The 144,179-nt window shown below is 42.4% G+C and overlaps 2 protein-coding genes and 2 long non-coding RNA genes across 6 annotated transcripts in view; 3 read left to right on the top strand and 1 right to left on the bottom strand.

Annotated features, from left to right (window-relative positions):
- Positions 1 to 23,465: 23,465 nt before the first annotated feature.
- LOC109548295 (uncharacterized) lies at positions 23,466 to 35,779 on the top strand. Its single transcript, XR_012327218.1, has 4 exons — positions 23,466 to 24,165; positions 24,964 to 25,092; positions 25,888 to 26,052; positions 30,363 to 35,779. It is a non-coding gene; the product is annotated as an uncharacterized lncRNA (long non-coding RNA).
- Positions 26,044 to 104,112, bottom strand: JPH1 (junctophilin 1). Of its 2 annotated transcripts, none has more exons than XM_073794528.1 (6): positions 103,455 to 104,112; positions 98,104 to 98,863; positions 44,076 to 44,194; positions 33,602 to 34,242; positions 26,762 to 26,858; positions 26,044 to 26,322 (listed from the first exon to the last, which is right to left on the bottom strand). In XM_073794528.1, the coding sequence occupies exons 1-5, from the start codon at positions 103,831 to 103,833 to the stop codon at positions 26,778 to 26,780; spliced, it is 1,980 nt and encodes a 659-aa protein (XP_073650629.1). In that variant the 5' UTR covers positions 103,834 to 104,112; the 3' UTR covers positions 26,044 to 26,322; positions 26,762 to 26,777. The 2 variants fall into 2 exon arrangements, with proteins under 2 accessions (XP_073650629.1, XP_073650628.1); XM_073794527.1 differs by having other exon boundaries at positions 26,044 to 26,319; positions 103,455 to 104,102.
- Positions 104,113 to 104,299: 187 nt separating this feature from the next.
- Positions 104,300 to 106,988, top strand: LOC141276848 (uncharacterized). Its single transcript, XR_012327099.1, has 3 exons — positions 104,300 to 104,780; positions 104,908 to 105,053; positions 106,363 to 106,988. It is a non-coding gene; the product is annotated as an uncharacterized lncRNA (long non-coding RNA).
- A 26,172-nt stretch (positions 106,989 to 133,160) lies between these two features.
- Positions 133,161 to 144,179, top strand: part of GDAP1 (ganglioside induced differentiation associated protein 1) — an 18,604-nt gene continuing 7,585 nt past the window's right edge. Inside the window, exons 1-3 of one of the 2 annotated variants that reach the window (XM_004331047.4) lie at positions 133,161 to 133,367; positions 134,046 to 134,238; positions 142,982 to 143,155. In XM_004331047.4, coding sequence (XP_004331095.1) covers positions 133,251 to 133,367; positions 134,046 to 134,238; positions 142,982 to 143,155 — 484 coding nt within the window. In that variant the 5' untranslated portion in view covers positions 133,161 to 133,250. The remainder of the gene's footprint in view (positions 133,368 to 134,045; positions 134,239 to 142,981; positions 143,156 to 144,179) is intronic. The other variant, XM_073794532.1, reaches the window with a different exon arrangement.

Below are 144,179 nucleotides of genomic sequence, written 5' to 3' on the forward strand. Positions count from 1 at the left end.
TAAGGAGCTTTCTCAGAGGCCTAGCCTAATAACGTCCACTTATGTCTCATTGGCCATCCCTAACTGCAAAGGAGCTGGGAAATAAGGCCTCTTGGCAGGTACCCTGCAGCCCGGAATAAAATCAGGGTTCATTTAGTAAGAATAAAGGAAAGAATGAGTACTGGGTAGACAGCTAGCAGCTTCATTTTACACAAATCCAACACCTTGCTTGTAAAAATTTAATGCATCTTGGGTATTGCTCCGAAGTAATGCACGTAAACTCACTTCATTAATTTGAATACCTGCATTGCATTCTGTTGTGTCGAAATACTCAAATTGACTTAACATGTCCTCTGTGGGTAGATATTTAAATTATTTCCAATATTTTGGCTATTATAAACTGTGCTGCAGTTAACATCCTTCTACATATGTATTTACTCTTTATTTGAGTATATGTCTCCAGGATAGATTTACAAATGAGGAATGGCTGGGTTAAAAGGGTAACCGTATTTTACATTTTACCATATATTGTCAAATAGCTTTCCAAGGTGTTGGCATTAATTTATATTCTACCCAACAGCATATGAGTGCCTATTGCCTTTCAGATAAGCACTGTGAAAATAATACAGATAACACTGTGTATTATTAACCTTTATGACTTCCTCCAACTTGATAGGTAAAAATGGTATCCCATCAATTTGAGTTTTACTCATTGTGACATTAACTTTTTAATTGATCTTGGATGTTGTCAATTTTACCTGTTTCCTTGTCCTAAAGCAGTTTAGGTCGATGGGTATTCATGTTACTCTTAAGATTCAGAAGGAAAGATTAAAATGTTCAATTTGCAGTCCATTCTAGTGGATTAAAAATTTGTTATACATGTTAAAAAATAACAGTTTTATTGATATATAATTCACATAGCATAAAATTCACCCTTTTAAAGTGTACAATTCAATGGTTTTTAGTATAGTCACAGAGTCGTGACTCTGTTATCTAATATCAGAATATTTTCTTCATCCCCAGAAGAAACCCTGGACCCATTAACAGTCAGCCCCATTCCTTACCTCTCACAGTCACTCATCTACTTTCTGTTTCTGTAGATTTGCCCATTTATCTATTCTGGATGTTTCATATTAGTGGAATCATACGGCAAGTGGGCTTTTGTGACTGGATACTATCACCCGGCATAATGTTTTCAAAGTTCATCCATGATGGAGTACGGATCAGTGCTTCATGCTTTATTTTATTTTGGTAAAATATACATAACATAATATTTATCATTTTAATCACTTGTAAGTGTACAATTAAGTGGCATTAAATAATGCATAGTGTTGGTTACCCATCACCACTCTCTATACCCCCAAACTTTTTCATCATCCTCAGGGTCAATTCTGTAACCATTAAACAGTAACTCCCCTTTCTACCTCCCCCAGTCACTGGTAACGTGTCTCTGTCTCTGTGAATGGCTTATTTTGGGTACCCCATATAAATGGAATCACGCAGTAGTTGTCCTTCTGTGTCTAGTTTATTTCACTAGACCATGATTTTGCAAGGTTCATCCATTTTGAGGCATGTATCAAAATTCTGTTCCTTTCTGTGGCTGACTAGTATCCCTTGTGTGTGTATAACACATTTTGTTTATCCATGAATCTGTTGCTAGACAGATTGTTTCTACCTTTTGGCTATTGTGAATAATGCTGTTAAGGACGTTGGTTTATAGACGTCTCTTTGAGTTCCTGCTTTCAACCCTTTGGGATATAGACCTAGGAGTGGAGTTGCTAGGTCATAAGGTAGCTCTATGCTTTACTTTCTTAGAAACTACAAACTTTTCCACAGCGGCCACACCATTTTATATTCTCCTCAGCAATGCATGAAGTTTCTAACTTCTCACGTTCTCACCAACACTTGTTATTTTCCATTAAAAAAAAAATTATAGCCATCCTAGTAGGCGCAGGTGTGAAGTGAGGTGTGCATTTTCCTAATGAGTTAATGATGTTGAGTATTTTTTCATGTTCTTATTGATCACTTATATATCTTCTTTGGAGAAGTGTGTATTCGGATCTGTTGCACATTTTTAAATTGGGTTATTTGTCTTTTAATTGTTGAGTTGTAAGAGTTCTTTATCTTTCTGGATAGAAGTCACTTGCAAAATGTATAAAAAAATGTATGATTTGCAAATATTTTCTCCCATCCTGTGGTTTTTTTCCACTTTCTTGATGGTGTCCTTGACGCACAAAAATTTTAAATTTTGATGAAGTCCAAGTTATTTAGTTTTTCTTTTGTTGCTTGTGGTTTTGGTATCATATTTAAGAAACCATTGCTTAATCCAAGATCATTAACATTTATTCTCATGTTTTATTCTAAAAGATTAGAGTTTTAGCTCTTATATTAAGTCTCTAATTCATTTTGAGTTAATTTTTATATATGATGTGAGGTTGGGGTGAAACATTTTAAAAATCATCTTTATAAAACAAGAAGTTCTTCATTACATTTAAATGGTGTACATCCTCCCTTAGCTTTAGCTCATTTTCCTTCAGTAGAGAGTTCTTCATTCATTCACGTAGTCAACTAATATTTATTGAGCAACTGCTTTGTGCCAGGCTCCAGTATAGAAGAATGCAAAGGGGAATAAGAACTAGTCTCTATTTTCAATGAGCTAACAGTGGAGAAGGGACACAGACAAGGCAACCAACAATTATTGGTTGCTATGGCAATAGGAGGGGCACTTAATTCATCTTGAGAAGGTCGGGGGAATGTTTCTCTGGAGAAATTATGATTGACTTGAGCATTGAAGAATGAGGTCAAGCTTGTCAGGGGGAGAAGTGCAGGGGGAGAGAGATGACGTTCCAGGTAGAGTGAAAGCACATGTAAAGAAAGCCATGGAGCCCATGAGGAACTGTGGTACGTGTGTAGACAGGAACGTGAGGTTGTTATTATGTGAAGTACCATATTAGGGGTCTGTATTACAATTCTGGCAGCAAAACACAAAGGTGAGTAGACGTTGTTCCTGGAGGCCTTTGTTATTATACAGATAAGAAGTTATGAGAGGCTCAACTCTCATAATAAGAGGCAGTGGAAATGAAGCAAGAGGTAGATTCAAGGAATATTTCAGAATATGGAACTGATGAGAGTTGATGATGGACGAGATTTGTCAGTGAAAAGGAAGAGAGGCTGAGCATTATAGCTCTGGGAAACTGGGGAGACAGGGGTGCAGTTAATTCACTGAAATGATGACTTTAGTTAGGGACCTAAGTATGAATTGTAAACATCGACCACATTTTAAGTAAACTTGGGCCAGGTCCAAAGCTTTCAGAAGGCTTCAAAGATGCTTCAGTGTTCTACTCTTCCTTCTAAGCCCAATTCACTTTCTTCAATTTGAGCTCTCGAATAAGGAGTTTCTTATACCATTGCTAACACGTTACTGGATCAGGCTCATGTTCCTTTCCCTCCCTCCCTCCCTCCCTCCCTCTTCCCCTAATTCCCTTCCCTTTCCAGTACTCTTTTGCAAGTTTGTATCGAGCTAGCCTATTGCAGGCAGGGGAAAGAAAGAACCCAGGACTTTCCAGCACTGCTTTTTTGCTCCCTCTGCATGTTGGGGAGCGCATCAGATCCCAGTGGGTACAAAGGAATTTGCTTTCCTGATGGTTCCCTTGGTAAGAGCACTGCATGGAACAAGCAGATGCCTCATAAGGAGGAAAAGCTGTTGTTGGAATAGGAAATGTGGATAATTGGCGTGCTTCCTTCATCTGCCAATGCTGCCCTGAAAACGAGCCTCCACGGAGCACAGCTTTTCCGCAGTGCAGCTGTGGCTCCCAGCACGCAGAGTCTGTTCTTTGGGAATTAGAAACACATTGATCGGAGCTGTAAAAGCTGATGGCTAAAAACAGTCCGATTGCATATGTCATCTGAGAGTTCAGTCGATGGGGCCATCAGGGTGGTGAGCGAGCCAGCTTTTTGCCGCTGCTTTTGCTTTGCTGTGAACCCACTTTTCAATGGCAAGATTATGGGCACCTGCGCTTCATCCTCAGGCCCGATAAACCCAGGGGAGCGGGAAGTCAGTGCAGGTTGGTCTCCTTTGCTAGGGTGCAAGCTGTTGGAAGTCAGGGGAGTGGAATTTAATTTTGTATTTCCCGTAGCACCTAGCAGTATTCTTCCAGGAGAAAAGGTAGGTCACGTCATTCCCCCAAGTGCCTTCTGGGAATGCTGCAGCTTGGCTACATCCTTTGACCCTCTCTTTCCCAGCTCACCCTCAGGTGAGCTTGCGGGACTTGGAGCAGGCCTTTGGGCCACCACTTTTCCGGGATCTCTAGAGACAGCGGACAAAAGACTGCCTTCTCCCTGGTATCTGGGGAGGGCTGAGGGACTAGTTGAAGAGGGGAGAACCTGCTTCGCCTTGGGGTCTGGGACAGACACTGACATTTTATAGCTGCCCAGGAGTGTCAAGTTGGAGAACTCCTGCCTACAGGAGTTCTCTCACCTGGAGGTCCTGATGACCCCGTTGGGAACACCCCCTCCACGAGCCTCAGGTGAGTGGTACTGATTGGCCGGCTTGTTTACCGAAGGCCCACCTTCAGCCCTTACTTGGTTTGCTCGTGTACCAGAGCCCACAACGGCCTGACTCGTCTGCTTGCAGGGCTGGGGTCGGGGTATGGGACACAAAATCAGGAACAGGCCGAGAAAGAACCGCAGCCACTGGATACAAAAGCCAAGGTGGCTCTGTCCAAAGCGAAGCTCTTTCCACAGACAAGGTAAGAAAGAACTTTAACCAAAAAGAATCATGAAAGTTCTTAAGGAGATAAAATTAGACCTTTAAAAAGGCTTTCTGGAACTAAAGGACTCTGGTTTTTGAAGACATTTAATTCAATAGGTGTATTTCGAGCTCTTATTACTGTCTTACAAACCTTATGCCGAGTGCTACGAGGAATACCGTGATGACCGAGATTATCCCTTTGCTCAGGGAGTTTACAGTCTACTGAAGAAAAAGTTATATGTAACTAGACATGGTGCAAAGGAGGGTGACATGAGAGCTTATATGAAGTAGGAATGAAGTGTTTTTGCACATAGGAGGAGCCGTTAGTTCTAAATGGTAGGTGAGAGAAGCTTCGCGGAGGAAGCACTTTTCCAGCTGGGCGGTGGGAGATGGAAGGGTCGCAGCCTGGGGGAAGGGCGGGCAGGCAGCTCAGTGAATGCAGGGCTCTGGGAGCACCGAGGCCAAGGGGTGTCATGGAGATGAGGTTGGAAGATGGTGAGGAGTCCCATCAGAGGGTCTTGGACGCCATATTAAGAAATTTGAGGGCCATGGTGGTGGACGAACCAAGCAAGACTTGGGCCACCCCTGAGGGGTTTCGCAGGGGTAGAAACAGCGTGAAGGACCCGGACTTGGGCTCAGGCCGCACTCAGGATTCAAGGCCTGTTGTCTCCCTCTCAGCTGGTGGCCCTTCTGTTCTGCCATTGCTGATGTAAAAAGAGACATGTCCTGAGAACTAAGAATCGTATATATAAAGTGTGTTTGGTACATCGTGGCCTCTCGGTGTAGGTCTGCTGCCTTAATAAACAACCCAGGGAGAGGCTTGGGTAGGATAGAGCCAGGTCATAGTCGGCGTATTTGAGGCTGAAAGTAGCTTGTCTGAGTTGCCTGAGCCAGTCAGAAGTCCAGTCCAGATCTGAGCCCAGAGCTCACATTCTGCCCCTTGAATAGCACTGCTCCGTGCAGACAGATGGCCGGCGCAGAGGGGTTTATAACCCGTGTGTGTTGCTGTCTTCGAGGAGTTTACCATCTGGCCTCTTTTAACACGGGAAGTTGGCCCTCGAAGCAGAAGCTGCCTCAGGGCTGTGGTGATGGGGGGGGCTTTCCTGGAGGCAGCCGACCTCCCCGCGGACTTGGCCGAAGAGAGGGAGTTCCAGGGTGGTGGGTGCGCTGAGGTGCTGCCCGGAACCCGCTTTAGGAAGGAGGGACTTACTCCTTCAGCTGTTGCACGTGCTACAGGAAGATGGCCCTCAGCTGTCACCCTCTGGGGATTGCTTCAGCTGAAGAAACTGCCTCACTCACTCAGGGTCCCATCTCCTTCCAGAGGAAGTTCCTGCCCAGTGACTGACCAAGGCCGGGTGATAGACCTGTCCTCTTCCCCAACCTGGGGCAACTTGGAAGGTTAGCTCAGCCCCCGAGCTCTCTGTAGGGTCAGCCCACTGACGTCCTCCTTGGGGCTGCATCACAGCTCAGCCTCTCCCGCTCCTGCTTCTCCTTTCCTGGTCCTTCCACAGGTGCTGACCCTAGAGCATCCCTAGCAGACATCTGCCTGCTAATCCTTGTCTCCGCTGGCTTCTTGGAGAACCCCATCTGTGACATCTGGGTTCAGATGATAACTTGTAGCTTTGGGCTGTAGCTGAGTCTACATGATTCAGACGTTCCCTGGGTGCTGTGTGGTGAGAGGGCAGAGATCAACGTAGAAGGTTGATGGGTCCCAAGAGCCCACCGGTGTGTGCTCTTCTAGGACCTGGGGCCTGTCCCTGACCCCCACCTTCTATCTACCCCCTTAAAGTTCTTGTCTGGGATGGACATATTCCTTAATGCCTGGTGGGACAGAGCTGAGTGTGTGTGGGTGGTAGACAGTGGCTGGTGGGGATGCTCAGGGGCATGGGAGGAGCGTCCAGTGGGGGAGGTACCATCTTCTAAATGCCTTTGCAGCTGCTCTGTCGCATGGAGAGAGGAGCAGAGCGTGGAGAGGATAGTTAGCAGGGACTGGCTGAGAATGGGGTTCCGTGTTGAGTGGGAGGGGAAATTCAAGCCTGGGGAGGACACCTAAGTGGTCTCAGTCTTTCTAACCTGTGCCCACTTTTTGATGGATGTAAAAAAATACCTGCTCGAAAAGATCACTAATATGCAGAATAGAGAACCCAGCACCTGCAAATCTCCAACCAGGAGAGTTCCATTGGGATTGATTTTCTGTCGTTCGAATGATGAAAGAAGCTTTATGCATACAAAATTCTAAGTTGTAAAACTGAGACTCCGCCTCGGAAGCGCTGTCTTAGTAGAGCACAGCAGCCTGAGGTTGTGTCGATATGAAGCCGGAACGTCTGATGGGCTGGGGCCGGGGGTGCCCCATTGACGCTGAGCAGCTCCTGGAACTCAGGGACCCCAGGAACCCTCTTGCACACTAGTGACAGGAGGGCACATGCCTGACAAAATCTCTCCAGGCTGCCTGTCTTGCCTGTGGCTGTACACACACACACACACACACACACACACACACACACACTTTCCAGTGAGTTTTCTGAGTGGCTCTCTGCTCCTTCTCTGGCCAAGTTCTCACGGCCAAGTGTTGGCCAGTTGGAAAGTCAAGACCCAGCAGGGGACTGGCTCCCATATACCATCCACTGACAATTCTTCTTCAGATGCCGAGAACCTTGTATCGAAAGGGTCTGGCCTGGTTCCATGAATGCACAGGGGCTTGTTTCCCCGTCTCCTCTCATTTTCAGGGCAGTGAAGGAGCTGGTGTACATTCTCTAATAAGGAGGTCACAGGCTCAGAGCTAAGTTGGAGAAAGCTTTGGCTTTTGTACCTCTGGCGAGTCCTAGCAGCAGCGATAGAAAGGGCAGACTGGGGGCAGAGAGGCCGGTTCGGATGCTCTTGTCATCCATCCGACCAGCCAGTGGTCATGAAGAGACGAGCTGGAAGGGTGGCAATGAGACTGGGAGAGAGGATCATTGAGACGAGCCGGAGGCAGAGTGGGGGGAGCTCACAGCAGCTCCAACAGAGAGAAGTCCGGTTTCAGCCCCGAGGGAATGGTGGCTGATAAAGCTGTGAAAAGAAACTAGGAAGTTAGTTCTCACAAACCGATGAGACAGTCTTCAAAAATAGACCTGGTTTCAAATTCTAGCTCTGTTCCTACTAGCTGTGTGCAAACCATTGCATAGACAAGTCTGATTTGTTGTTGGTTTTTAATTTGTAAAATCTAGGACGACAATGACCACTTCATAGAGTTTTTTGTTGCAAAGAATAAATGGAGTGAGAAAATACCACGAAGCCTTTACAGTAGGCCAGCACACATCACACTCCGATGGTAGCGACTGGATAGAGTCTGATTAGCACAACTTACGAGGCTGTAGCAGGGAGGTCATCCTGTAGAGGAGAGAGGACAGTTCTAGCTGAGCTGGTTGGGGAAGGGAAGACCCATGGAGGACTCGAGAATTTACACTGGTGTTTCTTGAGGCCTTTGATATTAAAGGGGTTCGACTTTCCCAAGCACAGAAATGAATTGATTTAGAAAACAGTCTCTTATTTTTCAGAGTAGATACAAATGACAAGCATGAATACTGTTGATAATCTCTTTCATACTTTCGTAAGATTGAAATTATTTTCTTTTACTTTCATTATAAGAAAAGCTGAGATTTTTTTTTTTTTTTTTTTTGCGGTACGCGGGCCTCACTGCTGTGGCCTCTCCCGTTGTGGAGCACAGGCTCCGGACGCGCAGACTCACCGGCCATGGCTCACGGGCCCAGCCGCTCCACAGCATGTGGGATCTTCCCGGACTGGGGCACGAACCCTTGTCCCCTGCATCGGCAGGCTGACTCTCAACCACTGCGCCACCAGGGAAGCCCCTGAGATTTTTTTAAACATATTTATTGGAGTATAATTGCTTTACAGTGGTGTGTTAGTTTCTGCTTTATAACAAAGTGAATCCGTTATACATATACATATGTCCCCATATTTCTTCCCTCTTGCATCTCCCTCCCTCCCACCCTCCCTATCCCACCCCTCTAGGTGGTCACAAAGCACCGAGCTGATCTCCCTGTGCCATGCGGCTGCTTCCCACTAGCTATCTATTTTACATTTGCTAGTGTATATATGTTCATGCCACTCACTCGCTTTGTCCCAGCTTACCCTTCCCCCATCCCCGTGTCCTCTAGTTTTTCTAGTAGGTCTCTGTCTTTATTCCCGTCTTGCCCCTAGGTTCCTCATGACCATTTTCTTTTTTTTTTAGATTCCATATATATGTGTTAGCATACGGTATTTGTTTTTCTCTTTCTGACTTCCTTCATTCTGTAGGACAGTCTCTAGGTCCATCCACCTCACTACAAATACCTCAGTTTCGTTCCTTTTTATGGCTGAGTAATATTCCATTGTATATATGTGCCACATCTTCTTCATCCATTCATCTGTTGATGGACACTTAGGTTGCTTCCATGTCCTGGCTATTGTAAATAGAGCTGCAGTGAACATTTTGGTACATGACTCTTTTTGAATTACGGTTTTCTCAGGGTATATGCCCAGTAGTGGGATTGCTGGGTCGTATAGTTCTATTTTTAGTTTTTTAAGGAACCTCCATACTGTTCTCCATAGTGGCTGTATCAATTTACATTCCTACCAACAGTGCAAGAGGGTTCCCTTTTCTCCACACCCTCTCCAGCATTTATTGTTTGTAGATTTTTTGATGATGGCCATTCTGACTGCTTTGAGATGATATCTCATTGTAGTTTTGCTTTGCATTTCTGTAATGATTAATGATGTTGAGCATTCTTTCATGTGTCTGTTGGCAATCTGTATATCTTCTTTGGAGAAATGTCTATTTAGGTCTTCTGCCCATTTTTGGATTGGGTTGTTTGTGTTTTTAATATTGAGCTGCATGAGCTGCTTGTAAATTTTGGGGATTAATCCTTTGTCAGTTGCTTCATTTGCAAATATTTTCTCCCATTCTGAGAGTTGTCTTTTCGTCTTGTTTATGGTTTCCTTTGCTGTGCAAAAGCTTTTAAGTTTCATTAGGTCCCATTTGTTTAATTTTGTTTTTATTTCCATTTCTCTAGGAGGTGGGTCTAAAAGGATCTTGCTGTGATTTATGTCATAGAGTGTTCTGCCTATGTTTTCCTCTAAGAGTTTAATGGTGTCTGGCCTTACATTTAGGTCTTTGATCCATTTTGAGTATATTTTTGTGTATGGTGTTAGGGAGGGTTCTAATTTCATTCTTTTACATGTAGCTGTCCAGTTTTCCCAGCACCACTTATTGAAGAGGTTGTCTTTTCTCCATTGTATATTCCTGCCTCCTTTATCAGAGATAAAGTGACCATATGTGTGTGGGTTTGTCTCTGGATTTTCTATCCTGTTCCATTGATCTATATTTCTTTTTGTATGCCAGTACCATACTGTCTTGATTACTGTAGCTTTGTAGTATAGTCTGAAGTCAGGGAGCCTGATTCCTCCGGCTCTGTTTTTCTTTCTCAAGATTGCTTTGGCTGTTCGGGGTCTTTTGTGTTTCCATACAAATTGTGAAATTTTTGTTCTAGTTCTGTGAAAAATGCCAGTGGTAGTTTGATAGGGATTGCATTGAATCTGTAGATTGCTTTGGGTAGTAGAGTCATTTTCACAATGTTGATTCTTCCAATCCAAGAACATGGTATATCTCTCCATCTCTTTGTATCATCTTTAATTTCTTTCATCAGTGTCTTATAATTTTCTGCATATAGGTCTTTTGTCTCCTTAGGTAGGTTTATTGCTAGATATTTTATTATTTTTGTTGCAGTGGTACATGGGAGTGTTTTCTTAATTTCACTTTCAGATTTTTCATCATTAGTATATAGGAATGCAAGAGATTTCTGTGCATTAATTTTGTATCCTGCTACTTTACCAAATTCATTGATTAGCTCTAGTAGTTTTCTGGTAGCACGTTTAGGATTCTCTATTTATAGTATCATGTCATCTGCAAACAGTGACAGCTTTACTTCTTCTTTTCCAATTTGTATTCCTTTTATTTCTTTTTCTTCTCTGATTGCTGTGGCTAAAACTTCCAAAACTATGTTGAATAATGGTGGTGAGAGTGGGCAACCTTGTCTTGTTCCTGATCTTAGTGGAAATGTTTTCAGTTTTTCACCATTGAGGACGATGTTGGCTGTGGGTTTGTCATATATGGCCTTTATTATGTTGAGGAAAGTTCCCTCTGTGCTTACTTTCTGGAGGGTTTTTATCATAAATGGGTGTTGAATTTTGTCGAAAGCTTTCTCTGCATCTATTGAGATGATCATATGGTTTTTCTCCTTCAGTTTGTTGATGTGGTGTATCATGCTGATTGATTTGCATATATTGAAGAATCCTTGCATTCCTGGAATAAACCCCACTTGATCATAGTGTATGATCCTTTAATGTGTTGGATTCTGTTTGCCAGTATTTTGTTGAGGATTTTTGCATCTATGTTCATCAGTGATATTGGCCTGTAGTTTTCTTTCTTTGTGACATCTTTGTCTGGTTTTGGTATCAGAGTGATGGTGGCCTCGTAGAATGAGTTTGGGAGTGTTCCTCCCTCTGTTATATTTTGGAAGAGTTTGAGAAGGATAGGTGTTAGTTTTTCTCTAAATGTTTGATAGAATTCTCCTGTGAAGCCATCTGGTCCTGGGCTTTTGTTTGCTGGAAGATTTTAAATCACAGTTTCAATTTCAGTGCTTCTGATTGGTCTGTTCATATTTTCCATTTCTTCCTGGTTCAGTCTCAGGAGTTTTACATTTCTAAGAATTTGCCCATTTCTTCCAGGTTGTCCATTTTATTGGCATATAGTTGCTTGTAGTAATCTCTCATGATCGTTTGTATTTCTGCAGTGTCAGTTGTTACTTCTCCTTTATCATTTCAATTCTGTTGATCTGAGTTTCTCCCTTTTTTTCTTGATAAGTCTGGCTATGGCTTATCAATTTTGTTTATCTTCTCAAAGAACCAGCTTTTAGTTTTATTGATCTTTCCTATCGTTTCCTTCATTTCTTTTTCATTTATTTCTGATCTGATCTTTATTATTTCTTTCCTTCTGCTAACTTTGGGGTTTTTTTGCAGCTGAGATTTTTATTTAGCTATTTATTGATTTATAATTGACGTATAACTTTAGTTTCAGGTGTACAATATCATGATTTGATGTTTATATGTATTGTGAAATGATCACCACAATATGTCTAGTTAACATTCATCACCATTAATAGGTACAATTTTTTTTTTCTTCTGAGAACTTTTAAGATTTGTTCTTTGCAACTTTCAAATGTACTATAAGATAGTATTCTTAACTATAGTCACCATGCTAGACATAATATTACCCATGACTTCTTTACTTTGTAACTGGAAATTTGTGCTTTTTGACCCTGTTCATTCATTTTGTCCACCTCCACCCCCACCTCTGGTAACCACGAATCTGGTCTGTTTCTATGAGGCTTTTGTTTTTGTCTTTAAGATTCCACATACAAGTGACAGCATAAGGTATTTGTCTTTGTCTGGCTTATTTCACTGAGCATAATGCCCTCAAGGTCCATCCGTGATGGTTGCAAATAGTGAGATTTCATTCTTTTTTTTACGGCTGAATAATATTCCACTGTATGTATACGTGTATGTTTATAGATACCACATCTCTTTATCCATTCATCTGTTGGCAGTTTATTTCCATGTCTTGGCTATTGTAAACAATGCTGCACTTAACATAGGGATGCATATATCTTTGAATTAGTGTTTTTGTTTTCTTTGAATAAATACCCAGATGTGGAATTGGTAGTTTTATTTTTAATTTTTTGAGAAACCTCCATATTTTTTTCCATAGTGGCTGCACCAATTTACATTCCCCACAATACTTCCCAAGGATTCCCTTTTCTCTACATCCTTGTCGACACTTGTTATTTCTTATCTTTTTGGTAATAGCCATTCTTACAAGTGTGAGGTGATATATCACTGTGGTTTTGATTTGCTTTTCCCTGGTGATTAGTGATATAGAGCATATTTTCATATACCTGTTGACCATCTGTATGTCATCTTTGGAAAAATGGTGAGATCCTATGCCCATGTTTTAATCAGATTTTTTTTTTGCTATTGTGTTGAACTGATATATCTATATATTTTGCATATTAGCCCCTGATCAGATATATGATTTGCAGATATTTTTTCTTATCCAGTAGGTTGCCTTTCACTTTGTTGATGGTCTCTTTTGCTGTGCAGAAGCTTTTTAATTGTATGTAGTCCCACTTGTTTATTTTTGCTTTAGGTTTAATTTTTGCCTTTGCTTTTGGTGCCAAAATCAAAAGACCATTGCCAAGACTGATGTCAAGGAGATTACCACGTATGTTTTCTCCCAAGAGTTTTATGATTTCAGGTCTTACATTCAAGTCTTTAATCCATTTTGAGTTAATTTTTGTGGATGGTGTAAGATAGCGGTCCAGTTTCATGCATTTGCATGTGGCTGTCCAGTTTTCCAAACATCATTTATTGAAGAAACTGCTCTTTCCTCATTGTATATTCTTGGTTTGTTTGTCTCAAAATAATTGACCGTATATGCATGGGTTTATTTCTGGGCTCTCTATTCTGTTGCATTTATCTATGTTGCTGATTTTATGCCATAAAATGCTATTTTGATTACTATAGCTTTATAATATACTTTGAAATCAAGGGGTGTGATGCCTCCAGCTTTGTTTTTCTTTCTCAACATTGCTTTGGCTATTTGGGGTCTTTTGTGGTTCCATACAAATTTGGGGATTGTTTATTTCTGTGAAAAATGCCATAAGAATTTTGATAGAGATTGCATTGAACCTTTAGATCGCTTTGGGTACTGTGGACATTTTAACATTAATTCTTCCAATCCATAAACACAGAATATCTTTCCATTTATTTGCATCTTCTTCAGTTTCTTTCATCAATGTCTTAGAGTTTTCAGTGTACAGCTCTTTCACCTCCTTGCTTAAATTTATTCCTAGGAATTTTGTTCTTTTTCATGTAATTGTAAATGAGATTGTTTTCTTCATTTCTCTTTCTGAGAGTGTATAGAAGTGCAACCAATTTTTGTATATTGATTTTTGTACCTTGCAACTTTACTGAATTAATTTATTCTAACATTTTTTTGGTGGAATCTTTAGGGTTTTCCATATATAATATGTCATCTGCAAACAGTGATAATTTTACTTATTCCTTTCCAGTTTGGGTGCCTTTTATTCCTTTTCCTTGCCTAATTGCTATGGCTGGGACTTCCAATACTATGTTGATTAAAAGTGGCAAGAAGTGGGCATTCTTGCCTTGTTCCTGATCTTAGAGGAAAGGCTTTCAGCTTTTCACCATTGAGTATGATGTTAGCTGTGGGCCTCTCATATATAGCCTTGTATTATATTATGGTGAGGTACATTCTTGCTATATCCACTTTGTTAAGAGTTTTACCAAAATGGATGTTGAATTTTGTCATAAGCTTTTTCTGTATCTATTGTGATGATCATATGATTTTTATCCTTTATTTTGTTAATGTGGTGTATCACAGTGATTGATTTGTGGATGTTGAATCATCCTTGCATCCCTGGAATAAATCCCACTTGCTCATGGCATATGATCCTTTAAATGTATCATTGAATTCTGTTTACTAATATTTTGTTGAGGATTTTTGTGCCTATGTTCATCAGAGATATTGGCCTATAAATTTCTTTTCTTCTGGTGTCCTTGTCTGGTTTTGGTATCAGAGTAATCCTGGCCTCTTAAAATGAATTTGGAAGTGTTCCCTCATCTCCTATTTTTTGGAAGAGTTTGAGAAGGATTGGTATTAATGCTTCCTTGAATGTTTGATAGAATTCCCCTGTGAAGCTATCTGACCCTGGGCTTCTGTTTGTTGAAGTTTTTCATTACTGATTCAATCTTGTTACTAATAATCAGTCTATTCAAGTTTTCTAATTTGACATGATTCAGCCTTGGTAGGTTGTATATTTCTAGGAATTTATCCATTTCTTCTAGGATGTCAAATTTGTTGGCGTGTAATTTTCATGGTTGGCATATAAATTTCATCTTTTATGATCCTTTGTATTTCTGTGGTATCAGTGGTTTCCTCCTTCACTTCTGATTTTGAGTCCTCTTTCTTGGTGAGTGTAGCTAAACCTTTGTCAACTTTATCTTTTCCTATATGTAAGGTTGAAATTATTTTTTGCTACCATTTTAATAGTAGCTGAGATTTTTTAGTGGGGATTAAATGATAATAAAAATTTACTGTTTACTTAACAAGAAAAGTTCAAGTGTTATTAAGGATCCAAGCTCTTTCCAACTTTCTGCTCCCCTGTTCTTGTTGAGTTTTTGTTCTTATGCTTGTTCCCTCATGATCGCAATATGGTGGCCATAGCAAATAACATCACATCTACACCCAAGACAGAACAAAAGTGCATGTTGCAGCACCATTGAGTTCTCTGCTATGTATCTTTTTTTATCAGGAAAGCAAAAAGTTTTCCAGAAGATTCAGCAGAGTTTCACTGGCCAGAATTAGATCACATGGCCACCTCCAAGGATTAAAAAAGCCCAAGAAAGCAAAAATTTGGCAAGGAGGGACAAGATTGCCTGATAATCATTCCCTACCCTAGTGGGAGATTTTTTAATTTTTTATTTATTTATTTTTTTTGTGTTACACGGGCCTCTCACTGTTGTGGCCTCTCCCGTTGCGGAGCACAGGCTCCGGACGCGCAGGCCCAGTGGCCATGGCTCATGGGCCCAGCCGCTCCGTGGCATGTGGGATCTTCCCAGACTGGGGCACGAACCCGTGTTCCCTGCATCGGCAGGCGGACTCTCAACCACTGCGCCACCAGGGAAGCCCGGTAGATTTTTTAAGCAGCTGAGTTTTTGGAATAAGGTTTTTGGCAACTTAGAATTCTGGTTTATCCAGTGATTTATTATTTAACTGTAGATCAGTAGATATGTTCATGGGTAAGTAGGTAGTCTCTCTGTTTTCTAGGGGATAAGAGAAATGAAAGACCATTTTAGAAGAAGAGATGTTTTTGCCTTTTTGGTATCCTAGGTCCTGCAGAAGCCTAATTCCCTTTCTTTTCATTCCTTTTTTTCTCTTTTTAAATTTCAGTAAATAAATAGTAGCGCTCTCTATATAATGATTAAAAATGACTGGTGGATTTAAATTTAAATTGCTTTTTGTTGTTGCTTTTTAAATTTATCTGTGAGTGCAGCAGTGGGCTCAATTGCTCAGGAAGCTGAAACAACAGGAAGGTGGACAAAGCAGCCAATTCCACCTCGTGCAGGAAGGGGCTTGTGCAGTAGTGATTAGCAGCTGCCCCTTTACTGCCCTTGGACTCGGTGGCAAAGCCTAGGCTCCTCCTTATAAAGAAAAACTGTCTTGACCCTTCATGGAAGATAGCTTAAGCATTCACACATATTTATAGTAGTTTAGTCACCAAATTCCTTGTTATAGAATCGATTTAAAAATTGTGCATTTGATGTGATATTCAGGGACCTCAGACTCAGTGATAAAACAAGTTATTATGGTAACTTGAAACACCTTTGTATTAAACCTCAAATTAGTGAAATTAATGACAAAGTAGTTATTGTTTTGAAGGGAGGCAAATTTTAAATATCTCAATTAAAAAATCTTCTGAAGATGGATCGTGGCAATGGACGTACAATGATGTGAATATACATAATGGCACTAAATTGTATACTTAAAATGGTAAACTTAGGTATATTTTGCCACAATAAAAAAAAATTCTGAACGTAGTCTTGTTGAGGAACCTACTGTAATGAATAGGTAGAATAATTTGTAAAGAGAAGAGCAAATAATTGCATATCAGTGGATGTTTTCCCTTTACGCTCAGTACGTATCTTGATCGCAAAGCGTTCTCTTGCACTTTGGACCTGTACACCCAATGGCGTTCTCTCCATTTGGCCTGTCTCACCAAACGCCTCCGATCTCAAACTGAATTCAGTGTCTTCAGTTTACCTGTGCACACTTGTTCCTCCTCCCACCTTCCCTGTCTTAGTTAAGGGGCCTAAGAAGCACCCAACTGCGCCAGCTTGAAACCTGGGTGTCGTTCTTGAATCCACATTTTCCCTCAACCTCCACACCCAATCAGACACCACTTCGAGTTAATTCTATCTCCTCGGTGTTGCTGTAATCTGTCCATTTCTTTTCACCTCCACAGTTGCCACTCTAAGGTAAATAAGGAATCAGGAACTCTTCTCTCCAAATGAGCTCCCAGCATCCATTCTGCCATCCGCTTATCTTAATGTCTGAAAAACGTTCAAGGTGTTAAGAAACACTCAAAAAAATCATTTTATTGTGGTAAGACCACTTAACATAAGATCTGCTCTCTTAATAGATTTTAAGTGTAAAACAGAGTATCGTTATCTACAGATAGAATGTTGTACAGCAGATCTCTAGAATGTCTTGCTTTACTGAAACTTCATACCTGTTGATTAGAAATCATTTTCTTAACCAATAGATGATCTGTTGGTTTTCTTGGAAACATCATCAAATTGCTTAGCAAACTTTACAAAGGCACTCAGCCATAGTTTTTGCCAAATGGAAATGAGTGACATCTCAACTTCTAAAACTATGTAAAACTTCTTACTCTTCCACAAAATATTCACCCTCCCCCCCATTTAGCATAGTAATATTAACACTGTAAGACAAAAAAAAAGGGGGGGAGTGATATCTTCAGGGCAAGTTGCGGAAGATGGCTCTCTTACACTAGTCTGTGAGTTGCCCAAGTGGGCAAGGTGATTTCAGTTTTACTAATTCACTTATCAGTCTTATTGGACATATATGTGTACCAGGCACTGTTGGGGCAGAGACATGGGACAAATTCCCCACCCATGAGGAGCGCACAGCCTAGTAGTAGAGACAGATTTGAAAACCAGATGATTTATGCAATGAAGTGCTAAGAGTCAAGCAAGGTGGTCTGGAGTTATTGAGGAGAGACATTCCATGGAACCCGGGAAAGCTTCCTAGAGCTGGAAAGTAAAGAAGATCTGGACTTGAGATCCAGTGCTGCCTCCAAATCCAGCCCTTTTTCCATTTCAGCTAAGAATGTAATCGATGTGGCAGGCACGGGATTTAAAAAATCTCGTTATTTTCATTTGCATTTCCCTGGCTGTCCGTCAGGTTGAGCATCTTTTTATGTTTATTGACAGCGTATATTCTCCCTTCTGCGTATTGTCTATTTTTGCCATTTGTGGAAAATCCTAATGTTGAAAATAAACTCAGAGGCAGATAGGGGGCTTGTCTGACGCTGATTGTAGGACTGATTTCTTAAGTTCTACACACATCTCCTGACAAAAAATAAGGATCAGGATGTTTTCCTAACCCCACCCCCACCCCCCGCTTCCTGCCAATATCTGTCTTCTCTCTGATAACTCAGCTTCCTCTTCTAGCCTGGTGGTCTCTGAGGAAGGTCGGATGGACATGACGGAATCTGTAAGTGCAGACACTGTCATCATCTTTAACTGCGTAGTTTTATTCTTCTGTTAAGACGAGGGGAGAAAGTCTACACAGATGGACAGAGGGAGTTATGTGTAGGTTTGCAAATGTGAGCACTGTCTGATAAAACGGAAGTTTCTGAGTGTGCAAATCTTAGAGAATGAGGTCCAATTTCATATCTGGCTTGAGAGATATATCTATAGACAAACTACTACATGGATCTGAGAATGACTCTCATTCATGTAACAGAAAATGCCTGAGACGTCAGTGTTTCATCCCAACTAATCCTGATGACTCAACCTCCAATGTTGTCTTGCCTGATGGCAGCCAGAAGGGCTCTCCACCTGCGCCCTGTGTTCTAATCTCTCGGTGGCCAGAGGAGAGAGCCGCTGAGATGTAGGGGAAGGGATATCCAGGACTTGGAGCCGGAGGCACCTGGCTGGGAGTCTTGGCTCTGCTCTCTATCAGCTGTGTTTTGTTAAACAATTCTCTCCACCCCTCTGGGCCTTGGTTTTCTCGTATGCAAAATGGGGAGAGCGCTTCGTAGTTCCCAGAGTTGTTTTACGGATCAAATTACATGATTGCTATACACACATGAGGTACGCATGTATTCTTTTTCACTCTTCTGTCTTCTCTTTGCCACAAGCCAAGGGCCTTGGCTGTAGTCGGTGCTTGACACATGTGTAGTGCTTGATTCCATACAGCAGTGGTTCTCAAAGTATGGTCCCCTGGCCAGCAGCATCTGCATCACTTGGGAACACGTTAGAAATGCAGAAACCCTGACCTACTCAATCAGAAACTGCTGTGGGACTCAGCAGCGTTTGACATCCAGGTGATTCTAATGCTCGTTCAAGTTTAAGAACCACTGCAAGTCTCCTTCCTGCTGTGGTAAATATAGAATGAGATTTGGTGAGAGGGGAAAAAAAGTGTTTAATGATATAAAAGCTATTTAAAGTCCCAGAAGGTGACTTTCATCTAATGTGAGGTTTTCCTTAAAATAGTGAATACAGTGTTTCAAGGAGAACTGTTTCCTGCTACCCTTTGGAGAAAAGCAACCACCTTTAGCTTAATGCAGGGTTTGAGATAAGCTATCTGGACGTGGCTATCCACCGGCTTAGAGCAGATACCTTCTTACCCTCTTTTCCGTTCTTTTTCTATAAATATTAATGACAGAACTTATAAACTAATGGATGCTACACTAACTACTGAGCTCTGGGAGATCTGACATGATGCTGTTTTTGCCATGCTATTATTTCTGATTAAATATATTTTAATTTAAAGGCACAGCCACTTGCCTATGTTCATAACCACAGAGATTAAACATAATAGCGGGGCCCATTAACACACTTCTGGGTATCAGTGAAAATCTTGACGCTCTACATGGATCAGGAAGCTGGCTCCTACAGCTAAGAGTGTCATCACTCCGGCAAGCCTTTGTCAAGCTTGTTTCTAGTACGCCTTAACTGTATCTTTTATTATAAAGTTTCTGTGATTAATAGACACTAATGAATAGTTGTACCTAGTGTATATAACGAGTGTTCCGTATTATTAAATATTCCTAAGCTTCTTAGGAGAAACGCATCAATACTCACCAGTAAACCTTCTGATGATCATTATAAGCTTTGATTTTTAACTGTCTGCCCTTTGCTTTTCATAAGGAACTCATTTAAATGATTTAAAGTACAACTGATTCTCTATGCAGATACATTCCTTTGGGCAGGACCTGATACTTAATAGCCAAAGAATTTCATTTCAGTGAATGTAAACAAACATGAATTGAGTAATCATGAACAATAAAGAAAATAATTTAGGTGATACACACAAACTTTATTTTACACTTGATGAAGCATAGTTTTCTTTTGGAGAATTGCAAAATGGGGCAGAAGGTAGGAAGCTTTTATTGGATAAAGAATAAAGAACAAGGAAAAGAGAAATTGAACATATCTAATTGGCTGGAGCCGCAGAGTCAACTTTGGGGTGAGAAGGTCTAGGTTGGCTTGGTGTTTGGGGGTTGATTGGCTGACTGTATATATTGAGTTTCTGGTTAGGCGGAGCAGGGACTAGAAAGTTATCTACGTTTTGGTTTGCTGAACTGGTACCCTTGGCAAGAAAAGAGTCCATCTTGGGCCTAGGAGTTTATTAATGAAGGAAGAAGTAAACATTGCTAAGAAAGGTGAAAGTGTTAAGTGTAATCGTACCTGCTATATGTTGAGAGTCTACCAGGTGCCTCTCCTAACCTCTTCTAACCTCTCCTGACTGAAGTTACCTATTTTGATTCTTACAAAAACACTATGAGGCAGATATTATTGTTCCCATTTTACAGACACCAAAACTATCCTTAGAGGGTCCCAAAATGGACATGAGATGTTTGGTGTTGGCATATCCTATGAATATGGGGATGACTCAAAACGAAGTGTCGCTGGTTTCATAAAACTGCATCTGAGAAAGTGATGTGCCTGCTTTTGAGGCCTTCTTGTGCTTCTCTATTTGAATTAACATCCTCAGTTAAGTTGACCTGTTTGTCAAACTGCATTGGTGCGTTGTGTGTGTCTAAGCTTGCCCCTGGTGTGGGGAGCCTGATAGGGAGCCAGGCTACGATTAGGTGAGATGGAGAGCTGGGGACTCCCGGGGCACAGGGCATTGGGCAATGTACTGAACACACAGGTAGCGTGAAAACTCCTGAGGGCCTGAAGCAGGGCAGCAAATAGGTTTCGAGTACTTCCTTTATAATTTACTCAGGTAGTCTTTGGAAGTCAACACAAATACAGGTAAATTTATAGAGTAAACCAATAAAAACTTAAACATATAGTCTTCTAGGATCTATTCTGGTTAGTAATACTCTTTTGTGAAGGAAGAAATGGACATGATTATTAGAAAAAAATGGAAAGGTAACTCAATGCACAAAAATTCTAATAAAAGAAAGCCAAATTGCAAAGTAAGGAAATATTCTTAATGCACAAGAGAAATTAAAAAAAAGTTAAGAATTCCTCACATTACTTGTTGTATCCTGACAAAACCAGCTGGATGTAGTTAACACCAAACTTTTATTTGAAGCACAAATATGTTTCATTCTTTAGTGCTTTCTCGTGTTGAGATTATTTCCCAAATTCTTGCTTGGTTTCAGTGGATTGATGAGTAACGACAGACTTAAGTGATACTTGTTTATCCTTTTGAATATTGTATGGATTTGTAGGTTTCTAACCTCTCCTAACTTTTATTTGGCTCAATTATCCAATTTAAAACTGCTTTTCAAATGCCACGTCTAGTTCTTAGGTGATGGGGTCCACCACCCCTTAGCTCCACAATGATGCTACATTTGAGCATCTTCTTGGCCTTTATCACCTTCAGAAACAGCTACCTGATTTCTAGGTATTTGCTCTAGCGGTCAGAGCGATTGTTAAAACATGCCTAGAACATGAGAAGATTAGATGACTTTGTGGCTTCTCACTTTTGCCTCCACTTTTACTGAATTAGGGACGTGATACTTAATCAGATTCTTTTCTTTCAAATATGTGCAGTAAGTGGCAGGAATGTGATACATATAGTCTTAAACTAAAGCCCTCTTCCACTGCTTTCCCTGAAGCAAATATCGTCATGAATTCCACTGAATGTTCAGTATTGTTCTTGATAATTTCCTGAATGAGTTTGCTTGGGACAAGGATGCAGACAAGGAAAGACTTGTACCTCAACGTTGTAGTCATCTTCCACTGATTTTATCTCTGCCTCCCCACCCTCTCTCCAAAATTCTTTTCAAAGATGGATAATACTCTTCACCACAGTAAGCAAACAGCCTTATCAATCACTAGCTGACCAAATCTCTGGCCCTCACTTTCTGTGTTAATTCTACTAATAGTTTACCTAAATGAGACTTGGGATTCCGAGAGAATACCAAGGCAATTCTATGGGACACTAAGATAAAGTATTCAAAAGAACATCATGATATACATCTAAATCTTTTAGGCCTTCTCTGTGCGGTTTCTGGGTTAATCCTAGAGATCAGGTTCAAACACAACCCATCCCAAGTTCATTTGTAAAATGCCTCTTACTCCAAAATACCAAGCAAGATAGCACTTAAGAACTAAACGTTTATTAATAATGTTTAGTATTTTTTAAGGTTCAAAAATCAACATCTTATTTAAATACCTAACTAAAAGTTATGAAACTTAAATATACTTAACATTTAGGATTTTAAGTACCTTATTCAGAACTTTCGATAGTCTCTGTTATAGTTACATCAACTGAGTAGCATTCAGGAACTTACGGAAATGGGCTCATTCAACCCATACTGTTACCTTGAATTTCATCGTATTTTCTGCCTTTTCATGGCTGATCAGTGTGACAGTCTGGAATAATGCTAGTCAATATATGAAATGAAAAAGCACAGCATTTAGAGTCATAGCTGGGACTCTGATACAAATATTCGTAACTTTTTGGCTACATGACCTTGGGCAAGTCATTTACCTGCAGGAAATCGTTCACAGGGACCTTGTAAGACTCTAATGAGACGAGAAAGTTCTTTGTGTAAAGCAAATGTCTCGCATCCTACTATATTAAAAATCACATTTTAGTGTAGAGACGGAGCTCTGTAAGTGTGGCCTTCGATTTTCCCAGTGAGAGACTCAATGACTACCACTAAAGAACATCATATGACCTATGGCATAATTAACCTTTACAAAGAGGCCTTTAGTGGGATCTTACTATATATTTTTTAATGTGTTCGAGACACAGGAATTAAAATTTCCCCTAGTTCTTCCAATTAGTAAAGGCTAACATGTACGAAGCAGTTCCTATGTGCCAGGTACTGTACTAAGCACTTAAGGTAAATAAGCTCATCTCCTCCTCTGATGAGGTCAGTGCTGTGGTTCTACCCATTTTACAGATGAGGAAACCAGGGACACAGATTAGAGAAGAATTCCTCCATCAATCATGACCACAGCCAAAACTTCACCCATATTCACTGCATTCTATATACGCTGATATTTTCTCCTACTCCCATATGTCAGACCCCTGTAGAGGCTATGACAGAATCCTAAGTCCTTTCTGGTACTTTGGGGGTAAGAAGGACATGCTGGACATAGATAATTGATACACCTGGGATCATCGAACACAGCCTGATGGATCCTTACACTGTCCTGGCAGAATATGCCACGTCCACGGCTGCCTATGAAGTTGGAGAGAAGAGTCTACACCGCTTTGCAGAGCCTGGGGGAGGGCTGCGAGTGCACAGGTTGAGCCTAGGGAGCTGCTCACCACGACTCTTGGAATAGCTGTTGTACGAAAAGGGCACGCAGAGTATTTTCCAGATCTCCCAACCACACGGTCTTCACCCTAGCTTTGGCTCCAGCCACCGAAACACGTGGTTTGGACACGAATCTGGAGTCGATAATCTTTCTAGCACCCTGTGCTTCTCCCGCCTGCTCCAAAGTAGTCTGTCCTGTGTTCTGTTCCCTTAGGATTTGCTAGGAGATGAATCACGTGAGTTGATAAATCCGTTAACACCTAGAGGCGGTAACTGGGCATTGCTTACGTGGGGGTCTTCGATACCTCAGCCCTCAACAAGAGTGGCTCACTTGGGAATTTAAAAGCGCTGTGGCAGCTCCGTGGGAGGCTGTTCTGGAGAAGGTCCGTTTATTGTACTTCACAGGCTGCCTGCTGATGCGTGGAGCCAGCCGAGGCCAGCACCGAGGATGGCTTCAAAGGCTGCAGGTTCTAGTGGCAGCAAGTTTATTCAGCTGCACTTTGGACCTAAGCAGCAGAGGCCAGAGCAACATAGTAATTTCTTTGGGCCACAATGGTCAGAAAACTGTAACTGAAAAGTGCCCACGCAGGAGAGACTTACTTCATCTTTAAGTTTTCCTTAAAAACAGGAGCAGATTCAAAACCCGCGATAAGGCACTAACACAATTAACGAAGGCAGTAAAGCAGAGCGATGAATCTTACTTTGCAAAATGATTCCAAAGGCCTAAGATGAAAGAGACGAAGAAAAAACTTAATGGTGCAGCGTAAGACCTTCTGCCAGGTGGGTTCTTTGAGCACTGCGCCCCCCCCATTTCTATTATTAATTTCTCAGCAGATCTTTCTTTCACCACCATCACCAGCCAAAAATTCCACATAACTCAAGACAGTAATTTACTCATAAAGGAAACACACCTGCAACTTTATTAATAACCAACGTTTTTTTTTTATTAGAGCAGATACAGTTGTGAAAACTGTACATTATACATTTTGGTTTCAAGGATTATAAATAACGGAACTCGCAGGTAGGGAGTTCTTTTTCACAGCAAGAAACTTTAAATAAACAAAGTCATGTTTTATTAAGTACATTGGCAGACTTCATGTGCTGTCCAAAATGTAGAGTACAGTATAACAACCCATTAGAAAGAGCCTTTCATGTAAAATACAGCTGTGCACATTTTAGAAAAATACCAACAATTTGAGCTTTGTTTTTAAAAAAGCTTATAAATCATACATACATTTATAAATGGAACCAACATGCTCACTTTATAAACATATCCTTTATTATCTGTTACCCATTATTTTCCAAAGCATTACACATTCGAAATAAACACTTAAGATTAAATATTTTATTTAATTTTTTTAAAAAATCAGCTTTCCCAGCATCAAGAGCGATGGGGTGAGGAAGGAGCAGTGAGAATATTGAGACTGACACAGGAACTGAAACGTTTCTTGGGGGAAAACGTATACTTCCTAAATTTAAAAGTCAAAGCAAAATGTAAAAAATAAATAAATATACAAGTTGTAATTTTCATTTGCTCTCTTTCTGCTTTCTTCTTTATTCCATATTGGTCACACCCAGGATTCTCAACATATTGTACTTCTGCAAAAAACACCACTGCGTTACTGCCCTGCAGGTGACAAAGCATTCAGTCCACACCTGTGCTAATACGGGAATTGTCTCTCCTGCGTCGGAACAGTAGCAGATAAGGTAAAAAGAATCTGATTAAACCATGCAGATCGTGAAAATGTTTAGGAAGAGCTCCCTCTCCTCAGTAACGTCTTACCAAGATTGGACAGATAACTTACCTCCCCTGATTTTCTTTTTAAATAAGTATTTTTATAAAGACCACGTAGTTTCTCTAAATAAGCATGCTTCTGAGTAATAAAGAATAAATTATAAAACAGCAAAAAAATCAGATTATGTCAGAATAACAAAGGACTGCAAAAGACAGATACTTAAAAATTGTCTAAGCCTTTAAAATGTGAAATACAGTTACAAAAGGACTTTGAAAAACATGAAAGGCGTAAAATTGAGAAGCACTGATTTTAACAAAGCTTTATGCTCTACCTGAACGTATTCAACAAAAATTTAAGTTTGGGGGAGAAAAAAAAAGAGCAGTTATTAATAGCATCTTGCTTAACTTTCATGGGAATTAACATAGCTACTGACAAGATTTTATTTGGTTGGCAAAGTACGTCAGCAATGAAACTGAATCCTTTAAACACCGATTACTGCAATCCATGCAACATTTTGACTCTACTTCTTAGAATTCTCTCGTGTTTCAGCTTTTAAAATTTAGCACCTCCTAAGTGCGTAAATAATTCATCTCAGTAGTGTTAAAAATGTTTAAAGTTAAATTATTTTTAGGTAGGTGTAATGCCTTTCAAATTGCTAACTTTTAGCCTTTTACAGGTTTAGGAAGACTAAACGACACGAAGAATGATGTATTGCTATCAAAATAAACACATTTTCTCTAGCAGTCTGTTGTTTCTTTTCCTTGAGATGCGACACATGTGCTTCAGCCAGCCGGGACCGCATGTTGAAGATGACTATACATCGGATTTAAATAAACAGCAGAAATGAACATCATCGTGCACAAGCCAACGAAACCTTCTCTCCCGGGACGTTCCAGGAGATGAGAAAGCAGCAGGTCATGGCATAAGACTGGTGAGTGATGCGGCTACCTACTTCTTCTAATGAGACAGGAGTGAATGCTGGAACCACGGCCACAGCAACACAATCCTCCGACCGCATTCCTCGGGCAGTCGTTTGTTTCCCCAGCTCCCTACTAGAATCGTCAGATGGTAAAATAGTAAGGCAGCTGTTGACTTCCATCAAAAAAAAAAAAAAAATGCAGCTCCATACATTTCCAGTTTAGTCACACTCTGCTAGGACAGATGGAGTAGCCAATGCCAGGAACTTCGCCGGATGGGGCTGCTTCAGCAGATTTTAAAAAAGAATGATTATTAAGTTTTGCTCTCCAACATGGCTGCTTGCTTCAGCTCCCAGAGGACCCCAAAGCATTCCCAGGGGGACCGAACGGGTCCTCCGGCTGAATTTCCCCAGTTTCATCTCTCTCTCTGGTGATCCCATCCTAATTCCAAGCCTCCTTCCCTGTGTCTGAGTCTGACTGCGGTGTGCCATTTAAAGGGCTGATGACACCACCGCAGAGAACTGTGGGCTAACACCACTAGTTGTCATGACTTCACTGAAGGGTCAAAACAGTTACATCATTGAGTAACTATGTTGAATCGCATTCAGACACAGCCACAATTAAAGTGAAGGACAATACGTAGTTGTTAAAAAAAAAAAAATTGAATACGGGGAAAAAATGTTATATATTGTGATTTTATAGAGAAATGAAGGCTGTTCTTACCTTTTCCTAATTCCAATCAAGTTAGAAAGTGAACAAAAAGAATGGCCAACCCGATATTCAACAGCATGACGAGGACAATCATGATTGAATTAGGGCCCTGGAAACGAAATAGAACAAAACAAGTGTCACTTTTCCATGTTAACGGCAGTAGATAAATTAGCTCACAAAACCAATTACCAAAAATATTTAAAAAGACCCAACACAGCTGCAGTAAATAAGGTATGAAGAATGACGGCAGTTCCAAAAGGTATAAACTAAAAATAGCTAGGCTGTATTTAAATGGAGCCGTCTCTCAACTTTCACTTAAAGATGAATCCAGTCTTGATTAAAGCTAAAAAACGACTTAAAAAGTAATCGACTTCACCTCGAAACACTGGGCAACACTCTGGGTGAGACACAGCTCACCGTAAAGGGTTTAAAAACTGATGGGAATTAGATACGCATTTTTGTTAAGGTGTATGTAAGTCGTCGGATAAAGAAGAATCATTTCCTCATAAAGGCAGTTAGAAGGGGAGAGTGAAATCCGCAGACAATGAGGCTGCTCTGGAAAAGTTTAGGAAAAACTCAAAATGAGGTTCTTTGACTCTTGCTTTTCTTGCTTTTCCTGGGTTTCTTTTTAGGTAAAAGCTGCAAGTGGGAAATTGAGCCCTCTCAGAAGTTACTGTGCAGCTCTAATTTTTAATTCCTCTGCTTAAAGCCACAACGTTTCAGAAATCAGGTTACATTTTAACAAATCAGAGTCCTATTTTGCCAAATACTGCTATAAATAAATACCACATAGCCCAAGGTACCCAAAATTCATTTTTTTTTTTTAAAAAAAAACAAAGAAACCTTTTATGACCCATCTTTTTAGATCTGCCTGTGCTTGGCCATCTTTATTACAAAGATGCGATCTTGGTATTTACTATTAAAATAGTGTCTAATTCTTAAGTAGCATTAAAAGTGTTCTAAAAAGTGTTCTAAAACTTGCCATATAAGAGAGGTTGGGTAGGTAGTTTTATTCTCATTCTACAGATGAGGAAACAGTTGTACTATATTTGACTATCCAATGAGACTACAGTGAAACTGGGTCAGAGTCCTCATATGTCGTATTGATGTGATTTTTTTTGCGGGGAGGGGGTGGGTAAGTGAGCAAGGGAGACCGGAACTGCCACTGGTCCAGTGCTTATCTCGCAGGACCTAGGGCTTGAGTCTCATATCCTTCAAGGACATCTCCTTTCTGGATGAGGTCACAACCTCCTTGGTAGAGGTCAGAGTACCCTGTTCTTTACCCTAATGCTTCACACTTTACTGTCGTTTCTTGTTAACTGTCATCTTTCCCCCTAGACTGAGTTCCACAGGGGCACTGCCTTGTTTACCACTCTATACCCACACATAAGGGCTGCCCAGTTCATCCAGGCAACCAATATTTAATGAAAACCAATCCTTTGGTACTTTTCCAAGTACTATGGAGGTGGTGGTTGAACTGATATATTCACTGTATTAAATGAGGCACAGGGTGATTAATAAAATCAGGGTGAGAGAGAGGAGGAATAAAAATGGGTGCCCTTGATGTAGGGACTGTTAGGAAGAAGAAAAAGCCTAGTTCCTAAACCCCAAGTAAATGGGAGGAAAACAAACAATTCTTCACGGTGACTATTAGTTCCATTTTACAAAGCTCCGAGAGGGTAAATGTCTTGCCCAAGGTTACTCGAGCCAGTTTGAACAAATTAGAACTGGGATTAAACTTTAGTCTGTTCACTTCAGAGCTACATGTTCTTTTTATCTCTATTAAACCCACAGGCCTTAGTTTAAAAATAATTTCCCATCAACTTCTTTAAAATGGCATTTTCATCTACATCCTATGATACTGTAGTATCAGAAAAACATCAAATCTTGATAATGACCAATGGTTCTTTTAGTAGAGTTGTGTTCTCAACCTATGTAACTCCTCAGTCAGTCAATCATGGTTAACTTAGAACATATCAATAATGTAGGAAACTCTTATAACTCAGAAAATAATTGAGATGATCGTTCAACGTCATTACTCAGCATGGAGATTAAGGAAATGCTGTTACTACACAAACTGATTAGATCTTGCCATGAATGTGTTAAGAATTTTGGGATCGTCTCAACTCTTTTGGGTTAGTGGATTTCTTTTCATAATTCCTAAAGACAGTGATATGAAAGAAGTTGAGGAAAAGTAACAGGGTCAGAGCAATACAATGTGGAGTTCAGTGACTTACACGGACGCTAGGAAAGCGGAATAATAGAGTACCTTCGGTAAAGCTACTTTCAAAGACTTAAGGTGTGCCTGGACCTTTAACTCCCATTTCATAAATCCTTATAAGGTTCTATGAATTTCTAACCTTTTTGAATTGGTTAGTATTTTGGGCTTGTGTGTGTATATATATTTATATACCTAACACTATTGAACATGTATTTCTCGTATATATTCTAATATACAAATATATGTATATTTCTCCTACTAGTATAGCTCCATTATATAAAGCTATTTTTAAAGATGACTCAGTGAAGATGAGGGTAAACCAGCAATAAAAGACTCAAACAGCAACCAGGTAAAAAATAAGTTCTGGGATGCTATGTTTAATAGGCAGATACCAAGACGTCAGTGACCTCTGTGCTCTTCAGATACCTGGGCTGGGTACAGGGTGGAAAGCTTTAAGGTGAAGTCTCATAAATATGACTGTGGTGGCCAGTTGTAGCTTAAAATAGCAAAATGAAAAAAAAAAATCAGTCTTGATTTTCAAGACGGACTGGGACAGGTGTAATAAAAGAAGCTGTGGCAGGGCAAAGTGCGAGTCTTGTTTGGAAGAAACTTTCAGGCAGTTAGAAAATAAAGTGCAGGAAGTCAAAATATGGAAAGACGTTCTAACTCAAAATTTTTTTCTTCAAGATACTATCGCTCATTTAAAATTGTGAAGAATTTTCTGAAGAGTTAGTTAGTATAGTTTATGTTAAACCTCAAACTTCTCCAAAAACATGGAAAAAGCCAAGTTTAATTATATGTATTTATGGAATGTGTGTGTGTGTTTCAAACCTGATCTAACAGGGATAGGGATGCCTTAGGTTTTACGACAATTCAGAAGAAAGGTCGGGTAAATCTCAGACTCTGAGGCTGATCGGTGTAATTGCTAAGAGAAAAGTGCAGGTAGTTTTCAGGAGTTGAGATTCCTAAAAAGAAGACTCCTCACTAGTCTATTTGACGATAAGGTTCTAAAGATACCTCTACTGCCTCCTAGCCAAGCTGCCACACTGCAAAAATCCTACAAAAAATTCTGGCATCCCATAGCATTGAGTCCATAGGAGTCACAGACTGAAGGGATGGTGCACAGTGAGCCTTGCCAGGGCTTCCCTTCCCCTAAGTGTCAGCCTGTGTCCCAGAAGAGTCTCTGGATTTCTAGGAGATCAATATCTAGGGTGATCCTGAGGGTGGGTCAAAACCTACTGGAATATTTATGAACTATTTATGCTCCAACTAGTGTTAAGGCGAACTCAGTAACAGTCAACGCTCTTTGAATACTTACTTTGTGCTAGGCACTGTGCTGAGAACTTTATAAAGTATCAACTCATTTAATCTTTACCACAACCCTTGATACAGGTACAGATGAAAAAATCAAGTCACGGAGCAGTCAAGAAACTTGCCTAAGGTCATCGAGCTGGTAAGTAACACAGCTAGGATGTGAACCTGTGAAGTCTGGCGCCAGAGGCCCTACCGCTAGCCACTAGCCTACCCTGTCTCAGTAAGCTGGCTAAAATTGTGCAGATGGTTTGGTCAGCCACCCTACACGTGGCGATGCTGACTCAAGGTGGATCTCTCACAAAGATGGATTCAGTCTGCTTCCCCTCAGATGTCTGCTTTAGTGTGAACTCTGCCATGAATTTCCACGTTGTTATTTGTAAACTTCTAACTTACACAGTGTCTTTTTACCTCGAAATTGTATGCAGTGCTCTTTTGTTTTAAAGGCCATTCACTGCCTACCTTTAGGATGATTTTGTCACTTCCTAACTCTCTGTGAAGAAAACAGTTATAAGGGGTGCGAGAGGCAGCTTTATGTTATTAAGGAAGAGAAGGTTAATTGTGAAAGTCTCCGCACGAAGGTGCCAACTCAGTCCTGCCTTCCGGCAGAGGTGCAGAGCTGCTGGCCTCCCTTCTCTCTTGGGGTGTTTAGGGGAACCCTAGAGACCGGCCTGCAGAGCTGCACGATGCTTGGCCAACTCCCAGAATCTGACTGTTTCGCACATTCGTTAAGACAGATGCTGTTTCTGAACAAGAAGGCTGTGAATTTACCAAATATACCTATTAGTAACGTTTTACAGAAAGACAACTAGGTAGCTCATCTAATATGAGGAACACTGGGGCACACGCTTCCCCTTGGGGAGTTCTGGAAATCAACTGAACCCCACTACTGGGTACCCGAAGGTATAAACGATAATAGCCTTGCATTGCCTGAATCTCCCCTTTGTAAATCAGGCAAACCAATACTAATACGTAGGTGAGGCTTTACTAACCTATGGCTATAAATGCTGAAAGCCAAATAAGAAGTGAGTTATCACATTTAACAAATTCAGTAGTGATGATATTAGCACAGACAGTTATAATATCAGGATACTGACATACCAGTGTTAAAATATTTTAAAAGATGAATGCTCACTGAACAGTCTCAAAGTTATTGTTTTGAAAACCATTTATCTACATGGAGGTTGACTCTCAGAAAGTTAACCTGATTTATTCATATTTAGATAATTAAAATGGTGAGAATTTTAAAAAGGTGGGAACCTGTGTTGATAGATATTAGCAAAATAAACCTAAGAAATTTCAAATATAAGTTAATTAAAAAATGAATTTCAATGTCTAACCCTATGAGTAGATAGAACAGTAAGAATTTTTTCTTAAAGGTAAGAAACTGATGGATGTATTGTTGGCCAAAATATTAATCCACACCTTTATGCAAATGTTTCTGAAATTACTAGTAAATACTGGGTCAGCTATGGCTTCCTCCCTAAATGACAATCTTTTCCAAAGGCATATGACTAGGTCAACAGATCAGTCAGCTTTTTATCAAAAATTACTTAGCTTCAGATTTTATAAATGCTACAGAATTTGATAAAATACTAATTCCTTTTATCATTAACAAATCTCATGGAATGAGGATGTAATAACAAAAACCTTAAATGCTCCAGACTCATAATAAAACTAGCATCTACCAGAAAACTGAAATTTTAGGAGAACTGACACTCGGAGGAGTTAGAAGACCAAAGTGATTTTCTTAAACAGTTGAAAAATTTCACTTCTCATATGGGAAAGAAAAAGTTCTAGCTGCAAAGCCTGGCCATTAAATAAAATCCACACTATTTATGAGAATAATTCATAATAGCTAGAAAAGATGTTCTTTTGTCTAAAGATGCTGACCATTGTGGGTGCAGAGTCAAAAGGCAGGTTAAGGACTTAGCAAATGGCAGTGGAGCCCTCCTCCTGGTTAGAGCACAGGCGCAGGGGGCAGGTGGGCCGTGATTCCTTCCCAGCCCTCAGAATTAGCTATTGTTATGGACTGCATATTTGGATCTATCCCCTGCCCCCAAATTCATCCACTGAAGCCCTAACCCCCAATGTGATGGTATTTGGAGGTGGAACCTTTGGGAGAGAATCAGCTCATGAGGGTGGAGCCCTCAGGATGGGATTAGTGCCCTTCCAAGAAGAGACGCCAGAGAGCTTGTTTCCTCTCAGTCCCGTGAGGACACAGGGAGAAGACGGCCTGTGTTCTATGGACCAGGAAGTAAGTGGCTTCTCACCAGACACTGAATCTGCTGGTGCCTTGATCTTGGGACTCCTGAGCCTTCAGAACTGTGAGAAATAAATGTTTGCTGTTTAGACCACCCAGTCTAGGGTAGTTTTGTTATAGCAGCCAGAGCTAATAAGACAGCTACCATGTAGTCCTTTTTTTTTTTTACGGTGGTGCCTCACAGCTTGTGGGATCTTAGTTCCCTGACCAGGGATCGAACCCCGGCCCTCGGCAGTGAAAGTGAAACAGGACAGAAGGGGGCAGGGCACAACCTTTAAAAGAATGATATAGCCATAGTACATGACAAAGACTGGTTAGAACCAACTAGGTCCAAGATGGCAGAAGATCTGACTTCCAGAAGACCTTAAGCCTCATTGCATGCTCATTGTAATGTATCACCATATGCTAAATGACACATCCACCAGCGCCACGACAGTTCCGAGGCCAACCATAAAAGGTCACAAAGTGGGCGGTGACCCAATTCCTGGAAATCCCCGGCCCTTCCCCCAAAGTTGGAATAATCCACTCATTAGCCTATGAAATTACCAGCCCATAAAAATGAACCACCCCATATTTCGAAGCCTCTTGCCTTCCAAGATGGCCCACACTCTGTCTGTGGAGTGTGTTTTCCTCTAAATAAATCTATCACTTTGTCTCCGAATTCTTTCACAACGAAGAAAGAACCTTAAATCCACCGGGAACAAAAGTGCAGAGTCCTAACCACTGGACCGCCAGGGAATTCAACAGCTACCATGAAGCTCACCAAGAAGTGCTGGTAAAGGCTTGTAAAAGTGGAGCTGCAACAAGCTAGTCACGTCAGCCTACCTGCATGAAGCCTGAGGGTTGGCCGAGTGAGCACAGAGGAATTTCTGCCCGAGAGCCCACTGTGGCTCAAGCTACCAGTGCTAGGCTCTACTCTGCACAGCCCGGTGCTCCCAGGGACTTTTGCTAAGCGTAGGTGCAAATCGTCATCATCAAGGCGCAGATGCCCCACGCTGCCACCCGAAAGAACCAAAAGGAGCAGAAGTGAGAGAAAAACACGTCTCGCACGACTTACCGAATTGGCTTCTTTTTCCAAAGCAGGGCACGAATCGTTGCTTGCTGGGTTCTTTGGTATAGCAAGTTCAGACTTCTTAGCTTTTGGCTCAGCTTTGCTTTCTTTGGCAACTGGTTTTGTCACAGATTTAGGGGGACTCCACCTGTTGGGCGATGGCTTGTGCACCAGCGCCGAGGAAGACTGGCTTGGCCCTTCCTCTTCTTCCACGTCCTCCGGGGGGTACTGGGGGGCGTTCAGTTTCACGTAGTAGCCGTGATACTGAGAGTGCAGCTCCCCGTTACTGGGGTTAGGGACATGGTGACGGCCAGAGTACCTGGAGTGGGGCACAGCCGCTCCCACCTCCTTCGTGGGAGCCTTGGAGGTCAAGGGCTTATTGACGGTGGCCGTCACCTGCTCCTCGGCTGCACTCCTTTTGTCTTGGTTGAGTCTGGCCCCTGAGCTGGGATTCTGCTTCTTCACGGGCTTTGGGGAGGGAGAGCCGCCTTGTTTGGGACTTGCCTCGGGAGACGCTGGGGGTGTCGTGCCTTTGCGATAAAAATGAGGAGATTCCTTTGGTGTAGGTGGCTTTTCCGGGACCTTTTCTTCTGGATTTTCTTTAGCATCTACACCTTCCTGAAATCTCTGTTTGACATAATCTGGACCTGGGGAGAAAGGGGACAACACGAGGGAAGGCGATAAAAAATAATAAGGCATAAAGGCTTGTTCCTCATGGCTCTACTCATATATTATTTTGCTAAATCAGCTTAGCCTTTTCTCTTTTTGTTTTAAACATATTTATGAGGCTTCGACTAAGCATAAGGACGTTTCATTCCCTGGGAGAAAAGATTATTTCCTGATTAAAAGTTTTTAAGTTAATATATACCATTATGTACACTACTGGGATAGCCACAAAAGTGAAACAGTCCTGCTTTTCGCTGCTGGTAGAATACAGAGGCAGAATTCATATGCACAGAGCACTGGAGACAGCACCATAATTAATCTGAACGTTCCAATTTACATGGTATAACTAAAATACAGAGTATACACTCATATACAGAAATAAACTGACTCGTATGTTTAATATGTAATATATTAGAACCCTTAAGTATATTAATGTTTAATAAAGTCTCTACACTGTCAGTGGAGAACATGCAGATAACATAGTTTTAATGACCCTTCATCAAAGGAGCATTTAAACTGCCTAGTTAGGAACAACTTCTGAGCTTTAGGTTACACTTTATAAGATGACTTACTCGGAGTCCCTTCACAGCCTGGGTTTGCATCAGCAGCGTTTCTGCAGGCATCAAAGTCAAGACAAGGCAGTTGTCTTTGGCTCTGTAGTCTCAGGATTTTTTTTTTCTTTTTCTGAGTACTTTAGAATTGTGTAACAATCATATGTTATTTTCATAAATAGAAGAAAATTTCACTTAAAAAAAGGGACCCTGGTGCCATTGTTATTTTATGGGTAGATTTTGGAGGGAGTGGGGGTGTAAGGAGAATGTGCATCACAAGATGGTACTGGCAGTGAGCGCTTATTTAAGGAGGCCAGTGGTCCAGAGAAGGGCCTTTCTGGGGCCCTCAGAGACATGCTCCAAGGCAGTGCCCTTCTTTCTAGGCACTTTGCCCCTCAGCCCCTCCCCAGTAACCGGGTCCTGTGCATCCTTTGGCCACCACTTCACCCATCAGCCATTTTTCATCACAGCAAGTCAAGGTCACACAGTCCAGCTGGCCCTCTTCTCCGCAAAGGGGCAGGAGCTGACAATGTCATCTCTGGAGTACCCAAGGAAGAAATCACCCACCAACTTGCTTACAGGAGCTGACCAGCTCTTGTCAACTCCAGAGCACTGCATCTGTTCGCTTCCCTTCCTGTCTCTACTCCCACCTCTCAGCCCAGAGGGGCTGAAGAACAATTATCCTTAAAATTGTTAAAAGTACATACTGCCTCCACCAACAGATGAATGGATAAAGAAGAGGTTTTATACACACACACGTGGAATACTACTCAGACATAAAAGAACGCAAGTTTCCCATGTGCAGCAACATGGATGGACTTGGAGGGCATTATGCTAAGTGAAATAAGTCAGAGAAAAACAAATACTGTATGGTGTCACTTATGGAATCTAAAAGATACAACCAACTAGGAAATATAACAGAAAAGCAGCAGACTCACAGATATACAGAGAACAAACTACTGGGTACCAGTGGGGGGGGGGGGGGAGGGAGGGAGGGAGGGGCACTATAAGGTGGGGGAGTAGAAGAACTACTGGGTGTAGGATAGGCTCAAGGATGTATTGTACAACAAGGGGGGTATAGCCAATATCTTGTAATAACTGTAAATAGAAAATAACCTTTAAAAATTGTGTAAAAATAGGGCTTCCCTGGTGGCGCAGTGGTTGAGAGTCTGCCTGCCGATGCAGGGGACGCGGGTTCGTGCCCCGGTCCGGAAAGATCCCACATGCCGCGGAGCAGCTGGGCCCGTGAGCCATGGCCGCTGAGCCTGCGCGTCTGGAGCCTGTGCTCCGCAACGGGAGAGGCCACAGCAGTGAGAGGCTCGCGTACCGCAAAAAAAAAAAAAAAAAAAAGAAAGAAAATTGTGTAAAAATAAAAAATTTCAAAAAGGTAAACAAAAAAATTACATTACTACCGACTTGTAATTGCTCTTCCCATGTTGTGAGACTACCATTTATTATACAAGGCACTTTCCAAAATGTAAAAGCCTCAGCAAGATCTTAGGAAGCAGGCAATATTCCGATTTCACTGATACGGAAACAGCTGTAGCAGCTGAAAAACCCAAAGTCACACAGCTCCTGTGTATCCTTAAGATAAAATATAATGCAACATGGAATACACTAAGCCCAGAAATGAGAATCCCCAAGGACCCACATTTATAGCTTGTACTCAGGGCCAAAAGCATAAGAGCATTATCTCATATTCCATCCTCCAGAAGACAAAGCCAAACAGGGTTCAAATTTCCCAAACAGGTCAACACCGCCAACAACTGCGATTTCCTTTCCTAAACTTGGTTAAGTACCCCCTTTAAAAAAGTTGGCAATTTTCTTTTACATCCTCCATTAAAAACGGCAGTATGATTTCTTGGCACAGAGATGTATCTCACTTGAGTGAAGAAAAGAGGCAACTGCAATTATTCAGAAGGTGCTTTGTTTCTGGATTCTTCCTTGGTGTTGTGACTGGGACATACCACCAAGAGGAAGAAGCATCGGCAGCACCAGAAAGCGACATTCTTCATCAACAGGCTTGCCCCTACTTTCAAAAACCCATGAAGAACATTTATACTGGCCTTTCATGGAGAAGCCCCTCCTCTGCAGTGTACCATTTACATATTTTCCTCCCACCCCTCTACCCCAGATTTCATCAGAACTTGGTTTCATTTGTGCTTCTCTGTTATCCAATTTTAGAGCATTACTGAAATACCCATCTAGGCATGGTAGTAAGTGTTCCGTGCAAAGGTAATTAATAGTCAAGGCTCTTGGAGCCAATCATTTTTCATTTAAGCCGCCTAACTCTGAAACACAAATTACGAAGTACTTTTAATGTTTTCAGTCTAAGGGGTCAGTGCAAAAGTTAATTTCGCAAATCCTTCTCTCTCGAGATTAAGTCATATTAAAAGCTAATGTTTAAATACACACAACAGAAAAGAACGGGAAAAAATAATCTCTGGCAAACATGACTAGTTATGTACTCGATGTTGGAAGGAGAAGACAGTCACTGAACCACGAGAAATAAAGCTGTCACAAAGCCTATGTGCTCCATTTTGAAAAGGTGAGACCCTAACAGTGACGCTTACAAGTTCAGGATTTATCTGGGTAACCACTGGTCTCACCTGCGTTTACTGCAGAAAGCAGACGAGAAGCTGAAATGGGAGCTGCTCTGACAGATCCCAGCAAGCGCCAGCTGCCAGCGAGGGATGAGACTCTGCTGAAACGCTAACAGCGACAAGAGATCGTTTATTTGGGAGGAAACTCAGGCAATTCAGTAAGAGCGGGTCCAAGAAAAATAATTTTTTAAAAAGTGATATGCTTTAGTTATCTGGAAAAAGAACAAAGACTTACAAATACCTGAAGACAAAGCACAGTTTCAAATGCTCTTTGTAAAGAGTAAGTAGAACTCTGCCTACCTCTTAATTTATGCTATCATTAATAGGCCAAGCAGAGAATGATTTGGCCACTGGAGGATTTTGTAGTAACCGACTTACGAAGCTTTATGTTGGATTCCATTGAATGTATTTATTATGTTTATGAACTCCCAAATACTGGTCTAACCACTCCTTTAGATCTTTAGAAATCTCATGCATTGCTCCTTTGCACAGTTTTCCTGTCTTAAATGTCTTAGGAAAGGCATTTCTTGTGCCCTATCTCCTAAGACGTGGTTTTCAGGCGTATTCAACTCAGTTTTATTTACAGGGCTTCTGATGATATTCAAAACCTGTTGAGCTCAAAGAATTTACCAGCACCACCTTTCAGATGAAAAAATCCCCCCCAGCTTTACTATGCGTTAAAAATTGGCTGGATAAGGGAATAAAGGCACTCCAAAGCAGTCAATCCACATTTGCTGCCCATCAGAGGTACCTGGGGTGCGATTCCCAGAGAATTTAATAAGTATGAATCGAAGCCTAGAAATCTTGATGTTTAACAAATGCTCCAGGTAACTCTCATGTACCCAGTATTGGCATTTAAAAGCATGGCAAATTTGGGATTGACATGTAAACACTGCTATATTTAAAACAGAAAACCAGGGACTTCCCTGGTGGTGCAGTGGTCAAGAATCCACCTGCCAATGCAGGGGACATGGGTTCAATCCCTGGTCCAGGAAGATCCCACATGATGCAGAGCAACTAAGCCCATGCGCTCTACTACTGAGCCTTCGCTCTAGAGCCCACACGCCACAACTACTGAAGCCCGTGTGCTCCAGGACCCGAGTGCTGCAACTACTGAGCTCGCGTGCTGCAACTACTGAAGCCTGCATGCCTAGAGCCTGTGCTCCGCAACAAGAGAAGCCACTGCAATGAGATGCCTGTGCACCGCAACAAAGAGTAGCCCCCGCTCACCACAACGAGAGAAAGCCTGCGCACAGCAACGAAGACCCAACGCAGCCAAAGATAGATAATAAAAAAAAAAATAAAAATTAAAATAAATAAAATAAAATAACCAACAAGAACCTACTGTATAGCACAAGGAACTCCCCTCAGTATTCTGTAATAACCTAAATGGGTAAAGAATCTGAAAAAGAATAGATCCGTGTATATGTATAACTGAATCACTCTGCTGTACACCTGAAACTAACATTGTTAATCAACTATACTCCAATATAAAATAAAAATTTAAATAAATGAAAAAAAAGCACCTGGGCGAGACCTTGAAATAAAGACTTCTGACTCAAAAAAAAAAAAATTAATTAAAAAAAAAATTAAAGTGTGGCAAAATGTATGTTGACTAGAGGTAGACCCAACTCCAGCCTCCCTTACCTGCATCCAGCTGGAAGTGGTTCCAGCATGGCGTAGTCAACTGGGGACTGGCCAGCTACCTGAGGATACACACTTAGATTTTACAGAGTAAGATTAAGTGCTTTTAAAACAAGATATTTAGTATAACGCAGAGGGCAAAAGTTTTTCCTGGACAAGTTTCTTGGAAGGCACACGGTGTGACTACTACTTGTCTGTGTAGTAATGTGCGTCAGTGTTGCAATGCCAAGCAGCATAAAGTTGATGAGATGCAGCAGTTCATTAAAAAGACTAGTCAGAATATCACCGAGGAGGGAAATTATGAGAAGTGTTGATAGCTGTCGCAGTCAGCATTTTTGTCGGTTTTTACAGACAGTATTTCTAAATCCTAAGGGATTTTTTTTCTCCCCTGGGGATTTAGTATTGGGACGATGTCAGAGACGGGTCACCTGCTCACTGACATGCCGCACAACACGAAACAACAACACTGAGCACGTGTCATGCCCACACACAGAAAGGTTACACGTCACAGCTGGCATGAACGGCGGATGGAAACAGCAGGGCGTTCAGCTAGTTCTTCATAGGTGAGCCTCAGGGAAACGGCTGTGGGCAGAGGAAGCACCACGGAGACTCCTCCAAACAAATGTCTACCAGGGCAGTGCTGATGCCAAATGCTTTGTAGCAACATCAGAAGTCATTAAATAGATAGCAGGATTTTTCTGCGGAGACTGCCAATCAGTAAAAGAAGACCAGACTGAAAGATTTTTTAAAAAATTATATAACCGATAGCAGGATCCCTTTTATATTCCATGTGGAAAGAATGCTACATTCCCACAGGACTTTAGAGTCCCATCGGTAACAATACCGCAACTTCTGAGAACACAGCCACAGCCCTGTTGTCCGCAATCCGTGGGACACCCAGCCCAGGGCCCCTTGCACATGGTGGGCTTTCAATACACACGTGTGTGGAACGGGATACACTGGAATGCCTAAGTGGTAAGAATAACCAGCAAACCCATGAATTATTAATTTCACGTCAACTAGTGGATTATTCAGTTTTCCTTTTTCTATGAAAAAAATTTATTCAGAATTTTGGGTCTGGAAAGTGAGTTTAGAAGGCATCTATTCCAGGATGCTTCTTTCTTCTTAACCAAAAGTATTACATATTAATGATAGGCACGGACAATTCTTAAGACTTCCAATCCATACCAGAGCTTAGTTATCACTGTCTCAAAATAATCTAGACTAAAAGACTTCACTTTAAGTAATCAACACGCTGTGTGTGTGTGTGTGTGTGTGTGTGTGTGTGTGTGTGTTACACCCTGTTTGTCTCCCTGCCCCTCACAAATTCATATGTTGAAGCCCTAACCCCCAATGTGATGTTATTGGAGGTGTGGCCTTTGGGAGATAGCTTAGATTAGTTCACGAGGGTGAGACTCTCACGATGGGCTTAATGCTCTTATGAAAAGAGGAAGAGACACCAGAGTTCTCTCTCTCCAGGTGCATGCACTGGGGAAAGGCCATCTGTGAGCCAGGAAGGTGGGCATCACCAGGACCCAGCCATGCTGGCACCCTGATCTTGGACTTCCAGCCTCCAGAACCACGAAAAATAAATGTCTATTGTGTAAGCCACCCCGTCCATGGTACTTTGTTTTAGCAGCCCAAGCTGACTAATACACTTAAACACAGAAAGACAAAGCTCGTTGAGGGTGCTGCCTAGGCCACCTGGCAAGAGGGCCCTACGTAATACATTTGCCACATTCTCTTTTTTAACCCATGACCAGTGACCCCCACAACGGACAAACATCACTGGAAATTAAAACCAAAATAAGCACCTTGATGGAAAGGAAATTGAAACAGTGGGGAAATGAGCCATACATAGAGTTTCCCAATCATTCTCCACCATGTCCAACTCCCCACTACCTGCTCAGTGATCCTCCAAAGTCTCACCTCAGCTTTCCGGGCTTAAAAACCTGATTTCATCAGCACTTTGAAGTAGAGCCATCCCCTGGGGCAGACTCACATCACCAAAGCTCACAAGACTGATGGTTGACACCAGAAGACCAATTCGTCAGTTCACAATGAGCAAGGTAAATGTCACGGAGGCCTGAGACCTGCACTGATTACCACCAGTGCGTGCTCTCCCTGTTGGCAGACCTCCACGAGAAGCTCAACGAAAATCAGAAGGTTAGTGGTGGATGTGGAATCAAGACGGAGGCATGAGATGAATCAAGTAGCTAATGGCATCATGCTGAGCTAACCTGATGCACCCATTTCTTCACTCGGATGATCTCGCCAGGAAGGCCACACACAGCTGGCAACGGCTCCCTACATCCCTCCCTATCGCAGAAACGCCCTTGCCAATGCAACTGCGGTACTCCAAGGTTTTGGGCCATGGGTTTGCTCTCCTCTAGACAGCATTTGGATGGGCACTGCCTAGTTTTGCCTCTGTGACTCTTTCTTCTATACTACTTTGGGGGGTGACCGAGTCTTTAGAGGTTTCAATACACTCAATCAGGTTACAAGGAAATCTTGCTATGCTACAGCCGTGCTGTCACTTACGATCACTTTATACACTTCTGTGCAGTCTCATGGGCTCACTTTAACGCCCGGAGGGCAACCTCATTTCTAAGTTCCTGGGGGACAACTCACTGTGTCACTCATACTCATGGCAATTTAGGTTCCTGGGTACTATGCGATCATGGACATACACATTCATACACATCCATTGGTACGCTTTGTCTTACGTTACGACTTGGCCCTTTGAGTGATAAAGCCATTCTACATGGCTACGTTTTTTCTGTAGTTTTAAACTAAACTATAGAATAATACAGTTTTGAACTAAGAGTAGAAGACTGAACTAAGATGGGAAATATCTGAAAATACCGCCAGCTCCTGAAAAGAGGTAACTTACTATGAAAGTGTTCGAAATATAAGCTATGACAGACATCCTTCTTTCCCCAGAGTTAACAACTTCTATATAAGACACATCCATTCCAAACAAAGGGAACATTTGTATCTGTGATATGTAAATTAAACAAGCAGCCTGACTCAGAGAAAGTACTTGAAAGCCCTTTCAGAAATGTCTATCTGATCTGATCACCCTGTAAATGCAGAGTGGAAAGCATGAGTTATGCTCCCGTGAGAAGATCAATAATACTCAGTACAGAAAAGGCTTTCTATACAGTTGTCGAAGGAAGTGTTGGCTGCGGGTCAAAGGGGATTGCAGCCGCTGCCCTTAGCTCCTGTCTCAAACAGACCCCTTGTCATCTCGTGCCGCTGTGATATATTCATTACTGACAGCTTGCTTATATGAAGCTGTTTTAGCTAAGAAAGGGTGGAATTACATTTTCCCACAATATGTTTTCCCCCCTCAAATGCTTTCACATCATAAAAAGCTTTTAAAACCATTTAGCCTGGAAAACTGAGATGACCTCCCGTATCATTTACCTCTTGTTAACACCTAATAGCAAGCTACAGCGACCCTATTCCCCAACAGAATTAACAACAGAATCAAGAAATGACCATCTGCAGACAACAGCAAGTTTGTTTGCTTCCAAAGCAGCTCGAGCCCAGGGCTGCTATGTGAACCTGCACCGTCTCCTGACTGCTGAGCTGCTCCCAAAAGCTTCACTGCTGGGAAGGAAAAAGATGATCCCTCCTGGGTGGCTGAATCCCCTCCCCAGCTCTCACACCCTAGGACAGGTAGCTGCTAACGTGTGTGAGTTTCCAGAAGAGTGTTTATTCCTACTGCAAAAAATGGAAAATTTCCCTTTCCTAATAAAATACACGTACATATTATTCAATGATTTAAATCCCACCCAGAGGTTTAGAAAGGATGCACACAAAAGAGACCCATTATCACTGGCCACCTCCCCTGGAGCTGAACTAGTACAGAAGTCGCTCTGTGGTAACTCAATCAACTCAGCAACCGGACTGGGCCCTTCCCTAAGCTCTCCTCCTAAAAACTGAGTCTTGTTAACATGGCCTTTTACTGTCTTCATTCTTTGCAGAAAAAAAAAAAAAAAAAGAAAAATCCTGTCATTTCTTTCTCATTCTCCCATCCTTTATTATAGCCCCGTTCCTAGCTTTTAGAATACAGGGACACTTGGTCTTCTATTCACTGTGACTTACCTTGTTCATGTAGTCACACTAATGCCCTGTGGGTTCCAATATTATGTCACCTTCACTGGAACCAAACAGGTATTGGACACGTGTGTTGTGCAGGGTGCTACTTATCCAGCTTGATTAACAGAAACCAATATGAAAAAACTCTTTACCAAGACAATATAAATTTCGAAACTTAGAACATTTCTTTTAGTCTCTCTTGCCCAGAAATCTGTTAATCCTGCAAATCAACAGGAAGATGCTGTTTCTAAAACAATGGAGAAACATATATAAAAAGGTGGCGACTGCCATTTTGTTAACACCAGTATATTAAAGGGATGGAAGCAGTCTACTAGGAGACCACTAAGAAGTGAGGTTAACTATTGAAACCCACTGTAAATATTTGTTTACTGCTATTCTATAATATCAGAGCCAGATGATCTGGAATGATTTTCTCCTCTTAATCTGTGCAGATTCATCTGTCTTTAAGTGGTATATTTCTTTACGTCCTAACCAAATTCCTTTGAGGTGTATTAAAAAAAAAAAAAGCCGCAGTACTTACTGGCTCTTCTCTTATTGCTAACGTGACGGTTCCAGGTGCTTCTGATTTTGAGGTATCTGTTTTAGCACCTGAGATGGTCCCCAACACACTAACACAATTTCTTAACTACTTCTCTTTTAGATTCCTGTCTTGTTTACTGCTATCAGCTCAAAGTCTGTTGCTGGGGGGTGGGCAGAGGCACCGGGGAAGAAGCCAGATCTCCAGCGCTAACACCCAGGCTCCAGGCACGTGTTACTCTAAGCTCCCACTTGTTTTGTAGTATTGCTGAAATTCATGGGGCACAGACCTTTGGATTAAAAGGAAAAGAAGGAAAAAAGGAAACCAGAGGCAATGCTCCTACCCCTCCCATCACAGGTCACCTGTCCTACCTGGCTGGTAGAAGTCAGGTGACAGCTCTCTGGCCACAGCTCTCGCGATGTCACACTCCTGGCGGGCGGCCAGAGCAGCCTGGTCGGCGGCGTCAGCTTTGGCTCTTGCGTGCGCGGTCCTACAGGAGCACAAAGGGCGCGTCAGCAGGGGCGGCACCTAGTTAATTACACAGGACGGGCAAACGGTCTACGGGGCAGGCAGGGCCTGGAAAGAAATGCTAACCGTGATCCTCGCCCCACATCTGCAACAGAAAGTTGTGAGACATCATACTGTTGTGAGACATCAATGAAAATCAAGCAGATGAAATCACCTGTGAATTGCCTCCATCTTTCTTTCAAGGTTAATGGAAGTATAACCAGTTGTATGAAAGTATAACAAGTTCTGCGCAGCTTAAGGCAAAGCCTGGTGTTCAAGACTTAGAGGATGAAAGCCCCCGTTGACTTTGGTTGGCGTTCCCCCTCCCCGCCCCCCGACCATGGAGAGTAGAATTAGAGCATGTGAATTAATACAGGGCTCATGGATTTAATGTCTATGGTAGAATCAATACAAGGATTTGATAAAGAAAGATCTGCCCAGTGGTGTGCTGGTAAAGTAGCTCTCTGGGGGAAAAAACAGTAAAACTGATTTGTAGCACTGACTGATTTCCGTGGTGGCCACGCTCCCAACGTGGCCAAGTCACACTAGCAGCGCGACTCTGCTGAATGTGTAGTTGGGAACAGACGCACACCACGGGCTCCCCGCAGCCTGCAGGAGCAGGCCCAGTGGTCTGCGGGAAGAATGTGCTCAGGAGGCTTCCAAGGAGTCCATCTAGTTGTTCTTTAAGCATGTTTCTTGTGTGAAACCGAAAGCAGGCGGAGAGGTGGAGCGGGAAAGGGGAAAGGGATCTCCTTCTGTCTTCCACCTTCTCCCCAGCCCGTACTCACCCACTGAAACCGCTTATCTTTCTAGAGGACAAGGGCTAGGGAGAGGGCAGCAGGGATAAGAATGGGGCTCCTTACGGCACGGCAGAGGGACTGATGTCTGCCTGCCCAGAAAGAGGACATTTGGAGGCTGAGACTTTGGGTCATCCTCTTCCAAAGGAGGAGATCTTATCCAAGCTAGTATTTAGACAATTTTCATGGGCACCTGCTTCTTATAATTTTGTGAACTATTTTCTTTTATTAGCGCTAGGCAGGGCTATAGATAACTAGTGGTAAAAGCTTAAGGGGAGTCTAAAAGAGGTGTGCCTGCAGGCCTTTCAGAGACAGCAGGAGAGGAAGTTGGGAAATGGCATCATGCCCTAGCTGGTCTTAGGAGAGAAAACCCAGGTGGCACCTGGAGGAGGCCAGCAGACGGGATTCCTGGAACTAGACCGCAGGCAGAAAAGACGGGGAAAAAGGGGTCTGACCTGAGACTGTGGGGCTAACTGGGGGAGATCCTATTTCACTCCTACTTAGGACCCAGCTGAGCCTGGAGGACTGATGTACTAGAATATAAGTGTAAGGGAGATTTTTTATTTTGGGCATTTTTTAATTTTTGGTTCTCTACTATACTCCCAAGGCACAGAACAATGCCTGGCACATAGTATTTACTGAGGGCCCACTTTATAAATAAAGGAATGTCCTTCGGAACCTTAAAAATAAATGGATTGACAAAACCACAGAGACAGTAAAAAGACCAGTGATTGCCAAGGGTTCAAGGTGAAAGTGGGTGAGGGATGAACAGGTAGATCTAAAGGGATATTTAGGGGTGTGAAACTATGCTGGATAATCCTCTACTGGGGGATACATGACATCATGCTTTTGTCAAAACCCACTGAACTGTACAACACAAAGAGTGAACCCTACTGTCAAGTATGGACTTTATAGTTAATACTAACATTTCACATTGGTTCATCAGTTGTACCAAATGTACCCACTAATGCAAGATGTTAATAACAAGGATTAACTGGGTGTGGGCAAAGGATGTATATGGACACTGTACTTTCTCCTCAATTTTTCTGTAAACTTAAAACCGCTCTAAAAAAATAAAGTCTATTAAAAATGAATGAATCAAATTCTGATCATCAAAATGGTCACTTACGAATCTTGGAGGATGTTGAGGATGTTTTAGATGATCTCTGTCTACAGGGCAGGGAGTACAGAGGCAAAATCAAGGGGATACGGGCTTCCCTGGTGGTGCAGTGGTTGAGAGTCCGCCTGCCGATGCAGGGGACACGGGTTCGTGCCCCGGTCCGGGAAGATACCACATGCCGCGGAGCGGCTGGGCCCGTGAGCCATGGCCCCTGAGCCTGCGCGTCTGGAGCCTGTGCTCCGCAGCGGGAGACGCCACAGCAGTGAGAGGCCCGCGTACAGCAAAAAAAAAAAAAAAAAAAAAAAAAAAAAAATCAAGGGGATAAGAACATATTCCTAAAAAACCCGGCTGTGGTAACCCCTGCAAGGGAGCCATCACTGATGACACTTTAGTCCCACGTGTTGTGCTGAGACTCAGAGGCTGCCCTCTCTTATGTCCTTTCAGTTTCTCAGAATCTCAGCTCTTTTTTTTCCCAGAATTATTTTCCATTTTATCTGCTATTCTTAGCTAGAGCCTAATTATGTCTAGGTACCATAATTAATGAAGCCACAAGAGTACAGTTATCCTACCCTATAATAAAACCTGATAGCCCTTCGATGATAAACTTACAAAACTCAAGCACCATTTATTCCGAAACAATCACAACCCACCACCACGGAGTGGAATAAAATGGCAGTAGTATTTCCACCACTTTGACAACGCGCTAAACTGGAGAACAGACAAATGGACATGAACCTTTCTGCAAATATATTTTGGAAGCACAGCATCAGTGAAGCCTTAACCCTTTACTTTTTTCCTTGTTCTTTCCTGTAAGACCAGACGAGGAGGGGGGACTTTTCCATCTAGCACCCCTCCCCATGTCAGTGCTCCCGCATGGCTGGCACGATGGTCAAAACCACATTCAAGCCTGAAACTAGGTATCTGCTCAGGAGATTTTGGTAGCCCTGGACCTGATAACAAGAAGTAGAAGAGAACAGGAAGCCATCTGAGTTTGCTGTCATCAAAAGTGTTGTGCGGGGCTTCCCTGGTGGCGCAGTGGTTGGGAGTGCGCCTGCCGATGCAGGGGACGCGGGTTCGTGCCCCGGTCCGGGAAGATCCCACATGCCGCGGAGCAGCTGGGCCCGTGAGCCATGGCCGCTGAGCCTGCGCGTCCGGAGCCTGTGCTCCGCAACGGGAGAGGCCACGACAGTGAGAGGCCCGCGTACAGCAAAAAAAAAAAAAAAAAAAAAACTGTTGTGCGGCCAGCCCATTAAAACATCTTGATTTTGCCCAGGGAAAAATCTGGGCTTGACCCTGGTCCACGTTATTCATGTGCTCCAATCCCAGGCTCAGTTCTGGAGCAACACACGACCCCGTTACTCACCCAACGGGTAAGACGTGCCATTGTTCATGGCTTAGGGGGAGGGAGGTTTGGGCTAGTCATTCTGGGGAGACCGGTGGAAAAAACTCCAAGTGGATGCCTGGCTGCTACATGTAGCTGGTCACATGGAAAACATACACGCCAACAAGGAGCATGCCTGCGTGCCCAAGAAGCCTTTCATTTGTTCCAAAGACTGCTGACATCCATAAATCTTCAGACCCTCAGGAATCTCCAAATACCATTATCATCTTCTATACTTTCTCACATAAAAGGCAGCAAAAAGTAAGTGAAAAGCAACATCTTTCAGTTAGGCATCAGTGGTAGACTTTCTTTTAGGGTCCTATTACAAATAAACCAAAATTTTGTAGAGAGTTACTATTTTGGGGTAAAGAGATACAGAGAGGCCTGGGCAACTGGCTAAGCTGGTACAGCAGGTAGGTGACCCCCTCCTGGACATCAGCCCTGCAAAGGTCACTCGGCAACAGCTGAAACAGTAAATGTGGAATTTCTTTTTTTTTTTTAATTTATTTTATTTATTTATTTTTGGCTGCGTTGGGTCTTCGTTGCTGTGCGTGGGCTTTCTCTAGTTGCAGCAAGTGGGGCCTACTCTTCGTTGAGGTGCGTGGGCAGTGACTTCTCTTATTGCAGAGCACGGGCTCTAGGTGCGTGGGCTTCAGTAGTTGTGGCACGCGGGTTCAGTAGTTATGGCTCGTGGGCTCTAGAGCACAGGCTCTGTACTTGTGGCACACGGGCTTAGTTGCTCCGCGGCATGTGGGATCTTCCCGGACCAGGGCTCGAACCCGTGTCCCCTGCATTGGCAGGCAGATTCTTAACCACTGCACCACCAGGGAAGCCCAATGTGGAATTTCTGAATGGCAGGCATCACCTGTACTTAAGAACTTAACTACAACTTGTTTCTTTCCGATCAGTAATTTGATGAGAATCTGAGTTTCTTTTTTCTTTAGTGACTAAAATGGTGTTTCACGAACTCTCAAGTCACCTTACTCAGAACAAAATGGTCTGGCTTTCCCAGTTTTTCTTAAACATAACAGTGCTTTTAAAAAAAAGAAGCATATAAACAATACACTGCACACGCCCAGCACATAGGCCTACTACTAGTAAGGTAGATGCAAGTCCCTTAGACGTCTGTCCCAACTTCTTTCAATCTTTTATATACCTGTTCACTGACATAGCTGATAAAGATTTTCATCTAGAATGGACAAGGATTTTGCTAAAGGTAAAACTGTATACAATACTTATACTTTTCTATTTCTACTTCTTACATATTTTCTTCCCAACAAAAAACTGCTTCAAAAAATACGCTGATTTTTGATGTCTTCTAAAATGTGTTACTTACTAAGTCAAAGTTAAGTTTCCTGACCTGACTCTGAAAATTTGATGGCAGAGGCTGTCATCTAGTTGGTTCAGGAGCTGTACATGTGATTTGCTTTGATACCCATATATGTAAAGAAAATTCTTAGCAACATTTAAAAACGAGCAATTGGACTTCCCGGGTGGTGCAGTGGTTAGGAATCCGCCTGCCAATGCAGGGGACATGGGTTTGAGCCCTGGTCCAGGAAGATCCCACATACCGCGGAGCAACTAAGCCCATGTGCCACAACTATTGAGCCTGCGCTCTAGAACCCACGAGCCAAAACTACTGAGCCCGAGAACCACAACTACTGAGCCCGCGAGCCACAATTACAGAGCCTGCGTGCCACAACTACTGAAGCCCACGCACCTAGAGCCTGTGCTCCGCAACAAGAGAAGCCACAGAAATGAGAAGCCCGCGCACCATAACGAAGAGTAGGCCCCGCTCGCCGCAACTAGAGGAAGCCTGCACGCAGCAATGAAGACTCAATGCAGGCAAAAAAAAAAAAAAGAGCAATTGTACGTAAGACTCCAAACATCAGTGAACGGCAACCCCATTCGTCCAGTTGCTCAAGCCCAGATCCTGTGAGTCATCCTGGTTGCCTCCCTTGCTCTCACACACCACATCCACGGTCAGCAAGGCAGCCGGCAGGACCTTCAAAATACACACCCGACCCCGCGTGTCTCCTTCTCATCACCGCTCCTGCCCAGGTCACATCTCACCGGGTTCCTGCAAAGGCTGAACTGATCTCCCTGCTTCTGTCCTTGCAGCCTGCCATTCTATTTCCGTTCTGGTTTTCTTGAAATTGCCTGACACTAACCAAAATCCTTTCCTGGGTTACGGCATCATGTGCAAGAAAATGCCCAAAAATGACCTTAGTTAGCCTTCCTTTTGGACTGTGACATTATTCACTTATGAGAGACCTAGACTGGCAAAAACCAATCATCTTGTGTATACAGTGGGAGCCCTTTTAAAGAAGAAATCAGTCTGTTAAGCAAGGAATACTCTCGATATGAACAAGAACTAGGTGTCTCCACAGCTCTCAGCTAAAAAGCAAAGGCATAATGTCTGAGTTCCTGTACCGGAAAGAAACTGGTCTCTCACTATCGATCTGCTTGCTTCTCTGGTCAGACCAACCCCACGAGACTCAGCATACACTCCTCCTGCTAAGGCACAAACGGCCCCCTTAGCTGCTTCTCCGGACTTCTAACTGTCCATCTCTCACACACATACCTATTCATTGGCACAGCTGAAGATGATTTTAATCTGCAGTGGACAGTGATTCAGCTAAAGCTCAGTAAATGTGGTTTAGGAAGACTACTTCTTGTGGGTCCAATCTTTACGTTTATTAGTTCTTGAATGTTAATTTTCTTCCTACGTTGCTTTTTTGTTTTGTAAAAGACAGGACCTGGAATAATAACTTCAAGACTGTGTTCTTAGGTCCTGGTTAAAAACAAGTTACAGCTTCAGCAAATAGTTGTCTTTTTTTGCCAGGGTGGTCCATTGCTTCCTTTTCTAAAAGCATTATCAAGTTATTTAGATATAAAATGTAAATTTAGGGGCATGGTATCCCTACTGAAATCTGGTATTTGACCTTTCAAGGGCCCAAACTCTTGCAGAGGTATGACGACACAGGCTTTGAAAGTGTGGGTAGCCAGAGACCAGGCTGAGGCCAGTCTAGTCACAGATGATTCTTGTCTATGAGATCAGAAGTTAAACCACATTACTTTAGCAATCTTAGAGATGCCTTCTTAGAATCATAATTCATACCATGCCCTTGGCCTTTTTTCAAGGGGAGATAGGAGGACGAACCATGATATCCAAGATAGGATATGAACCAAGATTCATGTGAAGAATGTGAAATGCTGTCCATTATGTGTATCACTGTCATGTTCATAAAGATGTGGGCAATACATTCCTCAAAGTTTAGTGTCAGGAAAAATCTGGTCTATGATGATATACTGGCGTGCTTCCTTGCACAATAAGAACTACGTTATCTATTGTTTCTCTTTTTGTTACAGCTACCGGGATACCTGGAGTATAATTATCCTCAATCGTATGTGCATGGTTATCTTCTCTAAAGACATGGCTTTAACATTCCCTGGTCAGAGATGCTACTATGTATGTGACTTATAATGCCCTGAAAACCCTTTTTGGAGACTGGCAGGATATTGAAAAAAATTACTTGTTATACTAAGTTTTCTGAACTTCAGCCCCTCATAGTGTGTGAATGCTTAGGGACATACGTGATAACTTGGGGACATCAGAGCCTACTATGCAGCTTCCTTTACAGAATTTTTTTCTATATTCAGAACATTTTCAAGCTTGGAAAATAAGTCCTCATTCTTAAGTACTTTACAGGCTTTATTCCCTAACATTTTATCAAACTTAATAAGCTTAAAGGCTATATTCTCTGGATAGGCCGGGTCAAAGGCACATTTCTAATCCTCGGCTGGAATAGGCCAAATAATTGGCTATCTTCTACTTTATCCTGAGTTTTATAAAACTTATCTAAAATTTACCTTGCCATATAATTTACGTATTTAGAAAAACCTGATGTAAAAACAAATTTAAGGGATGTTTTATTCTTGAAATAATTTTTAGAGAAAAGTCCTTTTAATGAGGGTTATTCTACAGGTCAAAAACATTACCACTAAATAAGACTAAAATTTCATTTTATGGGAGAAAATATTTGCTGATCATATATCTGATAATGGGTTAGTATTCAGATTATATAAAGAACTCTTACAACTTAATAAGAAGAACAACAACAATTAAAAAATAGGCAAAGGGGGCTTCCCGGGTGGCGCAGTGGTTGAGAGTCCGCCTGCTGATGCTGGGGACACGGGTTCGTGCCTGGGTCCAGGAAGATCCCACATGCCGCGGAGTGGCTGGGCCCGTAAGCCATGGCCGCTGGGCCTGCGCGTCCAGAGCCTGTGCTCCACAACGGGAGAGGCCACAACAGTGAGAGGTCCGCATAACCGCAAAAAAAAAAAAAAAAAAAAAAAAGGCAAAGAACCTGAATAGACATTTCTACAAAGGAGATATAAATGGCCAATAAGCACATGAAAAGGTGTTCAACATCACTAACCATAAGGGAAATACAAATCAAAACCATAATGAGATGCTACCTCACACCCACTAGGATGGCTACCATGAAAAAAAGCACCCAGAGAAGCAGCCGCATAGCACAGGGAGATCAGCTCAGCGCTTTGTGACCACCTAGAAGGGTGGGATAGGGAGGGTGGGAGGGAGACGCAAGAGGGAGGAGATATGGGGATATATGTATAGCTGATTCACTTTGTTGTACAGCAGAAGCTAACGCACCATTGTAAAGAAATTATGCTCAAATAAAGATGTTAGAAAAAAAAGACACCACCCAGAAAGTAATAAGTGTTGGCAAGGATGTGGACAACTTGTAAACCTTGTGCACTGCTGGTGGGGATGCAAAATGGTACAGCTGCTGTAGAAAACAGTATGGTGATCCCCGCAAAATTAAAAACAGAATTACCATATGATCCACCAATTCAACCCCTAGGTATATACCCCCTAAAATTGAAAGCAGGGTCTCAGAGAGATATCTGTACCATCATGTTCATAGTGGCATTATTCACAATAGCCCCAAAGCAGAAACAACCCAAGCATCCATCAATGAAAGAATGGATAAACTAAATGTGGCATAAACATACATGGAATGTTATTGAGCCCTGAAAAGGAAGGAAATTCTGATGCGTGCTACATCATAGACGAACCTTATGCTAAGTGAAGTAAGCCTGTCACAAAAGGACAAACATTGTATGATTCCATTCATAGGAGGAACCTAGAACAGTCAAATTCCTAGAGTCAGAAAGTAGAAGGGTGGTTGTCAGAGGCTGGGAGGAGGGAGAACAGAGAGTTGTTATTTAATGGATATAGAGTTTTAGTTCTGCAAGATGAAAAAGTTCTGGAGACTGGCTGCACAACTATGTGAATGCACTTAACACGACGGAACTGTACACTTTAAAATGGTTTAGGATGGCAAATTTTGTTATGTCTATTTTACAATTAAAAATTAAAAAAAAAATCACCCATGAACAAGTATTTCTAGAACATTCTGTGTGTCCAGAGGAAGTGAGGAGAAAAGACCAAAGGTTGGGCTCTCAGACGAGAAATTGCTTCACTAATCCCAGCCAGGGTAAGCTAAGTCTAGTGAGGGGAATGGCGGTAAGAAAAGGAAGAGCCGAAGGACACGTTAAGGAAAAAAGTGTCAGAACTTTGAAACACGAGGGCAGCCTCCACATCTGTTTTTCCAGCTCTTAACATAAAGCCTGGCCCAGAGGCTGTCCTCAACAAATATTGGTGGAATAAATACATAGGTAAGAAGGAGAGAAACATAAAAGCTAACCCCAAGGTTGCTAACTTGGTGTCCAGGTGAATGGCTTTACTACAGAGAGAAATTGTACAGGTGGGAAGGAGAGATAGTTTGAAGGTGATGACAAGCTCAGTTTTAGACAAGTAGGATTTTACACGACACAAGCATTGCGATTTGGAAATACAGGGCTGCAGTGCGAAGTTAAGGGTCAAGGTTAGCAACAGGAATGTGGGCACCGTGATCACAGACGATGAGCTCACAGAAGATCGATGAGCCCATCAAATACATAAGTTCTTGGATACATTGTTCTTGGATAAATCCTGTGCTCCTCTTAGGAGTTAAGTGGGCCAGATCTGAATTTGTCTCTTCTCTAGGGGAGCTGCACTGATCGGCTGATTTTGGGGCAGTTAGAATTAACAAGTGCAGTTAAGAGTCTGAGAGAGGGATCGTTTGTCAATCCTGTGATGTGCTGGAGAAAGTGAGGGCTGAGAAGAGAGGCTGCTGAATTTGATGAGAACCTCCGGGAGGGCAGTTCTAACAAGAAGGCCACTGTAGAAGCCAGACTGAAGGGGGTCAGTGAGGAAGGAACAGAGGAAATACAGGAAGCAGGTGTGGGCCACATGCTGGTGATTTCTGACCCAGAAAGGAAGGAGGAAATTTGGACAGTAACTGGGAGGATTAGCTGGGCCAAGGGAAAAAGACACTTTACTTGTATCGGTGAGAGCTGATCCTGTTGGAAGGTGGGAAGAAAGATGCTCAGAGAACAGAAGAAAATGAAGGAGCTTTGAGAAGGGAACCACCATTGGAGTCGGGTCCTAGATGAAGCAAAAGAAAGGAAACAGGAAAAAAACATAAGGACAGTGATGGGTTGATCCAATGTTTTAAAATTATTTAAAGGATTCTAAGCTTGAAAGAGACAGAGAGTACTTTGGGCTTTGGAAACCAGACAGACCTGGGTTTACACCCCAGTTTATCACATCCTGGCTGGGTCACTTTTGCCTCAGTTTCCTTACCTGTAAAATGGGGATGGTATTACCTTGTATAGATGCTCTGGATCAGAAGTGATTTATATGAAGTACTGAGTACTAATGAGAGAGTATTTAGTTGACAAATGGCCATTATTAGTCCTTGGCTGAAATTTAGGGCTGGTAGGGAAAATCTGGGTGCTTAAAGAGGTGAGGATTTGGAATCAGCACTGCACAAAAGTTCTAAGGGATGGAAGAAAGGGAAACTGGAATTGCTGAACAGCACTGGGAAGACCTGATCTCAGGCCAACATGATTCAGCATCTTCCTCTGGCAGGGGTCTCTTTTCTGAGAGAAGCAAAGAAGGAAGAAGGGGCCATTGATGCAGGGTAGAGATCTGAGCAAGGAGGATGGAAATGTACCCATCACAGAGCTTTGGGTAGGAGGAAGGGCACATAGCCAGTGATAGACGCTGGACCAGATGAAATACAAAGGGTTAAGTTAGGATCCAGTGAACAATGTGAAGTGGATCTGATGACTGTAAAGTCATATAAACGCAGACTATCATTACAGTTATTACAGTTTTAGGTGCTTTTCAATTGCTTGAAATATGGCTTCTTTCCTATGGCAAATTTCACAGAAATGGCCTATTCTGACTAAATCTGGCTTACTACTAAAGGGTGTATCTTTAGTTCAAGTTATCAGCCAGCAGCCTTTTGGTAACAAAAGGCAGGTCAAATTATTTCAAAATGGATGCATATACGATAAAACGAAATGAGATGTAATCATGGCTACATTTCTTTTTAGTGCTGTAACAGAAACATCTGGATGTGCCTAAAACCTTCGGGATCTGGGTTGTGACGAGAATTGACGAGAATTGTCAGGTCAAGGCTGTTTTTATTTCCATGTCAGTGCTGTTATGCTTTCTGTCCTTTACCAATGGTCACTGTGGTGAAAGATTAAAGTATGACTAAGAGCAATATAAGACTACCTCGTGGTCGAAACACATGATGGCAACCAGCAGTGATCAGCTGAGGGACTGATGGACTCCAGTGACTGGGTCACGGACAGACCTAACTTCCGCTTTACTGCAGCAAATGCCCAGTGGATGTGCACTTGGTGGTGCTCAAACAATCCCATTTCATAAATGCTTAAACATTAAAACAAAGAAGCAGACATCCTTCATGCCTTTAAAATGACATAAACCACGGAGAACTCCTAGTTGAAACAGTCTCTTAGGCAGTAAAATATCCATTTTGTAAATTACCTAAAATGGCTCTCCTAAGATCCCAAATCCACCAGTTACCACTTCGCTTTGATCTGTCTAGACCTGCCAAGACAGTGAACAACAAAGGCATCCATTCCTCTCCTGGGCATGCGATGCTGAATGGTATGAACGTGAACTTGCTTGGGACTGGCTTCCGCAAAGCCATTCTGCATCTGAAGCTTTATCATATTCAACATACGTTGAGTTGTTGGGTTTATAACAGGACTGCTTTGCGAGGAAAGCCAAGATAGTAGGGGTACAGTTATTCTCTCAGCAAACCAGTTTTATTCACTTCATGTTTCCTTGTAGGAACTGTAATTCAGTGACTCCACTCATTTCACACCTGGTCCGTGACAATGACTCGTTCCATAGTTCAATTAAGAAGTCCTTGACTGCTTTCACTTTAAATCTTTAGTCTTTTGCTGCAACAGATATTGGGGACACCGATATAACGAGCACAAAGGATTTGCTCTGATTTACGTTAACCTTCTGGATTTGAGGAAGGGACTCTTGAAAGTTCTGCTTTACCAGACAAATTAAAAAGCACAATTAGAGCTAGACAAGCCTCAGAGAGTCTACGAGGCCCCTCCCCTGGGGTCAGAGAAGTACTATCCCTTCTGTAGGGATTTAAGACTCAGAGAAACCAAGGAACATATTCAGTCACACAGCAATTCAGTGGGATGAACGGGCAGAAGCCAGGTCTCCTAACCTTTAGGGCAAAGCTGGCTAACGATGCTGTCTACCGTCTGCAGATTTTGTTTTAGCAAATGTTCTGTGATTTATTTCATCTTCTAGTTATAAACTTTTCTTTCTGCTATAAATATTCCTTCATAACCATAGTTCTGTCTTCTTATATTCATGCTTTCACCTTATTGAGTCTGCTGCCCTCCTTATTTCTCTATTCAGTTATCTTTAATATTAATAGACTTTTAACTTCCACTGAAAAATGCAAATGTTGGGCTTTCTTTTCCTACATATTTTTAAAACCAGTTTTGGCTGACTTTCAAATGAAATACAGCTTAGAAAACATCTTACTAAAGACTATAGGGAAGATGTGGTTTTCATCAAGGTTATTCTTTCGCGGGAACATTTTAGGTGGTGTTAAAAATACTGCAGATTCATCTAAATCATAGTTGCCTTCCCCAAATCACCAAATTAGTAATTAACGCCTCCAAGTTTAAAAGGAAATATCAGAAGATCATCCAGTTCTTCCTGAATTCTTAAAAAGTTGTCTTCTTTTTCCTCATGAGAATCTTAAAAAATTTCTTGTGATTTTTATCTGTTTTTACGCATTTGCTGTGTTAAACTGAGAACAGAAAATGTTCACCCCATACTCAATGTGTAAGATAATAGCTTACCCAAGGACGCTGAGAAAAATGGAGGCTGAGACAAATATATAAGCCAGGATGACTGGTTTTCTGTTTAGTACGTTTAAATAACACTTGGTACAATTTGGAGGGGGGGGGCAAAGGCAGTTTTGAAGATGAACACACGTATGTTGAGATAAAAATGTGTGCTTCTCCTTCGTTAGAGATGGTGCTGGAAATGCAAGGCAGAATTCAAATAAAATAAGTAAAAGAATCATGTTAAATTCCTGCTCAAATAATAGGAGTCTTCTCTTTCAGTTCTGATAGACTGCTAATGACCTGCTTCAATACTATTATACATCCTTATAGCACCTATAATATTCCAATACTTGGAATATTCTTGACCAGGAGTCTGTTGCTGGCTTGAGTTTCTATTCTAGAAACACTCTGATGAACTTTTAACCTTTATTTTTTTTCAGAGTGGAATTAATTGCCTCGGGGGCCTGGGATGCAATGCCACGCCCGTCGCTGGGATGGATAAACTCCTGCTGCAGCCACTGGGGAATGTGGGGTGTGCCTTCCTGGACTCCATTCCTTAGTGACAAATGCATTGACCCAAACGGAACTACCCCTTACCAGTCTGAGATTCAGACCAACTCCAAAGAATGTCAAGAAGAATTCCAGGCACAGAGGGAATGCTGCACATCCCAAGAACAAGGCAGAAATTCAGGCTCTGATTGGCGCTTAGGAAGGGGTTTCCTTTGAGGCCCAAGAATTCAAAATCTACTGACTACCATCTTGTAATGGGGAAAGCAGACTGAACTCTGGAGGGACAGGAAGAGTTACCTGCCGAACCCCAAAGTCTGCCCACCGCCTGGTTGAAAGTTGCCCAGTGTTAGCATAAAGGTCCAGGGCCTTCCCTGCTGCTTTGCTGGTCTCTGACAGCTGCTCTAAAGGTCTCCAGGTTTACCTTGCAGCATGGGCTATACTTCCCAAGTTAGATTACCTGCATGTGCTAAGTTTCAGGCAATGGCAGGAATACTGGAGGTAGTTCTTTTTTCCCTTTCAATAGAATCACAGTATCTACTGGAATGACAACAGACTTGATAACAAAAGGATGTGCCCTTGTCGTATGGCGGCTTGGGAGTAGCAATGTTAAAAATCCACTTGTATTGAAGGCAGAGAACCTCAGAGCCATGAGAAGCTCTGGAGGATTCTGGTGGAAACGTGTAACATATATTTATAATTGGACCAATTATATACATAATTATAGATATATAATTGCACTATTATAATTGCAGTCCCAAAGGGACTGCAATGGACACAGTGGAGGATGATACTTCCCATTCTTCACTCTGCTCTGGAATGAATGAGATGGGGCACAGAAAGCCCTCTTTATAGCTTCATATGGAGTCCCTTTGGGTTGACCAGTTACCCTGAAAACGTACAGGCCATCAGAGAGAGGAGAAGCCTATGAGAGCCAATCATCAAGTCCAAAACAAGCCCATTCTGAAGAGGCCTCCATTCCTTTTGGAGGATGTGGGAACCCCTCCGCCCTGCAGACAGGGCTTCTCCCAAGGAAGAACTGGAATGCCCTGGAAAATGGCATTTGTTCCACAGAGTGGGAGGTTAAGGAGCCTCTTTCCATGCAAGACAAGGAAGTTGGAAGCTGGTGAGTGGCTTGCTGCTCCACATCTCTGCTGTTAGGAGATTTTACTGATATTATTAACGTCCTGCTGTCCCTTGTCTTTCTACTGACATGTCCCTGTGGGTTTCAGATCACTTGTGAATTTGTGTTCTCTAAAATAACCACCCCTGGCCTGTCTCCTTTCACTGCTGTCCAAATTGTCATTTCATGATCAACTCCTAATGTCTGCTACCTCAAAAAAAACCTCAATGTACTTAGTGATTGACAAACGTCCAGAAATACTTTCAAATTATTTGCTACTCCGGGCAGCACACATAAGTCTACTTAATTCTAAGTCCCATGGTCATTTTTCTTCCCCTACTTACTATATTTATATTGCCCACATCACCATCCTGCTCTGACCTCTCTGTGATTCTGGGGGTGAAATTCAAGCTTTTTTTCCCTTAAATTTCTCTCTGGCAGATGATCACTGTTGGCATCAGTTAACTGTAAATACGGAACTTCTCCGCAATGTTTTTCTGAGACATCACAGCCACAGACACTCAAATGACTAAGCCTGCATGGAAAAGTGAAATTAAAAAGGTTCTCACGCTGGTCTGAGAGAGGCCTCTGTCACACCCTGAGCTCTGAGACACTACAGTAAATCACTGTAAGTAACACATTTTAATATGATAAATAACTTCTTGCGATTTAATTGTTAAACTACCTTTTCCAGGAATCCAAATCGGAAAAGAAGAAGTAAAACTGTCACTGTTTGCAGATGACATGATACTATACATAGAGAATCCTAACGATGCTACCAGGAAACAACTAGAGCTAATCAATGAATTTGGTAAAGTAGCAGGATACAAAATTAATGCACAGAAATCTCTTGCATTCCCATACATTGATGATAAAAATTCTGAAAGAGAAATTAAGGAAACACTACAATTTACCATTGCAACAAAAAAGAATAAAATATCTAGGAATAAACCTACCTAAGGAGACAAAAGACCTGTATGCAGAAAATTATAAGACACTGATGAAAGAAATCAAAGATGATACAAATAGATGGAGAGATATACCATGTTCTTGGATTGGAAGAATCAATATTGTGAAAATGACTCTACTACCCAAAGCAATCTACAGACGTAATGCAATCCCTATCAAACTACCAATGGCATTTTTCACAGAACTAGAACAAAAAACTGCACAATTTGTATGGAAACACAAAAGACCCTGAATAGCCAAAGCAATCTTGAGAAAGAAAAACAGAGCCGGAGGAATCAGGCTCCCTGACTTCAGACTATACTACAAAGCTACAGTAATCAAGACAATATGGTACTGGCACAAAAACAGAAATTTGGCTCAATGGAACAGGACAGAAAGCCCAGAAATAAAACCATGCACATATGGTCACCTTAGCTTTGATAAAGGAGGCAAGAACATACAATAGAGAAAAGACAGTCTCTTCAATAAGTGGTGCTGGGAAAACTGGACAGCTACATGTAAAAGAATGAAATTAGAACACTTCCTAACACCATACACAAAAATAAGCTCAGAATGGATTAAAGACCTAAATGTAAGGCCAGACACTATCAAACTCTTAAAGGAAAACATAGGCAGAACACTCTTTGACATAAATCACAGCAAGATCCTTTTTGACCCACCTCCTACAGAAATGGAAATAAAAACGAAAATAAACAAATGGGACCTAATGAAACTTAAAAGCTTTTGCACAGCAAAGGAAACCATAAACAAGACAACCCTCAGAATGGGAGAAAATATTTGCAAACGAAGCAACTGACAAAGGATTAATCTCCAAAATATACAAGCAGCTCATGCAGCTCAATATCCAAAAAAACCCCAGACAACCCAATCCAAAAATGGGCAGAAGACCTAAATAGACATTTCTCTAAAGAAGATATACAGATTGCCAACAAACACATGAAAGGATGCTCAACACCACTAATCATTAAAGAAATGCAAATCAAAACTGCAATGAGGTATCACCTCACACCGGTCAGAACAGCCATCATCAAAAAATCTAGAAACAATAAATGCTGGAGAGGGTATGGAGAAAAGGGAACCCTTCTGCACTGTTGGTGGGAATGTAAATTGATACAGCCACTATGGAGAACAGTATGGAGGTTCATTAAAAGACTAAAAATAGAACTACCATACAACTCAGCAATATATATCCTGAGAAAACCATAATTCAAAAAGAGACATGTACCACAATGTTTATTACAGCACTATTTACAATAGCCAGGACATGGGAGCAGCCTAAGTGTCCATCGGCAGATGAATGGATAAAGAAGATGTGGTACATACATACAATGGAATATTAGTCAGCCATAAAAAGAAATGAAATTGAGTTATTTGTAGTGAGGTGGATGGACCTAGAGTCTGTCATACAGAGTGAAGTAAGTCAGAAAGAGAAAAACAAATATTGTATGCTAACACATATACACGGAATCTAAAAAAAAAAAGGTTCTGATGAACATAGGGGCAGGACAGGATAAAGATGCAGACGTAGAGAATGGACTTGAGGACACGGGGAGGGCGAAGGGTAAGCTGGGACAAAGTGAGAGAGTGGCATGGACATATATACACTACCAAATGTAAAATAGATAGCTAGTGGGAAGCAGCCGCATAGCACAGGGAGATCAGCTGGACACTTTGTGACCACCTAGAGGGGTGGGATAGGGAGGGTGGGAGGAAGATGCAAGAGGGAGGAGATATGGGGGTATATGTATATGTATAGCTGACTCACTTTGTTATACAGCAGGTACTAACACACCATTGTAAAGCAATTATACTCCAACAAAGATGTTAAAAAAATAAATAAAATAAAATACCTTTTCCATGGCGCCAGCATGATTTCAGAAACCAGCTCATAGACCTTGGTTCTCAAAGTCTGAAATTTAAATGCTATCAGATGACGAATCCCTCACATCATTAAAATTTTCTAAAGTAGCACTAAATGTCTGCTTGGTAGGTTTAATATGACAGTGAATTTTGGGGGAAGAATACATTAATATACATAAATACATAATATACACACATTTTAGTATGTGTATATTACATGTGATTTGAAATATATATCTGCACCAACAAACGTTAACCACTGTTGAGTGTGTTTTTTTTGCTTGTTCTCATTTGGGGCCAATACTTAACTATCCTATAATAAAATGTTTTTTTTGGTTTTGTTGAATCCCAGGGAACATGACAGCTGAAATCAAGAAAATCTAAAAATCAACGAACCAAGCAAAAAATTTCAGGAATGAATAATTTAACTGAAATGGTAGCTAAAACTCTTGTACCGACTACTGTCACTGTTCTGGCAACTAGTAAAGTCAGGGCTGTTCATATTTTTAAATGATAATTTCATCATGTGCAGCGCCAGGCTCAAATAAGGCTTTGTTATAGGGTTATTATGTAATTCAATTCATGGGTTCAAAATGTCTCCTATGCCTGGAAAGCCTAATTGCAATGGTACTGTCCTTGACTTCTGACGAGAAATCACTGAAGGGGAATTCAGGGACCAGATTTAATTTTAAAATAATAATAATATAGCACATTTGAAGTAGCCTTCTAAGTGGCTGAGCGTTTTAACCCGTCTTCTCTTTTGCACTCTGGGCATTTACGCTGACCTGAAATTTAAGTTATGAAGTAGGATCCCAGGGTGTCCTATCCGCCGTTGTTATCTGAGCCTGTACAATCCATCTCAAAAGCCCGTTTTCCCATCCCTTAGCCATCTCTTGGCAAACAGCCCTGCTCCCTGCCATTTGCCACTTGTGCTGGGCTATTTTAATTCTGGACAAGCTGCGGTAGTAGGCTATATTTAAATTGGCCTGCTCTGTGAAGAAACACGGCAAATTCACATGGCATCTCTTCCCTTTTTGACATAATCCAATTGTGCTTTGGCTTTGCACAAGCTGCGTGAGCTTCTGTGTCATACATGCTGGCTTAGCTCCCATTCCCGGCCTCCCGGGTGTTTACCACCCAAAAGGTGCAGTGGGGGAGGGCTTCTGGCAGGGAGGAGACATGGCAGGGACCCAGGGAGCAGTCACCAAAAACTCTAACTGAGACACACGAACAACAATGAAAGGAAAAGGAAAGATGCCCCCAGCTCCTCTGGCTGCGTGTGACTGGAATATCTGCAGAGTAATTTCTCAAAGGCCGATCTGCAGATATGAATTTTTCTAAAACAAAATGCATCTACTGAGAGCGTTAAGAGAAACGGCACACCCATAAAAAGCCAGCTTTCTCAGGTTTCTGAGCTTTTAGATAAAGTGGACGTTCTTAGAAACACCTGGATTCTAACCGGTCCCTCTGACTGGCCTCACCTCTGTCCCCTGCCACTGGTTTATACCCTTCTGTGCCAGACAGAAGGTGTACGTCCTTACTGGAGTCATGCTCGTGCTTCAGAGAAGACGAATAGGCCGGAAATATCCCCTTAAAATCATTAAAAGTTAAATAAAATGTAAAATACCGTTTTCTAGAGAACTGCACCTGAGGTCTTGTAAACTTTCAGAGTTCAAAGCTAGCCGAAAGCCAAAATCTATTATGAAGAATCTGAAGACAGTTAACTTTCAAGGGAATATTTTACAAGTCCGAGACTTTTGCCTTGAGACCTTAACGTACCAATGCTGTACGGACATACTCCTTTTGCTGGCAGTGGAATTAAAATCCAGACTAATTATAAGATCCTCTTCATCTAGCCGATCCAGGGAGCTGAAGTACAGAAACCAGGATTTCTGCCTATTTACTTTTGTGATATTTTCTTTGACTACTTGGGCCATTAGACTTCACCTGCAGTCAGCCAGGATTCTACTTGAATTTTTGCTGAATAAACTTGACTACCCAAGCAAGTGGTAAATAAGAGACTTCTGTTTTCTGGAGTGAGCAAGAAACCGTCTGAGAAATGTCATGTTAAAAAAGCATTCACCCACACAGACTTATGAATTAATACAAAACCATTTTTAAATGTCCCTAACAAAGGAGGGGCCCTAGTAGACTATTTGGTTACACGTAGTCAGGGCTACAAGCTTTCAAATTTATCTACATAGTAGCAAAACAGAGATGAAGAAAATGGATCAAAACAGAGATGCCTGTTTTTACTAGAAGGCACACAAGTGTTACTATCATTATGCTCTGAATATCATGGAAACACAACTCAAAATAAATCCCATATTACCCTTACTGCTCTAAGCTTTAGGAGAGCTAATCCCAATTTCGACAGAATGCCATTTTCTTTCCCAAAGGCATTCCCCCAGGCTCCCTGGTATTCTTTCAGGTAATAAAATAACCTAAGGTCTTCTTAGTGTTTTTTTCTTTTCCTAAAATATTGTCCAAGCTCATTCTTAAAGGCAACATGACAATGAAAAAAAATGTGAGGGACTCTTCCACCACAACTACACACAACTATTTAGAATAAATCATGCAGTTATGAGACTGGATCAAGGACCTGCTATGGAAACGCTGCCAACGGGAGTATAATTTTGGCTACATCACAACAGAGAACGGGCGTATAATGTCCCTAAAGGACCCTCGAATCCTTTAATGTCGCTGCTCCAACAGTCATTAGGACTTTCCTCCCATAACCAGCATCCCCTGCCCTGAGAACAGAGGGAAGGAAAGGTCTTGATAAGACATCTTCTTAGGTCAGGATCAAGGTAGGAGAGACCAATTCTGGCCTTAAAAAATTAGTTTAAATGATTATTAGCACTTTCGAAGACCTATTTTTAATAACTTCCTAATTATTAGTTCAACTTTTATTATATTATGTGCTTCTGTGATAATTACCAACTAAAAGACACACATATAGATCACACATACTCCAAGATTACAATACCAGTACATTATTTCTAGGAACGACAGAGTAGAGGGGAAGTTAAGGGAAATTCTATCACATTTCTTAAGGAACCTGGGAGAGGAACGACCATTAGGGAGACAAATAAAACCACAGGTGGTAGGAGCTGAAAATAAAGGGGCACAGGCCAACGTCTGGGTTTCGGAGGACAAGGACGGGTGAATAAAAGGGACAGGTCCCAGAAGTTTATACCGGCGGTGGGCATGCTTCACACAGCCTGAACAACAGGCTAAAAAACTGAGGCTGGGAAGGTGTGAGCAGGGTGGTGACCTGTGAACTCTGCCCTCTGTGGCCTGGAGGTCAGCCCCTGCCTTTGGTCATTACACAATATGACAGGACAACAAAGGAGAGGTGCAGGTTCCTCTTAGTCAATTCAATGACTTGTAATCCACAGAGTGTCACCACTGGGAAAATCCAAATGTCTGGGATATATTTATTGCATTAAGCCAGCAAGTACTGATGATGATGATAATTACTGTTGACATTTACTGAGTGATTTTTTTATACGCCAGGTTCAACTTGCATTATCTGTTCTAAAAACTTTATGTGCAATAGGTCCTGCAACCTACCCTGGGTTACCAGCTGGTGAATGGTGGGAGCTAATCTGAACTGAAGGCAAGAACTGTGCACACACCCCTCGTCCCAATCCTAGTCAGGCTGTAGACCTTCCGTATGGTGGTCTTTTCATTCTCTCCATGAACGCCTAGTTTTTCTCATCATCTGAATTACTAAAAGATGAACATTCTCTTCCAGATATGACTAAATTACCATATACATTTCTCTTTTGCATGAGTTGATCGTTGTATATAATAACCTTTTAGCGATAAACAATTCTCGGTTTAAACAAAAGTATAATCAACACTGTCAAGCAACAAGTTGATTATGAGCTGCACTAGCTTTCCCTGTGATTTTGCTCCAAGATAAGGGATTTTTTGTCCTATCAACATTTCCCTCGGACCTTTGTAAGACGCTGAGGTGTTGCTGTCTTTCACTGGGGTTTCAGTGGGTGACACACCCCAAACCCTCGTGGTGGTGGCATATGAAGCCCTCTGCCTGCTGGGCCACCCTGAGGCCACCATGCCATCCATCCTGGTCTCTGTTGTCTCCCTTCATCTGGAGGCTCTGACTGTTCCCTCCCCACTACTGCCCTCGATGTGTCCTTAGGTGTCACAGCATTTTTGACTTTTGTTGGCCTTGAAAGCCCGATACCTCAATCCACGGCATATTGTTACAACTACAGCATAAATGTAATCCTTGGATTAGATTAGCATAATGGAAACTGCACGGTCTCCCTGGACTTGCTCTATAAATGTAGACACATTATTTAGGATTCACAGACTTCGAAAGTGCCAAACTAAAAATATCTCTTACATCATGCTGGAACGCACTCGAAGTTGAGTTTCTTGCTGTTTGTCTAATCCCTTCCTATAGTGGTTACAAGCATGAGGTTTAGGATCAGACTGCGTGGATGTGAATTAGCTCTTCGCACTCGCCGGCCTGTAACTCAGGGCAAGTGACCTAGCCTTGTGACACCTTTGTTTCTTCATATGTTAATTGGGAATCGTGGTAGAACCAACCTTGCAGAGTTATCATGAGGATTACAGATGATACATGTAAAGCCCTAGAAACAGATGATACAGATACAGCTGGGCATAGAATACTCAACATCTTTATAGACACTATCTATCCATTTAGTTAACTGAATAACTTGAACAGATATGAGGTTTCTAAATAAGCAACATCTTCAAATGTTCAATAAAATATAAAAAACAGCAAGGAAAGTCTCCCTCTTCCCTTGTTCCTTACTCACTCTGGTAGTAACCCAGCACAGCTAACCAGTGTTGCTGCTTTTTATAAAGATTTTTTCAGGGTTTCTTTAAGGAATACAAGTTCCTGTTTTCTCCACAACAGGAAGCAATATATATGACATTTCTGTACCTTCATGAAATGCAGCCAGAAAACCATGACCAAACCAAGCATTAGGTATCATACTGTGCCAAGTTACTGCACCCTTGACCTTCGAGAGGGACGACAGTGAGTGTAGCTACCCAGGGGAAGCAGGGGTGCTGGGGGGTTCCAGTCAGAAGACCTGTATCTGTGTCCTGGTCCCAGCATTTGCAAGCTGTGCAAACCTGAGCAGCTAGTATACTTAAAAGTCCTGGAGGCACAGAATTGGTTGTCAACGCGTGTGCTGTGGGACTATGAGATATGAAAACTTGAAGACTCACACAGCACACACACACAGCATTACCACCAGTTAGAAGCTACCAAAGCCCATAAGGCCACTCTTTCCACTCTAGAAACACCAGCGGGTGAACGTGGAGAATGTGACATCTCTACTCCTGACCCGGTAACCTGGCTGGCCAGGTGATGTTCCTTGTCTAGGGTCACACAGGTCTACATTTCCTTGAGGAACAAAGAGCTGGCATGGCCTGCGCTCTGTGCCTCAGATCTGCCTTGTCCAACTTTTTCAGTGTGGATCCGGTTTCTCTGAGAGCTGTTCTAAAATTGCGTCAACAATAGTTTTTACTTGACACTAGGCGTAAGGTCTGGAGATGAACGAGAGGTAAATTGGGAAGGAGAAGAGAAGACCCCGAAGACTCTAGTGGTTTTCACGTCCTTAGAAGCAGCTAAACGTGTTCGGTCCTCTGAAAGCATGGCTGACGGGCCCAAGCCCTGAGATCCGGGTTCTATGCTGATTCCTTACTACTTATGACCAGAGGCCTCTCACCTCCCTGTGATATTTTAGTTTCCTCATCAATAAAACGAAGGGGTTAGAATGAGAATTCTAATTCATTCTCATAACAAAATGTTACATATTTTCCCCACCCATATGAAATCAGATAAGTGTGCCTATGATCTGGTTTGCAACGGCCCATTTCCACCTCCTCGGCTTCCCCCTGCTTCCTATGGACAGCCCTTCCATAAAACCTGAGAACTCCAAGGTCTGAAGCTACAGCCTGAAGACCCCTGGGAAAGTAAGAGTTCTAAAGTTCCTTTCAACTTGAATATTCAATAACTGTGGCAGCTACACGTTTATTTCTAGGGAAATTTGCTTATTATATATAAGTAAAATCTAGGCCTCTCTTTTTTGGTTTTTAAATTTTTTTTTTAGAGTGATAATAGTCTTCCTACTAAATCTAAATTATTTTTCTTTGGTAAATAAAGTTAGAGGTATCAGATTAAATAAGACTGGCGAATGTACCTTCTAACTAAAACTTTCCTATAACGTGAATGATAACGTGCCCTAAACAATGGCCTGCATACAGCAATCATGTGGACAGTGAGAAATGAAGCTGTATGTCTCTGACAACAACGCAGATCCGAAACCCTAGCAACAGAGGTTTATACCTATGATCATAAAGCCTAAACGTCCTCAAGGATTCATGGCTGATTATTTTTGTAAGTGAATCTCTAATGCTAGCCACAGTCTTCAAACATCCTGTAATCTTCTAACTAAACCTGGAATTATTAATCATGATATCAACATACGTTGCAAAATCTGGAAACTAAGAAAGACCTCAGAGATCATTCAGCTCTAACTAATTTGTGCAGACCGGGCAGCTCAGGCCTAGAGCTGTTAAGCTGACATCACACTCACATGAGCACGCACACACACACACACACACTCTCAGGTCCACAACAGAGATGTCTGCATTATATGACCCCAGCCTCCCCAGGGCCAGCACCCATGGTGACAGCATGGCAGGAGGCATGAGAACAGCACCATACAGGAAGCAAAGTACTAATATTCCTAATGAGCTGGGCAGAAGGTATCACTCCACCAGCCATTAGCTGGAGAAACTTGGGGGACGTGCCATCGTCCTGGGACTCAGGATGCATTGTGGGCCGGGACGGCTCTTTTAAATGTGATTGCCAAGAACTGGGCTACTCTTCAGCAAAGCAGAATGTTAGATGCTGCCTAAATATTTTTTTTTTAGTTAATTATACTATTACTGCATTCACTTTTCTTACTAGTGATGAAATGGATGGGAGGAAGGAGAGGGAGGGAAGCAACAGCCCAGAGAAAGGAGGGTGGACAGGGAAAGCGAGGAGAGGAAGAGAGATGGCGGTGCCCTGACTGCTGTGGGTTCAACACAGCAAAGGGCGACGAAGCAGCAAATGTTCCAGAGTTATGCTTTACGCTGACAAACTACCTTAAGTCCCCGAGAGAAACATGAAAATTAAAATTTTATTATTTATAGACTACCGTATTGTGTGTGTTGACGCGCACACACACACACACAAATAATGATAATAAACGTACAGTACTGCCCTGCAACCACTAAACATCCATATTCCAGGAACTTTATGAAACACTTTATGAACAAAATGATTGTGCTGGACTCTCCCTACAATCCTTCAAGGTTATTATTCTGTTATGTACAAGGAATCGTGCTCCGATAGGTGGTGGTCTATTCAAAGTAGACAGAAAACAGCAGAATCAGAACTGAACCCAGGTATGTTTAATGAAAAAGCCCGTCTTCTTTCCTCAAGAAAATAATTAAAATGTTGTGTGTGTGGGGGGGGGGAAATGCCAGTGTGTGATAACTGTTTGCTTATTATACTGGTTTTTGTATTTAAGTCACACATAATCCTGATAAAATGAACTTTCAGTAAGTTGATCATTCAGATAAAGATTCTTGTCAATTCTGCGAGCTACAGACAAAACTAAAACGGGAAATTAAACAGCATCCCTAAACCAACTCTCCTTACCATTGTCCTCCCAGGATCAGAATGTTACCAGTGGTCACTTGGGCGTGTAAGGCTTGCCTTAATATAGTAAGAGCAAAACCCCTACCAATCCTTCAGTGAGCCAATCTGGTCAAGAGAGCCGAAAATACTAAGTGGACAGATGTGTTTATCCAATTATTTCAGGCGAACAGACCCAGCCTTAGTACCCAACACGCTGACATAGCCCCATTCTTCTTTGGAAGCAAGTGTTCATGGACGACCATTCTGTTTTTATGACTTTCTTTGTAAAAGGTGCTCAGTGTTCTTCTGATTACCGGAATTCAAGTGTCTAGGCCCGGCTCCCCACACCAGATCCACTCCTATGTGTCCTGTGTGGTTAGTAGGACCTACCCCAACTCTGACCTAACTCAGCCCACAATTATCCCCTCATATTCCTACTTCGATGCTCTTAGGTCTTCCTAAACACTGTTGGATTTCGCGCTCCTACACCCTGTCCTTTTCTTTTTTTTTTTTTTTTTGTGGTACGGGGCCTCTCACTGTTGTGGCCCCTCCCGTTGCGGAGCACAGGCTCCGGACGCGCAGGCTCAGCGGCCATGGCTCACGGGCCCAGCCGCTCCGCGTCATGTGGGATCTTCCCGGACCGGGGCACGAACCCGCGTCCCCTACATCGGCAGGCGGACTCTCAACCACTGCGCCACCAGGGAAGCCCTGTCCTTTTCTTATAACCCCCGATGCTGCCACTGCCAGCCTCAGCCTTCCCAGGGGTGCCCGGCAATAGCCATCTTTGACCTCGTGACGGACTGGAAGACGGGGAGAGGCGACACAGAGATGACCAAGCTAGCTCTTAGAAACCCTCTGAAACACGCCTGTGAAGCTGTCTAACCCGAGCGGAGGTGAGGACACTTTCCCGAAGTTCCACAATTACCCCTTATGGAAGGCTCACTATGCGTCAGGTGTTAACACAAGATTCATCTCACACATTAGCTCATTTAATCCTTTTGATGTCCCTCTGGGAGAGCTCCACAATGAATCCTATTTCTACTGATGAAGAAACCAGGGCTGAGAGAAGTTAACTAACTCGCCCAAGGCGGAGTCAAGACTTTGCCTGGTTCCAAAGCACGTGTTCTTCCCACATTGCAGGACCTTATATTACAGCGTGGATAAGACCGGTCCTTCTTACTAGGCTGGAATCTTCCTCCAAGTTTTGCCTGTCAAAGACCCAAACTATTATTAGGGAGGATGTGTGAATATTTTAGTCTAAAACAGAAGACCCAGAGGCTGTCTGCCTGGCCACGCAAGGCATTCCACTCTCTATCAGGAAGTTTTAATTTTTTCTGTGTCATTAGGCCAGAGAGGCCAAGAATATTCATGCTGTGGTGGGTACCAGCAGTACTCTAAACTGTAGCAAAAGATTTTAAATGAAAACCTTCAGAATGGATACATGTGAATTTAAACAGGTAGCACAATATTTTACTGGAGACACATTACTGAACTGTATCTTGGTTTTTTAAAAAGATAGTTGAACGCAATGTTGATTATAGCACTGCTAGTGATATGGGGCATTTGAGGCAACCTGAGTCCACCACTAAGCGAATGGTCAGTGAACCGCGGTACATGCATACTTTGGAATACCGTGCAGCTGAGAACCCACAGCCCAGGTGTACATATGGCCACAAGGATAAATCTTAACACGCTGTCTTGAGGGGCAAAAAATATAAACAAAACTAAAAAATTTATACAGGAATGTTATTAATCTATTAATAATTATAAAGAAAAGGAGCTGTGTGACTTGGTGCCATTCATATAAACTACAAAAATATAGAAAATGACACTCTTCCCTTTATACAGAATCAATGACACATAATAAACATCTATTACTGAGTGCTTCTAGAGTGGAAGGGGACAGGCCCGGGTAAACAGACAAAGGGGACGAGGGAGGCCTTGCATACAGAAGGCCAGGACCTGAGGAATGGGACTACTTCAACCTTCTACACTAAGGGGTTCAGCAAAGGTGAGGGGGGGGGGACAGGGAGGGGTGGGAGGAGGGGAAGGTAGGAGAGGCAAGAGGGAAGACAGAGAAGGAGACAGTCAGAGGGTGGACACAAGTTATGAACCCAGCTCAGAGCTTTGCTTCCACAGGGTCATTGTAATCTCGTAGTTCTATTTCGTGGTGGTGTAATACTCCGTCCTCAGTTCTGGGAACGTTCCCCGCGCTCACGTGCACGCGGTCACCCCCACCCCCCAACCCCACCCCTGTACGACCAAGCCTGGCCTGGACCCAGTCTGCAGGCTGGGATACTAACGTAAACTGAAAATGGCAATTGTTGGCATGAGAACTGAACCCTTGGACCGATGCCTATAAAAAATGCTCCGTTTTCTTTTTATAAATACACAGACTGGCAGAGTATAAACACCGCAATGCGCAGAGAGCCAGGAAATGAAGAGAGGGGTGGGCTCACAACTGGATGTGACTGAAAGTTCCCTTCCCTGCCCTCCCCCTGCACGCACTGAATCCAGCCGTGGCCGTGACCACACCTCTCCTTCCCTGGGACCCCAGCCTTGGAGAGTCCGCCTGTCTCTTAACCTCAGGCCGGGTGGGGAGGCGCTGGGGGTGGTGGTGGGGAAAAGCCGTCAGGAGCCAGGAATGGTGAATGAACTCCTAAACAAACTCTCCACTGACACATCACTAAAAATAAGTATGCTTACATGCGTGACACATTTTTGGAACGGTACACCGAACTCTCTCTTTTCTCCTCTCTAGGGACTTAATGTTTCATACTCATCTTTATAGGAAGTAAAACGCAGGTACAAGAACTCTGAGCGTGGTAAGTAGGAGCTGCTGATGTCTGTGATCAATGCACATTTGCCAGAGCTGCAGGGAACGGCTGGGCACGTGTATCAGCTGCTAGCCTGCATCCCGGTCAAACGGTGATAAGGCTCACTTGGGCATTGCCTTATTTAGTCAGGCTTCTGTGCCCAAACACTGGTGCACAGTGACAAGTGCACATGCTATTACCAGTCTTTCTCCTCTTGGTCACTGGTGCTGACACACCAATTACAAAAAGTGTCTCCATTACTTAGACAGCCTCTTGCCTTTCCCAGCAGGTAACGGTATCACAAATAAGCCTGAACACGTCTACTGGGCAAAGAATTCCCATAAGCAACACCGAAAATTAAACTCTAATTCTTAAGGCTTTCCACCCCCTTTACCCCAACACTGAACAAATTATAATGTTATACATTAATACTCTATTGGCTAAACTGCTTATTTTTTGTAGTGTTGTAATATGATTACTCTATTTGGCTAAACTGCCTTTTTTCATAAACTAGTATTATTACTATTTCTGACTATATTATTTTTAAAAAGAAGCATAGTGTTGTAAACAGCCTAATATTAGAAGTCAATAATTTGACCTAGACCTTATTGTGCTCTTAACTGCACCAATATATATGAATCTTGTATGTCTATGTACACATATATGTGTATGTACATAAACCACTATATGTATTTAAATTATCTTCTGCAAGAAATCTAGCATATGAGCAGTTTTAATTACTTAGAGAATGAGGAAGCTCTTTATGTATTGATAAGGAATGAATTCCAATACGTGCTGTTAATTTAAAAAAGCACAGAGTACAAAATAGTGTGGATTCCAGTTATAATCCTATATATACAATTCCAAGACCTAAAAACCTTTAAAAACCGTAATTTTCTTTTTGTAAGTTTAGTGCCAAAACTTATTTGACAGTAACACCTGAATGCACCTGACATGAGTTGCATTTATGGTTCTTACGGCTATTTACGGTTCTTATTTATCCCACCTGGTATGAATATTCAGTTTCCCTGGAGAATTCATTTCTTTTATTATTCAGCGCTGCTCAGACCCCCTGAGGGGGGTGTTACGTAATTTATGCTATATGCACCATATTGCTTTTCTAAAATCCAATAAACTGAATTCTAAAATGAATCTGCACCCAAAAGGCTTTGGAGAGCAGTTATGGACTTGGGGTATGTAACCATCTGCGTCAAAGGGAATAAAGTGTGTATCTGGATGTACGAATACCAGAAAAATTTTATGAAGTCCTAATAACACTGGTTGTCTTTCGGGAGAGAGATTTACTACTCAGCCTATTCCACTTTGTAACTTTAGAAGTTTGAACCATGAGCGTGTATCACGCATTCACAAAATAAAGAAAAATTAAAAAAATTGTAAACCACAAATGATAAGCATACCACGAGAGCCCGATCTACTTAAAATCCATCCTGTTAACAAGTCTGACAGGCAACGCTTCACACCCACTGTCAGTGGGTCCCTTTGACGAAACTCCCTCAGTCACCGTGAAGTCTGGTTTCTTTCGACTCTCGTCTTGAGCACATTCAGGTCTTTCCAATGCATTCCCCTCTTCCTCTAAATACTGTTTGCCTTTTGCTTCTTAAATGAAACCTTTGTCTCCCTAACCCGCCTGTGGTTACTTCAATTATGTTTGTAACTCTCTAAAACTCATGTAGTTGGCCAGATATATGCTTACTTATTGGTCCTATTTTTTCTATTACACTGGAATCTCATGACAGTAGGGATAAAATATCTGGCTTTAAAAACTCTACTTGCGGGGCTTCCCTGGTGGTGCAGTGGTTAAGAATCTGCCTGCCAATGCAGGGGACACGGGTTCGAGCCATGGTCCAGAAAGATTCCACATGCTGCGGAGCAACTAAGCCCGTGTGCCACAACTACTGAGCTCACGTGCTGCAACTACTGAAGCCCGCGCACCTAGAGCCCGTGCTCTGCAGCAAGAGAAGCCACCGCAATGAGAAGCCCGCGCACCACAACGAAGAGTAGCCCCCGCTCGCCGCAAATAGAGAAAACCTGCAAAGACCCAAAACAGGCAAAAATAAATAAATGAATCAATCTAAAAAAACCGAAAAACAAAAAAACTTTACTTGGCACAGTTTTTCTTACATGGATGGTCAATTATACTGTGTGTATATCTGGTCTTCCTAATGAGCCTTCTAGGGCCTGCTCATATAGTGATAAATATTAGCTAAACTGAATTAAGCCTAGAAAAGAAAAATTACTTCCCAGGAAAGCTTTAAAATGAAAATAAAATGGAAAAAACAATCAAGGCAGGCTTTAAGACTCAGATACCACTTGTAATGACAATTAGAGGTAGAACCCTGGGCTGACAGGGAACCATTCTGAATTTACAATTTCCAAATGCTGACACATGCCCTGAGGGTGGAGAAAACTCAGTTACGTTTTGGTGCTCTTGCATACAGAAGAAATGATCTAACAAGAAATGCTCTAAGTTAAAGAAGCAAGTTATCTACTAATCGTGATGAGTCCTGAAGACCTAAACTAAGAGTCAGAATTTTTAAAAATCATTGACTTCTAAATTTAGAAAAAACCCAAATCCTTATCTTAGAATCCCTGAAATCACTTCAAAATCATTTTTGAAAAGGTCACTAAATTGCATTAGTACACATATTCACTTTAACAATTAGTCCAGTTTCTCCTTTTTTAAGACTTAGCAGAGACTTTTGAAGAAGAGTAAAATTCCATCTAGTGAAGTGAAACTTGCCTCTATACAGTTCATCCAAGTCTAGTGCTTTGGCACTGGTAACAAACCTTTGCATTCAAAACCATTCGAGGGACTTCCCTGGTGACGCAGTGGTTAAGAATCCGCCTGCCAACGCAGGGGACACGGGTTCGAGCCCTGGTCCGGGAGGATCCCACATGCCACAGAGCAACTAAGCCCGTGCTCCACAGCTACTGAGACTGAGCTCTAGAGCCCGCGAGCCACAACTACTGAGCCCATGTGCCACAACTACTGAAGCCCGCGTGCCTAGAGCCTGTGCTCCGCAACAAGAGAAGCCACCGCAATGAGAAGCCCGTGCACTACAACGAAGAGTAGCCCCCGCTCGCCGCAACTAGAGAAAACCTGTGCACAGCAACGAAGACCCAACGCAGCCAAAAATAAATAACTAAATTTATTTCAAAAAAAAAAAAACATTTGAAACCCCCACTCCAAATAGAAACCATATTTTCTCTCCTTTTTATTCTCGTAAATTATTCCTACTACAGAAATTCACTTTTTTTTTTTTGGCCATGCCCCACGGCTTATGGGATCATAGTTCCCCGACCAGGGATTGAACCTGGGCCCGTGGCAGTGAAGGCTCCGAGTCCTAAGCACTGGACTGCCAGGGAATTCCCAAGAAATTCACTTTTAAACCATGTCTGTGTAATCACAAAATAAAGACAGAATGCCTAAACAGTTCTCAATACAAATGTGGACTTGTTGTGACTAATAATCACTGAACTTTTTTCTTTAAGCCAGAAAAAACTTGGTCAGAATTCTAAGTCACCATTCTCACTTTACAGATGAAAAAACCAAGTCCAGAGAAGTCCCAGTTTATTGGATGTGTTCGATCTGCTGTGCACTCTGAGCTATGCAATTATCAAGAAGAACTGGCTGGACATTTTTAAAGAAACAAGTACGTACCTATAGCCTGTTAAGTACTGAAACAGAGGTCTGCACCCAATGCCAAGGGCGGAGAGAGGAAGATGGAGGGAGCTAAAGAAGGCAGGCCCGGGGGGCATGGGGGGGGGGAGGCACTTCCGCAGGGACAGGTTTCATCGTCCCCCCTCCTCCGTGGGTCCGCTAAGCCTCCTGCCACCCTCCCTGGCAGAATTTCAGCTGCACCAGCACTTCTGCCCGCTCATCGGCTGTTTACTTGTCTGGCTTGCCCAGAGGGCAAGGGCCGCCTCTGAAAACCCGTTTCTTGACCATACGTAAGGTCAGCACGGAGTAGGCTCTTGGTCAGCATCTATCAAATGAACTGGATCTACACATGACCTTGCGGTAAAAATGGGCCAATCCAGAAGGACGGTGGATGCTGACTTTGAGTGGAGAAGCAGGAAAAGTGGGAAACAGGAGAAGGCAGATGTGAACAGAAGGCAAGAAAAAGCAAGAGCTAGAAGGCCAGAGATAGTTAAAGGAACATGTGAGCGCTCAAGGAAATGCTTTATGAGGAAGGCAAGACAAAAAGAAAGTTAAGCCCGTGGACGATTTCTCAACAGAGATGAATGTGTGCTTCATTCTTAGTTAACACTAAATAAACAGGTCAGGAAACGAGACACTCCTTCGGTTATTTGAACAATCTTTTTCCCCCACATTTCCGATAAGACCTAGTAAATATTTCAGCTGTGCAGAGCTGACCTGGCCTTAAAAAATGACTTTCAAACTATGCACTTCTTTTGTGCACGGAGTGAAAATGTTACCTAAGAGTTTGCTGCTTGGCAAACACAGACTCACTCAGTGAAGGCAGTGTTATGAGACACCGGAAAGGAGGCTGCTGTGTAAACTGTGAAAGACACCAACCAACCAACCCAAAGAAATCCATCTATTCTAAAACCACAGGATCCATTAAACCCAGCTACCTTCAATAAGGAGGAAACAGATTTTCTATAGAAACCTTATTAGAGAAGATGGTGTATTTGTTTAGTTAGATCCGACTGTCATGTCTTTCCAGGTTTAAAATGATAAATGACCACCAGGGCCTAACATAACCGGAGTCATGGCAATGGGCGTGTGTATCTATCACAAGTATGCCACTAGCTAGAGCACGGTCCTCTTTAAAGCAAGATGCTAACACACAGTTGCTTAGCAAGAATAAGATGGTCTAGCAGATTTATAATGGTAATTAAAGCTTTGATTTTTAAAAGAGGTGATAACCCCAAAGGTATTTCATTGAAAAGTGCACATTAATCACAAACCTTCAGTAGCACACCAGGAATCAGGTACATTACAAGATGTTCCCCATTGGGCTACTGTTGCCCTCACACCTGCTTTTGGGCCCTTTTCTCATGCTCTTTGCTCTGCTTAGAACACATTCCCCCCCCCACCAGCCATTTCTGCTGCCCAAATCCTTCTAGTAGTTCAAGACCAAACTCTAACCCTCTCCCCATAAAGCCTTTCCTGATGCTCAAAAAGGATGAATCACTTTGCTCTTTTAAACTTTACCCAGAACTGAAGATTCTGAAAACCTGATTCTATCCGGGCACTTACTCTTCACCTTGGATCACGGTGACCTGTCACGTTCCACCACGAGGCTCTAAGCAGCTGGAGATCCAGCATTATCTCGGGCTCACTTGCAAACTCCTAGCAGCGCTCCCTCACAGAAGCACCAACAGTATTCACTGAGATAAAGGGGGGCGGGGTCTGGGTCTTCCACGAATTTTCACAATACGAGTGGCATGTGGGTCTGTACTAACCTCTCCCTATTTTTTACTTTATTCTTCTGATGTCATTTTGCAAATGGCAAATTTACCCAACTTCATGTGGAGAGAAGCACGGTTTCAGTTGTTTCCCTAAAGCCTAAGCAGACACACTTGGAGAATACAGTGAAGACGTTTTAATAATCTTACAACAGACACCGCACACTCTTTTTTCTTTGATTAAATGGAGAAGTAGTATAGGAGAATTTTCTATCCAACTTCAATGTTATTTTCTCATACTTTCAAGTCTGGCTGTTTCTTCTAAACAAGCTGATTGAAGCAATATGAGGTGGGAATACAGAAATGCAGGGAAGTAGGTGGGCCACTGTGTTGAAAAGAGAAGTCCAATCAAATCCTGTTTATTAGCAAGGCTCTGAGACCAGGACAAAGACACAGGTGTTTAGCTTAAGGCTGTTTAAACTTCCATGGCAGACAAAACACAACGGTGAATCAGGCTGGTCTCAAAACAGAAACCTGCATCACAAAAATCTGTCTTTATGGCCACAGTTTGCACATACCCTGGGGCAGCCTTCAGGCCCCTCACCCAGAGGCCTGGCCCTGTACACAACAGGCTGGGGTCTTTCTTCACATTTGTGTGTGATGTATTAGGAGAAAATCATTCGTCCTATTCTAGAACTGAGTGAGAATCTCCACAGCCCTCCTTCTCAGAGACCTATGACTGCCAACGCACTCCTACTCACCCAGTAACTGAACGCGTCTGTAATACTTGAACTTCTTCAAGACCCTGGATAGTGCCTCAAAAGGCATCATATCCTCGTTGGATATGCCCGACGAGGCAGCAAGAGAACAACTTTACCAAAAACCTCTCTCTGCGCCCCATGATAAGAGCCCACACCTGCACAGCACTTGCTGGTGCCAGACACTGTTCCAAACGCTTAATACATAACAACTCATGGGAGCACTCACTCCAACCCCATGAGGAGGCATCATTAATCATCACACCCACTTCACAGATGAGGAAACTAAGGCCTGGAGAGGTGAAATTGTTCGCTTGAGGCCACTCAGCTGAAAAGTGACAAAGCCAAACTTGTAGTTGCTCTGGGCTCTTCACTGCTATACCAGGTTACAGAAAGATTTCAAAAGAATTCCCTAAACTTCTCTGGGCAAAAATCAGGCTGTCATGTCAAAGATTTATGTGAACTGCTTCCCCCTGTCTCCTGTCTGAAGTTCTCTGCGACACAGCCAGATCACATTCACCTCTTCCTCCATCTTCTGACAATGATAATTAAGAATTGACCCACGAGCCTCTCTTCCCAGGACCGGACTGACCAAAAAGAGGGGATGGCATTTTCTCAGAGCTCAGAGCCGGGCACACACGACCATCCCCGACATATTTCTGCCAGAAATAGGATAGTTGGGACCCAACCGTTGGAAGACAGTGGGCGGTGGGGTGTGGCAGTAGACGCCCGCCCCCCAGCAGTGGCTGGCAGCCCCTGGGAGACACGGGGACTCTCTTGCAGAGCACAGAAGGGTGGTCCCCCACTGCAGGCAGGGGTTGCGCTCGCCTCTCTGCTTTTTCAAATCAGGCTTCCCAGGCACAATGCAGGCCTCACTCTGGTCTGTCCTGGGGGAGGGATGGGGACAGCAACCTGCCGATCTGAGGGAGATTCTCTGACTCTGGGAGTTGGTGGAGCCACTGGAACCAACAGCAACGAAACAGGCACAGCCGAATGGCTGGAAGGGAAATCTGGGGACGGGCTCCAGAGCCCAGGGCCTCACCCGTGAGATGACCTCTTAGCACTGGAGAGAAAGTCCTCAGCACTGGCTCTTTCTGTACCTCTCTCAGGCCGATCATAGAAGCCTACCTTACTCACCTCTCCAGCTTCAGTTCTAAGGGAAGCATCTGAACGCCGTCCAGGTAGACAGGAGAAGAGCCAAGGTGAAGTCGGCCACAGGGAATGAAACAGGGCCAGGAGCGGGCCTGGGTGGACCTGCCCTGATTTGCACACCACCGAGCCCAAGTAAGCCAAAGTGAACAGCAGGCAAAGACTCTACACCAACCTCCCTTTTCCCAAGAATTCCTCCTCTTCCTTGGAACAAACCTCCTACCTGGTGATGCTCCCACACATTGCCTCAACCTCCACGTAGCTCTTATTTAATTTCCAGCCGCCTTGCTAGTTGCTTACATGCCCATCTCTCTGTCACTTGGTTATAAATTTCCGGGAGGATGGGTCCCTATCGTTCTCATTTTGATTTCTCCCAGGGCACCAACCTTCCTCCCTTGCTCTACACAGAGCATACATTCGGAAGAGGGTGGAAATGATTACAAAATTGACTCTAGGCACTTCCCTGGTGGTGCAGTGGTTAAAAATCCACCTGCCAATGCAGGGGACGCGGGCTCGAGCCCTGGTCTGGGAAGATTCCACATGCCGTGGAGCAACTAAGCCTGTGTGCCACAACTACTGAGCCTCCGCTCACAACTACTGAGCCCACATGCCACAACTACTGAGCCCGCGTGCCACAACTACTGAAGACTTCGCGCCTAGAGCCCATGCTCCGCAACAAGAGAAGCCACCGCAATGAGAGGCCCGCGCACCGCAAGGAAGAGTAGCCCCTGCTCGCCGCAACTAGAGAAAGCCCGCGTGCAGCAACGAAGACCCGACGCAGCCAAAATAAATAAATTAAAAAAAATTGACTCTAACATGAGAAAGTTATCGTCCACTTTCCACTTCAATTGATTACCTTGTTTAACCCTCATGACAATCTCCTGAGGAGCTATCACATTCCCGACGTGCAGCTGAAGCGGCATGAGGCCTGGACAGCTCGAACCACTTGCTTAGGACACGTCATTGGCAGCTCCAGGACCTGAATCCAGACTGGGGCTGCAGTGTCTGTTCTTAGCCACTAACAGTTTAGATGGCCTCTCTGTGCCCTGGAACCACGTGGATATAAAGGACAATAGAGGTTTTTTGCAGGGAAGAAACAAAAGAGAGCTCTTCAGCCTCCACGCTTTCACCCTTGTGGTTCCCTCTGCTTGGAAAGCCCTTCTTCCCCTTTCTCTTCCTGGAAAAGCCAACTTGTCTTCTCTAGAGCTGTCCGTCGAAGTCCCTTGTGGTTCCCCCGGGTGTTTAAAGACCCTCTGTTGGGCTCTTACGCATACTGTCCTTTGCTATATCGCACCAGGTAATACTTGCTGGTTTTCTCCTCAACCTCCTGCCCTAGTATATGAGCTCTCTGAGGGCAAGGGCTGTCTTTTCACAACACTCCACGTCGAAGTATTCAACAACTATTGGTTGTATCAGTTTATGTAGCTGAGCCCTAGGAAATCAGCCTCATGAACCATAAAGACCTTTTAGGAATGAATGATCATTTCTATTAAACTGAACAATTTTTATGCAGTAATCTCAGTACAGAGATTTTAAAGATACATATATGGAGTACTGAGCTGATACAGGAACTGTCAGAAACCTGATTAGATTTTAGCCTTGTACTGTGGATTCTAAATCTCTAAGGAAGAATACCGACCTAAAGACGACAAATCAATCAAAACCAAGTATTTAGAGTGCCAGCATCATCTTGACTGACACCTGTGCTTGGTTCCATGCAAGGTATAAAAACTGAATTGTTCTTATTGGCTATCCAGTATATATTAATGAGCATCAAAGAGGCCTCTGAAGTCTAAAAAAGACCTACTCATGATGATCATTTTCTTTCCAGGTGTGCAGTATAAGTAAACATTTCATTCATTTCACTTGTGCTGAATTATTAGGAAAAACTATCAGTAATTCTGTATGGCTTTAGAGCTCATGAGTTCAGTGTTTACTAATTCAGACTTTTAAAGATTATTTAGAATTTAAGTGAGCAGAATTTCATACTAATCAGAGATGAAATGGATGGGCGAAAGGAGGAAAAGAAAAACTAGGAGAAAAAAACCCTGAAAATGTCATGAGAGAATCCAGTTCTGCACAGACTCTCTTCAGTTCCTAAAGGTCCTTACACCTATTTAGTGCAGGACCTGTAAATATACCAATTTGCCTAAAAACTTCATTTTTTTTTTTTCTGCAAAGATATCCCTTCTTAATCTCCATGACTTGAAAGCTTAAACTTTTACATCTCTGGCTAATTCACAGTCCTCATAGAGACAAAAATTATAAAGCATGATTCAATGTAATCCATGGTGTTGAAAGAGCAACTTACATGTGAAGAGTTAATGATATAAACAGCTTTACATTTTGATTCACTTAAGAAGCAGTCATCATGTAGTTAAAAATACTTTTTCTTTTCATATTTTCCTGTTTTAAAGGCAAGAAAAACCTTGACAGACTAGAAGCAGTAACCAGCTTTTTCTTTTTTTTTTTTTTTTGCGGTACGCGGGCCTCTCACTGTTGTGGCCTCTCCCGTTGAGGAGCACAGGCTCCGACGCGCAGTCTCAGCGGCCATGGCTCACGGGCCCAGCTGCTCTGTGGCATGTGGGATCCTCCCGAACCGGGGCACGAACCTGTGTCCCCTGCATCAGCAGGCGGACTCTCAACCACTGCGCCACCAGGGAAGCCTCCAGCTTCTTCTTAATGGAAAAATCAGACTGCTCGACAGAGACCCCTGCACCTGATCAAGCACTCCCACACCTGCCCGTTTTCCAGCAGGAGTGGTGTTTTCTCAGGTGGTTGGTCAGATCCTGCTAAGAAGGCCCTTAGCCAGCAGAAGCTGGCTAAGGATTTGCACGAAGCCTGGACTGGGCTCCTGGACATGCTAGCCCTTGGAGACCAGGTGGATTTTCTATTACAAGCCAGAGAGGAGATCAAACAGAACAAACCTGCAATGAGTTAGAGTGGGGAGGGCAGAGAAAGAAAAGACGTAGATGGTATCACGGAACATCATAAGCACAAAATAGACCCCTAGCACCCCCACTGGTTTTGATCCTAAGCTGAACCCAAGTGTTCTTCCTGGGACTCCTAACTCACTCACTGTCCTACCTACTCCATGTAGGGAAAATGTCTACTAATGTCCTTCTAGAGGTACACAGTGGATGATACGGTTTGGGGCCTGCAATCAGCCACTGCAGAGTTTTCACACTCTTTAACTAGTAAGGCATGTTATCTTCATGCAAGTCATGTCCTTATTCCCTTCATTTTGTACACTTTTTTTCTGTAATGCAGGTCACATTTTAATATAGTTTTAGAAACACTTCTGAATATAACTATCACTTTAATCAGGAAAAATACCTGAAACATGTATGTTAATTAGCCATTAGTACATTGTTTAAAAGAATTCTTTTTTTTAAATCCTTGGTTTACTTCATCGGGTTTATAAAGGTATAAACCTACTGATTTTTCCATTTGAGTATTTTGTACTAAATGTAGTTTTCCCAGTAAACCTGTTGACAAAAATCATGTTTTAAATAGGGAAAAAATGAAAGGTACCTTTTCTAAGCATCTTAGGCGAAGAAAGTCATGGATGTTAATTTCATTCTCTTATGTGGACTTAGCTGAAGACACTAGGCAGCATGAAGAGTTAATGAAAGCTATGACTAGAGTATGGCTAATAAACTAGATAGGGGGATGGCTTGTCTCTTAATAGAGTAAAAAAAAACGGATTTGCTAATTTGATTTCAGACAGTGGAATTATGCAAATAGAGATGTTAGCTATAACCACAACCAAACCTTGTTCAGCATCTTGTCTTAGTTTATCTTACCTTAGTATAAAATAATTCCCTGCTTCTTTCCACATACAGGCCACTATCTCTAACTCTCCTTTATCAATTTCTCTACCCCAGCCCTCTCTACTCATTTTCCTAACAACTCCTTATTATAAGTGACAATGCATATCTTTCTTTGATGTTTCCATTTCCTTTGGAAGCTCTTAAATGCACAAGGCTTCAAAGTACCATTCTTACAGGAATCTCATCTCTCCGCTTTTCTTCCTCCTTGAGGGGCCATAAACTGAAAGCTCCTCCCCAAAGCGTCTCCATCATCATTCACGGTCTGCTTGTGCTCTTAGCTACCTATGCTCAGACCCTCAGAGCCTGAACTCCCTTGTACACAACTACCTGTACACGAGATGAGTTCCCCTTTATAAAGTTCAAGAATCCAGTCCTTTATGCCTGGATTGACTTATTCACGTCCTGATGGTGCTGTCCTAACTTCTGCTGCTTGAAATCCACCTTGCGCACAGGGCAGCTAAAATCATTCTCCTCACATGTTGTTTTGCTCATGTCACTCACTTCCTCAGAACTCTGAAACAGCTTCCACTTGTGTGTTGCGTAACACCTGATTAGTGCTTTTAGGATCCTTTACTAGTCAGCACCCCTTATCTAATTGTCCTCCTCTCCCGACATGACTCAGCTGTGCTCTACACCACTGCAAAGCACAACATTGCGAAGCTTAGATTACACACGCCAGTGGGTGGTGCAAAATCCAGAAGGGGTTTGAGTACATTTTTGTACACATTTGTAAGATTCCTCAAAAGGGGATGGAGCTCCGGAGCCTGAATCTGACAGCAGGGGGTCTGTCCAGCGTCTCCAGCCTCCTACTTTCCTAGTATTTTTATTCTTTTCTACAAACCAACAGCATTAATTTTCAGGGATTTCAGAGCAGCTTCAAGACTGCCCTCCCCAGCTTTACCAGTTTTCTGGGTCATTGTTCCTGGCGGTAGGATGAGGGTGAGAGGGAAGCGCTTGCCCATGAAAGAGCCTTGTTTTCAGGTTTTACTAGCAATGGGAGTCATTAGGGAACATCAACACAGAACATCAGATGATTAACAAGGCTATGAAACTAAAAGAAAGATCTACTCCAGCAAGCCACAAGGACAATATTGTCCACAGATAATGAGCACTGGCGATACTCACTGCCTTTAAGCGGTTTTTCTTTCTCTTCAGGCTGTGAGTCATCAGATATGCTATTCTTCCCCCCACCTAGCAAAATCTCCGTTTGCCTCTGTGACAAATCATGCCTTTGCTTCCCTTTAAAATGTTGCCGAAGACTCAAATTCCTTATGAAATCACTCCAGACCAATTCCACCTGGCATCAGACACGCCCGTTACACCAAGAACCCCTCTTTATTCACGCCCTCTAATTTTCCTCCCTTTTCTCATTCCTGGGCATTTCTTTAGGGCCAGTATCGCTATACATACATGTTCACGCAGACACCATTTATGGGAGGGATGGTTGGGACTTGTTTTGTTTTCTTTCTTTTGTTGGCTTATGCCTTCTACTTCCCTTTATCTTTAAGGTCTTATTACTGGGCACCGAACAAGTGTAACGATTACAAATATAGCAACCGTAATTTAAAGAAAACTTTTAAACAATAAAGTTTAGTGACTGAACTCTAACGCCGCACCGTTAATGCATTACTGAAGACTCCAAAGCAAAAAAAAGGGAAAAACCTTTCAATAAGCTCTTCTTCCCCTTGTTTTCATTTATGGAATTATTGACTGCTCACTCTAGTACCGCATTTTAATCATTCCAACAACGAGTGGAAAGTTATTCTGATTTAGCGAGGAGTAAGAAGAATAGCATAATTTTGAAAAGAGCTTTCACTATCAAGTTTATCCACTAACATTTAAAAAAAAAAAACCAAAACCCAAAATATTACTACGATATGTGGCCACGTAAAAAGTCTTTGGACCTGTTTTATGAACAATTTATTTCTTTTTAATACCTATAAGACTGACCATTTAGACATTTTAATCTTCTTCAAAACTTGTATGGAACGGGGGCAGAGGGCTAACAGTTGACTGCATGTATTACTCTGTGCTATTATTTAACCACTTCTATGAGTACAAGTTACCTCCCACCAGCTCAAAGCTTGTGTGTCCGTGGGCAGAGGGGCACGGGGTCAGGCTCACGCTTCCTCTCCCCCTTCAGGGCTAGTGCAGGTCTAAGTATGTGAGCATCTAACAATGCCTCTGACTTGATCAACACTGACTGGTCTGTCAGGGGTCATTCAAAACCGTTTTGATTTTGGTTCGATGTTCCTCGCTACAAGCCTGCTTCTAACAGTTTACACGGTAGGTCATTTCCCCTTTCGGCCCACCATCTTCTGATTGCAGACAAGTCTAGAGTTGGAAGAGTAAAACGTCAGTGGTGTTTCACTGAGTGATTTACTCACAGAGTAGTTTCTGTACGAGGCATCGTTGGTAGAGCTACGTGAAGTCAAGGTTCAAAAACAGGCAAAGGAGGTGAATTCACAGGATGGCAGAGACCCAGACCGGGGCTTTCTGTGACTGCCTGGTCCAGTTTTTCCCACTTCCTCACTCCCATTGCATCGGTAAGAAAAAGAGACCTGGAACGATTACTTGTTCAATATGTCAGAAATAAATCACCCATATTCTGGGAATGAACGAAACGTTTTGCTAACCTGATTTAGGGGCATTAGAGTATCAGACACACAACGTCCTAGATCTGCCTCTGCTCCTTACCTTACCCACCACTTCCAATCCATCAATTTCTGCTCGTTTTACCCCTTGCTTCTCTACCACCCCAGCCTTCGACTGGGTCTCTGTCATCTCCACAGACCAGGCCTCCAGTCTTGGCCCCATTTAAATCCACCTCAAAGGCAGATGGTTTCCTGATCAAATTCCTTCAAAGACTCCCCAAGGCCAGCAGTGGAAAACCCAGCTCCCAAACCTTCACCACCTCGTTTCCCATCGTATCTCAATGTAGCAAACTTCAGCGCGCCTGAGAGTAACCTGGGAAGTTTGCGAAATGCAGACCTCCGGGCCTCAGCCAAAGAAAAGTTAATTCAGCCCCAGGTGGAGGACCAGGAAATTTTCAGCAGGCCGCCCGGGATCTGCCCTCGGGGTGGATGGGGCACGCCTGGGGAGTGCTGCCCTCCAGTCCCGCTGCTTGCAGGAACTCAGCCCATGCACGTTCACTCCACTCTGGCCTCCCAGGATGTTCCTTTGGTCTGGAGCATGCTTGCCACCGTCTGCTTGCTGCCTAACCTCCACAGCACAGGCTCAGCCCCACTCCCGTAAGCCCCACGTGCATTTGGTGTTCCTCTTCCTCTAGGCACGCTCACAGCTTTACCTCAGCATTTACGATACTATATGGACAGTATCTGTTTATGTTTGTCTCCTGCACAAGGTTTGTGGCTGTTGAATGAATAATGTCTGTTAAAGGAAACAGTGGCAAATGAAGTATATGACTAAATAATTTTGCTTCCAGACAGATCTTCCTTTAGGAACCGAGACAGGATGTGGGTCAAAGAAAAAAAAAAAATCCTACCCCAATTCTCAAAATCCTGTGGAGGTTAAAGCCTTGGGCTCCAATGGTTATGCTGTCTGGGATCCTCCCTTGATAGGTCATCTACTTGTTTTGTGACCTTTCTATACCTCAGTTTCCTACCTACTCACAGAGTTGCCATGGGGATTAGGTGAGATGACAGATGACAAGCTCACAGCACAGGTCCAGGCACCAGGTAACCACTCAAGACATGTCTGTCTGCACGTGGCTAAAAGGCAGTGCCCCAATTGCTCTCCTCAGAGCAAAAGGGGAAGGGCGCTTGCACTGATGCATGCTATACACGGGGGAACCGTTTAGAGTGTCTACACTGCTTCCATATCTGGAAACACTGCCAAAAAATTCACTACCTGCTAAACAGCTTCCTTTGGCGTTTCTGTATCCAAAGGCTGCTAGTGAGATTCCTGCTACCGTCAAAAATCATCTTACAGACTCTATGCAGAAATCTTAATTTAAATTAAAAAATGTGATTTAAATGAAAATAATTTAAGTATTTTAACAGGTTAATATTTTTTAAAGAGAGCACAGTTATCTTCCCTTCCCCATTATAAAATTCTTCTGTACTTTACATTCTTCCGTTACTTTACATTCCTATTGTTAGGGGTGACATTACACATCTGAAGAGACATTTTATTAAGTTTTCTTAATTTAGTCCGGGCCCGCTGTGCATCTTGAGAGTGGGCACAAGAGACTAACGGGTTAGGCAAAGGAAAGGGGCCTGGCAGGGAGGGCCATTCTAGGCAGAGGGAGCTGCCTGTGCAAAGAGCACGGGAAGAGGTCTGCAACAAACCACCCAGGCTGGGTCACGTGCTTCCAGGTGGGCCCCTCCAGCCTGCAGCCCTGCCTCGCTCCCAGCTCCTGTCCTGCTGCACAGGAACCCGCCAGCCTATCTGGTCTTACCAACACGTTTTGTTTCTTATTCATCTCTGTATTCCTAGGGCCTAGTGCCATGTTTGGACACAGCTGGCACTAAATAAACGTTTGCCAAATGATGTTTCTTTAGCATAATAATTTCTGATAGTGATATTTTGTTCCCGTGCGTTGCCAAGAAAGAAACAGGCCAACTGATCTATCTTGCTCGCTGGGTATGTCCCTTGAGCACAAATCTTAGAAAGTATAATTTCACAAATTCAAGAAGGGACGTTCTGATACCTGAATTGCATTGTCATAAGGCAACAGATTCCCAAGCACTTGACGTGAGAACTGCTTTATTGGTAACTCTTAAAAAACAGCTGTGTCTAGTATCATGTACAGGAATTCCTCTTTCGTGGCAGGGCTCCTAAATGCCACTGTTCCTCAGGGTTACTGTCTGAGCTCTTTACATAAAGTACACATCTTTCTGAGTTCCAGGCCCACGGCCCCTTTTGTCTTTTGGGCATCTCAAAATTTAAGAAGTCAAAAATCCGGGCTCCCCTGGTGGCGCAGTGGTTGAGAGTCCGCCTGCTGATGCAGGGGACACGGGTTCGTGCCCCGGTCCGGGAAGATCCCACATGCGGCGGAGCGGCTGGGCCCGTGAGCTGTGGCCACTGGGCCTGCGCTCCGCAGCAGGAGAGGCCACAACAGTGAGAGGCCCGCGTACCGCAACAAAACAAAACAAACAAACAAAAATCCAAACTCATCTTCCTCTTTAAACCTGTACCTTCCTCCCTGGTCCCTTGTTTCAATAAACAGGACCAGCATCCTTCTAGCTGTCCAGGCCAGAAACCAGAGTCACTGACTCTTCTGGTTCACCACACCATCAACTAATCCTACTGAGTCTGCCTGGGAGGCTCTCGCCCATACATTCACTTCTTCCCCACCTCCACTGCCACTGCTTAGCTCACCCCATGGGCTCTTACCTAGATTACTGGTCAGCCGATTACTACTTAACCTGTCTCCAGTTTTATTGCCTGCCCCCTTCCACTTGCCAATCTCTATACCACCTGCAAACAGAGTGATCTTTCTAATACTTGATCATGTAATTCTGCTGCCTGGAACTATCAACAGGTCTCCTCTGTCTTCGGGATAACGCCTGAATTCCTTATAGGTCCGTGAGCCCCCTGCTTACTTCTCCACTTCATCTCTCAACAACCGCCACCTAGCGCCCTCTTTTCCAGCCAAATACACGAGTGCCACTGTCCTCTGCACCATCCTCCACCTTCTTCTGGAAAACATCCACCCATCCTTTGGTTCCCAGCTTGCTACCACTTGCAGAATCTCGCCTCCAGCCCCGGCCTATGATTAAGCTCCTCCTGTGTGCTACCTAAACTCACAGCAAGGTGCCTATCATCCAATAGGTAACTGCTTTTTCAATCTGTACCAACCAGATGCTGTGACAGAAAGGACTAGGTCCTAATCATAATTTTACATTTACATAGTATGTAATCGGTGAGTGACTGGAATTAATATTTCACTGAGATAAGAAGCAAACCTTATAAAATGGGCTGTCTTTTCTGGGAATCCAGGCCAGACTGTTAACTAACTTGTTAACAGACGACAGATAAGGGCTAAAGGTACCGCACTGTCAGGGCATTTGCATCTTTGCAAGGGAGCCTGTCAGTCCATAGCTCAACTGATTCTGAAATCACTGGGATGAGCCGGAGGGGGTGTGAACAAGTGACTAGGGCTGGTGGAGGGTGGGTGGAGCCCCATCACCTGACACCCCACCATCCTCGCTCTTGAACCCTAAACTTTAACTTCTCAACAAGTTTTGGCGAAGAGGCTCCCCCTATGAATCTCAGACCTTTCCCCCATAGGTGGAAGTATACGTATGAAATCTTGAAATCCTACTTCCAAAAAGCTCCCTCACCAATGTAAAAAAAAAAAAAAAAAAAAAAAGAAACTGAGATGGACACTTGGACCAAGCGAAACTGAGAGGGACACTTGGACCAAGCAACTGAGCTCAAAATTTGATTGACTTGATAACTGTAAAATTTAGCAAAACATTTTACCTCATTTAAAAGTTTTTAGACGCTAACGAAAAAACATCACAAAATGATTTGTTAATCTCTGGCACAACGGATCATTTTTAAAATACTAGAAAGTGAATTAAAAATTAATTGTATTGTACTTGGCTTGAATAAGTTTCTTTGGGCGCACAGGGAAATCCTAAGAAGATTTGACTTCAAAGAGCTGTACTATTTTCGAGGCAATCTTGATTCCTTACACATTAATTAAATTTCTGATAAAGCAGCTTATTCTGAATTGAGCATATTATACAAATACATGTGAAACACCCACTGAAACAGAAGGGCAAAATGATTAAAAGCTGATTAGGTTGTACTCCCAAGAGGCCGTTGGACTAAGGCTGAGTGACTTACATAAATACCTTTGGCATTTGTTGGATCCTGTTCCTAAACACAATGTTCATATTTCATCTATAATAAGAAAAGCATCTCAAAGATTTGCAAGGCACTAGTCTTGCAAGCGTCCAGTTTGGTGTCTTGAGTAAAGTGAGATTGGTAGAGTCAGCTTAATCCATGATGGAAAGTTGTGAGCAGGGTGCCTGACAGCTGCTGCTCGCAGGCGCCTCCCCGCTAGGTTAGCATGCGCACGGAACCCTGCCACTGGCCCCAAAGCAGAGCTTCTCCAGGACAAAGCCAGCGTTCCTATGGAGCACGCGGGATGGGGCCTGAACCCAATCACACCTCCGCCTTTCCGGAAAACAGTTTTAGCAGGGTGGTTTCCACTTCATCGAAGCTGTAGTGAAAAGTAGCTGCTGCCTTAATGCCCCACATTGACGACATCAGGAAGGTGTCCTATTTCACAGCTAAATGAGATGGAATCTGCCGAAATTTGGACTGTCTGGAGCAAACTCAGATTTCTGCAGTTAAAACCCGGGCCAACGTGTGTCCCCCAAGCCTAGGTTATCATCGCCCTGGACTGTTTTTTTCCCTCCAGTCTTCACAGCCGGTTTCCACCAAGCAGGTCTCTGCAGAATTGACTATGACCTCACGTGCCACTCGTGCCACTCCTACCACGTACGGCATATTCTCCTCGCCCTCCCTGTTCCAAGCGGAGAGCCACGTCTACACGGTTCAGGGTTTAAAAAGGAATGCTTCTAATGGCCCTAGAGCCTGGATAACTGTGTGGTTCTCCCATATCATGGTGGCCCAAGACTGAGTTTCATTAAATCTGTATTGCTTGGACCTATCTGTTAATCACTAAAACTCAGGCTCACCTCAATGCCTCAGGGTTTCTGAATGGGCCTGGCCCTGGGAGGGCTGGCTGAAGAATTTTTTTAAAGAAATATATTTAGAAACGAGATGGCCTAAGAATGTTTTATAAGGTGCTCGTGATACAATGTGTTCCCATTTCATGTGTTAATGACCTGTTAAGCCACCAGGTGATATAACATCAGAGCTGAAGGAGAAGGAAGAGCAGAGCAAGGGCTTTCTCCGTCTTCCCAGTTCGGCCTCTGGACGAGCATTGTAGCCAAGCTCTGCCCCCTGCTTAGGGGCAGGACAGGGCTGACGCCTAGGTTATCTTTGTGGTTTCAGCTGTTCTCTCCACACACCCACAGAATTCTCAGTGACTGCTCGGCCCCTTAAGAAGTCCTGGGCCCCGGGATAGGAAGAAGCATGTCTTTCTTTCAACAGCCTGGAGAAGAAGGTGAGGAAATTAGAGCGGGTGCCTCACTTGCTCCCATGGGAAATGGGCAATCTTTGGTAAAAACGACAAACATGTACTTCAAACTTTGATGTGCAATACAGAAACCACAACACACGTAAAGGGTAATGGTGACCGACACTAATATATCCAAACAATATGAAGATGAAGTCTTTGTTATCCTCCACTGTCTTCAGGATCAGGACCCCAGCCTAGCTTGACAGAAACACACGGGGCCATTTCCTTACTCATTTTCTCTTCAGTCTTAAAAAATGTAATTGCCTGTTGACAATATACTGACTCCACACCGACTGCGGCTGGGCAAGGGGTGAGTCTGGACACGCACGTCTGCACACAGGTGGTCAAGCCTGGTGGACTCAACTCCGTTCCTTTGGCTTAGCCCTATTTCCGCTTCCCAAGCCTTCCTTCCCTTCCTGCTTCCATCTTTACCTCCATCTCAGGCTGGCTTCTTGGTCTTCTATCAACCTTCACTTTGGGGAATGGTACTTGTAGGATCGACACGTTTTCTAAAACATTAACTAGATGTAGGGATTTACAGGTTAAAGTCCCATGACACTCACTCTTTCATTCAACCCTTAAAACAACCCTCCTGTGAAGAAAAAGGCAAACGTCAGCCCCCACACACAGAAGCTTTTCCGCACCTCAAGGCCTGAGCGCTTTAACCAAGACTCTGGAATCTGCTCATGGGCTGGTGAGAGCAGGTGGAAAAGGGCGACAGGCAGCAAAGGCAGATATGGAAGAACACGGGAGACGCAACTGAAAAAAAATAACTGATGCTCTTCTCAGCCATACATTCCCACATTTTAGGTGATGTGCCCCTCAAATTTCTTTACTTATTTAACAGTCTCTTCATTAAAGTGACTTATGAGGCATTACAAGGAGTCCGCCTTCCTATGAAAAATCACTTCCGCTAATAGTTGAAAATTAACCAGAGGCCCAGTAGAAGAAACAAAAGCATTCATGGAAAAGGTAACCTAAAATTGTTTTTAAAGATGTGATACAGCCTCTGATATTACAGAAAAGAAATAAAGATAAAATATAAACTATAATAATATCGATTTTCAAAAGAGAAAGAGAAACCTTTTATCCAACAGAATTTAAGGACCTCAACTTCCCTGCCCTTTACAATAACTCGGCAGATTGAGCTTCTACCTAAAATTGGTGGTAATACGTTTAATTTGGATCGATAACGTGCACTGGCTCATGGCTGACTTTGGGCTTTAATAGGTGTGAATGTAGTCAAGTAATCTTGTGAGGGACTGTTCCACTGAATGTTATTATTTGAGCTAAAGAAAAATGACCAAAAAAAAAAAAATGGCTGGACAAGAAAACCTTTCAAAAGGAAACAGACAGCTGAATATTCAGCAAACAGATTTTTAAAAAGACAATAAGCTCTTATGTTCTGCCTTATCACAAATTTTGGTGATGTCAACTAAGTAGGATAGGCCAGTGTTATTGTAGTTAGTAAAAGATGACTTCCTGGAAATTTCTTCTCGGACACTCACAGGTATCACTGGACCAGCTCATGACGAATGGAATTAACATTCTGGCTTAACTAGAAGCTGTTATTCCCTGGCTATGCTTTAGTTCTGACACTTTAATGATGTTGACCTAATTAGGGAAAAGGGCACGTCTAACACATACTTTTGCATTTTCTGCACTTCCTTGACTACTGCCAGGTTACAGGGTGATGAACTGTGAGAGCTAGGTTTCCTGTCCGAGAACGGCGGTTTAAAAATGTCTGGCAAAATGGAATTAGAAACACTGGCAGTGTACGTACCCAAAGTAGTGAGGATGTGATTCACTCATTCATCAAATATTTACTAGAGCTCTTATAAAAGTGCCCTGATCTCAACTAGCTGCTGGTAATACAAAAGTGAGCCCAGCTGCCTTCGGGGCCTGGCTCTCCAATCTAAGCTGGAGAAAGAGATATTATACAAACATACTGAAATACAATGACGATTTAGACCAACGGGGGGATTTGGACTGAGGGGGTGGGGTGGGAGGGGCAGGGGTGGGGAAACCCTCAGTGAAGAAGAGGCTCTATGTCTAAAGCAGAGTGGGGAGCAGCCCGAGGGGCTGGCCAGGGGAGCCGGGCCTGGGTACCAGCCAGAGAGAGGGATGAGCAAAGACTCCCCTGAAGGAAAGCTGTAGTGGCTGAGTCATTCTGGGCATGGAGGAAAGGGGGAGAGTGGCATGAAATTGTAATGTACCTTTTTAAAAGAGAAGTATGGGAAATATATTTTTCCTGTAGGGTTAAAAAAAAAACCCTGTCATTTTAATATGTAAGTCCAAAACTGGCAAACAGGGAATCCAGTCTCTGGTTCTGCAAACGGACAGAGCAAGCTCACCAGACCCCTTGATGCTGAACTTCTCCACGTGCTATCTGGCTGCTTCCATTCCCCAAGCACAGCAGGGCTGGGCAGGGGACAGCACATTCCCTGTCTAGTGCTGCCATTACCACCTGAAGTGGCACTAATGGTGGGGGAGAGGTTGGGAGCAGACAGCTCCACCCCACTCGTCAGCCTGACCCACCACTGGCACTTCACAGTGGTCCTGGGGGATTCCCAGCCCATCACCCGACTAGCTGCAGTGAGGCTGGCCAGAGTTAGTGAGTAAGGGTCACTATCCCACTCCGCTCTATCCTCCCTTCTTAGTTTTCTTTCTTCTAATCTGATAACAACGAAGCAAGTATAAACAAATACCTGTGGTTCTCTGATGCTTTAGGCCAGAGCTCTCCCATCCTTTTCAACACACCTCTTCCACCCTTTAGCATAACTACTCCTTCTAAGGCCCAGATTCTACAAAGCTCTTCCTCTGTCTACACCCCTCCCTAAATTATCTATTCGTTTCCATGGAAGTGTGGTTCTCAAAGGGTCACTTAAATGCCTCAACCAAATGCCTCACCTTAAAATCCCTCCCTAAAATATTTTTCTCAAGGAACAGTCATTTGAACATCTGTCTTAAGGAATTATTGGAGACAAGAGTTAGCAGAGTAAAAAATGACCAAATGAGAAAAATGACTGAAATGACAGGGACAGTGGGGTGACCTTGGGCAGAGCCTCGGTCTCTGCCTCTGAACATGAGGAGCTTGAAATGTTCAGAGCTGCTCCCCTTTCTCTTGCACATTTCTTAAACAAGGTGGAGACATTTTCTCAATCCCATGTGATGACTTTTACTCTCTGGGCCAAGACAAGAGGAGAACAAAACATTTTTAAAAAATCTTATTAACATAAAATCATATAAACTTTTGGAATTAGAACAGACACCTAAAGAAAGGTTATAGGCGTTGGCAAATTATTAGCATCCCTTAAAGTTTTAACTCTTCTTTTAAAATTTTTGTAAAGTTTTAACTCTTTGAGTGCTGGCCAAACTAGCTAGGAAACGTTCAGTAACTACTGATTCTACTGCATTATTTCTACCATCTGCTACCTCTTCTCTGTCATCCTCATATTCCCTGATCTATAAGAATTAAACAGGGGTCCATAATAAGCCTTCAGAAATAAGCCTCCTGTGTTTACTGGGAAGATACACCACTCCGTCTGCAATGAAGGAAAGATCCACAGATCTACCATGTTTTACTGAATCTTTGGGCCGAAGATGGCTGGTTCCATGTCTCCTGATTTCCTTGAGGAGCCATTTTCACAGAAGGTGATTATTTTCCCTCAAAGCTAGGCTTTGTTTCCAGATAAAATAAGGTGATGGTGCAAAAGCGGATCCAGGGCTTCCCTGGTGGTGCAGTGGTTGAGAGTCCGCCTGCCGATGCAGGGGACGCGGGTTCGTGCCCCGGTCCGGGAAGATCCCACATGCCTTGGAGTGGCTGGGCCCGTGAGCCATGGCCGCTGAGCCTGCGCGTCCGGAGCCTGTGCTCCGCAATGGGACAGGCCATAACAGCGAGAGGCCCGCGTACAGAAAAAAAAAAAAAAAAAAAAAAAAAAAAAAAAAAAGTGGATCCATTTCCCTGGGATTTCAGAAACAAACAAAGATCTCTGTAGCATAAAAAATAACAGTGATACAACAATAACACTATCAGGGAGGCAATCTGAAGTGGTCAATAACCATTAACAGATCATCTCCCTTTGTTGCTAATGTTGAACTAGTGATTTCAACAGTGGCCGCTGCCAGGAGTCTTACTTTCTAGTTCTTATTCTGCCATCACTGGGGCAGGGGAAGGGGAAGAGTGTCTTTATTTCTTAAACTTTTGATATTTCTAAAAGCAAAAACCATTAATAACAACTGCTAGAAGGGTCAGGAAGGACTGAGCAAGTTGCAAAACTCTGTATCTGAAGTAGTCATTAAAGCAAGGAATCTGGAAAGACACTAAACCAGTGAAAGTGAAATATAAAAGGTTAATCGGGCGTTAAAAATTTTTTTTGCCTATCATGTCATCAAAACAGTTTTTTCCTTATGGTAAGAACACTTAACATGAGATCTACCCCGTTAAAACGTTAAGCACACACTACAGCATCGTTAACTACAGGAACAATGTTGTAGAGAGCTCTAGAACGATTCAACTTGTTTAACTGCAGCTTTATACCTTGGAACAGCAACTTCCAATTTCTCCCTCCCTTCAGCCCCTGGCAACCACCATTTTACTGTTTCTACGCGTTTGACCATTACAGATCTCGCCTATAAGTGCAATCATGCAATATATTTGTCCTCTGACTGGCTTACATCACTAAGCATAATGAACTGAGCATTCTGTAAACAGCTAAGTGAAATCTTTATGAAGGCGTTAACTAGCTAGAAGTACAAGCTCTTAAGCTAAATGTCTGTTAATTATAAACTATTATAACACACTACTCCCAAACTACATAATACCATCCCAAAAGACTTTCGACAGAGAGACTGTGCCTAGAACTTGGATAAGAGTTTTACGATACCGGTAAAATCAGAGATCTCTGCATCACAGCTTTTTGTTATGTAGGTTCGTCCAATTTAATCATAAAAGTCAATAATTAAAGCAAGCATAAGAAAGGTATTTGCTAGAATGTCCCGCACAGGTTTATCTTCCACCTGCCAAGACTGAATTACCTCTAGTATTATCACTAGGTGAAAACAAAAGGGAAGAATCCAAGAGCACATTTCAAATTAGAGACTAGGGCCTAACGAAAAGTATATCAATTCGCTCTAAAAGTTATCAGAGGGCCATGGAAGCTGGCAAGGTTAGATGTGCCAAGTATCCTATCTACAAGCAAAGTAAAAAGCAAGTAGATGCAATGCCTGGTGATCAGAGAAAACCATGATCTACAATAAAAGATGCTCAGCAGATAGGAGAGACCGTTCTTGAAAGTTTGTGCCAATTAACGAGCAATATTAACTTTAAAATTGGGTTTGGGATAAACACGGAAATCTTGAACACTTTAATATCATATATATCTAAAAATAATACAAAAACCAAGACCGCCTCCACTTTCCAATTAGCGTTTCAGACACTCAGAAGTAAACAGCAGCCATAAAATAGGGGCATTTAAAAAAAAAAGAATTTCAGGGCTTCCCTGGTGGCGCAGTGGTTGGGAACCTGCCTGCCAATGCAGGGGACACAGGTTCGAGCCCTGGTCTGGGAAGATCCCACATGCCGCGGAGCAACTAGGCCCGTGAGCCACAACTACTGTGCCTGCGCGTCTGGAGCCTGTGCTCCGCAACAAGAGAGGCCGCGATAGTGAGAGGCCCGCGCACCGCAATGAAGAGTGGCCCCCGCTTGCCACAACTGGAGAAAGCCCTCGCACAGAAACGAAGACCCAGCACAGCCATAAATAAATTAATTAATTTAAAAAAAAAAGAATTTCAGAAGTCTAGAAGTATTAAGTTGAACCATATGAAATCGCCATTTTTTGTACATCGAAAAATTTGAACATCAGAATTTTCACATGGTTCCACCAAAGAAAAGGGAGGGCTCATTAATTTAATGGTAAGAATAAAAGCCTGAAGACATGCTAAGAGTTCGCGGTTTCACAAGAAGGTTTACTTCAATGCGAGGATAGTACTGAAGCAGGACAAGGGTTTTTAATATTCTACGATAAACGTTATGTCTCAAATCACACGAAACTAGGGCCAATCAGTACCTGCTCAAATGAGCCTAAGAATAAAATTTTCCACGTATAACCGTCCCACTTTCTTTTTTGACTAACATATGACATCCAACCCTAGTAAAATTCTATTCCCAGTCGGTTTCTCCATGCCCTGGTCGGATGCCTGAACCTGGCTATCATGGGTAGAACTTCAGGGGCGTGCCCACATACACCTCACTTCTCAATCTACTATTCACCACTGTGTCCTACTCACTCCAGCCCTCCTCTGCCGCTCTTTCTTTTAACCTTGGCACACTGACAGTCCCATCTGCCTTTGTCAGGCTCTCCCCACCCCCTTCCTTTCAATATACCAGTGATCTAGTCTTTCTTGCATAGAATGGGGGGATTCTGCCGAGCCTCGGTCACTCTGCCTTTCCCATGTAGGTAAGCTTTGCTGTTCAAAGAATGTCTGCTGGATTCTGTCACGTAGCTTTACATTTCTGCCTTATCTGAATCCTGGTGAGTTTCTCAAAACCAATCTCACCTATAAGGCATCCATAAACAGAATTTGAATATTATAAATTAGGATAATTTTCTAAGGCAGAGTTGTACACACCTCCAACTTTAATATTAGAATAAAGGGACTCGCCTACACTAGGTGGGTTTCCATGTGAATGGTATTTTCTTTCCAGCACACAAAAGCACTGTGCACTCTCTGGAAGTATTTCAGGGGTACTTTTCATTCTTAAAAAAAGTAACTTTCTGGACTCTGGGAAATGTACACAGGCTCTGAGTCAACTCCATCACGTTCAGTATTAGGGAAGTAATTTATATGAGGAAGGGAACCGCAATGTGCCTTCGACATTTTTGGAGGGCGGAAAGTTTCAGAAGAGTGCAGGTACGTTTCTGACTCATTCTATTGGGCTTAATCATTTTCCACCTTTGATTCCGGCAGTTGTAGAACCTATTTGGTGATGTCACCAAATGACTGACAAACATATTATCTGATATTCCACTCTTGCGAAGGACCCGGGCAGAACCACCCATCCTGTGCGTACATACCTTGAATTTGCTATTTCCACTTTGGTTCTCGCCATGGCGGCTGCCCTTTGCGCGCCTTCGATCGCTCTGTCCACCTTCTCCCTAGTTTTTGTATTTCTTATTGGTATAAGCTGCTTCCTTATTCCACGGACCAGAATATTATTTTTGTATTTTCCCTCTTCCTTAGAGCCGTCGGGAAACACGGTGCAGCCATACCCGTGCCTCTTGTTATTTGCCCACTCGCCTTCATACTTCATGCCGTTGGAGCGCTCGCTGATGCCGAAGCCGGTGCGCTTGTCATTCTTCCACTCGCCCATGTAGGTTTCCGTGGTGGTGGCGTCCACGTGGTCTTCCACCGGGCAGAAATCACAATCTACGTCGCCGAAGCTGATGGTGGAGTTGGCGTCGCTGGAGCTGATTCGGCTCATGGCCGCGTCGCTGCGAACCGAGCTGCGCTTGCTGGAGATGGAGGACTTGGATTCGGACTTGCGCAGTTTCATGCTTCCCAAGAGGGAGCCGCGGCGGAAGAGGCCGCCCTTCTTCTTGCCCGCGAGCTCGGCGTCTGCATGGAAGTTGAGCACGAAGCCCCCGCGGCTGCCGGCCGGGCTGTCGGCGGCTGCCGCGGCGTCGTGGAGCACGCTGCCGTTGCTCTGCTCGCTGCGCAGCGAGGCCAGCGACGTGCGCAGCGGCGAGCGGATCACCGTGGCCATGCCGTAGGGCACGCTCTGGCGCACGCCGTAGCCGTGTCGCATGCCGCCGGCCCACTGGCCCTGGTAGGTACCTTCGAGAGACCGCAAGAGAGCACAGCGTAAGTCTGGGGCAGAGGAGGCGCTGGCGCCTGCGAGCGCGGGGCGCGCACGGCTAGAGCCCTGCGCGCAGGCCCGGCGGCCCAAGGTTTAATCCCGCACATTGCCCAGTCAACTCTTAGGGATGCTTTTAAAATTCCATTTGTGAATCCCGTCCCTGAGATGTTGTGCCTAGACCTTTTCTGTAATTGTATGTAGGCTTTTTGTATACAGCTGTGGTGGCTAAAAAGCGTGCACTGTTTACCTTTGGGAAAACTGAGATAAGGCCAGAGGAAAACTTCCACACTTAGCATTACGGAATTCATCTCAGGGCAAAGGCGTGCTTGACAGTGTCCACTAAAACTTTGTTGACACCAGATCACTTTTTCAATGAATATTATGCCTTCTCAGGAAAAGGATAATCTCTAATCAAAAGTATTTGTTTTCAGTACGTTTTTCTATTAAATAAATTAGCAGAGACGTTTAAAAATTAATCTGGAGCAGCTTTTTAAATACCTTAGGAGGAACTGAATGTTAAGATTAGGGAACTTAGAATTTTCTCTTCTACATCAAGTTCATTTCCTTTTAATTAAAGGAAAATTTTAAATTAAAATATCCCCCAAAAGAAGCTATGTAGAAATTTTAAGATGTAATTACTTATTATTCCTAACTCACAATATCACAGAACACCAATCATGATAACAGTCTGTCTTGACTTCTTTCAGTTTCTGATTATACCGAGCTACCTTGCCATTTTATATTGCCGTGAAAAGATTTCTATTGCATGGCATAGTTATTTTTAAAATACCGAGAAGTGCTGCTTATAGTTTTATATCATTGTGTTAACAAGGGCTGATTACTGCACTTAAAAGATAAAGCCATAATGGCTCCAAAGTCAAAAGTTTTGACTAATTTCAAGACTACCGTCGCTTTCTGTTCATTCTGATATATTTTTGGTATATAAATAGACAGTAGCAGGGAGACAATGAAATATGAAGTGGGTCTGGTACTGTGAATGTCATATTCTGGGTAGGTCTTAACATCTTAACCTGACACCTAAGAACTTCTGAGGAGGTGGGCATAAACCCCAAAGGATAAGATAGTCAAATAGAACATTTCAGATCAAGAAGCTTTCTACTGAATATTAGCCATCTCCAAACAGGGAAGGAAACTGAATTATTTCCTTAATATTTATTTCTTTAACAGGGAAGGAAATTGAATTATTAGGAAATTGCAACTTACTTTCCCTTTTCCTGATAAAATTTTAAGTTCTAAGATAAAAGTTATACAACCTGACTTACATGCACTAAAACTACCTTATTTTTAAATACGTTGTTTAAATAAGCAAGGAATGCTATAATTGTATCCTTCTACATAATGACAAGTTAATTTTGCTAGAACAACTTCCAACATACTGTTTGATATCAAGAAGTATTTACACTTTTAAAATGCAACCATACTGTCTTAGGAATTCCTAACACTGAAGGGAAATTAACAGCTAGTTTCCTTAAACTGCTATCTCCAAAAAGTATTTAGAATTTCCAACGACGTATTGCTTGAAAACTCTAAGTGGTTTAAGGCAACAGCAATAATTAGAAAGTTTAGGGTGTTGCTTAACTGTCCAGTTGAGAAGCAGAACAATGGCATTGGCTATATTCCCATCCTATTCTGTTGAGGAACAGTATATGGAAGAATTCCTCCACAGAATTGCTAGAAACCAATTTACAGTCAAAGTGTTAGTGGCTCATCTGAAATTTAAAACAGGTTTAGTTTAGTCAATGAACCTAGCAAAAAAAGGGCCTCTAGTTCTTTATGAAGCAGGTGGTTTCCACCTGCTCCCTGCTGCTCAAATAAAGTTCTAATTAGTTCCTCGCAATCCCTTAAATATAGATGCATAGTTCACACGTTTAAAAATTATTTTCATGGGTTTGAAGTTATGTTCTATGATTCTGTGTCTGGGAGCTGATTTTCTAGATATGGCCATTTTCACTAAATAAGCTTGTAGTGGAAGGCATCCAGTTCAGAAAGAATACCAGTCAAATTTAGACTTTATTATGCCAAACTTAAATCTACATGCTGTGAATGGGTATGTGCATGTGCAAGTATGCATATAATTAACAAAACAATGTGTCTTCCTAGATATTTTCAATAGCTTCATGACAGGTGAAAAAAGGAACCACAGCAGGCTCAGAATTTGCACCAAATATTCTGGGCACCTAGACTTGGATTTCATGAGCATGGTACTAATTTATTCTTAATATTCAGGGGCTTTCTATTTCAGTAACACTTCACACACAAATCACTAATAAAATAAACCGAGTGATACTTGTCAATGGAATTATGGCTTCCTTCCTCTAGTTCAATGCCACCACAAAATACATGGAATCAGATTTTCCCTAGGTCTGAAAGGGTAGCTAGGGATGGACTTGTGGTGCAGAGGCAAAAAGTAAAAATAGGGGAAGTGATATGTCCTGTTTTGGCCAAAATCTTTGTATGAAATAAGTTGTAGCAATACACTTCAATTTAGACCCCCATTTTATGATTCAGGACTTTCTAATTAACTGATTGGCATACGAAAGAAAAACAGAGTAGGAATTCAATAGTGATTTTTAAGAGTTTTTTCTCCCCTTCCTAATTGGTAGCATATTAGATTTGTTTTTGGTAGAAAAAGAGAACCACAGTCCTACAGTGATGCCAAATTTTGAGGTTTTTAAAAAATTCTTTTAAAAGTTAGTTTTAAAACAAGATGCTGATTATCTACCCTCATCCTAGACACTTATTTGAGCTTCCACAACACATACATAGAGGACCTTTACTGTGCTACATATATATATATATATATATATATAGATTGCTAGGTATAGTGAATACTCTAAACCAAGAGATTTTGTTTAATGAGTAGTAACTTTGAAAGAAGACATTTATTTTTAGCCTTCCAAATACTGTGGTAAAAGAACTATCCATGGCCTTCTTGAAAGGTTATAAAATAATGCACACATTTGAAGGATAAGTTTTGTATTCCAACTTTCGAGCATGGAATTTAGTTATATTGTAGACCCGGGGTCTCCAATAAAATCCAATCACAAGCTAACATGTTTGTAAGGCTGTCAACCTAAGGCACTCTATGCCCATTCAGAACATTTAAGGGCCCTAATTACTGTGGAACTTGAAACTCATGCAGCCCATATACAAGTATTTAAGTCCCCCCGCCTTTAATCCATGAGAACCATATCCTTCATTTATACTGTAGGATGAAAAGATGTCCTTTTTAGCAAATCCTACCATTCTGCCGTTTTGCATTTGAAACACGGCCCAACTGTTCTGAGTAAGTGAAGTGTACAAATTGTATAAGCTTTTATATAAGCAGTGGCCTGACTGGGGTTGCCGTGGGCTGGAGAAACTTTTAACTGGATCCCTTTAATATCCTCCAACTCTGAGCTGCAGAATTCTGAAATGTGACCTTGCTTCCTACAACCCTCTTCAACTAACTGATTGTTTAATATAAGAAAATTTATTTTGCCAAAGCATAAGACATGCATGCTTCTCAATTTATTACAAAAGGAAATTCATCAGATTTTGATACCTGTTTCAATAATATGTTTCCTGGTTGAAAAAAAAAAGGGAACTCTGCCCTCTTATATACAAAATTTCTTTTGCAAATATTGTTTAAATATTAAAACAAGGTGAATTTTGCTCACAGCCAGCATACCATTTCGGTCATACACCTTAGTGCAAACCGGCGATTTCGTACTGCCATTCTCAGGAGGAAAGTAGCTGTTAACTTAGCAACTATACCTTTCAATTGTATTTTTTAAAACGTAGACTCCATTGTTCATTTCTAAAGTGTTTTCCTCATAATTTGTCCAGCTATCTGCAGCTCAACAATGAGTACCTTCTTTGGATGGAAAACCAATACTTCAAGAAACCGAATGAAAAACAGAAAGAAAACCCCACATCCTCCGAATCCCACCTGCATCAGGTGGCCTCTCCACTCCCATAACTAGGATGTTTCCAAAAGCACCTCAGATAAGGAACAATTCCCCAACATCCTAGTTAATGGGGTTCTGGCTTCTATCTTTAGGCTACTAGAGGACCAGAAGCGAAATACGATTCCACGTGAAACCAATCCCAGGAGCGGTCCGCAGCGACCGCCAGCCTCACAAGCCCAGGGCGTTCGCTCTAACTCCACGGGAGTGGTGATTTCAAACCCGCCCGGGAGAGGGAGGGATCAGGAACGTAATGTGACGGGCTCAAGTGACAGCGTCCCCTCTCCAGCCCAACCCTCCCGGGCGCGCTCCCTCCCGGTGGCAGCGCGGCGCCGGCCAGGTATATTCACGCCTTGCTCCCCAGGGTGTGCACACACCGCCCGCTCCAAGAACCGGGTCACATCCAACCCTTGCGCACCAGTCGCGTCCCACTGCACCCTCCCGGGAAGAGCGGGCGCGGGAAGAGGGTGGGAGGCTTCCCCAGGTGTTTTGGCGGGTTTCCGGACACGTGCGCCTCGCGTCCTCCCCGCTTCCCCGCAGTCTGGGCAAAGCCCACCGCACTAGCTCGCGGAGCAGCCGAGCCGCCAGCGACGCCGCTCACCTCCGTCCCCGTAGGTCTCCACGCCGTACCCGTCCTGCAGCCCGTTACTCCAGGTACCCTCGTAGCGAGCGGGGGTGCACAGGCTCTGCCGAACCCCGTAGCGCCCCTTGAAGCCATGTGACCACTCCCCCCGGTACATCCACTTGCCCTTCGTCTCCACCCCCAGCCCGTGCCGCTTGCCCTGCGCCCAGTAGCCCTGGTAGGTGTTGCCGCTGGGCCAGGTGTAGCCTCCGACCACCTCGAAGCCGTGCGACCAGGAGCCCGAGTACTCGCCCTGGCCCTTGGGCCCCGTGCAGATGCCATGCCCGTGCGCCTTGCCCTCCTCCCAGCCGCCGCAGTAGGTGCCGCCATCGTCGAAGTCGAACCTTCCGCCCGTCATTCGGGGGGCAGCCCCGGCGCGCTCCCCGCGGGGGCACGGACGCGGGCAGAGCTGGGCACGGCAGGGTGTAGCTCGGGGGTGGAGGCCCGGCGGGCGAGCTCACGACAGCGCCCCGGGCAGCTCGCGCCGCCGCTCGGCTCCAGTCCGACGCCGCCCCCGTCCTCCCCTCTTCTCTCGCCGCTGCCGCCGCCGCCGCCGCCACAGCCGCCTTCCTCCTCCTCCTCCTCCGCCGCCGCCGCCGCCGCCCTGGCCAGCGCCGCGCGCGAGAGGACAGCCCGGGCTCCGGAGCGGACCTTCAGCTGCTCCCACCCGCCCACGTGAGCCGGGCGCCGCCCCGCGCCCGCCCCTCTTCCCCTCCCCGGGCGCCGAGGCCCGGCCCCGCGGCGCTCCCGCACCGCCCCCCCCCCGGGCCCTGCCCCCAGCCTCGGGAGCCGCCGCTTCCCCGGCGGGCGGGCTGGCTCGGGACCGGCCGGCGCGCTTGTGTTCTCGCAGCGGGATGCGGGTGGGAGGGCGATTGTGCCCAGGGCCGCGCGCGAGTCCCCGCCTGCCTGGAGGAGGAGGCGAGGCCGCGTGTGTGGAGGCAGCTCGCGGGCGGCGGAGGCCCAGGTGTTTGTGTTTGGGGTTTATCAACGTGGTGACGCGCCCATAAGTGCGGCCACGTGCGTGTTGAGGGAAAACTCATATGCGTGTTTGTCTGCATGGGGTTCGTAGTTGCATTTTTTCGGCCTTCCAATTTGTGTACTGTTGCGTTTGTCATGCTCAGCTGTCACCGTGAATTAACATCCCCCAGATACATGTATGCATGTGAGATAAGTCTGCCACAGCCTAGATCTAATTGTGCAGAATGTTCTTTTACACCTACCCATTTCAAAGCACATGTGTTTGCATTTATTTAATGAATATACAGGGGGAGAGCAATGCAGTTTGAAAAAGCACAGAATAAACTGGTGAGTTTTTTTGTTTGTAATAATGAGGAGGGTGTTTTTAACCTGTCTTTGCAGGGATATAGGGTATTTGCTTCTACCTCAGAGCCTGCTCCCTCTAATGCCTCATTTATTCTTCTAACAACCCTAGAAATTCTTCAGCCCGGAGCTGTGTACCCAAAGGGCAGACGGCTCAGTCTGTGTATGTTGTATAAGTGTCTGGAATGCACACCTGGTACCTCTCCACTGGCATCCACAGTTTAAGAAAGTAAATAGAAGCTTTCAAGGAGGAATATGGTAAGTAAAACACTGCTCTAAACTTACAAAGAGTCCCTGACCTACAAAACTGGAGACAGGTGTCAGCTGATCTACTTTCCAGCTGCAACACTGCTTTGTTGAATTCACTTTAGACAACTCTTTTAAACTTTTAAACCTCTATTTCACCATCTTCCCAATGGGAATGACAAGATTTACCTTTCACTTTCAATGTTAGATAATAACTGAATATACTGTGGGTGCAGTGTAAAGCCAAACATCAGAGATTTGTTAATAGGCAAGTTGCTAAGTCAGTATTGCCTCTGGGGAAAGCAGGCACTGGTTTCAACCTTACCCTTAAAATACCCATGGGAGACACTTCTCTGTGGTTCATAGCCAGGGGTCTTGGGTTAGCCTCTCAAGGACACTGCTTTGCAGAGCATTCCTGGTATTCCTTAGGCTGAGAGGCTTTTGGATGACACAGTAAGCACCAGAGGCTGCCAAAAGTTCTCTCACTAGGTTTTGATAATCAGATAAAAATATAAGGACAGGTGTCAGGGAAGGCAGCGGGGAAAACGGAGACTAAACTGCACAGAAAAGGAACTGAAACTGACCTTGATTGTCTCCAGCTCAGGACTGGAGCTGGCCTTTCCTGCTTATCTGGCTGAAATACTGAAAGAAAAATCTCAGTTTACACAGAACCAAATCACCAAAGAGAATTAGAAACCCTTATCCATGGCGCTGCCTGTGGAGCTGCCAGGAATAGTGCTTACCCTAGTGGCCTGAAATAATTATGCACCTTGCTCAGCATCTTGTCCTGGGCTGGGGATTGATTTAGGCCACTGGGAAAATGAAGGCCCAGGATTTTGCAGCTGAGCCATAATTCCATTTTTCTGGATCAGGAGCTAGTGTAGACGGTCCCATTTCCATCTGTTTTGGGGTTCTTTTTGATACGCGAAACTGTGGGATCGCTCAGGCCAACATATTTTTTTCTCATTTTGAACTGGATTTCTTCATAGAGTAACTTTTGTTTTTTTGCCTTTTTATTTTCGACCCACCCATGTGTGTTAGGATCTACATATATGAACATTTAAGGGCTAAACTTGTGTTTGCAGGCATGGTGGAAACATTTAACGCTTTTTTACTTTTCCTAATTAGCTGTCAGGCAAATGATGAAATACACAGCATAGAGTAAGTAAGTTTCTGGATCTATAATGGATGTGTAGTCCATCCATGGTAGATGGACAAAGGGCGTTGGTGCAAACACATCTGGGAAGAATATGGAGATCTGGGGACAGTAAAAGATATGCTCATTTATCCCTTAATCTTTTACTCTTGCTATCCCTCATAGATGTCTTCCTTGGAAGGACCCTTCATTAAAAGAAAGAATCCACCACCAGGTGTCTGCTATTACATTTCAACTCATCAGTCCTAACTCGACTCTGCCACTGACTCTCTTCACAGGGGAAAATTAGTATTGAATTTTTGGTAGTTCACTGAGAGATTTTTGGCAAAAAATCATACATACAGAGCATACGACCCATGCTTCCATTTACCTGCTGTCATACCGGTGCAGTGTTTCCCCAGTCTGACTGATATGTTCATTAACGTCAGTGTTCAGGTTCAATGGCAACGGTTGGAGAAGACAAGGGAACGAGAACCAGGAAGAGGAAGAGGTGCTGAGGACCGTGGCACAGCACGTAGGAGGTAGTGGAATAACGCTGCAGTTTACTAGTTGGGGTTAGTAATGTCCTCATTGAGTTGAATTTAGCTTTAAGAGGAGATTAGTAAGAAGAGAATATGAATGTTGGTTTGACAGGTGGGGTGCGGGAGGCCATTAAAGCCCAGGGGCCAGCAGCCACGCTAGCGCTTGGTTTTTCTCCACTGTTTAAAATGCGGCCTTTTAGATTTCCATTCTAGAAAATTTTGTAACAAAAAGTAAGCCATTTGAGTGTGAATGTCTAGTAACAACATGTTGGTGAGGATGTTTTGCTTAGAATTTTATCTTTTTTTAATAGAAGATGTGTTTAAAATTTTATTGGTGATTTCATTTATTTACATATTAGAATTAGTTACTGAGAATTTTTAATAAAACTACAAATGACAGAAAGCTAATCTGGAGGTGTATGTTGTCCAAAGTGTGCTTATTGATTCAAAGTGTGTACAAAAGCAAGTAGAATTTAAATTACTTGATTTATTATATAAGTCAAAATGAGTTTTACTACTATTATATATAGGACGGATAAACAACAAAGTCCTACTGTATAGCACAGGGAACTATATCAATATCCCATGATAAACCATAATGGAAAAGAATATGAAAAAGAATATATATGTATAACTGAATCACTTTGCTGTACAGCAGAAATTGACACAAATTGTAAATCAACTATACTTCAGTAAAATTTCAAAAAGAGTATTATTAGCATATCTGTGATAAAAGATTCATAAAAATTTTAAAAACTTGCCCACAATAAATAAAAAGTTAAGAAATATGGCCATAAGCTTTGCAGATACCATGAAGTCAGAAGAGGAAGCGACATACGAAATTAATGAGCTTCACAACTTTGAAGGAAATTACGGTATGCCAGATATGTGTCAAGTTCTTTACATGCATTAATTCATTCAGATCTCATGATAACCCATGCTAGTAGTACTAGTGTTATAACCATTTTACAGAAGAAGAAAATAAGCTTTAAAACAGTTAAGTGTCCAAGATCATTCGAGGTAGAAATGGTTGAGCTGGAATTTAAACCAAGTCTGTCTGATTCTCTTAATTACCACTCTTTATTAGAGTGAGGGTGAGAACTTCCAAATGGAGGAAGGAAGCAGGCTGGGTGGAGAGCAAGAAGGGGTGGTGAAGATGACTTTTATTTATTTTTTAGAATAGCTGTCCAGGTGACGGTGATGCTACTGGCTAGAATTAAAGAAATGGAGGAAGAAGAGTAAATTATAGAGGTTGGGAAGATAGGTTCATATAGGAAAAGATGATCCAGAAATATATCTCAGAGATGTTCAATAGGCAGTTGGGGACTTCCCTGGTGGCGCAGTGGTGGAGAGTCCGCCTGCCGATGCAGGGGACATGGGTTTGTGCCCCGGTCCGGGAGGATCCCACGTGCCGCGGAGCGGCTGGGCCCGTGAGCCATGGCCGCTGAGCCTGCACGTCCGGAGCCTGTGCTCCGCAACGGGAGAGGCCACAGCAGTGAGAGGCCCGCGTACCAAAAAAAAAAAAAAAAAAAAAAAAAAAAAAAAAAAAGGCAGTTGGTAATACAGGTCAAGGACTAAAAATAAATTTGTTGATAAGTAAATATAGTTGTCCTCAGTATCTGTGGAAGATTGGTTCCAGGACTGCCCCTCCCAATACCAAAACCCACGATGTTCAAGTCCCTTACAGAAAATGGCACAGTATTTGTACATAACATATGTACATCCTCCCATATTCTTGCAATCCTATCTAGATTCACCTATAATAACTAATACAATGCAAATGCTATGTAAACAGTTGCCAGCACGTGGCAAGTTCAAGCTTTGCTTTTTGAAACTTTCTGGAATTCTTTTTTTTTTCAAATATTTTCAATCTGCGGTTGGTTGAATCTGTGGATGTTGAATCTGATGCAGCATAAGGAAGGCCAACTGTAATCCCTGAGTTTCTCTTCTGACAGGTCTCTTTCAGGAGCCCATCCCTTTGAGACTTGTACCATTCATGCTGGCCCACTCTGTAGGAAGCCAGCAACTGGCTCCGTGCTGTATTTTTCAGAAAATCCATCTTCTCTAGGTCACTCCCCTTGTGTATCTAGGACCAAAGGCTTAGCTGCTCTCCCCCACCTGCTGTTGCCTGCCATTGTCCCCAGCAGCCTCATCCTGGCCTCACCATCCGTCGTGTTTCTCAGCATCATGGCCTTTATCTTAAAGTCCTCAGACATAGCGTGGCCCTTACTTTGACCCATACGTAGGCCAACACTGAAAACTAGAACTTGACAATCTCCCTCTTTGACAACACTCGCTGGTCTTTCCCATTCACTGAACAAGCCATGGACTCTTAGCCAAGTCTCCACTCCTTTGATGCCCTTCATGTCCTCCTGGCCCTTCCCTATCCTGCCTGAAGGCCCTAATGCATCCTTTCCTCAGCATTGTCCTTTCTATAGTGACCTCCTAGTTCATCTGCCTGCCCAGCCCCCAAGCCTAAGCCACAGTTTCTCATCCCCTGCTCCTAGGAAGCCCCTTCTGGAGAGAATCACATTTACCAGTTGTCATTGCAAATCATGGGTGTCAAGCCTCAGGCAACCCCTCCAACACTGCGTGGCCTATCTCTTCCCAGGCAACTTCCAGAAGCCCATCACCATCCCTGAGCCCCTCTTTCTTTCCTACTTGTCTTCTCTCTCATGGAGGAAAAGAGCTAACCCCTGGGAACACCTTCCTTCTCTTCAGATTGGTTCTCATTTTCTTCCTTTCTTCACGACCTCATCCCAGAGGAAAAGATGTCCCTTTTCCTCTCCACGTTCTGGGTCAATTCCTTCTCTCTTGGATATACTTTAATTTCTTTTCTTCCTTCCAACAGAGGTGCTCGTGTGTCCTCTATGTTAAAACAGCCCTCATTTCCTGGTCCCGCTTTCACCTCAAGTCTCCTGTCTGTTCTGGAAACTGCAAACTTCCCTGAATGAGTAGGTTACGTTCACGTTTTTCCTCCCCACCTCTCATTCTCATGCCACTCGATTTGGGTTCTATCCTCACCAGTCTAGTGAAGCTTGTTTAGCCATTAGGGACCTCCTAGTTGACAGATACAATGGCATCTCTTCAATTCCTATCCTACTAGGAGTGGCAGCTGCCAGTCTGATATTTGTGAACACTTAACCTCCCTCAGCTTCTGTAAAACCCATCTCTCTCAGCTTATCTCTCCTCTCCCTCTTCCTCTCCTACCACTTTAGCTGTCTCATTCCCTGTGTATTTATCCTCTTATCCCTTTCTAATCTCCTTAGGCTCTCTTTTGTTTCCAAAACATTAGCTTCATCGTAGCCAAATTTCCTGTAATTACTGGATACTTGTTGGCTTATTTTATACAACTAGGCAATCCTGCCCTAGGGCCCAAGAGTCTAATTTAGAAATAGTCTAATTCTGATATAAAAACACCAGCTGAGCCTTATTTAAGTCTCAAGGGCAGGTCTTTGGTTTCTTCCCATGACTTGTCCCTTGTGGCTCTCTGCCTGCTCTTTTTAATGAGCAGTGGTCCCCTAGACTTAGCATATGTGTCCAATGATGAGGCTCACGGGGGCTTTCAGAAAAGTTCTAACAATGAAAAAGGTGAATGACAGGTTAAAGGGAGACTTAAAAGAGATAGTAAGCTTGAAGACACAGAGTAGACTGTTTCAGGTACTAGGTCTGTGCATTGAAGACCTAGTACCTGAAGCAAACCGTAAAATGTATTTCTATGTGTGTGTATATGTGTGTGTGTACGTACATCTATGCACTTGTATATACGATGACTCGGTTAGGTTTGGAGACAGAGAAGTAGCTCAGACCTTGCTCTTAAGGGTATAAAACATACCTAAAGAGGCAGGAGCTAAAAACGAAAAATAATAAAAGTGCAAGGGAGACAACTATAAGTAGTAAACAAGCACCAAGTGTGATAAGGGTTCAGAGGATAGAGTAGTTTTGCGGGCTGCTATAGTTGAAACGATTCTCAGGAATCATGGGCGTACTGTCTAGCTTTGTGGATAATGTAGAAGGTGCATCCTTCCAGATATCTCTAAAGGGATGGTCTTCTTAAGAGACACTGTACAGAGGGAAGGAATGAGGGGAATTCATGACTGTGATTGGGAGAATAGAGGAGACCTCCTGGAAAAGACGTCCCTGGAATTGAAGGAGAAAAGAGGATGAGTTCATCTCTCTCATGCAACAGTGAAAATCATAATGCTTTATTCTGAAAATATGGATGAAAGGCAACTCAGAATTTTAAATAACACAAATTGGGGGTGGGGGCAAGGGACTATAAAAACATACTTGGGAGTGTTGCTATTAAGATGGTAAAAGTTGTGAAAATTGATGGGATAACCATTTCCTAGAAAGGTTGAATAGAGAAGGGCAGTACATCAACATCCATTCATGATAAAGACTCGACTCTTTCCAAAGTGGGTATAGAGGGAACGTATCTCAACGTAATAAAAGCTATTTATAACAAACCCACAGCCAACATAATACTCAATGGTGAAAAGTTAAAAACCTTCCCACTAAAATCTGGAACAAGATAAGGATGCCCACTCTCACCACCTCTATTCGACATAGTATTAAAAGTCCTAGCCACAGCAATCAGATGATAAAAAGAAATTAAGTGTACCTGAATTGGAAGGGAAGGAGTAAAATTGTCATATGCAGAATACATGACACTATACATAGAAAACCCTGAAGACTCCACACAAAAACTACTAGAAGTAATAAATGAATTCAGCAAGGTAGCAGGATACAAGATAAACATACAGAAATTGGTTGCATTTCTTTACACTAACAATGAAATATCAGGAAGGGAAAGTAAAAAAAAAGAAATCTCTTTTAGAATTGCATCAAAAAAATAAAATAGGAATAAACCTGACCAAGGAGGTGAAAGACATATATGCTGAGAACTAGAAAACACTGATAAAGGAAATTGAAGATGATTTAAAGAAATGGAAGGAGATCACATGCTCTTGGATTGGAAGAATTAATATTGTTAAAATGGCCTTACTACCCAAAGCAATCTACAGATTTAATGTGATCCCAATCAAATTACCCATGACATTTCTCACAGAACTAGAACAAATAATCCTAAAATTTATATGGAATCACAAAAGACCCAGCCAAATTGCCAAAGCAGTCCTGAGGAAAAAGTACAAAGCTGGAGGCATTACACTCTGAGACATCAGACAATAATACCACAAAGCTACAGTAATCAAAACAGCATGGTATTGGCACAAAAACAGACATATGGATCAATGGACCAGAATAGAGAGCCCAGAAATAAACCCCCACACCTAAGGTCAATTAATCTTCGACAAAGGAAGCAAGAATATACAATGGAGAAAAGACAGTCTCTTCAGCAACTGGTACTGGGAAAACTGGAGAGCTACATGTAAATCAATGAAGTTAAAACACTCCCTCACACCACGCACAAAAATAAACTCAAAATGGCTTAAAGACTTAAATATAAGACAAGGACACTATAAAACTTCTAGAAGAGAACATAGGCAACAGATTCTCTGACATAAGTTGTAGCAATGTTTTCTTAGGTCAGTTTCCTAAGACAACACTAGAAATAAAAGCAAAAATAAACAAATGGGACCTAATCAAACTTAAAAGCTTTTGCACAGCAAAGGAAACCATAAAGTGAAGAGACAACCTATGGACTGGGAGAAAGTCTTTGCAAATGATACGACCAACAAGGGCTTAGTTTCCAAAATATACAAATAGTTCATATAACTCAATAACAAAAACCCAAACAGCCCAATCAAAATATGGGCAGAAGATCTAAATAGACATTTCTTGAAAGAGGGCACACAGATTGCCGATAGACACATGAAAAGATGCTCCACATCGCTAATTATTAGGGAAGTGCAAATCAAAAACACAATGAGGTATCACCTCACACTGGTCAGAATGGCCGTCATTAAAAAAGTCCACAAATGATAAAAATGCTGGAGAGGGTGTAGAGAAAAAGGAACCCTCCTACACTGTTGGTGGGAATGTAAATTGGTGCAGCCGCGTTGGAGAACAGTATGGAGGTTCCTTAAAAAACTAAAAATGGAGTTACCATGTGATCCAGCAATCCGACTCCTGGGCATATATCCAGACAAAACTAATTTGAAAAGATACATGCACCCCAATGTTCATAGCAGCACTATTTACAATAGACAAGACATGGAAGCAACCTAAATGTCCATCAACAGGTGAATGGATAAGGAAGATGTGGCACATATACACAATGGAATATCACTCAGCCATAAAAAAGAACGAAATAATGCCATTTGCAGCAACATGGATGGACCTAGGGATTATCATACTCAATGAAGTAAGTCAGACAGAGAAAGACAAATATCATATATCACTTATATGTGGAATCTAAAATATGATGCAAATGGACTTATTTACAAAACGGAAACACGGACATAGAAACAAACTTCCCTAAGGGGAAAGGGGGGGAGGGGTGAGTTAGGAGATTGGATTAACATATACACACTACTATATATAAAATAAACAAGAAGGTCCTACTGCAAAGCACAGGAAAATATATTCAATATCTTGAAATAACATAATTAAAAAGAATATGAAAAAGAATACATATATATGTATAACGGAATCACTTTGCTGTACACCAGAATCTAGCACAACATTGTAAATCAACTATAGCTCAATAAAAAATGTTTTTTTAACCAAGAAGGGAGGTGCACAATATTGCTGAAAGCACAACTAAGGAGTTGCCAAGTGACTGAAGGAGAGAAAAAAACAAATCCATTATTAGGCAGTAAAGAAACGCAAATTATAATTGGGGAATGAATGGTACCAAGAGACCTGGAATGGGATTTGAAACAATGGCCAATAATAGGAAAGGCTTCCCTCTAACTGAGCGACATTGGGGACTGTTGTATCCTTGCCAAGCGCTGCAGTCCCAGTCCACATATCACCTCAGCACACACACCTTAGAGCACTGGAGGATTCTTCAGATACTGACTGCATTCCAAATACAGCTTAAATTCTTCCTCCTTTCCTTAAACACACTCTAGAATGTTTGTTATCGCTTGCATCTCATTTACTACTTTCACATAGCAAGCGCTTTTTAAAGCTTACTGAGAAGGAGAATCACCCCATGGGGAGGCTGCAGGGGTGCACTGCTGAGATCTCCCTCCAAGAGAACCTGCGGCGAGGAGGGTACTTGGCGGATAGCCTCCAGCTGCGGCGACTTCAGATCTGTGGTGGTGTTTGCAGTCAAGGCCATGCTCTACCCTGGGACATCCCCTCCAAAGTAAAAGGCAAATCGCTGCATCTCGTGGCCTCTGATATACAACAACAACAAAAAGCAGAGGACCCAGTAGGCCTCTTGGATTCTGGAAGCAACACCACACTTAGAAACTGCTCCAGCCTATATGCTGAGCGACATGGATGGAAGGCTGGCAGCTTTGAGAGGGCTCAGAGCTGGAAAGAGTTTTGCAGGAGGCCCAGGCAAGCAGCCCTGCCTCTTGGGCCATATGATCAGGCAGATCTTTTGGTGCTGGCGTCTGGTGTCAGTGGTGAGAAAAGATATGATAGGAAGATTGTGGCAGGCCCCAGTGGAAGAATCACAGTGCAGGTCTGTGGAGATCTGAAGCAAGGCCATAGCGTCTGCAGAAGAGAATATAGAGCTTCCGAGAATCAGTTCCTTGACTTTGGCAAAAAAAAAAAAAAACACGACTGCTTGACCATGGGACCCCAAATGACTGTTACTTTAGAATTTCCTATGATGAGCTGGGTCCTGTAGAACCTGCCAAAACAAAGTTGTACAGACCCAGAAGCAGTCTATTGTAAGATGAACATGGTATATCCAGGGTCAAGCCGAGCAGAACCAGAGGACACAAGTAAGCTGCAAGAACAGGTGGTCCAGAGCCCCATGTCCCCTAGAATTGCACTAGCACCCCTTCCCCAGCTCTCACCTATGGGAAGATTACCAGCTAAAGAGGACGAAAGGCCTGCACTTGGTTTATGGATGGACAGGCTGTTATGTGGATGAAGCCGAAAATGAGTGGAGGCTGCATTACAGCCACACTCAGCAGTGGTCTTGAAAGTATGCAGAGAGGGAAAATCTTTCCAAGGGGCAGAGCTGTGAGTGGTGAACCTGGTCATCTATTTTACGTGAAAGGTGGGAAAATACGTAGATTTCTGGGCAATGGCCAACAGCCTGGCCATCTGGTCAGAGGTCTGGAAGGGAAAGGACTGGAAGATGGGAGACATGGAGGTTCAGAGTAGACGCATGTGGACGAACCTATGGGAACGTGTAAAGAGTTTTGTGCTACATGTCAATGACGTCCATGGAAGGGGCACCGAAAACCCAGGACTCTACCTAGACTGTCTCCAGCCAACAGCTGAGCACAGTGGGATTGCTGGAGCTGACCCATGCCTTCTCAACACAGGCCTCCTCTGACAGGTTATGTTTTCTGTGCTCCCCATTGACCTGGCTGGAACTTTCTTAGAGCTATTCTGCAGTCTGTGTTTCCTCTACCCAACCCTCCTTCCTTCCCTCCTTCCTTTCACAGGTCTCAGACCTGCATTGTGACCCAAAGGCCACCGCGATGAAAAGCCCGCGCACGGCAACGAGGAGTGGCCCTCGCTCGCTGCAACTAGAGAAAGCCCACACACAGCAATGAAGACCCAGTGCAGCCGAAAAAGAAAAAAAAAAAAGGAAAAAGAAATACATTAGGATCTCCGGGGAACGTATGTGATGGGGCCTCTCTCAGAGATTTTGCCAGACGAGGGTTAAACCTGGACAAGCATCTTTTGAAAATGCTCGACAAGGGATCCTTACCTGCACTCTGATGAAATATTTGTACTAAAGGAATATTTAGTATGGATCTGAGGTGTGGAAACGAGGCATAATTTAGCCTAGGCTGTAACATTCAGGAAGGAAATGGTGGTGTGTCAAACATGGCGGGACTGACAACAGTATATAGCTGGCAGTTTCTAAATGTCCACTCTGTCACACTCAGGTAGAGAGGCTATGAATTATTCAATCAGTTGGTGAGTTAGAAATCACTCAGGCCATCTAGATCACCCAGACTGTCTTTTTCCAACTGCGAGACTAAGTTTTAGGGGGTCCTTAAGTTTATCAGGTCCACTCACTGCTGTACATAAGTTACCAGGGAAGTGCCCCTAATATATTTCTGATGAAGAATCATTTCTGTAGGGTGATTTCCAAAAATCCCCTGATGACAAACACTAGGGAGCACTTGTTATATATATGCATGCCCAGGTTACTCCCATGGTGAATTCTGATTCAGTGGGTTTGAGTTGGGGCTCAGGAATCTGTGATTTTAATAAATACTCTGAGTCTTCAGGGAAACATTACTGTAGGGCTGTGTAGCCTCATGTAGGCTAACTTAGATTCCATAAACTGAGAAAATAATTTCAAAGTTGCCTGATACTAGTGATCCTAATATTTCTTTCTCACATGAATTCTCTCTCAAAGTGCTTTAATAATTATAAACTGTATCCTTCTCATCCTTTAAAAGTCAAAATTCAGGGCTTCCCTGGTGGCACAGTGGTTGAGAGTCCGCCTGCCGATGCAGGGGACACGGGTTCGTGCCCCGGTCTGGGAGGATCCCACGTGCCGTGGAGCGGCTGGGCCCGTGAGCCATGGCCGCTGAGCCTGTGCGTCCGGAGGCTGTGTTCCGCAACGGGAAAGGCCACAGCAGTGAGAGGCCCGCGCACCGCAAAAAAAAAAAAAAAAAGTCAAAATTCAAAAGTGCTGTGTAAGAGCATGCTTGCTAAGGATAAGTGTACAATAGATAGTGAATACTTATGCAATAAAAGAAGCTGTTAATGAGGTGATCTTGAAATCCAGAACTTAATAGAAATCTGATAACTCTAGACCAAATCAGTTGGTGGACTTGTTAAGTCTCCATTCCTTCCTCAGTGTCTCTGGAGTGTGAACTCAGGGAGTTGTGCTGTCTTTAGAGATCACTGGCCTTGAGAGGTCTATCTCTTTCACCCATCTTGGATAAGTGACAGGGCATAGGGCCTGAGTTTAGGGTTACCACACAGCAAAGTACCACTAGCCCCAGCTCCTGAGGTTTTCAGTAGTTTAGAATTGTAGCCTTGATCCTGCTGGCAAATTAGTCCAGTGCCCTGGACTAGCTGGGCACTATGGCGGCCAGGCACACAGGCCTGCCCCCTGCTCCCAATTAGGGGCACCTGGATTAGCTGCTTTTCTTGTCCATCACTCCTGGGGGTTTAGAGCAGTATTGAGATAGGAGGGGCTTAGAGTTGAATACCTAGCAGGAGAATGTATCCATGATCCTGGGACGACTACTTCTAGATTTTTAAAAATAATGTCAGATAAATGACATTAACGCTCTACTATTCTGAGTAAATGCTTGTTGACTGCTGAATTATATACATCTTAAGAGCTATTCCGTCCAAGAAGTAACTAAAATAATCTGTAGCCTTTAGAGTCACTTTCATATTGATAATGGCATATGTCTTGTCTTTGACTGGGGTCTGAGGAAACTATATGCAAGTGCTTTTTCAGTTTGTGATTCTCTTTCATCTCAAAGGCCACGTTATTTTTCCTAAAATTTATCATTTCTTTGGAATGCACCAGGTGAATGTAATCCAATAATTAAAAGACTTTAAAATGTTAGGAAAGGTCTATTCTCCCTCTTTATAGCTATTTTAGTGATAAGAATGTGGTCTTCAGGATTTCCTTTTGTCCATTGACTCAACATATATATAGCGAGTGTCTTCTAAATGGAATGCCCTATAATGAGTATGAAGTCATTAATGACCTGCCCTCATGGAATTTACAGATTACTACAGGGGATAGATAATAAATCAATATATCATTGCAAATTGCTGTGCTATAGAAGAAAAATTAGTGCTATAAAAAAGGATGTCAAGGGACACTTTTGTTTAGATTGCAAGGTCAGGAAAGGCCTCCCCATCCATCCAGCCAGCCAGCCAACTACCCATGCATCCATCCATTTATCCATCCATCCATCCATCCATCATTCTAAGAGTTATGTCTTTCTCTGTCTGACTTATTTCACTAAGAATAATACTCTCTAGGTCCATCCATGTTGTGCAAATGGCAGAATTTCATTCTTTTGATTTGCATTTCCTTGATGATTAGTGATGTTGAGCATCTTTTCATGTGCCTGTTAACTATCTGCATTTCCTCTTTGGAAAAATGTCTATTCAGTCCTTCTCCCCATGTTTTAACTGGGTTGTTTGATTTTTTGATGTTGAGTTGTATGGGCTGTTTATATGTATTTGATAGTAATCCCTTATTGGTCATATTATTTGCAAACATTTTCTCCTATTCAGTAGATTGTCTTTTTGTTTTGTCAATGATTTTCTTTGCTGTGCAAAAGCTTTTAAGCAAATTAGGACCCATTTGTTTACTTTTGCTTTTATTTCCTTTACTTGAGGAGACAGATCCCTCCAAAATATTGCTGTGATTTACATCAAAGAGTGTTCTGCCTATGTTTTCCTCAGGGAGTTTTATAGTGTTCGGTCTTATATTCAGGTCTTTAATCCATTTTGAGTTTATTTTTGTATATAGTGTTAGAGAATGTTCTAATTGCATTCTTTTACATGTAGCTGTCCAGTTTTCTCCACACCACTTATTTAAGAGAGTGTCTTTTCTACATTGTATACTCTTGCCTCCTTTGTCATAGAATAATTGACCATAGGTGTGTGGGTTTATTTCTGGGCTCTCTATTCTGTTGCATTGACCTATGTGTCTGTTTTTGTGCCAGTACCATGCTGTTTTGATTACTGTAGCTTTGTAGTATAGTCTGAAGTCAGGGAGTGTGATACCTCAAGCTCTGTTCTTTTTTCTAAAGATTGCTTTGGCAATTCGGGGTCTTTTGTGGTTCCATATGAACTTTAGGATTATTTACAATAAAGTGACAGGTAAGCTAAGCTCTGAAGGATGAGTAGGAGATGGCCTGGAAAGTAAGGAGGAGATCAGCTGGAGAAGAGGAAACAACTCTGAGGTAGAAACAGCTTGGCACATAGAAGTAACTGAAAACAGGACAGTGTGTTTGGATTTATTGAGCAAGGGAGAGGATCTTGGTAAGAGGTGATGGTGGGGAGGGAGGCAGGCACTAGGATGTGGTTGTGATCTTATTCTAAGAGCTCATAAGAAATGATGACTGTCTAGGCACTTCCCCCATAGCTGGGGGTAGGGCAGAGAAATGAAATGAGGAAGAAGTGTAGTATTGGAAAGAAAATACAAAAAGGGTGTTAAATACCAGCCCCTCCTGATTGATTCTGATACACACCCTGAAGCAAGATATGACCCCCTCTGCTACAGAATAGTGTTTTTCAAACTTGAAAAATGCACAGATAGCTTTTGAAGAAAAACAAAAATTTATCCAGACTTCTTGCCCATGGTGGGTTCAATCATTTTATAAATATTTAAGTATACATTCTTTGTGTATATGCACTTAAATATATAAACCATCAGATAAGGTATATCTCTGTATGCTTATAATTTACTTACAACATAAAACCAACATAAATTGAAAGCCGGTAATTTTGAAATTAACAACCTGAATTTCATGTGACATGATGTTTTGATGAAATAAAATTGCTGCTTGCATTTAAAAAAGTTATGGCACTGCCCACGGAGGCATAGCTTCTCCTGATTCAGCAAATGCAACCTGCTGGATGCCACTGAGGACTCCTCTATAGGATTTCTTAGGAAGTCTTCCTTTGTACAGAGTGCTGGTATAACATTTGGCTATTGCTTGGTGGATATACATCATTTACGTATTAGATCTGCCTCTCTTCTCATTAGTCAGAAACAATTAAAGTAGAAAGACTCAATGGCAAAGTCTGCTTGAACATAAACACAAGATTAGCCACCAAAATCAAGTGACACTCCACAGAGATGAAAAATCTAGAGAAAATTACCAGACCCCTTAGAATACATAGGTGAACTCCTGTAAGTGTGTGGACTTTTGTTTGGAAAATAGTTCTACATATGAGAGCAGATTATTCCCAGAGACTTCCTAGAGGAGAAAAAAGGGCACTATTCCTTCTCCCATAGAGCCATGGAGACAGGATAAATTGTTCCTTCTAACATTCTAAAAAGGGATCACTGGAATCTAAGGTTTGGTAGGGTCAAGAGGGATCATTAAGATTTGAGTGAAAGGAGAGACCAGCTTGGGTGTGGTCACAAGTCCCTGTGGTTCCTGCTATGGTACTCAGGACAGACAAGATTAGAAAGAGATGACTGAGATGCCTCTGCCTCCCAGATGTTTCTGGTCAATTGGCTGAAAAAGGCTTATAGCACTAGCCTCCCAAGTCAGGTGCACAGACCTATGGGGTGTGGGAAGAAAATATTAAGAGCACTGGGAGACCTGAGCCCTGACCTCAGGCATATAAAGAGCAGCTCTCAAAGAAGTGTGAGTGGGGGCTCGTAAAACTGAGAGCTCTCAACAGTTTGTATAATTTACCAAACACGAAGAGCAGCCAGGAAAAGAAGTGTGCATTTTCTGATAACGTAGACTATCATGTCGTCTATCATTGTAAGTTGATCAGGTTAATCTATATGAAATGTCAACTAAAGTTAAGTTTTACTGTTCCAAGGTGTCACTAGTCTTCCATCCATCAATAATATCCATTACTTCAGGGAGAGGGGTGGGCAAGGTACAGAGGACTAAACTGGAAACTTCCAGCTTGAAAACAAATTTTACGTAAGAAAAGGTATACGAGATGCCAAGGCAAATATTTGTAAGATTCAGGCTTTGCAAAGAAAAAGAAATGATTTGTCGGGTTCCCCAAAGCCATCAGTTGGAGACTTAACACAGGGTTTTTACGGTGGAACACGGATTAGAGAGGATGTAGGCTATGACATCAGAGCAGTTTAGAGGGGTCTGGGAGAGGATGAGTGGGAATAAAAATTCCCAGACATATTCCCAGATACACAGAGAATCTGAGGGCGGAAGGACTGCATATTCTACTTCCCTCTTGGACATCTGGGGAGAAGGGTGGCAACACCTCATCAAACAGTTGGAAGCAACACAGGACAGCCACGTTAGGATAGAGGGGATGGAGTGGATATTTGGGCAGGCGGCCTGAGATGGCCGTGCAGTGGACATTGACGTGCTGCCCAGATACCCCTCCTGGGTCAGGTACTCGTCTGCTGTGAGTCCTGGCGGCCGACGCCTTGCAGCTGAGTCCATCTCCAAGCATCGCCCTTTGCCAAAGAAGCCCTCCTAGCCCAAGGTCAAAAGAACTCCCTAAGGCAGCATATATCCAATGACTGGTCCATTGTTGGGGATAGAAAGTCTAGACCCCTTGCCTCTATTGGAACAACTCTGAAATGCCCTCCCACTTCCAGAGCTCCCAGTACTATCAGCTTCTTTGCAAATGCATGGCAGTAGTAACTTCTCTCTCTGCTCACCCAGCTTCCCTCATTCCCTTACAAGTGTTGTTCTGGAGAACATTTGCCAATAAACCTTTTATAGGCGCATCTCAAAGGCAGTTTCCTGGGGAACATTAGCTACAACAGGCCTCCTAGGTCTCACTAGCTCTGGGGCTTGGGGGTTGAAATACGGAGGAAGCGAGAGATGAGTTCTCCTGACTTGACATTGTTGAGGATTTTGAGCAGGTGGACTGCTCGTGGGTTTCCTTGGTGTGGTGAGAGGTAAGGCTTTGGATGGGTGTTACAAAGGCAGGGACTGGTTGGGAAGGTGTGGTTGAATTTCAGAGGATCAGTCAGAGCAAAGACAGAGTCAGCATAGCGGGGGAGGGTTGGATGGCCACATGCTGCCCATGCCTGATGCTGGAAGGACTGGCCAGCTCTGAAACCTTCAGCACATGCAGAAAGGCCAGGGGTCAAGTTTCGAAGATCCAGCTGGACAAGACATCTCAGGGGAGACCGTTGAGGACCAGGGGATTGTTTTCAAACCCCCTCTCTTGAGGTCAGGTGAATTGTAAACCACCAGAAAATTAGATCCATTCCCCACCCTCCCTACCACCACCAGAGGGAAAGAGAAGAGTGACTGAATATTTCCCCCAAAGAGATCTGTATTATATTAGAGTGGCTGAGTTACCCTGAAAGGGACGAAATTAAGAGTTTTTCCACTATCAGTGGAAATGAGTCTCTAGACCTGTTAATTTTGGTCCTAGAGAAATAAAACAGTTCCATTGTTACACATCTGAGGTGTGATGGTACAGAAATATGCAACCGAAAAGAGGGAAGAAAGACCAAAACCATACCAGGGCAAAAAAGCCATCGTTGTGATATGTACTTATATATATATCACTTTCTTAACAGGAAGAACTAGGCCTTGTTGTAAGGCCCTTTACTGAAATACTTCTATAGTTTACGGACATTTCAGGTGAAAATCAGCTGAGCTGCCAGCTGAGAGTGCACTTTAAATATCCCCCTGGATACTGGAAACGTATTTCCCAGGCAGACAGCCAGAAACCTCTGAGTCTGCAGCACAATTGCCTATAGTGATTTTGAGAGTGAACAGTTTGAAGACCAACTACAGTTGAGGCAAAGGAAGCATGCTGGAGGGAGGTTAGATGTCCCTGCTCGAAGATGGCAGCAAGCCTCCTGTTCTCAACCTTTTCGTTTCTCTAACTGTGTTTACATATATTTTTTCCCCAGTTAATTCTCACAATACCCTGGGAGGAGGTTCCTGTTATCGTCCTAATTTTGCAGAGGAAGGGGAGGCTTATAGAAGTCCCACAGCTGGCTAGCCGGGACAAACCCCGGCAGTGGGCTCCAGAGCCCATGCGCCCACCTCTGCAACCCACTGCCTCCTCTAGAATGTTCTGCTGCCTTGTATGTTACAGAGTGGAATTGCAGCAGGGCTCATGGAATCTGAAGTCACTTTTGCAAAGCTAGAGACATACTGCTGCCAAGCGCAGACGATCCGCCAGGTGAGCGCGAACGCGGAGTGATTACAAGCTACGGCGAAGATCTGACCACTCGGTAACGCACAGGGGTCCGTGGTAGAGTCAGAATCCCTCTCACGTGGTGCAGCGTGTAACGCATGCGGTAATTAGTTATTTATGTATCTAAGTTCTTCATTTAGAAAGTCTGTATACAGTTACTTTCTAGGAGCCGTGTCACCTGTGCCCTGCACCATTGTATCCTTAATAGGAGTTTCTGTGGCTTGTCATTTAGTCCCTTTCGCGTCACAAAAGAGGAGTGTCTTAGTAAGGAAGAGTATGAAGCAAGAGAAAAGCTTCAAGTGTTCTGGTAACATTTGGACACTCCCAACACTCAACAGTGGAAAACTCAACATTTGCCAAATTTCCAAGCCGTGTTTATCAGCCAGATTGTCACCGCCGCCCTGCCCCCCGCCCGTCCATGTTTTCTTTCCTTAGCAAAGATACCACCAGTAGCAGTTTATGATAATAGTGGGGTGCTAACAGTACACACTTAAAATACAGGACCACAGAACGTATAGCTTTTCAAGCCATAAACGAATAGATTTGGGAATACTGCAGAACTTCTCGTTTTAACTTTCCTCCTGATAGAATCTATTTGTATCACTGGTTTTAGCCTTGCAGACTTGGAGGGCGTGGTGAAAGATGAACGGGCAGTGCTCAGCCACAAGGGGAGAAAAACGTCACCCAGCCCCCAGAATAGCAACAGCAATAAATATGGTCATGTCGCTCTTCTGCTGAGGACGAAACGACAGACAGGATCACATTTGCGGCACCCAACGCCTGCTGGCTAGGGGAGGCTGGCTCAGGGGTTTGGAGGAAACCTGCACAAAAGTTGATGCTGACGGAGCGGCTTCATTTTGGAGCTGTGACTTAGCATGCAAAGAAGGGGGGCACAAATCCCACCGCAGAGCGAAGGCACCCTTCTGGCCACAGGGGGGTCCATTCTAAATCGGCTTTCCTGACAGCTGGCTCAGGGCTCTGCAGAGCTGAGCCCAGAACTTCCCTGCATGTCTGCCTGAGAACTTGCTGTTATCTGCAGCTGCCACAGACAGCCATCAAGGCACATGCGTAAGGAGGAAGGTGAAAAAGAGGGCTCTCGTTGGTCATCAGTTTAAAGCGGGGCCCATAGGATTTCAGCCCCTTCATTGTACAGAATCAGCACCTCTGCTCCGGGAGGTCTTGGAGGAAGTGGCATCTCCCTCCCTTCAAACCTCCTCAAGTCTCCCTTTGCAGACGAGCCCCCCTGGGCTCTCACCATTTCTGTGATTCCGAGTGCTTCATCTTCCTGTGTCCCTTTTCAGACACATTTCAATTTCATATAATTTACGGCCATGTCTCTGGGTGGTTGTGGATTTACCATCTTTACATTCTTTTGCCACGTGGAATTGGCCAAATTGGGCTTTTACATTTTCATACCTTGCATACAGCAGTCGTCTTTTAGGCTGAAATCAGTTTAAGCTAATATACGTGTACCTGATTTTTTTCCATGTTTCGAAAACCAAAGCATCACCTGAATTTGACCAGTTTTCCTTTTTCTGCTAAAGTTCCCTGCTCTAAAAGGATATAATTTCTTATAAAGCCCAGCTCCTTCTCTCTAGATCTCTGTGGTTCACTTGGTCTCTCCAGCAAGTTCCCAATGTCACACAGGGGGTCACTGGAAACAGGTTCACTGTGGCCACGTGTCACCTGTCTTCCTCATGTAGTTTTAACAGGCACAGATTCGATTCCACGCTTTCAGTTACATGCTTAGGATTTAAATGAATCTTTTCTCCATGGAGCACAGTATTGCTTTCCTTCGGAAAATACAGCACATAAAAAAGGAAAGGAAATGTTGCTTTGGACTTTCGTATCTGAATATAAACTTCAGCACTGTGTTTTACTGTCACTATTATGCTTCTTTAGGATCTTATTAAGACCAACACGATAAATGAAGTAGTTTTTATAGCACTAGCTCTCGTGTTTGTTCTCTCGACATCCCTGGTGGCGTTGGGTGGTTAAGAAGAAAAATCATGCCAGAGTGTTGAAGTTGGTGCCAAAGGAACAGAGATGACTGTTTGGTGCCTGGTATCTGCTGCTGCCCAGAACCTTATCTTGTCCTATTTATACATTCACAAAGCAAAATCTGACTTAGAACAATCCTTGAAACATTAGCATTTTCTTTCTTTAAAGCTTATGATTCTGAGTTTTAATGCCATTTTTCTCATGTGGCCAGGGACAATGCAGGCATAAATTAACTTCTCTGCTTATTATTTAGTGACTAAAAGAACACAAAAGCAAGGACATTGGAAGAAGAAATTCCAATGCATTATTAAATATTCTAATTTGAATTACCAGGCTAAATGCCAAATGATCTTAAATCCCTGGAAAGATTCCTTTAAACATAAAAAGAAAGTGATAAAAGAAGGTGTCCTGGAGAACTACTTGGATCATTTATTGGGAAACAGGAAGAAAAAGTTATCCTCCACCGAGAGAATGGCAATTCTGTGGTTACGATGAAAGGGTGATTGGTACATAAGCATACTGTAAATTAGTAGGAAAACATTAACTTTAGGAGACATAACTAATCAAAAGCTGCAGTTTCAGACATAAGCAATAAGTATTCTCTGTGGAATACACTTTTTTCACATCTAAATATCCTAGAGGCTTTCATCAAACATTTATGAATAGATCTCTTTATTATTGTAACATGAATGAAAGAAATGTTAGGCTATTATTCATATACCAGTAGAGCATACTGAGAAGCGACTCCTTTTTTTCCTCCTTAATTTCTTTTGTCCCCATAAGTGATATTCGCATAATATTAATGTAATCACCGAAGTATTCTTTTAGTGATGTACTCCAGGGAGCACAGCCTGAAGTCCAGAAATGAACAGGTGGGGCTAAGCCCCCGTTTTGACACTTACTTATTAGTGTGAGTTTGGGAAATTTCCTGACCTCTCTGTGCCTCAACATCCTCATCTATAAGACAGGGATGATATATCTCCCTGCCTTAAGGGATTTTGCAAGCGTTAAAACAGAATCCACATATCAAGTCTTCAAAATAGTTCCTGGTACACAGTAAACACTTCAAAAAATATTAGCAACCGTGTAGTGCAAATGCGTCTTTGTTTTAACTGTATACTGGTCCATATTCATGAATTTATTCTAAAATGTCCACCATTCATGTATTTATTCTGAAATGTACACCAGTCGAGATGGGTAAGAGTGGGTGGACAGATATGTCAAATCCTTTCCACCAGAAATACGGCTCAAAGTGAATTCTCTACTAAAAAATAAAGAGTTTAGTGCACCGTCAACATTAGTAGTGATTCTTCGAGAAACTAGGAAATTAATAAAATTACTATAAGTTTACAGTAACCTCACAGTGAGAGCCTCCTGAATTAGGAAGTTGCACTTGGTATTAAATATGACTCTTTGCTCTGGGATGCATTTTGGAGTTTCAAAAGCAAGTCTGGGCCATTCTAAGGTTATTGAGGCTTTTGCCTAGAAGCCTGCAGAGAGTAATCTACATTTTCTGAGGGGAAAGCGGAGTCTTGGCATCTTGCGCCTGTAAACTCTAACTGGTGGCTTGGCTCCATGGGGTTTTACCCGGCTATTTTGTGGAAGTGATTCCAAATTATTTAACCTTTTCTTCCAGATACCATAAGTCAGCCTTTGGCTTTCATGCACTATTCTGCTCTACCAATTTTACAGATGTGGCAAACTAGGGACTGAGAGTTGAGATGGTTCATCAGTCATACACTAAGTGGATAGCTCTCAGACTTAACGTGCATCAGAAAGACCTGGAGGGCTTTTAAAAACACCACGGCTGGGCTCCACCTTCAGAGTAAAATGTGCAGTTCTAACAAGTTCCCAGGTGATATTGATCTGCTTGTCAGGGGACCACACTTTGAGAAGCACAGTGATAAGTATAGAAGGCAAGTTGATTAGAGCCCTGGTAAACTAGTTGAAACCATCGCAATTGTTTTAAACAAATCAGTGTACTGATATTTGAGGAGCTATCTTTTGTCTTATTCAATTGGATAATTCGTTTTGTAGATGCTTGAGAATATCAGATCACAGGAATTGTTCACATTGGAGGTAAAAATTCTCAAAAGTAATTTCTAAATAAGGACCTCTCCCCTTTTTTCTTATGTATATACCAGTTACAAATCGTATGCAATTCACATGGGTCAGATAACTGGCCTGCGTCAGGCAGAGCAGGTCAAATAGCTTCTGGGTGCTTAGTATTAATGTTGCTGGAGAAGGAGAAGGAGAAGTGGAGATATTCTGTGTCGTTTTGTTTTGTTTTACATATGTATAAGATGTTTTTCCCTAATTTCGTAAAATTTGGTTTTGAACTAGATAGCTTAATTAGTTAAATATATTCTCTGGAGAATATCACCATTTCTGTTTTCTAATTTGTCAAGGGAAAAAAAAAAAAAGGCAGGGGATTGATTATTCTTAAAAAGATAGAGACCTCTTGTGGTCATTCATAAAAGTACTTAAAAAAACCAGAAACCTAGAGTATTTCAATCTGTCAAAAGGTTTCAAGATCTCTGGCTTAGTTGACATGCATTAAAAAAATACAAAAAAAAATGAATTACCAAATACCTGTCAAAATAGATAATATAAGTAATAGGACTTTATGTAATGATAACTCATAAACATATACATCATTCAGCTATAACAGATCTATATGATAAATTAAAAGTTGACAGAAGCATAAGACATAAAGGAAAGTGCACAAATCATAATTGTTTAGCTCGGAGAATTTTCCCAAACTAGCTATATCTGTGTATCCAGCATATCTGGTAGATTTTAACCATAATTATAGGTAAGTTGACTCAGGCTCAGAGAGCGTATGTGATCTGTTATTTCACAATATCAATCAAATCCATTTTAACTCCATTCACTCAGAAACACTTAAATGAATAAAGAATTTCAATAAAAATGAACATAAAAAACAGTCAAGTTAATGAGCCATGATCCACAGTCCAGGTTTGTAAGTATCACATTTTGTCAAATAAAATTACCTTTACACATAGAATTTCTAGAGCAGTGGGCTAAATAGGCTATAATTTATTATTACTATTGTTGTTGTTGTCATTGTTTGCTGTTGCTCTTGTTGTTGGTGGTGTTTATCTACTCTTTTTCTCAGTTAATAAGCAGTTTTGGAACATCTTTTATGTACCAAGCACTATTTTTTTTTTAACATCTTTATTGGAGTATAAGTGCTTTACAATGGTGTGTTAGTTTCTGCTTTATAACAAAGTGAATCAGTTATACATATACATATGTTCCCATATCTCTTCCCTCTTGCATCTCCCTTCCTCCCACTCTCCCTATCCCACCCCTCTAGGTGGTCACAGAGCACCGAGCTGATCTCCCTGCGCTATGTGGCTGTTTCCCACTAGCTATCTGTTTTACGTTTGGTAGTGTATATATGTCCATGCCTCTCTCTCACTTTGCCAAGCACTATTTTGGATTCTTGGGGATACTAAAATGAATAATATGGGGTCTTTGACCTCAAGAGGCTCAGAGTCTAATACACAAGAAAGACATATAAGCAGTAGTTTGATATGGTAGTTTGTGTTCCAATAGAAGTATCTATGTGGACTACTTTTTAAGAAAGTGGCTATATTTTCCCTAGGCTGTGTAAAGCTTGAAAGTCCACAACTTTGTCTCTTTGGTGTAAAGCTAGCAGTGTTGTAGAAAGTAATACTTGACTAGTAGTCAGAAAGGTCATATTTGGGGCTTTCCTGGTGGCGCAGTGGTTGGGAGTCCGCCTGCCGATGAAGGGGACATGGGTTCGCACCCCGGTCCGGGAAGATCCCACATGCCGCGGAGCGGCTGGGCCCGTGAGCCATGGCCGCTGAGCCTGCGCGTCCGGAGCCTGTGCTCCGCAACTGGAGAGAGGCCACAACAGTGAGAGGCCCGCGTACCGCAGGAAAAAAAAAAAAAAGTCATGTTTGAATGTAGCTCTTTCTCTTACTAGCTCTAGGATTTTGGACCAGTCACTCAGTCAGGATGGACGGTAGTTACCTCACAGGCTATCATGAGGATCAGATGAGACCGTAAGAAAGTCGTCACTGAGTTTTAGATGTGAAAATTCTACATTATGCCTTTTGCTTATACGGTACTATTAATATTAAACACGAATGCAATAATCGATTCATTCAGTGTTTACTGGCTCATGGTTCTGCTTCTGGGAGGATGTGCTAGAGAAAATGCTCAGTGTTTTAACAGTGGGCAGATAGATGTGTGCACATTTCTTTTCTTCCTAAAAAGAGTGAAGAGACTGAGAAGGAAATAAGGATAGTGGGGTCTGAGAAATGGGGAAGGAAAGAGAACTGAAGCTGGTTGGGACAGGAAAAGGTACCAAAAGGAGATGAACATACAAACTTAAGCACGAATTTACCCCCAGTTCTCCTGATCATCGTCACCGTCAAGACAATTTTTTGAATACTAAATAACATACATACATTCAATGGTGTGCTGGTAAATATTTAACAACCAACTCTCCAGAAAAAACCCAAAACACACGGTAGATAGCATTGGTCAATTTCCATAGTGTAAACACTCCTGCCACAGCCAATTTTAAGCTACTAACATGATATCACTGAACAGGGAGATAGGAAGAGATGCACCCACCCCTATATATGATTTCCATCCTACAAATATAATAGACATAAATAAACTCAAGAGTATAGATAATGGTAAACATAGCAAAATAATTTGAAAGTGATGTTTTGAGTATTTGCTAGCTTTATTTTAAAGATAACTTCTTAAATGCAATTTAATTTTATTTAATTTTTAATAATGGCTGTGTTGAATATCCAGCTTGCAAAATTTCTGCAAATTTAACCATCAGCACTCTCGAGGCAGTATGAGCCAGTGGCAGCAGTGGGTAGATTAGTAATTGCTCTAGTACGGTACCAGTTAGGGTTACGATCACCACCTCTTCTGGGAAGCCTATCTATGTTAGGTGCCTTTCTCTATAATCCCGTCATAATCTCTTACATATCAAAGCAATTACCACACTGTGTTGAAATCTCATTTTTCTACCTCCACACTTGAGTTCCCAGTGACTGTGACTTTTAACTCCCTATGTTCTTCAGCTAGGAGTGTTCCTGGGACAGGTAGAGCTCAACAAAAGCATACTGAAGAAATAAATTGACATGGCTCTGGTTCCGGTTGTCCCGGAGCCTGCAATCTAATGTGACTGATGTACAAAGACACATCACTACAGAATACACACAAAATTTAGTAGAAGCTCTGAATAAACATGTGAATGGATAATAAGCCTTTTATATCACATAAGAGTGGCTTTTATGAGGGTGGAAAATAACAGAGATTACGGATCAATCGAAGTAGGTGTAGCAGTTCTATTTTTATCCCTATCGTGATTTCAAAACAAAACAAAACACCAACGTGTTTCCTTATCTCATCTATTTAATAACATTCTAATGTTCAAATATTTAAGAAGTAAAAGTGGCACATATTCATTATAGAAAAATTACAGAATATAGAAGCATAAAGAAATAAAGGCCACCTATACTTTACAAGGTTGATGTATTAGGGAGGATAGGTTAAGATAATAGCACCCGAAAAGCACCAAATAACAGTGGCTTAAACAAGATGCTTTATCTCTTTTTCAGGTAGACGTTTGCAGGTTTGCAGACTGAGGTTCATGTGGTGGTTCTGCTTCCCAACGTCCCAAGGACAGCTCAGGGCTCGCCATCCCTGGGGTGTGGCCCCATTCGTCAAAATGCAAGTCAGCATCCAGCCTCCTGGTAGCAGGATGGAGGATGGGATGAAGAAGAGGCACAAGGCCAACTGCCTCCTCCTTCAGGAAGATTCCCAGAATTTGCCCTTTGGCATGTCCATTACATCCCATTTGTTAGAAAATAGTCACATGCCACATTTATCTACAACGGAGCCTGGGAAATGCAGTTTTTCTTCTCAGCAGCCATGTGCTTGGCTAGAATTTCTATCACCACTGAAGAAGGGGAAAATAGATATTTAGGACCAGAACTTGCTGCAGTTATTTCCTTGGTTAAATTGCAAAGAGAGGAGTTAATAGAAGTTGTGCCCACTTTCAAGGTTATTGATGCATATTGATAATTTTCCTTTCAGAAGCTCTGTATGCATTTGTACTTCCAAGGACATATATGAATACTTAATGTTAAACACCAATTCAGTAATCAGTCAATTCATTGATTCCTCTATGGCTTGGCTGCTGGGAATATGTGATGGAGAAAGTGCTCAGTGTTTGATAGACCCGGGCTTTATTGTCAGGACTCTTTCAGCTGCAAGTGACAGAGGACCTAACAAGAATATTGGATTTATTCAGATATTGAGGTGATCGAGCACATTAAGGAAAGGGAATGGATAGTATACATTGGAATCTGAAGTTAGAGAATTAAAAATGAAGTTCTCGGGGGCTTCCCTGGTGGCGCAGTGGTTGAGAGTCCGCCTGCCGACGCAGGGGACGCGGGTTCGTGCCCCGGTCCGGGAAGATGCCACATGCCACGGAGCGGCTGGGCCCGTGAGCCATGGCCGCTGAGCCTGCGCTCCGCAACGGGAGAGATCACAACAGTGAGAGGCCCGCGTACCACACACACACACACACACAAAAAAAAAAAAAAAAAAAAAAAAATGAAGTTCTTGTGAAGAGGAATGGGAGAGGAGGATTATACAGTAGTTGTAAACATTCTGAGGCCTAAAGAGAGAGCAGCAAGTGTGATATGATGCCCTGTTAAAGTCACGGAGGGGCTTTTCCACATATACTTTCATCAACTGCTGTTTTTCAGGCAATGTGCTAAGTGCTTTATACACAGTCCCTCACCGAATGCCCATGTCAGTCATATATTTTTATATGCCTATATGTTGCACATGATGAAGTGAAGGCTCAGGAGAGGTCAGGTTAAGGGTGGAGCTAGAATTTAACCCCCACTCTGATTGATGTCACAATTTTGCTTTTTCCTCTTCTATTCGGAAGGGTGAACTGATAGAAAACAAATTTGGTAAGGATCACTTCTGCTGTAGCATTTGAATTAACTTAAGGGTATAAAGAGACACTATAAAAATCTTTAAAAATTATACAAGAATTAGAGAGAGCAACAAATAAAGTGTTGTAAAAGGCAGGAAGGACCTCATGAGGATTTTGTCTCTTCTAGGGGGCCTTTTTTGACCTGAGTTGGATGCCTACCTCTCTTTTCTCTTAGTACCTGTGTTTACTCTAAGACTGAGAGTTCTCATCTCCACTGTGGTTGTCTGTTTATTTTGTTGTCTCTGCCACCAGACATATCTTGGGTGCCAGGTATCAGGTCTTATACAACTTTGTATTACCAGGGCCCAGTACAATGCTTGGAACACAGTAGGTACTCAATAAACATTTGCTGGATGAATTATACAAGCATTCATTTCATGGTCATATTAATACATATTTACTGAAAGAGAAATTTTGCTAATTTACTATTACGTTAAATTTTGAGAGGTGAATAGTAACAACTAGATTAGCATAAAATTATGATTTTGGCCATGATTATAAAGAGAACGTTTATAAGGCAACTGAACTTGTACATAATATGGAGTGTCTACAACATGCTAGGCTGTTTTGAGTGCTTAACATTGTATTTAGTTATTTATTTCTCACAAAAACCTTACGGGGGGAAATAGAATTATCTCTACTTCAAAAATTGTGAAAATTGAAAAACTAGGAAATGAACCCAAGTCGTTCTGCTCTAAAAATTCTGTGTTTAATTAGCAGATGCAAACTGTTATATATAGAATGGATAAACAGCAAGGTCCTACTGTATAGCACAGGGAACTATATTCAGTATCCTGTAATAAACCATAATGGAAAAGAATATGAAAAAGAATACATATATATATGTGTATATATATATATATATATACACATATATATATGTATAACTGAATCACTTTGCTGTACACCTGAAACTAACACAACATTGTAAATCAACTATACTTGTTTAAATATTTATAAGTATTTTATTATATTGCAATAAGTTTAAAAAAATTTTTAAATGGGCAAAATATTTTCTGTGTTTAACTAGGCTATTTTAATTCGCCATTGTTTATGAGATTTATTATTATTTTTATTGTTGTTATTACATGACCGCATAATAGCATCTTCTAATGAGAACTCATAAATCTTTATCCTGTTGTTTTGTCTGTAAACCGGGAACTTCCTTTCCACCAAAGGCACAGACTCTCCAAGAGGACCCCTAAGTATCTTGGGAAATTGATGCTTTTATGCCTGAGCAACCTCTACTCCATCTACAAAACCGATGAATAATTTGCAATCAACATTTTCCATTACTCATCTTAAATAATCAGGGACTCATATTTGAGATCGTTTTCCCTAAAAAACGTCCAATTGCACCTCCCAGGTGACTTCTGTGCGCAGACTCTCCCCCGCAGCTTTCTCGCCCACGAAACTACACTTCCCAGCGGTCTGTTCGTTCATCTGCGCGAACTCTTCTTTCCCGGAGCATCGGGTGGCATCCTGGCAAAGCTAAGGGCGATTTGCAGGGCGCTGTGGCTGGGAGAAGTAAAGGGCGGACAGGCGAGGCCCTCCCGCGCTCGCGCGTCCCCGAAATGGCCCGGAGGCAGGACGAGCAGAGAGGGGGAGCGCCCCTGATGGCGGAAGGCAAGTCGGACGCGGAGGTTAAGCTCATTCTGTACCACTGGACGCATTCTTTCAGCTCTCAAAAGGTAAAGGCCTCCGCCGGGCGGGCGGTGCGGATCGGGTTTCAGCACCGGGACAGCTCCCTCTGGGTGTTGCCCGGGTAGGCCGGCCCACTTAGAAACAGGCCTCCGACGCCCTAACCCCGGCGGGCGCTCCCTGAGGGGCGGGGGTGCGCCTTGTAGGGGAGCAGGGAGCATCAGTCTGAGGTGCAATGCACTACCAGTCGTGAAATGCAACAAAAAAGCATCGCTTTCGGTATTTGGGCGGGAGGCCTTGTCTCCGGGGCCGTGGAGAGCGAGGCAGAGGGAAGCGCCTTCCTGCAACCACATCGTCTAGGGTTCCTTCTTTTACTCTTGGTCGCATTCACTCTCTTCAACAGGCCTAGCCTATCTGTTTCAGGTCCTTATTACGGGAAGGACACATCGTAAGGTTTAGGACACCGAGAAAGTAGTAGTGATGAAGAGGGTGACTGTGGACTGAATATAGCCAGAATCCTTTTCATTACTTAATTAGCTTTTCTCACTTACAAGCGGAAGACGCTAGAATATATCTCACTTGTTAATTCCAGGAACAGGAATAGTTGAAAAGAATCTTGAAAATATTAATAACTCAGGGAAGCACAAAAGAACTGCTTGATGGTATCCAGGGATGTCATTTAATTAAAAGCCTCCACGCGTTGTGGTAACCAGTGTGAACTCTTCCAGGTGCGCTTGGTAATTGCTGAAAAGGCATTGAAGTGCGAGGAACATGATGTAAGTCTGCCCCTGAGTGAGCACAATGAGCCCTGGTTTATGCGTTTGAACTCAACTGGAGAAGTGCCCGTCCTTATCCACGGGGAAAACATTATTTGTGAGGCCACTCAGATCATTGATTATCTTGAACAGACTTTCCTGGATGGTAATGTTAAGGCTATTTGTGATTTCTTGGATTTACTTTCAACACAAATATATGTCTTTCTTCCTTCCCTCCCTTCCTTTCCCCCTTCCTTCCTTCCCTCCTTCCTATTTCCTCCCTTCCTCCCCTCTTTTTGGTTTCATGATGGTGGTTTAGTGCCAACAACCTTTTCCATTTCCATAAGCACACAAATATAAAATGGGTCAATAAAATAAATTTTGTATAAGCCATTGTAACTCCATGGAAAAGATTTCACGTAAACTACCAATTTTAATGTCGGAACTTTCCTTTTAAATTCACTTGCAAAAAACCCTGCAGGTGTATGGTTTGTGGTGGTGATTTATTAGCCTTGAAGTCAAATTCATAATATTGATTTTAAATGAACAGTATGAAAATCAGTTTCATTTAGTCTACTAAATGGTTCTACCTTAAAAATAATAAGAGGGAAAAAGAGGAATAAATCTTAGGCAAGGGAGATTAGAATGTTGGTATACTTGGAGATCTTTGCTCTTGTTACATCTGTATGGTTTGAATTTTTATATCTTTTGTGAGGAATTATAGGGCTCAAATTTGTACAGTGATTTTAAGTACTAATCATTTATTGACAGCCTGTTTTGTGTCAGACATTTTATAGTTTCTGTTCTAGTCAGTCTTCAAAAAAAGCAACCTGAGATAGGCATGGTAGACTAATTATTCCCCTTTTGTACATGAGGAAGGAGAAACAGAGTGGTTGCCTAAGGTAACATAGCTATTATGGCAGATTAGGGCTGGAACGCAGGCCTTTCAAATCCAAACCTTCCTATTACATGGACCATCTCTCATAGTCATTGCCACTTACACATTGTCTTGCTTCTTCCTAATAACAAGCCTTTGAGGTAAACTGTAGCTTCAATATTTGCCCAGGATTACACAGCTGATCACCGACAGAACTGAGAGCAGAACAGAGGGCTCTTAGCTATCAGCTAAGTACTCTTCTGAAAAAGAAGTTGCACGACGAGATCCAGTTACTCTTCATCTGCCACCAGTTATGTTGATGTTAATTGGGCAAGATAAAACCAGAATATAACCCCAAATTATTGGAAGCTGAGAAAGGAAATTATAAGGCCCCAAGAAGTCTGAGGTACTTAGAAGAAAGATAGGTTTAGGACCTAAATGGGGGCTGGGCGGAGTTTACCCCAGGGAATTAGATTAGCAGTGGGCTTCCCTTATTCTTAACCCAAGTGTTTAGTTCCCTAAGGTTTTGATTGGAGGTGGCCACTGATCTAAACTGCTTTTCCATCCATCATTACTTGCTATTCCTTATAAGTCTAAATGCTGGGGACTGAACAGGAAATGGGGGCTAATTGATTTAAGACAATTTTTCTCAATCTTGAGCTTTTTGGAAATGGACAAGTCTGTTGAATAATAATTTGTATTTCTTGGGAGAAGTGATTATAATAATGTGAATAAGACAAAATAATTGCATACGAATTCTACTTCAAATCATCAAAAACTTTCAAAGGATATAGCAAATGAAAATGTTTAAATCTTTTGTTAGCATCCCTTGAACTACTACCATTCTCCTCCTCTTTGTGACATTATCTCTCCTGTTAGATATTCAGTAATATACAGTATTACTTTACAGTATAGTAATGTTAATGATTATTAGGCTTCATCAAATTTTTTTTAGGCTTTTTCTTTTTCTTTGACTATATAATAGCAAAACTGAAATGCATTCGGAGTCCTACTCAAGGTGAATACTGACCTTTTCTTACTACTATTTATTGAATCAGAGGAGAAGGTACTGTGGGCTAAACATTAAGAGGAAAATATGGAAACTAAGGACTTTAATTCTGGTTGTACCAATAGAATAAGTAGACAATCGAGAATTCTAGCTCTTAATCTGAAGCTATCGCAAACTGGTTGCATATCCTTGGTGACTTGACGTTTCTGTTTGTCCTCTTGGATTAGGTGATATAATTTTATCAGTTGCAGAGATAAAGCAAGTCCAATCAACTCTTATTTCACTCTTTGCCATTTCCCAAGGAGAATAGTCATTCAACTGGAAAGAGTAAAGGAAGATTAAGATTAAGGGAACTAAAACCCATGGTAGCTATGAAGACAGTAAGAAAACAGTTATATAAATGCAGGCGTCTAGTCTCCAGATGAAGTTTGTGTCAAAGTGTTAAAATAAAAAACAAACATGTAAGCATTATCACAATGATCATTTAGATAATTTGTATTTATCATTAAGAACTCATGGAGATTAGGAAAAGGGCCAGACAAGAGAGAGACAAATGTTATCCCAATTGTTAACCAGAGGGGAGGCTGAATTCTAATCCCTGCTACTTAACACGTATTCCATGGGCCAGCAGCACTGGTATCATCTTTGAGCTTGTTAGAAATGCAGAATTCTAGACTCTACTGCAAGTCTCTTGAATCAGAATCTGCATTTTAACAAGATTCCCAGGTGATTCATATATACATAAAAGTTTGAGAAGCACTACTACAAATTACTGTGCATTAAATAATTGCTTAAGCTTTAAGCAGCGCTATAAATTACTGTCTTCAAGTGTGGCAGAGTTCTAGAATGTGTTGTCAAAAAATTGTAAAGTATATATTTTTTGAGTACCTCGATGAAAAGGAAACAGCTTAAATTTTACATTACTGGAGAATGTCTTTAACACTTTAAAAAGTGAATCTATTAGGTGCTGGGCATAGTTCTACATACAGTGTATCTTGATTTAAGCAGAGCATTTGAGGTTAAGTCATATGATACCCCTGTGGAATGAAGGAGCATATATGGCTAGATGAAAGTAATGCACATTTTCCGATGAATAAACCACCATAATGAAGAATATTCATTTATGAATTTCTTATACCGTGTTGCTTGTTTAGCTATATTCTCTCATTTCACTTATCCTATGATAATTTTATCACACTTTAATTATTTCAATTACTTGTAGACCACTGTAAGCACCGCGAGGTCAGAGACAGTGCCTGTTTCATTAACAGCTGTATTCCCAGTGCCTGGTATGGTGACTGTTCTTTAATGGGAGCTAATAAATACTTTTGAATGATTAAAATGAATGAGTTATTGAAAACAGATGTCAGCCTGGACAGGGATCCCTACTGGTGTTCTTTTAGGCTTCTATTCTCTGACTGAGTCTAACAATTCTATAAATGATTTGAATAAAGACATCAAAGAAACACTATTATACTTGCAGATGTGTGAGCTGTGATAGTTAAAATGATGACTAGCTTATGAAATGCTTCTCATGGACAATAAAGTGGAACAATAACTAAGATAAAGTTTAACAAGGCTAAAAGTAGTATATGAATTTTGTTTTAAAAAATCAGCTGCATTAATGAAGGACGAGAGACCTGGCCTGCTAATAAGTTACCAACAAAAGCCAACAATGAAATAAAAGACTAGTGTGATTTCAAGTTGTTTCAAAAGTATAGATTCTGTCTAGAACATGGCAAATTGTGACCTGCTATATTTGAACTGGTTGGAACATGCAGCATGTTGACCAATTATGGATGGAACTTTGAGGAAAGGTGACAAATTAGAATGATAATGAGTGAATGGATTTCATGAGGTGTATAGTTGCCCATGGTTATATAAGAGACTTTAATTAAGTGTATCCATTCATCTAAAGAGCAGAGTGTAGTCAACTGGCATCTCCTTTGCTCTTATTTGCTATCCTTTATTAGTCTATCAACTGGGGATTGTACTAAAAATGATGGCTTGCTGACCTGTACACCTTTCTCAACCTTTCTGTATAATCAGTATTTACTTATTTACATCCTTTTGGTATATCATAATCTCTTTTAGTGAACTGTAACTTGGCCACCAAATAATAAAAAAAAGTGAGCATGTAATCTCCAAATTATCTGGAAAATTAAAAATGTAAATTGCTAGGAATCTGGCATCCCAATTAAATTCAGATTTTTAGAAGTAAAAAAAAAAAAAGAGAGAGCATGAAATAACTACAAAATACTAGAATATATACTGTTTATTACTGCCAATCAGTGGTAACCTGGAATCAAGGATGTCATATGGTGAATATTGAATTTTGGTAATTTAGTATGTTTTATAACAGTTCTCTGAAGACTATGCCCCATGTCTTATGTCTAGATATATCATTTTAAGTATTCTTAGGAAAAGAATTTGGTTTGGAAATAATCCAAGTATTCTGGTATATATTAAAGTATCACATACTACGTCTGATTAGGAAATATAAATTTATTTTATAAATATAGTTTTATCAATATATATTGAAAATCAACTCAGATTTTAAAGATAATATTCATTCTGAAATTACTGTTATATTAAAAATATAGTTATTTATGTAAGGAATTTTCAATTATTGTTAAGGTCATAGAATAAATAATTTTATATCTGTTACTAAAAGGGTCTCATATATAGTTGAGTAACATTATACACTTTTCCGCACATCTACTGAAATTGCAGGTTAGCACAAAGGATTGTAACTGAGTGCAGAGAAAATATGGTATATGGTAAGGAAAAGAAAATGAGTCTTTAAAACTCATGATTATGCCAATAAACATGGTTTTAAAAAGTAATTAAAAAAAACTTTCTCTGATTTGTTCAATTTTAGTGAACAGGATGGGGTGTTAAAATTACAGAGGTCCTGGTTCTATATTATGTGTATACAATAATTGGAACAAACTATCTGATCAAGGAATTTTGCCCCCCAATTATGAATGTTCCTATAAAAGTTTTAAATATACTACCAATTAAAAAGTAGTTAAACATTTAAGGTATAAAATGTATTGACTATCTTGCTACAAATTTGGCTGTGTCTCAGAAAATTCTGGATGTGTGTAATGAACTTGTGTAATTTGACATCGTGTTTTTTCTCATCTGTGTTTAGATTTGATCTTCCTAGCTCTGAAGTTATGGCAGCCTTGAATTGTAGTCAGTTTGTAACCATATCTTTTGCTTCAGGTCATAATTTAATTGTTTACCATTATTATCTTTTTAATAGCCTGGTGTATGACTAGTTGAAGGGTACAATTTTGTTCAGCTACATGCTGCATATTATCTTACGTACCAATGTCATCACTACGTGATCTAAGTAAAATAAAAAATCAGCAAAGGGATAGAGATAGAAATGAAGTCTAATCTATTCTCATTGAAGGAAGACCTGACAATTATTCAAATAGACCTAGGGGGTATCTTTCTAGAAAACAGTCATAATAATGCCTCCTTTATCTGCCATCACTGGGGAGTGTAGGAAATCAAAGCAGCCAATTTAGGAAAATAATTAAAATGTATGCCTTTAAGCCCCTAGATTCTTTTTAGTTTTTGCTCTTGGGGAAACTGAATGTAATTTTTTTAATGGCTCAGGGCCATTGTTATTCTACCCAACAGTACAGGGACTTGAGAATATATGGAGCTGTTGGTCCCCATTAAATGGTTACAGAATGCTTTTATTGTTTCTTTCTGATTTAGAATTTTGTTCTTTTATTTTCTCTCTTTGTTGTTTATCACATCTTTCTGCTTTATGTCCATCTGCCTGTTTCTAATTTGCTGCCTAAATTTAGGTGCAGTACAAGACCTACCTTTGTCCCTACTCAGTTCTACAACGTCAGGTCTTATGCCAATGTACTTATTTATTCTTCCAGCTTAGTCACTGATCCTGGCTTCCACTACTGCAACCTTCCACCCCAATGAAGAGTTCCCAGAATTATTCTTATTGCCTGTTTCTCAAACCCTGTAACCCTTCTATTGCTTTCTCACTCCTGATTGAGGTAGAATACCAAGAAAAGATTTTCTCTTTTTAGTATCGTAACAAAAATGCTTTATGGAAGGACTGGAAAATAAATGAGAATGAGAGGGAAGATTTTCTGTATAATTCAAAGGAAATTCCCCGTTGTCTTTTGAAAAACTCTCTTTCCAGAGGCACTGGACACTTTTGTGTGCTGGTGGCACATTGGATGTGTGATACTGGACAGGGTGTCCTTGAAGAGAGAAAGTGAGCTTGGAAAAGAACATGGGTTCAGTGGGTATCTGATGCTCTGCCTGACAAAGTGTTTTAGGAGATAGTTATATAGTAATGGAGCACTGAGTAGAAGATTACTTTCGTGCATTCAAATCTTTGGATTCAGACTTGGCCAGATGGACCTTCGCCAGAAAGCAATTGGATGTTGTTTTTCCTGCTTTTATTCTCTTTCCCAGGAAGGAAGTCGTATGCTCTTCTGAAGACAAACCCCCGGCCTGGCACAAGAAAGCAGCCAGAGCCAGTAGCTATAGATTTACCCACTTGAGAGGCATTTTAAAATGTCGTATCATTTATGGTTATTAACCTGTGGTTCTTGGACCCCCCAGAACAGTGGTTCTTAAACATTTTGGTTTCAAGGCCCCTTTGTCTTAAAAGTTAAGAAAGACATTTGAGAGCTTTTGTTTATGTGTTCTATCAATATCCATCAAACTAAAAATTAAAATTGAGAATAGTTTAAAATACAAGAATATACAACCCCACATTCCATTAATGCCAGAGTGATGGAGTTATCACATGTTGTATAGGCTCTGGAAAATACCGTCATACACTCAAGAGAGAATAAGAGTGAAAAAGCAATTAACATCTTAGTATTACTATAAAAATAGCTTTGACTTGTAGACCCCCTGAGAGTGTCTTCAGGAAGCCCAGGGGTTTTTAGACCATACTTTGAGAACTTTTACCGCTAGTGGTCTGTGAATAGAATTCAGGACATTTGATATCTTAGACGGGAAAAAATTACATCTTTATTTTTCACTAATTTCGAACAGAAATTTATCATTTCCTTTCATTTCCAATGTAGGCATAATCCAAAGCAATATCAGGAGTGCCTGTGACTTTGTTCGTATGTTCATGTGACTGATGTGTTCGTGGCATATCAAGTTATTGCAGATATCTTAAAATATCACTTATGCCCATCACTACTTTGAAATTATGGTAGTTATTAGAACTGCTGCTAGCTTTTGTTAGTGTATTAATAAAAAGACACCCATATTAGTATTTTATAATTTAAAATTACTTTGATAGTTTATTTTAATATAATCAATTTCCTTTGCAATCCTATGTCTTGTATTTTATGCATTTAAGAACATTATTTTGAGAAGAGGTCAGTGGCACACAAAAGGTTGAGAACCCTTTAGAATTTCAAGGACCTTAGAAGCCCTCCAGTCTGTTATCCTCATGGGAATGTTTACCATGCATTGGTTGGGCAGCAAGGAAGTGTGCTCTAGTTGGGCAAGTTCACGGTTGACGAGCAGAATGTAGCTGACCCTTCATTCTTGGTCATTCTAATGCAGACTTCAGAACTGGACTCTCAGCAGGGAATTAGACATTTGCCCACTGGTTTGAGGAGTAATCCATGTTCTTTTTTCTTAGAGAGTCAGAAATAGCCTGTTGGCTTAAAATCTTGTACTACTTGGTCTGGCGTTATGAGATCTTGCCCGAAATCTTACTCTCCAACCAACTCTGAATTGTCAATGCTTATGAATGAGTGTGCAATGCTCAAAAGGATTCCAAATTAAATAAATAACTCAAACTAAACGAATAAGTGAATAAGCAAAAAATAAATGAATAGAGTTGAGGTCATTCTTTTCACCTGTTAGATTAATAAGCTTGTTGGCATTTTTTTTTTAGGGGAAGTTTGAGAGTCAGAAGTGGGAATAGATTCTGTAGGGACTTAGCCCTGACCTTTGGATCACATGGTTCATTTTTATTCTTCTTGAATAGTCTCTGAGAAGTAAACCCTTTGAAGAGGTTACAATGATGTAATAAAACAGAGCACTGCATTAGGAGTTAATGACTTTGGTTCTTGGTCTGCCTCTAATTAGCTGTGGGATCTTGGGAGAATGTCTCAGCCTATATATCTCAGTGTCCTCATTAATTGCTACAGAGCTTCTGCAGCTCAAATATTCTATAATAACTAGCAATTTGGGAATATATTAATTCATTAATTGAAATTTATTCAACACCTACTATGAGCCAAACATTATATTGGGCACTGGGATTCAACAAAGAACAATACATGGTCCCTGCCCTTAAGGAGTCTATAGTTTAGAGTTTAACCAGCAAATGAAGATTTATGTAGAGCCCACTTTCCAGAGATAAAATATGAGAAATTGCTGGTGAATTCCACGAAGATTGTCAATTCCCATTCACATAGCGTCAATGGGATCACTCTTGGTATTAACTGGAACCTGGGAATGTGTGGTCCCTGATCATCTTTCCATAATGAGCCTTCATTCACTTAACCAACATTTACCAAGGGCCTAAAATGTATGAGACACTATGCTACACTCCGGATCATACGTTCCTTGCCCTGAAGGGGTTTATGGGGCAAAAAGATACAAACAACTAATTAAGGTGATAAGGGCTATAATGGAGTATGTACAGAGTATTTTGCATGTACAGAGGAAGGCAACTTGACTTAGTCAGATGTTGGTAGTTGTGGAAGTTTGGCAAAATTTCGGCAGGGGAGTTGGCATAAAAAACTAGACCTGGAGAGTAGTGATTTGCAAGGTGGAGAAGTGTGATCGTGGTTTGGGAATCTGGTCTGGTACCTCAGTCCAATTCAAATTTTGAATGTCTGGGCTGGAGAGATATCATCCTTTAAATCCCTTCATATAATACTGAAAATGTTAATGTGGAGGGGCTGGAGTTTTTTGTTTCTTGCTTTTGGATGTAACATCTTGTTTGTAACTTTTCCTTCAATGTTTGTGTATGTGTTTGTGTGTGTATTTTAGAAAAAACACCCAGGTTAATGCCTGATAAAGGAAGCATGTATTACCCACGGGTACAACATTATCGAGAACTGCTTGACTCCCTGCCCATGGATGCCTATACACACGGCTGCATTTTACATCCTGAGCTAACTGTGGACTCCATGATCCCAGCTTATGCAACAACAAGGATTCGCAGTATGTAAAGATCTTAAAGACCTGGAATTCTGTCTCAAGTTTCTTTTAATTCATTTCTGAGACCTAGCACACCTCAGGAAGACTTGGGGGCAGGGTTGTTGAGTTTGCTTCATGGACGTGCATGTTATATATCGATCCACGCACCAGTCAGATGAATCTGTGCTTCAGCTGTTCAGCTGGACATTTATTGTCTACAGGACCTGATTTTCCAGCTCTTGGCCTTGAGGGCCAAGCTTAAATAAAACTCAGAAGAGTGGCCTGTGGAAAAGTAGAGAACATAACATGTTCTCATGGACAAATGGACTAGGAAATAAGGAAAGCTGGGATCTGCTGGGAGTTATGGGTGACTGAGTTCACATTTCTGGTTCTTAATTTTTGTTTCATTATGTGAAGAGCTGGGCTACAGGCTGTGTAGCCATTACTCTTCCTCTGAGTTTAGTGATCGGAGATTCACTGAGGTTGAGCTGTGACCTCCAGCTCTCTCCTTCCTCCTGCCCTGAGGATAGGGAAGGGTCAGTGCCTGGGATACAAAGATACAAACAATTAATTAAGGTGAGGAGGTGTGCTCCATGGCCCAGGGGATTGGAAAGGGAAGGGGCTGTGATCAAACTGGGGGTTTTGACCAGGAACACTCACACCCAGAGCTTCAATTCCAGAAAGCGCGTTCTTTCTGTTGCATCATACCTCGCCTTTACAGTTCTCTTACTGAGCTACTTTACTTTCTTTTCCACCCCCTCCTCCTTACTCCTCTCCTCTTACCTTCCCTGCCCTGCTCTCCCTCCCTGCATTTTTCTCCTCCCTCTTCCAACTTCTCACCTTCCTCTTGTTCCTCCTCCTTCTCCTCAGAAATACTCATTATATGATTTGAAACAAGTATTCTGACTATATTTCCCTAGAGTAAATATTTCTCTAAATAAGGCTTTTCCCTTCCCTTTCCATAGAAATTTATTACAGAAAACTTGGAAGGTATTGAAAGGTAGAACTACCCTGCTCAAGCACTTATGATGTGCTGGGCTTTGCATTC

The sequence above is a fragment of the Tursiops truncatus genome, chromosome 17 (assembly GCF_011762595.2).
Source record: "Tursiops truncatus isolate mTurTru1 chromosome 17, mTurTru1.mat.Y, whole genome shotgun sequence".
Classification (NCBI taxonomy): domain Eukaryota; kingdom Metazoa; phylum Chordata; class Mammalia; order Artiodactyla; family Delphinidae; genus Tursiops; species Tursiops truncatus.

What these genes read in the sequence shown, in the direction of transcription:
- JPH1 (XM_073794528.1), bottom strand. Translation starts at nt 103,833, where the DNA reads ATGACGGGCGGAAGGTTCGACTTCGACGATGGCGGCACCTACTGCGGC. An exon ending in GGAGACCTACGGGGACGGAG is followed by an intron (nt 98,864 to 103,454) that starts GTGAGCGGCGTC and finishes GGTCTCTCGAAG; the next exon opens with GTACCTACCAGGGCCAGTGG. An exon ending in GTGGAAATAGCAAATTCAAG is followed by an intron (nt 44,195 to 98,103) that starts GTATGTACGCAC and finishes GTGCTCCTGTAG; the next exon opens with GACCGCGCACGCAAGAGCCA.